Below are 101,808 nucleotides of genomic sequence, written 5' to 3'. Positions count from 1 at the left end.
CTCCTGGTAGCACTCTACTGTCTTTATTTTTTGTCTTTACTACTTCTATTTATAAACACCATTGGCAAGGCTTCACTCAGACGTTTTATGATGTGCATGTGTCCAGCCATTAAACTTACATAAGTGCAGGTGTTAGACTAGTTGTGAATGGCTGTTGTCTTCACAAATACTTACACACAGTAACAAAGTTAAGTTTCAGCTATACGTGCTAAGCAGGCTCATTGAACTAGCAGATAGCTTCAGTACTGCTAACAGACCACACATGTGGCATGATGCCCAAGAAAGAAGTCCTCTAAGGAACAGCAGGAAAAAAGGAAAAGCCATTCTGGAATGTGGAGAAGTAAGTACACATTTCACTCCCACTTGCAAGTTTAGTGTGACTTTTAGATGGGATTTTCAGGATATTTCATTTCCTCATGTTTTTGGATATAGATGGATCAGTAGCTTATATTACTTGTTTCTACTGATGGAAATACTATTATAAATAATGTAATAAATATTTCTAGAAGTCTCTTCCCCTCTTTAGCCATGGCGCTACAGAAACCCTCATTATTTATCAAACCACAGATGAAAACCAAGAAACTACATTACACTTCAGTTAGCATTTAGTGGCTAGTATTGCCAAGTGGCCATGAAAGATTTGGTCCTTATTACTCTAGACCTGTACGAACACACACCAAACACAGCAAACACTACAGACTCTGCTGTTTAATAAGGCTAGCAGACATGTTTTTAAATGAAAACAACCTTGAGCTCATCTCCAAAAAGCATACATCTGTAGTCACCTTGTTAAAACCTCACTTCAGTACTGTCACAGTGGTGACATCAGGAATTCTAAAGCCATCCCAAGTACAGGTAACATGCCTTGTTGGCTAGAAGGGGCCATACTTCAGGTACAGCAGCAGTCTAGAAAATGCAAGAGATACTGAATTCATCTGTCAGGGTTGGATTACAGCAAGTACAACATTTACAGGCCTAAATCCTCTGCTCCTGAAATCTTGTGATAGTCTTCTTGAATTAAAAACTAATTCAAAAGAATGTCCTAGTTCTCATGGTTAAGAAAATCCAGACATATAATCAAACAAATTATGCTGCTTCAGTTCAGTGTATCTTTAAAAGTACTTCATTCAGATTTATAAGATGTGAAACCAGCAGTTTTGATGTGTCTCTGCTAACACTAAGATGACAGAGGAACAAGTGCATATGGAGCGCTTCTGGAACGACAGCAGAAGGGGTCAGGAACAGGTGAGCAAGCAGTCAGGCCTTCCTTCTACCAAACAGAGTCTTGCTCATTCAGGTAGCACAAGTGACAGCAATGGGATGAAGGAGAACCTGCCCTTCCAAACATGAGGTTATGTCCTGATGCTGCAGTCCTGACTACCTTCCAGAAAGCAATGTTCAAGACAAAAACAATGCAATGATGTTCCTTTTCTGCTAGTACTGTCAGTGAGCCCCAAGCAGGCAAGGGCATTCATCTGAAGGCATGCCTGATCTCCTCTAACAATCCAGGCTATCCACTCCACTATTTCTGGATATTTGCCCTCATGCTAGAGAGGTAAGACAGAAGGAAGAGAAAGTTCAACCTTTTAGACATCCTTAACATTTATATAGACAGACCAGGCAAAGGTCTCAGCATGGCCATCTTGCTCCCCCAGTACTGAAGCTTCCTCCCATCCTTCCTGAAGGAATTTATTCTTTTTCTGTAAGTGAGGTCTTGGGAAATTTGATCACCTGAGCCTTGCCAGCTGTTCAGAACTCACATGCAGATCATGAAGTGCCTAGCATTCCTATGGAAACCTGTTCTGCTAATGAGACAAATTTGTCCTGAGGAGCAAAGCTAGTAATCTTCAGAGCCACCAGTGATGTATTTGAATATCATTAAGTCCTAAGAGGTGCAGCTCCCCTCTTCACCAGGTGTCTTCTAGTACTGCTCTTTTTCAAACCTGAGAAATGACACTTGCATTACACTAATACAATGGCATAATCTTAAAGTTACAACACAGTAGGGGTTAACACCATAACAACACTCATATTCCCTACCTTCTAAATAACTGGGAAAAGGGTATATGACTGGGACATCTATTACATACCAATTCAGGGTTGAGATTTCAGGCCCCTTTGATCATACACATACAACTCACTTCAGGCTGTTCAAAAAGCACTATGGCCAGGACACAGAAAAGAGCTTTAAATAATCTTCTCAATGCACCTTATAACCTCCTGTCTGAGAGTACCTGAGAAACTGTATCAGCACTTCAGAAAAACTTTCTTTTCAGAAAGAAATACAAGAATGTGCTGTAAGAAAAAGATTGTCTTTAAGAAACAGCAGAATTACTCCCTATAGTTGCTATATGTTTTAAATATTTGTTGTGGAAAATAATTATCAATGTTAAGGCTCTCGAGATGTACCTTCAAGCTAGTAATGACAGTTATTAAATTTAGTACATTAAAACAGAAATTCAACTCAAAATGCTTTTTGCCTAAATCAGTAGTAAACACACCCCCTCCCCAGATATAATGATCTGTGGTAATAACACCTCTTCACAAAAAATGCATTATTATTCACAAAATATACTGACAAACATTGCAGAGTACAAAGCTATAAAGCTCAACTGTTTGACTAAGTGTCAACTGCTACAAAAGAATACATCTGAACTGAGATTTTTGACCAAAGTGCTAGTTCAAAAAAGGACATCTTCCTAATTAATGTAGTTGCTAACATCCTAGTTAAGATTTCCCATGTTTCCTGGTAGTGTATTTACCCCTACAAAACCTACATAGCCCATTTCAAGCTCCCAAAAGGATATGCAATAAAGTGTCAGCTCATTAATATTCATCAGATATGTAAGTCTCCCTATTCAATTCATTCCTCCTCCTTCTTACACCAAGCACATCATTCCCACATCACAGCAAAAAGACTTGTGTATACCAAACCCACATCTCAAAGCACAAGAGTGCTTGCTGACTGCAGCCATACTTCCTGCACTTAAATGTTTTGTAAATAAAAATGCATACAATCTTAAAACACAATTTACAAGTACCTCAAAGCAAGTATTTACCAAACTGTTATAATTTGTGTTTTTTAAAACATCTCAGGTCTAAAGCCTCAGTTTTTCCTTATACAACTCAAATTCGCTAGTTTTAAACTGCAGTTTTTATAACCAACGACCTCATTCATATTTGGCAGAAGGCACATGATACACATCAACCCCAGTATCGCTACTTACAGGGACAGTACCAGGGATTTCTGCCTACTCTATTACACTGGAGCAACACACACATACATGCCTTACCTTTCAGCCACATAGAGATTTGAACAATAACTGAATCTATTAATATCTTTCAGTATTGGCAAGGTAGGATTTGGACTACTGTTTGGATTATTCAGCAATGCCCCCAAGCAAAGTTACTGTTGCAGTTTCTACAGCACAATTTAAGACAAAATCAGAGAAAACTAGAGGAAACTACATCTCAGCTGGCACGCTCTATTACTATTACCTGTTGTGGCCAATGTATCCTTTAGACTTGGCAGTTTACATAAAGCAAAGCTAAAGCTTGCTTTAACCCCAAGTTGTACATATTTGAATTGCAGAGGTAATCCTATGGTTCGGCATTCCTCATTGAGTTTTTGATATTGTATGTAACACAAAGTGAAGTTCTGACCTCATTTGATTAGTTATGCCTCAATACGCAGTAGAACCAGGCTAGCTGTATAGCATGTCACACTTCAGCAAGTTAGATATTTCAAATAGTATTTTTTCTGACATTAAAGCAAGGCCTTGGCCACTACTTGAGAACAGATTTTTGCCTCATTTAATGTTAAAATGTAAAAAAAGTTAAACATGTTTTTTTCCTTACTCTTTCTCTATATTCATTATGGCAGTTTTAAGTACATAAATGAACATACATACACTTGTATATTAGAAATGCCAGTCCTCATTTGCTGCTTTTTCTGAAGCTGCTAGAATATCTTTGGAGTGTCTGAAACAGGATTCGAGACATTGGTAACTGAGCTTCAGCTTTCAAGGAGTAAATACAAGTCATAATGAAGTCAGTGGTAGTTTTCATTGCACTCACTGGGGCCAAGATATCATCTCAAATGTCCCAAAGTAAATCAGATGATTACTCTTCAGTCTGGGGATTAGAGCTACCAAGCTGCAGTAATTCATTCACACTCCTCCAATCACTTTTGCCCAGATTCTAAAGAAAAATATACCAATGTAAAAGGGGCTAGGAGAAGAGAAGTCTCCACAAGTACATCCCAAGCTTCCTCTAAACTACTATTTCCAGCACTTTAAACATATTTTCAGTATCTTTGCCATTCCTTCAATGTCAGATCAGAAGAATTCCCTTTCTTTTTTTAACTGAGGTCTTCTGGTCAACTTTGTCACAATACCCTTTAAAATTTTTACTAAGGTCTCTTCAGCAGAAGTAGTGTGCCAGCTCATTTTGCTGTGATAACCATGGATTACATGCTGCCTTGGAGGTAGTACTGTACTGTGACACCAGAAGAAAACAATTCAAGATCATCCCCACAACTGCAGGAAACAACACATACTTAGCAACTTTCAAGTCCAGGTAAAGTACACAATAAAAATCTGGAGCAAGCCCATTGTTTGAGTGTTCCTGTTCTAAAATACAACATTTCAGAGAACAAAGAAATGTGGATTTATTTAGGTTGCTGTTGTAGCTTTAGGCACAGAAAAGCCCTGAAAAACAGAAGAGTATGTATGCAACGTAAGAGTTGCAGTGAGCTATTTAAGAGCTATTTACACAGAACGATCCTGCTAGTCTACAGCTATAGAACTCAATCTTTCTCAGACTATTAAGTAGAAAACTACACTTTTTTTCAAGTGGTAACCCGACTTAGTTTTGAGCCCAGTTAAGCTTTCATCAGTCCTACCAACTATCTCAAAAGCTAGAGTATGTACTTTGATAGCATCAGGGCAATATTACTAGAGCAGACTGCACATACTAGAGATTCTCTCTACTACTGACTTCTGTTAAGACAGCTAATTCAGTTGAAAGTGCAAAGAAAAAGCATATCCCCCACCAACACGGCTATGCTGTCAAGTTTCACAGATGTAAACAACTACTTTGAAAAAAAGAATCCTCAAGAGTAAACACCACACCTTGTGCACTGTAAAGCTTAAGCAAATTGTATATAGAAAAACCACGTTATTTCCTATTTAAGGTTGGTTTTTTATTGTTTACCTTAACCTCCACAGAAAAAGGTGGGACACAAGCATTTTCAGCTCTTCCCACAATGACCTCTTCCAGTGGGTCCCATTCATTGTATGAGCAAACAAGACAGTCTTTAGGCACAGGGCTAGCAGCCTTGTTGTCATCAGCAGCACAGGAGTTCTGGGAGGCTGTAGCTGCCCGGGTGCTCTGGAAAGATCGCTGCACCCATCCTGTAAAGACTCTTCCAAGCTTAAAATAAAAATAAGAATAAAAATTACGTTTCCCCGACAAAAGGGGCAAAAAGCAACGGTTCAGTCCGCGAGCGCCTTACACTGTCATCCCAAAGCAACGCACGTTATTTGGAGCATTGACAGAAACACACTCTTCCAGCCAGTCTAATTTATTCACAGCCTACTAGATGCTTAAAGGACAATTTGCCTTTTAAAATACGCGCGGTTTAGAAGGGTAATGGCATAGGAGCACAGCACCGGCAGCGGCGACCCCAGTCGCTGAACTCTGTGCTGCTGAACTGGGAGGACGCGCGGGTGAGCCTCGGCCAAACGAGCCTGCAGCCGCCCCGCGCCCGCTCGCCACGGCCCGGAGCGCCGCCGCGCCCGCCGGGGCGGAGGGCCCGCGCAGGACCGCCGCCCGAGGGAGCATCGGCAGCCCCAGCCCCCCGAGCCCGGCGGCGGATCAGCGCGGCACCAACCCGCGAGCCGATGTAATGCGCCGCTTCGGCTCCCCGGCTGCCCCCGCGCAAGCACCGCACTCGCAGCATTTCTGCTGGCAGGGCAGGGCAGCTCCGCGCCGCTCCCGCTCCCGCTCCTCCTCCCGCTCCCGCTCCCGCCGGCAGCGCGACTAGCGCCCGCTGCCCGCCCCGCAGCCTTTATAGCGGCCCGCCACGCCCCCCGCACCGCCCATCGGCTGAGGGGGCGCGGAGCCCATGCTGGGGGCGGCAGCCGCCCCCCCGCCCCTCCACAGCCGCAGCCGGGCGGCGGCGGGGCCCCGGCGGGAAGGGCCCGCACGGCGGCGCGCACCACCCTCGCCCCCCCGCTCACGGTTCAGGGATCGGCCGGCGCTGCCCGCCAGCCGGGATGAAAGAGCAGCTGGAGCGATGGAGCCCCAGACCCAGGCCCTGGGCGGCGCAGCCTAGCTGCGTGAGGCAATCTCCTGCAAAGCTGACTGACGGCTTCTTTCGACATACCTGGACCTCGTTTCCACAAACGGCTCTTTAGCAGCAATCTGACTTTGAAGGGTTCCAGCCAGGTTTCAAATTCTTCTCTAAAAAGTGTACTGAAGTGCATCATTCAGTTATCTTTAGTCAGCAAATACGCATCTTCTTCATTAAACCTGTAGTAGACAAATTCGATTTTACCCCAATTTCCAACAGTTCATATGCTAAGAATTCAGATTTTCAGACAACAACCAAAAGATTTTGAGATTCACCTAAAAATATTTTAATTCTTTAATTACTGAAGCGGTGTTTCAAGAATATCCCAAACGCTTAATTTCAGATTCCGGCTTTTCAAAATGCGTATTGTAGTATGATGAAAAGTCATCTTAAAATGAAAACCTAAACCAGTTAGCTCCTAGTAGACCTATACTTATTTTCCCCTGCAAAACCTCTCCATGAAAAAATCAACAGAAGTATCTTCAAGAATACTTCTATCTCAACAGAACTGCAGTCTACGAGAAACCTGTTTGCTACCAGCTCTACTCCTATTTAGTATATCCCCACTAGCCTGATACATTATTCTGCATTTTCTCAGCTTTGCATACAAGTTCACTTCTAAATCATTTGATTTTGCCTTACAAAAGTAAAAAACAGACATAGTGAAAAAATAGTTTTGCCTGAGTTATTCTGTTTAAAGTTGTAAAAATCTGCCTCTCTCTTTCAAACTTATTACTTTTGGTTCTGCCTTTATCACCCACACGGTACCTAGCATTTCTTCAGCCTTGGTCAATACTCCGTCAGCCATTATCCAGAGCTAGGACAGTGGGACATGGCTGTGAACAGACATGATATTTAACACTACTTCTATATGTAAGATCGTGGGTAGTGCTAGTGAACTCAGCAGACATATCTATAGCAGGAAAAAGGTAAACATCACTGGTAGTAACATATATTAAAACATAAGCTATGGTCTTAGAATACAGCAAATCAGCTACAGTTTTAACATGCCTTAGACATATAAGTAAGCAAGTTTTATTCTACTGGGTAATTAATCATTCAGCAGTTTGCCTTTTTGGCACAGGTAAACACTCCACGTTCCCAGGAGAAATAGGACAGTGCAAGTGCTCTCTTCATGAATTTACATACTTCTCAGAGAAAAGTTAATTATTTCAGTTGGTATGATATCAAGCATGCTTTACCCTGTTTCTTATGACTGCAGAACTTTTTCATAACTCACTGGTCTTAGTTAGGACTCATTTGTAACATAATTGCCTTAAACACTCTTCTTGTATCAAAAAGGATACAAGGATTTTTTTTAGTTTCAAAAAGGAATTTTCTTGATGCTACTTAATTCCTAGTTACCATTTTTTGTCATCTATTTAATAAAAAAAACAACCCTAAGTTTATGCTAGTTCTGCCCAAATGCTTGTTATTTGATTCAGTTGATTTTGCCAAGATCACTCTACTCACATTGACCTTCTAAAAAAATTAATGATTGGCTTGTGGCTAAATCCAAAGGTCTCACTTCTTTTTCTGTCCTTTTCGACTTATCAGCTAGTTTTGGACCTTTGGATCATTCTTTATCAACTCAGTTTACATAGTTTTTCTGACTCTGCACAATACTTCTTTTCCTACTTACTACATATGCTTGATGCTTTATAGGGTCCCTAAAATTGTCCTCGCCATCATTGCAATGGGCTTTGTGCTGAATGCTCTACCGTTTTTTTTATTTTTCTGCTGGACTGCATTTCTTCTGCTCACATTTTTTTCAGTGAAAACATTCTTTCCCATATCTCCAAGGTCTGTTTTTTTCCTTTCTTAGGGGTAGTTCCTCCTGAAAATAAGCCAATCTTCATTTAAGTACAATCAAAGCAGAAATTCTTTCCTTTTCCTAACTGCACATTTATGATCTGATCTTGAAACCTTTACTCATGGTAAATAGCATTTTCCTTCCAGCCTTCACTGAGTACCAGTCATTTGACCCCCAGATTGCCCTCACATGGGCCTTGATACCTGCAATGCTACCAATGCACTAACCATCTAAAATGCACTCTAGTGGTATCCCTACACCTCTTTCATCACTTGACCATCTTCTGGGTGACTTGAAAAAAATCTTATTTGCCTCCTTAAAGCAGTCACTTACTTATATTTCTCTGCTTACATCTTTTTTATTCCTTAACACCCAATACAGACTTCACACAGTTCGCATTTATGGTGTATGGAAGTGTCATTCCTCACAGTTCCCTCTTTGGCATCAAAATGAGAGTCCTCTTGCTTTTTGTATACTAGGTAGCTCTTTATATCTTCTTCTTCCTCTGCTACAAGAAGGGCTTGATCTACCAATGTACGTTTTAACAGTGACATAAATCATGGAGCACGACACCAGTAATGATTACTCAAATGTATATAAAGCCAAGTTTGTTCATTCAAATACAAGAAAGTTACTTAAACATGTGGTTCGCTAAGCAGGTGCTGAGCTCTTTGGATCAAAAATCTTATTGTAAAGACCACATCATTGATTTTATTACATACAACTGCTAGAATTATTATAACACCTTGAAAGCTCAGCTGACTGCCCAAAAGCTTGCCAATTACATTCAAAATTATGTGCTGATCTAGTAAAGATATTTTCTTCCACTGCAAACCTCACCTCAGTATGGAATTTTAGCTTGAAACAGGAACAGGAGATTCACATCACTATTGCTGAGATCTGATTATTATTGCTGAGATAAAGATTAACTATAAAGTTGTTCTTTTTTTTTTTTTTAATGAGGCTCTATGCATTTTTCATAATATTCTATCCGTCAATTTTAAGTGACATAAGGTACCTTGCAGGCTTATATAAAACCATCTCATTCTGATAAATGTGTAATCCATTTAAACCAATGTGGTTCCAGTTAACCAAGAACAACATTTTGGCCCAACAGTATTAGAGAATAAGATTTTAAGTAGCAAAATTCTAGTTTAAAAGCGCAGATTAGAAAAAGCAACAGGACACATGCAGTAGAGAGAAGTTATCCTTGGCAACAAGACCTGTGTTAGTGAAGATTAAAGTATAAATTCAGGTATGTTTTAGGACAGTATCTGGTCTCAGCCTCACATATCTTTTTCTCTAACACATACCTATTAGAGAAACATTAGTCTCAAGGGATTATACTACTGTTTAAATGTCGATTTACATCTGTCTAGGAATTGAGGTCCTGCCTTTCAGAGCATACATTGTTCTTGAGATTTGTAACGTGGTATAGCAACATGCCTGAATCACTTGAGGGACACAATGTTTAAGGTTAAGGAATGGCCTACCCTTTCTTACCAGTGTTTCTGCTATGTTACTGATTAAAACGATTTGGTATAAGATATCTGGTGTGAGCTGGTCTTAACATTTACATATATTCAACAGTTTTTACTTATCCTTACTTTTACTTTACTTACAGAAACTTACTCTGTTCACCAATACAAAGCAGAGAGACTTCAGTTCCTTCCAGTTCCTTGTCAAGGATACTGCTTGCTTAATTCCAACAGACTACACCCACAAGAAGAGAATTTGGCACAGCACATCTTATCTGCTAGCTATCAGGAACAACATAGAAAAATCCAGTATGCTTCTTAGAAAGCCAGTTTCAAACTTCCTGAATTTCAGAAGTCTGGACTGTTCCAGTTGGAAGAATAAATGCACCTCAAAATATTAAAATTACCTTTTTTTTTTTTCTCTCCTTTGAGCTCATAATTTTGTAGTCAACTCTGAACTCTAAAACCAGTCAAAATATTTTGTTACACATATTTAAACCAAATTCTTTAATTTAAAATATTTCACTTTAACTTGTGACCTATAATAAAAGCTGAAAATCAATGTACTATTTTCAAAGTCCTTTGAAAGATACTTCAATTTTAATTAAATAATATAAATCTTGCTTTATCATTCTTCACACTCAAAAGAAAGATATAATTAGATTTAATCCCTTATCCAACCAAACAAGCTACGTATATAAGATGGCAGGAAATTCTTTCTCCCTAATCCCAGCTTCACCGAACTTGATTTAATCTTTAAACTTGCTGACAAACTCTACATGGCTTCTGCCTATTTTATCTTTCATAGTTATTGAAGGACAAGTCCTGTAGTTTTCCCCAAATGCCAATTCTGGGTACTTCTTGGAAGATTTTCTGTTCTTCCTTGTCAGGACATCGTTGTGTGGCATGCTGAAGTGCCAAATTCTCTGTCAGGCTGAATGCAATCTGCTACAATGGAGTTTTGACTACACGCTCCTCTGAGTACAAGAACTAAGTAAAACTAATTTCCTCTCTTTTTGTGCAATTCATATGGTAAATGATAATTCATAATCATAAACTGGATGGTATTTACCATAATCAGAGATCAGAATTTATACGAAATCTCCATTATGTGGAGACACCGTATCTAATAGCTCTGCAATGTTTCTGCTAGTTGGGGCACTTAAGCGGTCTTTTTATTCCAATCCAGCTAGCTATTATCACAAAACTTGTAGGAACTTAATACCATTGAGACCTATGACCCTTTCTCAAATTTGTCTGAAAGCAGCCAACAGGTTCAAGTTACAGGGAGGGCAAGGAGAGAACAGATAGAGACATACACACACATACACAACCCACGGCCATATAACCTTACATTCTTAAGAAGCAAGACTAAAACCTTCCTTGTATTTGAGAAATCAAAAGATGAAAAAATTTCTCATGTTTGAAAGCAGATGACTTATGTAGATGTTTTCTGTATGAAACTTACGTAGCAGTAAATAAAAATTTTGTACCATTGTTAGCATACTGGTATGATTAAATTCTTAGTGTATTATTTTATTTATGCAAACATTGCTCTTCATATCTTTCTGTTAAAATATCATTAAAAATTCATCGCAAAATGCAATCAAATCACACATACAACCAAAATGCATTTCAACAGATGTAATTCAAAAGAACATATCAATATTAATATGTATTGCACCGAATTTCAAGCATGTCTGATAATTCAGGAAATAATTGAACTCCTTTTTTGGGAACCAGGTAGCTGGAATACTAGAAGGAGGTAAAGAAACAGTTACGTATCCCCACCCAAAACAAGGCTCAGTAACTGAGCAAAGGAAACAGTACACGTAGTAGAGGTGCATATATATATGTGAAGGGCAGGACACTGGCCAGCGAGGCTATAGAAGTTGCAATTGAAATAGCAAACACAATGATAGAGCTCTGGTGAGATAATTGTTAGACAAAACTTCCGGCTTAAAAGTAGTCCAAAAAAAAATGTTTGGAACTTCGAGCAAATAAAATAGTCCTTGATGACTAAATCCACCCGATCTCAGGAAGATTGGACTTTCCACTGTCCTTCTGGCTACTCACAAAGTATGTTACATCATAGAAATGACTGATGTAATAATTTCTTTTCCTAACAGAGCTTGCAGAAATCCACATTCTGACTAGCTACACTGTATGTTCACATAAACATGAATACCAATATACATATAAATATCTGTTTTAATTTTAGGTGTCACATTTCTATTATAGAAAGGTGACAGAGCTGAATAAAGTTCTATGAAGGCAAAGGATTTGGTGATCATAATCCATGACATTTTATACTCTGTCATTTCCAGAGGCAGTGCAGTGCTGACTAATGAAAAATGCAGGAGATTCATGCAGCAAAAGGCACATCACTTGGTGGGATAGTTTTCATTCAGACCAGTATTTCCATGTATACAGTAACATGATCTGCCAACATTTTCTAGGGTCAGTACTGTGACGATACTTTCTCTCAGGGCTGCCAAGTGAACTTCATGGCTCTAGGACATTTGAAATCTCTTGAATTTCAAATATATGGTCTTGCAACATAGCCTGTTGTACATTAGCATTTAAAATTTGAAAACTGCTTCACATCTTTCCTGAAGAATATTTATAGAAATTATTAATATAACTTTGCTGTGCCCCTGAAATAACAACTGCATCCAGTTTTCTTCTCACTCTCTCTGGAGTCAAAATTGCAGTCATACCACATTATACATCCAAACAACAGTTTCAAAAATTCTCGTTCCTTTAACCACTGTGTGAGTAGAAACTGCAAGTAAGCTACTGGCCTCCTAATGTGAAGGGGGTTTGAATGATTTTTGTGGCAATACTTAGCATTTATTCCACTTGTTTTCTTTCTTGGAAGAGACAGGAAGCCTTGGCTCTCCAATAACCTTTTAATCCATCCCAAGCTTCCAGAAGAGGACAGCCCAATGCACCAAAGTTATTAGACCTCTCTTTACTTTAGAGAATGCTACAAAAAACAGCTTTCCTCTGCTTCTGCTTTCTACACTGAACCACAGAATGCCTTGAAGAGACTCCCTGACAAGAAGAATAAGCCACAGAACCTCAGTCACTCTGTGCAGTTTCTTGAGCTTTTGAATATTCCGTTTGACAGACAAGCAATTACTCAGTTACTATTTTCTAGCATATGCATGCAGTTTATTCGTGTGAAAGAGGTTGGAGTACCCTTAGACTAAACTAGATGGCAGATGTTGTCTGTTCAGTTTGCTACTGCTCAGTAAATAAGGCTGTAAGAATAAAGCCTCTTTTTCCCCCTCCCTTTTTCTAAGAAAACACTGTTCTTTCTTTGACAAGCACATTCCATCACTTGATGCTCTTGTTGGCAGCATCTATGAATGTTGCTCATACTGTAATGCCTCTGAAAAGTCTGCTGAGCATAAGCTTGCCTTGGTGGTAGGATAGTAATAAATTATACAATTAGGGTTTGATTTGAGTGTCTCCTTCAGAGGATTTCATAAATTCATTGTGAGTTTTATGCTGAATCTGATTCAAGCCTAACATCAGTGGTTAAAAAACAACACTGGATTTGGACACATGGCTGTCATTTACTCTTTCATCACAAGTGAAAAAAATATGGCAAAGTCAAAATTTGGTGGAAAGTAGTAATTTTAAATTCTCCTGAGGTCAAGGGTCAGTTAAGCTTTCTGCTTAATCCTTACCCTTTCATATTGTCTTAGCCACTTCAGTTCTTGACAGATAACAAGCCCTCAGCAGAGAGGAGAGAGCAAGTAGCTTGCTTGCAATGACTGGGATACCTGTACTAACCTAACTATCTGAACTCTGAACGAACTTCTGCTGGGATAGCTTTGGAATGAGTTTCGCTGTATATCTGTAATGAACTAACAGAATTGAAAATCTGTTTATGGGATGGTAACATTTTCTCAACTCCATGAAAGAGAAGTGAGCAAGGCTCCCTTTGGAGTTTCTGTGTTAGGAGATGAGGTCACTCCTGAGCTTTGACAGCTCCCTTCCCTGATCTTGAAGAGCACGTCTGTTCTGACGAATCCCAACCATGTCATTCAAGGAAGATGAGGATGGGGTCAGTGCCAAAAATCTAGTTACCATCCAACACCAGGAATCTCTCACATGTTGCTGTAGAATATTACAATTTTGTTCCTAGAATTTCATACCCATTGCTTCTAACACCTCTGCAACAGAAAGATGAGTCTCACTATGATTCTAACAGCTTCACCCAGAGTTTCTTTAGCCAGTCATAAATGAGCAGAGAGCTACGCCTAAGCTCACTACTCAATACAAAGTAGTTTAAGATTTTTTTCAGTAGCCGAGAAACAACCACAGAATTGTAAGGAGATTTGGTGGGCAATTTTCTAGCAAAACAAGTTCTTGGTTGCAAAATGCCAATTTCTTGAAATTGAAAGGTTTCATTAAGAGGTTTTAGATCAAATAAATTTAGACAGAACAGAGGAAAGGTTCCCTTTCCTTCTTCCACTTTCTGCTCCAGTTTTCCATGCAGGCTGCTGGGAAGACAGACACTCACAGTCCGCTGTGAGTGCTACATGTATGCTACAAGCCTTCTGGCTTTGCAGCAAAATGGTTAGATCTCCAACTAGAGCTACTAGATGCTTTTGAAGACCAGGTCCCCTCTCAAGATACCATATATGCTTCTAACCAGTGGGCTAAACTACTAAGTCATGATATGCAGGATGGAGTAGCTAAGATCCATAGTTATTAATTGCACACATAGTAATACTATTGTCATTCCATGCTACCCTAATAACACATCTGTCGTCTTCTGTGGAGTGTAGCAGATTTCCTGTATGTCTACACTATTAGATATCTATATGTGCGGCATACAAATCTGGACTATCTATATGGTTTTGTCTAACAAGTCATGGCATGTTTATTCATAGCCAGGTTGCGCCCTTTTTATCTTTTAAAAGCGATGTCATTAACATAAAGGAACATAAGAGAGCTTGTGACAGTGCAGCAAAGTAAAGGCACCCTGGAACATCTAGATTTCTTGCTTTTTGGAGGGACCTGGGTAATCCATTAGACAAAACTTTCTTGGAAATTCCAGGGTCACAGGAGCAGTTCACTCACTTTGAAGGAGACTTTTTTGGAGGTTGGTGATTGCAAAGTATTTCAGTGAAGAGAGGTGTCAAATCAGCTGCAGATTGGACAGCAAGTCAGCTCACCTAGCTGACCAACTAGAAATCCTGATGCATTACAATTTTGTAAGCATCATCCCTCAGAAGTTGGGAAAGATCTCAAAAAATACCAATAAACTGCTGATAGCACAGTTTAAGTGGTACCAGAGCATGTGTTTCACTAACCTTCATCTCCTGAACCACTGTCGGACAGGGAGGACAAAAATGGAATGGCCTGAACTCTGCCATGAGTAGGTTCACTGATTTGCATCTCCATAAACTATGGACTTGGTTCTTACATTTACAAAAATTATTTTGCCTGGCTACTAGACACCTTGCAACCCTTGCCGAGTGGGAAGGGAACAGAAGGAGAATTTGAGGTGTAGCATGTAGGGAATGGAGATCAAGCTGTTGCTCACTATCTCCTCATTCCTTCCTCTGCATTATTCCTAATACTGGTACTAATATGACTCCTTGATGAGCCAGTTCTACTCAGTGAGTCAGCAGAGAACTTACCCAGCAAAATACAGTTTTCTGCTGGCTTAGTGAGCTAAATTCATCACTGAAGTGTCAGAAAAGCACCAGAGCTGGAGCAAGGGAGGCAGTGGAGCTAGGAGGCCACATAAGGAGGAGAGGGAAACAGAATTGGCAGCACAAATGAATTAGATCAGGTCATCTTGTCTCATCTGATTGCAACCTTACAGAAACACCATGGTAATACTGCAAATAAACCTTTAGTAGCCACTGTAGTAGCTGTGAGTTTGAAAACAGGACAGAAAGGCATTTGAAACTGGAAATTGAAGATGGAAGACTTCAATTTAGCTATCCTGAAAAATACCCAATTGGGGCTTTCAGTGGGAAGGGTCAGGTGAAACACGTAAGAAAAGAAAAAACCCAGCTGACCTATTACACAGGTTCACCGAAGCCACAGGTGATCCACTCTGAATCCCATCTCTACCATTCATGAGTAATTAGGTAGGTGTTGTTCTGTGGTATGATTATTGTCACTTGAGCTAGCTAGAATGGAGCATGCTGCCTTGTAACATTACAGTGATATCTCCCATCAAACCATAAAAAAATAGAAAATGGAAGAGAAAAGAGAAGAGGCTGTCTGCACAGAAGATGCTGCAGCCTGGAGCATCCTATGGTTAGCCAGCCTAAGGATTGCTGGGCTTTGCCATGCTCTCTGTCCACGTACCTTCCCCTTAACTAACAGTACAGTGGGCTTGAATCCCAATTTAATACAAACTTCCAGTTGCTTGTTATCCTCTGGTGACATCTCGTGGGTCAAAGCAAGATATCCTTGTTGGCTGGCAAACCCTGCAAAGCCTCGAGTGTCTGAACCTGCTGAGTGGGAGTCTCTTTCTGAAGCCAAAGGAGCTCTATAGCATCCAACAAGGTTTAGCTTTTTATTTTTTCCTTCCTTTCTTGTTCTGTGGATAGTGCAAATGAGCACTGTAGCAACAAGCACCCTACAAAGAACTGAAAATAGACGTAAGCAGGAGAAAAGCAAATGAGAGAGTGAAGCACAGAAACTGAGAAAAGAGGAGAGTAGTGAACAAATTTAATGAAGTATATTTTCTATTAATAAAACAGATTCTAGTGTCTAAAGCTGAGTATAAGCAAGTGTTGAGTAATTAGGATTTCATAGCTGAAGTCAAGGGGAACCTATTCACTGTTTGCCACAGTGGCAGGAATAAGGAAATAATCAGCACCTCATAATCACAGCTCACTGTACCCTGTAAATATTAAGCAACTAACCCTCCCAGTATGCCTGTGCATCATTCACAGGAGCTGGAACTAAAAACTCAGCTCAGATTCAAGTTGTGACAGTAAGAAACGGAAAAGTTAGTAATACTTTGCTAAAAATTGATTGATTTTGGATGGTTAATTTCGGAGCCTCCATTTCAAAATACTTAGGCATTCATTATACAAGTTAAATTTATGTAAGTTTATGATATAAGTTAATTACATACATTTAAATTGTAGCCTCATAATGTAGGAAAAAATCACTTCTACATAACAAGAAATAAAGTCCCTTGCGACCTCTGCAGGCACCTTGAAATTCAATCCATCCCACATTGGAGGATATGGATGCAGAGAAAAGAAAGTGTTCCATGAATGTCATCTATCATCGAGCTATAGTAGAAAGGTATCTGTTTTTCAAGTGCTTCCACAAAGCACTAGGAGACTGAAAGCTGGAAATGAGGAGACTGCAGAAATGGAGCATACATGGGAAGTTATAAACTCATTAAATGAGCACCCACTGAAACCATGGTGAATAGCTGCGAGCAGCATCTTTTCACCACACAGCCTATGACTGTGCAGGCTCTGAAGGGGTGCTCGGGCAGTGCCAAACATTGGCAAGAGGCCTTCTGCAGAGCCAGGTCCCATGGGCAACATCCAGCACAGGACAGCACTGCTAACTGCCCACGATCGGGCAAGCCCTTGGCAGTTTTCAGCACAGGCTCAAGCATGCACGCCTCTTTGTAACAACAAACAAGTGTCAACTTGTCATAGGAAGCTCCATTAGCTCTCTCCAAAAAAAGTGCACTTAGAGTAGCTAACTGGAAAAAAAAAAAAAAAAGGAAGATAAGATATTAAATAGGGTTTACTGAACTATAAAACTTAGCAAGCAACTAAGTCAATAAGAAAGCACTCCTTGTCCCTAGACTAACAATATTTAGATTGATATTTGGTTCAGCAAAAATACTGAAGCTCACATACTGCCATTTATAGCAGTGACAGCTGTTTGAACAAAAATATCGACATACATTATGGCAGTCCATAACATTAGTCAAGCACAAAAAAAACCTGCCTAGATTAGTAACTCCCTCACAAAAATAACTTAAAAAAACCAGAAAAGCTCCAACCACTTCAAAGTCACACCACGTGACACATTTAATGATATATTAATCTCAAACAACATATGAATTAGCAGTTAATTACATATTAAAAGTGCTATAGAAATGAGAAATACGTGAGCAAACAAAACTGTATCCAGCAGTGGACTAACACACCTTCACCGCTTGGGATTACTGAAGAAAAACAGATTGTCCCAGTGTGCAGCACAGACTTAATTCCTAAGAGGGCTTAGCTTTGTATGGTGTTAGAGAACAAAACAAAACTTAGTGCTAAATCAAAAGAACCAAAAGGAACACTACAGACATAGGTAGCTAGGGCTTAGTAAACATTAGAGAAAATAACAGGAACCAAAGAAGTGTAGTTTGTTTCAGATTTGGAGGCTATCCAAATGCCTAGTAATGCTGACATAATTACTGTTTAAACTGTTGAATTCTAGTTGCCATTGCTAGGTTAAGCATCAGTAAATATTGCCTCTGAAATTTAACTGTCTCAGCAAGCTAGCTAGCTCATGACTGAAATCTTTGTAGAGCTGAAAACCTTTACGAGGAGCCTGTAATTGGAGGTCAGTGGAAAAGGGTTATCTCAAGGAATAGCTTAGAAGAACAATGTATTGTGAAAAAGCTTGCCAGCAAACAAAGGTTTTGTTGTGTGAAAATTTACAAGTTTTTAAAAAAAATTAGCCCTGAATAATAAGGCGGCCAAAGGTCCTTCAAAATGTCACTGGGACACATTCATGATCAATTAACCTGAGGCTTCTAGCTCTCCAGGCTGCTGATTATGATTCCCTACTAAAGTTACAGCACTAATGCCACTGCCCACGTGAGAAAGTCAGAGATGTAACCGAAGAAGAAAATGTTATATAGGAAAACTCTTCTTCAGAAAGCCCATTGCAGGACCACAGCACAGTATTGCTACACGCTCTTCTGAGCAAGAGGCTGGAATTAGTTATGGTAGTTCAGCAATGCTTTGGAAAGACTGGCTGTGAACGTAGCCAACAGGGTGTACTAATTTCTCGTACTCCTCCCAGGCAGTTACTATCAGATAAAGAAGCTTTCAAAAATATTTTGTAGCTTTTAAGCTGTGAAGGAACTCTTAAAAAAAATACCTGAGGCACCAGTTTGAAACACTAGCTGTTAGAGAAGAACTGTAAAACCCCTCTAATTTATCCAAATGCTAAAGCCTAATGATTGTCAAAATTTACCCTAGGTATAAACCAGTTAATTTTCACCTGCACTATCTCCCTGAACCAGCTCCTCACTCGGTCCCATGCATTCTAACGCAGGCCCATGGGGAGCAGTATGTGAGCAGAAAAGGCAACGCTGGCTGTAGGCCACTTGCAATCCACTGGGTCCAGTTTCAACTGCAGAAGCTGCCTGGGAGGTCAGACCACAGCTAAACTAACTGGATGGCTCTGCTCCCTCCCACCCTGCTTGAACATCCAGCACTTGTGTTGCATCAGAGCTAGCTGCAGCTCACCTGGCAGCAAAGTGAATTTATCTAGCTGGGGAAACAAAGCCTGTGGTGAAGAAAAAAGTTTCCTGGCAGATCAATGACCTCAATCAACTCACCTTGTGGTGAGAAGTATCAGATTTGACATAAAAGGGGAGCAGAAAACTGTGAACAAGAGGGCAGGAAACTGTCCCCTTGGTGGTACTTAGCAAAAGATAAAATTAAAAATAATTACAAAAAAAAAAAAAAAAAAAAGCAGTCTTTATTCACAGTAATTGCTGCTTAAACTTCACCAAGAAAAGCACTGAGTTCTGGTCACTGGGTCCAGTCAGAAGGGTGAAATTCCTGGAGTTTGCTTCAAGGTTGTCCAAGTAACTAATGTGTCTCTTAGCCTTGGACAAGAGCAAGACGGAGAGACTGAGACTGCGAATTCCTTTTGTGCATCTAGAATACTAATAAACGTGGGGGTTTTTAATTAAAAAAAAAAAATTAAGTCACACCCCAAATTTTCAGTTGGCTCAGCTACTATTTACCTGTTAGAGTGTTTACCACCTAGTGAGGAATAGGACCAGGGCTGGTACAAGAGGAGGGTAGGAACACGTTCCCCAGGGCGGCTCACCACTTAATCTGCCGGGAAGCCTCATCCTAAATTTCTCCCAGTGTGAGCTTTGACTAGGCTTGGCTGCCTTTGCCGCTGGTGACTGCGGCTTCAAAAGGGGACGTGCAGATGGCCCGTGTCCCACGTGGAACGCATTCAGCCTCCGCGGGAGGCACGGCTCCTTTTTGCAACGAAAGATGCCGGCCTTCCACCCTGAATCTGCGCGGCTCCTCTGCTGCACCGCCGGGCCCAGCCGCTGACCCGGCGTGCACGCAGGGAGCCCGCAAGCGCCCGCGACCCTGCGACTCCACCTGGGCGCGCACCACCTCCTGCGCCTCGATCCCCGGCAGCGGCCATCACGCGGGCCCTCTAGTTACGGCGGGGAGGGACAGCCATCCGGCTAGACAGCTCTTCTGGGGGCGCTGGAGCCTGGGAGGAAGGATCGACTGCGGGCGTCGGTCAGCACCTGACGCGGCCGCGCCGCCAGCGGGGCTCGCCGCCCTGGGGCTGTGAGGAGGCGGGCGCGGCCGTCGGTCCTCTCCTCCCCGCCCCGCCCTGGGCGCGAGGCGCGGCCGTCGGTCGTTCCGCCCCCCCCCGCCTCGGCTCGAGGCGCCGCGGTCGGGGCGGGAAGGGGCGCCGGCGGCGGCATGCTGCCCGCCCTGTGCGCGGCGCTGGCGGGGCTGCTGCTCCTGCTCCTGCCGCTGCTGCGCCGCGCCTGGCCCTACTTCTTCCAGGACGTACGCTTCGCCCTCACGATGGCGCGGGTAGCGAGGCGGGCGCGGAGAGCCGGCGCCCGCCGGCCCGCCAGCACGCTCCTGGACGTCTTCGCGCGGCGGGCGCGGCGGACGCCGCACAAGCCGCTGCTGCTCTTCGGCGACGAGGTCTCCACCTACGAGCAGGTGGACCGGCGGAGCAGCCAGGCGGCGCGGGCGCTGCGCGACGCCGCGGGGCTGCGGGCGGGCGGCTGCCTGGCCCTCTTCATGGGCAACCGGCCCGCCTACGTCTGGCTCTGGCTGGGCTGCGCCAAGCTGGGCTGCGCCGTGGCGTGCCTCAACTCCAGCATCAGGGCCGCGTCCTTGCTGCGCTGCTTCCAGAGCAGCGCGGCCAGCGTGCTGCTGGCGGCCCCAGGTGAGGAATGCCCCGGCCCCGGCCCCGGCACCGGCCGGGGGGGAGCGGAGCCGAGCCGAGCCGAGCCGCGGGGGGCTTGTCGGTTGCCCGCCGAGGTGGCGGGCAGAGAGAGCAGAGCTCTCCTCCCAGCCAGCTTTTACTCTTTGCACTGTCCAGCACCTGTGCAGTGCTGGAGAGCATAGGTGGAATGGAGGAAGACAAACGAGGCTGTGCTAGTGTTTTGAGGCTTCCTTACCTGTTCACTAAAAGTAGCCTTGATTAGATTTTCATGAATAGCTTGGTGGTTAAAGGGCACCCACGGTAATCCCAGGATGCTTTTTGGACCACAGTTGCGGCAGAAGTACAGAACTGTTTGATGGGAAATAGCAGAGTCTGCCAGACTTGAAAAGGTACTGCTTTTATTAAAGTTATTGCTTTTGTGCAACTGAGACAAACTTTTGATGTGGATCTTAGCTTTATCTAGTCAATGTGTGTGGAGATATAATTTCCAGTAACAGATTTAGTTTTCAGTATTAAATTGCCTCAGAGGTTTATCTATTGAATAGTATTTAATTTATTCTTTGCTTTGAAATAAAGTAGAAGAGGTAAAAAATAAATGACATGTTATGGAAACTTCTATATTATGATGTTTCAGTGTTGAGGATTCGTTTTAAACCTTGTGGATTACCTATTCAAGTAAAAGTGCCTGTGAGTTGGAAGGCTTTTAGTCTGGATCCCTAAAGAAACACGTATATACAATTGCACCAGACATCTGGTCACCTTCACTTCATCCCAATGTCCAGCTCCTTAAGGGAATAAAAGCCACAGGGACGACTATGTTCTTTCCAACTTGGTTGAAACTGGCAGTGGGTAGAGGAGAGAGACCTGCATAACTACTTCAATAAGAGAAAGGCAGACAGGACTTGATCATGCAGGGAGTTAGCCTACTCATTCCACATAAATGAAATCATGCACTCTTGTTGGTTGGAGAGACCAGAGGGAATATGAGGAGAACTGGGATTAATCAAGACACATGTAGGAAGGAGATGTGCATAGGGAGAGACAGAACACAGCTATCTAGGAGTCCAGGCTTCAGTAGTACCACTACGTAGTCAGTAAGTCACTCTTCATTCTGCTTTTCAGTTTCTTCCATTTGTGTTGGGACTTGAGAAAGATAAGGTTCACGTTTATGCATAAAACATAGCGGTGAGGTAAGCAGCACCTAACTTTGTGTGGGCACTTGCCAGGTGAAGTATTTCCCCACGGTGGAGAGGGAAGGTAACAATGTGAAGCTGGTGATGCCACATGTACACTCCCTCAGAGTCCCGCAGGGTCTGCAGGCAAGGGGAAATGTGCTTGGATTGCTCTTCTGCAATTCTGTTCCTGCTGCAGAAAATCAGATCAAATCAAATCACTCCCAGTTCTGTGGGGAGACACTGTTCCTCTTCAGTCCTTTCTGCTGGATCCTGAAGTGACTTGAACATTAATTTCTCTGACAGCAGCTAAACGTGAAAGCTGCTAAGCCAAAGTTGATACACCGATAATATAGTTCACAGAGTAATACAGAATTTTCTTATAATACTTTTATCTCTCCTCTTTAAGAACTGAAGCAATCTGTTGAAGAAATACTGCCATTCTTGAAGAAAGAAAATGTTAAAGTTTATTATTTAAGCAAGACATCTGCTACAGAAGGAGTTGAGAGCTTTCTTGATAAAGTAGATGCTGCTTCTGATGAGCCTACTCCATTGTCTTGGAGATCAGATATAACCTTTAAAACTCCTGCCATGTACATTTATACTTCTGGTACTACAGGTAATGTAAATTCACAAAAATGGGCCACATGTTCCTCCCAACGTTGTGATTTTTTAGTAAGGAAAGAGAATCTGTTATTTCGCATTAATTCCTACCCTCATACATTCCCCCTCAAGAAACTGAAAATTTGATATCTGTATCTAAAACCAAAAAGCATGTAGAATATAGGCTGACTCTAAGCACTAAATCAGGGGGGAGGGACTGAAGTAAAAGCCAATTAAACATACAGGTTTTATGCCGGTAAGGTCACTAGACATCTGCTCTCTCTTACCCCTGGGGACACTGTTGGCCTAGGTATGTGTCTTGGCACCTACCTTATACTCAGTATCTTTGGATCATGAACTCTAAATGCTGTCCATTAAGTTTTTGGGTGTCAGAGTACCAAAAATAATGAGGGCAGCACAAAATACATAAGTCATGACCACTGTGCAAAACTGCAGCTGGTATAGGAGCTGCAACCTGCTCTACATAAAGGCATCTAGCCTCAAGAGCACTTAGCCACAGCAGAAACTGGGTGACAAGGATGAAGATGAAGACAATGCTTGAAGGCACTCAAACCTATAGCTTCATTAGGAAGAGCAGGGTATGCCTCCATACTAGCTCAGCCTTTGAGCCTCTTAGGGCAGGAACTCCCCTGGAAGGAAGGAAGTACAAATTTCAATCCTGTTTGGGCTACAGAAGGCAAATAATTCAGGTGTCCTTCATCCTTGTTAAGGGCTCCAACATCTCTGTTCTTACAGAATAGGCAAGCACTACAATCATTTTGTCTTCTAGCACCTGTTTCAGCAAGTAATCAGTTCCACTGTATCTGATGGGAAACCAAGACGAGATATTGTAGTATGAATTCCAGTTTCATCTAGGATGATTCGGAGCTGCAAGGAGATACCTAATTCCAGGAGAGATGCAAGTTCTGAGATTAACCTCTGTTTTAGCATTTCCATTCCCTCTGCTCAGCATGCTAGATTCTCCAAATCCCAATTCCTCATTCTCTAGGTACTTGCTATTCCTAGGTACCATAGTATTGGGAATTTTGGCACTTAACGGGGTTAATCACCTAAAAGTTACATGTGGGAAGATATATCCTCCCTAAGGCTAAATGCCAGTGTGTTGCATAGACATGAGCTGCATACCTCCCTGAACTCTGGAACTATCACTTGCGTCAGTGAATGAGAGAAAATCTTTTCTTAAGTCCTTGTGAAACCAACTGGTCTTACTATGTTTATTGTTCAAGTGAAGTTACACACCTTTTTGCTTGACTTTAAACAGGTCTTCCCAAAGCTGCAGTGATTAACCATGAACGCATAATGCTAGCTTGTGGTTTGTTTGATGCTGGCAATGTTACCTCGGAAGATACTGTGTATACTGCTCTACCACTCTATCATAGCTCTGCCCTCCTCATTGGAGTCCATGGATGTATCATGAAAGGTACCATGCACTTGAGTAGTCTGAACGAATGTGTTACTGTGCAGAATTCATGCACAGATATGATCACAGATACAGTAAGCCTTTCCCTAGCTACCAAACTTTGAGATGAAATACTTGGTTATGTATGTCTCTGTTACCAGAAATTCCAAAAGTCAAGAGACATTCTCGTTTCTCTGTCATTTTCATATGACCCGCACAGATCTTCATCTTGTACAAATTTTATTTTATCACCTGGACAGACAGGGTATATCCTATCTTACATGACAGCTCTTTGCACAGTTTTAGGGTAAATTAGTACAGTTTCATCCACAATAATAGCCTTTAACTTCTGATGAATAGAAACAGAGGTTAAACCAATTACTCAGCATGGATTGTATTTCAATATGTTTTAGGAACAGTACTTCCAAAAGCTATATAGCCCTAATTCTACAAGTTTTCCACAGCGTTGTGCTAGGAAATTCTATATGGTCTCATGATATAATAAGAATTGTTCCTTCTGTTTTATTTATTTTACTTCATTCTACACAGGTGCAACTATTGTTTTGCGTGCCAGATTTTCAGCAAGCCAGTTCTGGGATGATTGCAGACAATATAACGTAACAGTGATACAGTATATTGGGGAAGTGCTTCGGTATCTATGCAGTGTGCCACAGGTAACATTAACTGCCTGCCTTTTTTGGGTAATTAAGTTACTGGGAATATTTGTTACATTATGCTTAAAAATCTAACCATGAGGGAAGGGGGAAAAAAAGTCCAACAAAAACCTTCCCTAATGAGGTCTGTAATCTCATTGCATGCTAACATTAACTTTTTTCAAGGGAAAAAAAAAAAGGAGCTTTTGGCTTGAATTAATCATTCTTTTGAATAGTGGAACAATGGCAATCCATTAATTGACGTTCTGTTAAAATGGATAGAGTAAACACTTACCTTGTATGAGCACTCCAGCTGCAAACCAAAAATGAGCAGTTCTCTAGGAACCAGTGGACCTGTGCTTTGGGCAGTGTGAGTTTTGGGGTTTTTGTAGCTAAGGTGTCCTAACCCAAAACAGTCAGGTGATCTCCAGGTGAAAGTGTTAATACGATTATTTAAAGAGTGCCCCCTCTGAAGATGTACTTAACATACTGTCTTCACAGGGTACCTATTCATAGGCACTTTTCCTGCTGAGATCCCTGCAATCATATTAGTTAATCCTTAATTTCAAAAATGTGTTTGCATAAAATTACTTTCACAGAGGTAGGCCTAGTGAACTGCAGTTAGAATTTAGTAAGAACAAAGGTGGTAGGTATCAATCAGTCTTCCTAGCACCATTTGATAATCATAAACCAGAATAGAGAATCGGGTCCACAGTTTCTTTTTAATTTATGTATGTACAAAATATCAAATATACAGAGGTTTCATTCTGACGTCAGTTACAGAGATATAAAATAACTTCACTGGAATTCAGTAGGATTCCTCAGGAATTAGGTATCTAAGCAAGATTCTGCTATGCTTTGTATTATTTCTTCATGAGTTGTTAGCCCAAAATGAGCAGTTAATAAAATAAAGTATTATAATAATCAGAAGACTTAGCCTCTAGATTGGGCCACTAGTTTTAATCTAAAAGTGTGGCTGGAGAAGATTTAAACTGAGTTAAAGAAACTGGACACTTATAACTTATCACCACCCTTAACTATATGTTTTGTGTCAGTCCTGCAGTTCATGGAAAATCCCAATTAGCGAAGTATTCATAATTAGCCAATACTCAACTGGTATAAATAAAATGGTGGAAAAAGTAAAAAAACTAGATTATCTGCTTTCATACAGAATGTTTTTTAGAAAAATAAACTTAAAGAATGAGCTAATATACTCATTTTTTATAGAGTTGTGTTTCTTGATAGCACACATGCACACACAAATGTAATAGTCATAGGGCATACTCTGTAAATTCTCAAATTCAACCAGTATCTCAAAGCAGTGTACAGTTGCCAGGCAAGTATAAATCAGTTCCCAAATGGGGTGAGTTTGCTAATGTTAGCCACACAGAGACATTTAGCTTAACCATTAAAGTAACCTATTAATCAAAAAGAACACGAATGGCTGAACTTGAAGCCCACGGAATGATACAGTTGAGTAGTATGTGAGGCTGTCTTACTGATTACTCATCATTGGTGGCTGCTTATCTACAAAGGTCAGATTTTAAGATAGACACAGGTAGCTTAGCTTCAATTATTTAATATAACAATTTTTGTTTAGTCAGTACATAGAATTCAATACCAGTGGAGAAAACACCTTTACATAAGCAAGGTTTATAAGCTTAATATCTGATCCTGTGTAGCCACATGCATGCTACGTTGAGTGCACAAGTCTCCCAGAAAGATGGGATTAACATTTTAAGAATGCAAGAACTTGACAGAATGGATATTACTACTTAAACCGTCACGGTGCCAAGAGGGCTTGGCCTGTTATTGCAGATGTAACAGAGAGACAGTCTTTTCCATGAGGAACTCACAGTATAAGCAAGATCCACATTGATGCAGGGTGTCATCTGTCTTAACTAATGCCATTTCATTGTTGAACTTCCTTATTGTGCTAGTGACTTTTATCTACGCTATCACTTTTTTTCCTTTACGTATCCACAGAAGAAAAAAACTCAGTATGTGTCATAGTTTTCTTTCTAATTGTATTTCCAGCTAACTTACGTAGTCATTTCAGAACAAATGAACAGTCTAAGTATTATAGAAATCACCTTAAGGGTGAATCGTTAAGTCTTTCTTTCCTCCTTTTATTAACTGTGACTAATTAATAGCTAAATAACAAATTTTCTTTATCTGACTAAGCAAATGGGGAAGAAAGATTGAAAATACAGACTTAAGAACAAAAAAAGATGAGGGACAATGTGGATCCTAGCAGCATCCTGTCCCCAGTGAATAATTTAAAAATAAAATATTTAAGCTCAGATGTATAAATGCCCAATCAACTGGAGTCTCCCTCATGAGAGACTAAGGTATTGTGTACGGTGTTGTAGAGCATCATCTACAACAAACAAAGATTTTATAAAAAGTGAACAGCAAGTCATTTAGACACTATGCAGAATTTCAGCAGATTTCATTGTTCTACTTTAAGCTTGGTTCTGTGCTAACATGTTAATGGCAGATCTCTCAATATCAGAGAGAGGACTATATATTAATGTATTTCTTCTTTAGATTAAATTTAAACACCCATTTCTAGACTATTCTGTGGAAAAGCAATAATAATCCAGAAGTGATACAACTGAAGTCCAAAATGAAATTAAAGTTTTACAGTATTTAAATATTGTAGCTGTTTTATTGTGGCATTTTTTTGTCTTTTCTGGGAATATGACACTGCAGGACCAATCCATGTTTGTCTTAATGGCCAGATTTCTCTCTTGAATTGCTCCTTGAAAGAGCATTTTGCAATTCCAGTGTTCCGTGCTCATCTTCTACCATCTGCTGCATTGCCCTCTGCACTGTATTTCCTGAAAGACATAGAGCCAACACAGTTATTCTGCACAAATACACATTCCAGTCTGTTGCTGATAGAATAGTCTTATTCTTTCAACAAAGTATTCCAAGTTAAGAAGCCAGTATATATTTAAAAAGGCTCTTCGTGCCTTAAAATACTATTAAATCATGTAATAAAAGAAACAGGTGGAGAAAAAGGCAGGAAATGGGACAAAAGAGCCTTTCCATATTTTGCTAAAATTCTCTCAGGCTATTGTTACTCATTAGCATGTTAGATATGTTTATGAATTACAAGTGGCTGACCCAGTTCAGTACTTCCTATTGTTGAGGATAAATATAAACATCTAAGAGAAGGCATAAATGGACTGCCATCCTCACTATGCATTTATCACTTTACTGTGTAAACAGAAAGATCTAATAGCACTACTAAAAGTGATTTGAAGTGTGGTAATAGAATTTTTAGTAGGCTCAATCTTGCATGTACACTGGCAAAAGGGATTTCCTTTCCACCCAAACACCATTTGAAATCCTGCAAACGTTTTGCTGAATTCGGAGTAAATTACACTCTTCTGCAGATAGTCACCACAAGGCTTATAAACAAAATAGTTTAACATGGTGCCTGAGTTTCATTCTGACCTTCTGCATAGAATTATTCATTCCTGTCTTCATCCAAATCAAGTTAACTACTAACTACAGTTAGATATATAGCTTAACTTGCTCAGTAATTTCCTTTCCTTTTCCACATCAAAATCTTGAGCTTAACTGTAATGATGTTTGCACACATTTTGCTTCAGAATATGCTCAATACTTTTAGACTAAAGTTTCCTTCAGAGTTTTCCAGAAGTTTTCACTCAGCAGAAATGTGAATTCATGACTGTTTCTTGTTTCTAGAGAAACAATGATCGGGATCACAAAGTCAGACTTGCCATAGGAAATGGACTAAGGGCTGATGTTTGGAGGGAATTTATCCGAAGATTTGGAAATATTAATATTTTGGAGTTTTATGCATCAACTGAAGGAAACATTTCTTTTGTTAATTACACTGGAAAAATTGGTGCAGTGGGAAGAGTAAACTGCCTGCAGAAGGTAAGAATAACAACAAAACCTGGCATGTTGTCCTTGGTGGTTTGGTGTATTGCCCAGGGCATATACCAGACCACTTGTATGACAAGTTGGGAAGAACCCAAGGCTCAGTCATAAATTTGTTTAGGGAGAAGATTCTCCCCCAGTACAGTTTATAGCTGCCCATGCTAGATATCACAGATATCTCTCACTAACTCAGGCAAAAGAACATTTAGACTCAACTCATGGAGTTGAAGTGTGATGAATTTGGCTCCTGTTAAAGAGACAGCTGACTATGTAGTATAATTCTGAAAATATTTTTCAAAGATTGAATATTCATGTGTGTATACATTTTGCAAATTTTCACTAGAAAATCTTACACTATGAACTGATTAAATACGACGTAGAGAAAGATGAACCAGTCCGAGGTGAAAATGGATACTGCGTAAGAGTTCCCAAAGGTAAAAACTTAACTGCTTTAAAAAATTTCAGAAAGATATTTACTTTTTAAAATTACATCTCTGCATCACTTCTACCTGGAAAGATGCTAAGAATTGCCATTGAATAAGCCAGGTTTTTAAATACAAGTTAGAAAATATGTAACAGATCACATACTATTATAATACAGCTTAACAGAAGGGTAAAGTACAGAGGGGAATGCAGCATCTGTATACATAGATTTTAATAACTTGTCTAGTTTTAATAATGGACACGCTAACATTTTTGAGTACAGATCTTGACTTTTAGCAGGAACTATTTAATTCTTCTCAGACTGTGTACTTAACATGCCACTAAAGAAACATTTGCAAAATAGAAAGCAGTTCTATTTTCCAGCAGTGGCTGAAACTTTTTGCCATTGCCAATAGAGAAAGCACACATGAAAATACTTCTTTTTAATAATATATCTTAATATCAGTTTTCATAGGAGGGGTTTATACATTGGCACAGGTAAACCTGTGTTTAAACATTTGTGGTACTTTTTGATTTTGTTGCATTCTGTTACATATGTAGTCATTACTGTGAGGCCAGAAATGCTCACCTTCTCTGTGCATAAGGGAACAGGTGGACAGGTTGCCAACTGTGTTAAATTCTCATTGCTGAGGAATATACTAGTTACGTTAAGAGTGTCTGCCCCATAGGCATACTCTCCTATGCCAACTCTCCCTATGCAGTCTCTTGAGTTGAGATGAGGAGGGATGTGCACACATATATTCCATATTTATATAAATGCACCCAATGTTTAAGTTGCTGATCTGCAGAGACATGGAAAATATCTGTAATGTAAGAGAGAAACCCATGAAAAAATGTAAAATCCCAGGCTTGATGGGGACAGACTGTAATTTATTTTGTATAGAGATAAAATTCACTCCAGTGTGTAACAACCATGCAAAGCTCTATATAACATGGTGTTGAGTTTCGATTTACATAAACATACAGGTGTTCCTGCTCCCTTCATAACTTACTCCAGCTCTAGCATGTGAAAGGACTGAAGAACATACTAAGCAGCCTTTTGGTCTATTTTCCATTCAAAGCAAGCAAGCTGAACCCCAGTATTTGGTTCCTAAATCCAACTGAATCTTTTCGTTGAGGGGTAAGGCTGCCCCACACCAACTGAGTTACATGGAAGTAGCCCATACCAATGGTCACCTTCTAGAGACATGCCTGATGCCATGTGTAAGTTTCCTTTGTAGACACAACTCCTATTGAGTCAGATGTTTTAAACTGAGGTCTATGAAGCTGTCTAGAGAAAGTGGGCAACTATTTTCCACTTACCAGACAAGATTTCAGAGATTCCTTTCTGCTGCATTAATACAAGCAGGTGATAAATTGTATTATCTGCTGGCATTTTTGAGGGCTAGTGAATTGAGAGGACAAGGTGAAACTCAATCTGTACCTCCACAACTGATTTTAAAAGATGATGATTATGACAAAATTCTCAAATAATTCTATAACATCTGCAAACTTCACTGATGTAATGAAAATTAGTTATTTTTTGGCAATTTACACTGTGCTTTTTAAACAAATGTTTTTCCTCTTCATAGGTAAACCTGGACTACTGATCTGCAAAATCACCCAATATGCACCATTTAGTGGCTATGCAGGAGCAAAACAGCAAACAGAGAAGAAGCAACTAAGAGATGTCTTCCAAAAAGGGGATTTATATTTTAATAGCGGTGACCTTTTAGTGATTGACCACGATAACTTCATTTATTTCCATGATCGAACTGGAGACACATTCCGGTTAGTTTATTTATTTAAATGCTTGTCACAAGAGAAAATTTTGACTCATTCTCAGGTTTGAATCCATGTTCAGTATTTCCTACTGGCTGACAAAGAGGAATTTCTCTGACTTCAGTCAGAAAAAGAGAGGACTCCAAGTCACCTCCACTATTGTATTTTATCAATTGTGTTCACAGTTACATACACAGGCTACAACAGGTTCAGTTTAGGGTGATGAATGGATGCTATTTTGAACAGTCAGAAGCCAGTCACATTCATAGAACAAAACCACTGTGGTTTCACATTCACTATACTTTTAAAACTCAGAAAGAATAGAGCTAGGATGGAATCTAAGGTAAGTAATATTTTGGGGTTTTGTTTGTTTAGAGCCATTTTAAGCATGATTAAACTAAATGTGTTAAATTCTTCTGAGATTTGAATAATCTGGAATGCATTGCTGAATTTTGCAGCATGTTTTTCTCTGCTTTTGATAACAAGCTCCTTGTTCTAGTGCAGAAGTGCTTTCTGATCTCAAGCTCAGTGCTCAGCCCATTGTAAAGTGAGACATTAAAACACTGGAGATCACTATACGCAATAGACATAGAAATCATGACTATTGATTGCTTATTTTCCAGGTGGAAAGGGGAAAACGTTTCTACAACGGAAGTTGCAGATGTTTTAGGACTGATTGATGGCGTTCAAGAAGTTATTGTGTATGGAGTATCTGTTCCAGGTATGAGTGAAATACCTCAAATATTTCAACAAAAGAATTTTTTAATACATTAACAAAATACCAATATACTGAACTGCAGAGTATAGGTAGGCCTACTTCAGCTTATTTTTCATAAGCTACATTTGATACATTCCATCATTTAAATGTATGCAATATTAATTAGCTAAAAAATCATAGCCTAGTGTGACAAGACTACTAACAGGAGAAAGGAAGAACATTTGAGATTCAGTATCTTGGATATAAACATTGTATCTTTTACAGGAATATAGTTCTGCAATTACTGTAGAGTGGGACAAACAAAATAGACTTGAGTTTCTAGAATGTCACTTAAGAAATTGATTCCTCCCTTTCTCACCTTTCTAACAATCTGAAGGAATGCAAGAAGTTCTGACATGTTTACTGCCTTTTTTCTACTCCTCAAAAATCTGTGAAATCTTTGAACTTTTATAAATTCTTTTAAGTGCTTATGGCAGATTTTTTTCTTTGCTTTTTTTTTTTTTTTAATTTCAGAAGCACTGCTGCTATAGGCAGATTCCCAGAAATATTGGAAGACAAAAGAGGGAACAGATAGCTTTAGTCTACTTTCTTGTTTCCTGTATTTTGGAGGTACCTTCCTGTCCATGTTTCTCACTTACCCAAGATCTGCAGGACTCCCGTCTAGCTCCTCACTGCATTTAGGTTGTGATGGACAGTTAAAATGGAACCCGCTCTTACAGTGTAATGTAGGGATCTGAAATCAAACAAGGTTAGATTTGATTGAAATCCCGAGTATTGCATTGCACAAGTGGTTTGGACTAGGTGGCATAATACATTGCATGCCCTTAGAGTAGTCTAAGGAGGAGGAGGAATTTTGGAACCCTTATTAACTAACTTAATAGATATTAACAGGTATAACAGATTAATTATTAATTCATTAACAATATTAAGTTAATAATTTAATCTATTATATTATACTATAATTAAATAAGTTAATAAGGTATCACACTTTTCCAGAAAGACTTCCAGACTATGTATATCATAACATGGGTCACATCAATGACAATTTAGTATTTTGGAATTGAAAGGTGTGTTAAAGATGCCACTCCTCCTACATCCACCATTTCCTTCCACCATTTATTCAACATGTGAGAGATTCTGTTAATGTTATGATCCACTCACTATTTCCTCTACTAAAAGTGGAAGACATGAGAATAGAAATGCCCAGTGTTTCTAAGGCTAGGATAACAAGGCTATTTATAAACCAAGATGATCTATTAGAATAGTGAATTTAATTCAAATAAATAAACTTTTTATTAATCATGTATGTCTTTGCTACATCTATTGATCTAAAATTAAAGCCTCTCTCTTTAGATCAGTCTTGTTTTCAGCTGCTTTGTGGTAGGGATAAGCACAGAGCTGCCCCAGGAGACCTTTCAAAAGAAAGGTAACAACGTCAATGGTCTAGAGTTCTTTATGTATTTCTCAGATTACACTCTAGATGAGGAAGATATGCTCTTATTCTCAATGCTCTTGTAAAACCGCATTGAAGAGTTGTTAATACCCAATTATGGAACAACTTTATGGAAAAAAATACATTGATCAAACCTGTTCTCACCTCACATTTGTGTAAGAACTGAATGGATTGCGGGGGGGGTCTGTTTTACATGACAGAAATATTTGTACCTTAGTAATGTAGCTGGAGGTGATAGTATGCATCACCTGAGAACTCATTAATTCAACACTATAGATTTTTTAATAAACAAATTGGAATGCCAGGAGTCATCAATACATGGTGTTAAAGGCAAACAGAAACAAGACTCAAAAGAAACTGAAGAACAGTTCATCTTTAATTAGTTTATGCTCATGCTCTACTTTTAAGCACTAGGTGCTACTTTCCGTTTTCACTTCCTCCTGCACACAATTCTGTGAAAGCATTCATATGGTTCTAACGTAAAACTTTGTATAAGAATTACCTATTTCTTCTTGCATTACCTGTAATCCCCCAAAAAAAGTTTGTGTTTAAATGGTGTCCCATCCCTCAGCCACCAAAAGGGGAGGGAAGAAGCCCTCCTGGTATGTAGTTTAAAAAGTAAAAAGTCTTAAGTACTTGGATTTTTGCAGTGCTTAATTAATTGTACATATAGTAATAAGCAATGGTAAACTGGATCTTATTCCTTTCTGTCCTCTTCCTGCATGGATGAGCTTGTCAGCACAACAAGCACAAGCATATTTACCATGATTTATTGTAAAGTAAATGAAACCACAAAGTTAAACACTGCTGCAGGCAGACTTCTGCTTCAGAGTACTGAGACCTGATTTTCCAAAGTCTTTCCAACAACTTTTGAAAGAAGGATGATTTTCAAAATGTCTGCTATCTATAATTCTGATGCTAGACTTTCAAAGGAGTTTGGCATCTAGCATGCTGAAGCCTTAAGAAAATCCGATCACTTAGATGTTTAAAGGAAAATATGTTAGATGTTTTCCAAAGTGGCTTAGAAGGAAGGGTTCACTTATAGGAGAAAGGAAAAAAGGAAAAAAAAAAAAAGAAAAAAAAATGTTAGCCTGAAGTTCAAATTTGAATATGAACTACAGTTATTTGCTGTCATTATTCCTTCAGGTTATGAAGGCAGAACAGGAATGGCATGTATTCGACTAAAGGAAAACTGTGAATTTAATGGAGAAAGTACTTACAGACATGTCAACAATCACCTTCCAAACTATGCAAGACCTCGTTTTATAAGGATTAAGGTAAACCAGTGTTCCTAAGTAGCTTTTGTGTGTCTGTCTGCATTGTGTTTTCTCTTTTCTATGAGGACTATGGACTTCCTAGTTAAGCTAGCTTCTTTTGTCTCTCACTTGCTCTTGTCTTTTACCAATATGAAAGTAGAACTGGGCCCAGATGTTTCAGTTCAGCCTGAAAAAAACAAGTTGCATGAGCAGTTACAGGATACCTGGCACATTTTAACATACAAAATCAGGAAGATCTCTTGGTGGAAAATACATTTCCTGTTGGATTCCTTCAGCACAGTAACACAGCTGTGTTCCCAGTTTAGTGTAGCTCCCTCTACAGACTGTTCTGTGCAAAATAAAGATGCCCACACAAACAAAAGCTTGCAAGACAGCTGTCTTTCTTTTTCAAGAGGGGCTTTAGATTTTTATTTTACTAGTGAATAGCGAAATTCTAAACTGAAGTTTAACTTGAATTAGGAAAATGTTGCAAGAATGTCACTCTCATTGTACTTCTCAAGTTATTTATTTAAAATAAACATTGCTCCTTTGAGAAAGGTCGAGTATTCACTGAGATGATTCAAGAGGACTAACGAAGAGATACTAGCATGCCTAATTATTTAATCAACCTTTAAACTTTTGGGTTACACAAACAAAACAGTTGAACAGTTAAGGTAGTGGTTTGTCTTGCCATTCCATGTAAAGTACAATGAGTCTTGCTTTTCTTTGCTGTTCTTTTCTGAGAAAAATTCTGCTGTTTTTTGATCCAGGAACGTTATTAAATAATTTTCTGGGTAAAACCCTTGATTCTGATGAAAAGCTGGAAACTAGTGTTTTCCTGCCTCATTTAAATAGAATAGTAAGGTAAGCCTTTCAATAATGTTTCTGTGGCCACAGCACTTCTTACATTCGGAGTAATTACTGGCCCACATATTCCACAGTCCAGTTATTATCTGATGAATGCATATAGTTTAGACCTCTATTAGTAAGGCTTCAATTTCTGTGCTGTATGGATTTTCTTTAAACACGATTCCCTTTAAATTTAGGAATTCTAATCTAATTCCCACAATTATATGCTGACATTGATAAGTAGAGATGTAATTTTGTTTTGTAGAGTGCCATTGAACTTACAGCAACTTTTAAGTACCGTAAAGTACAACTAGTGGAGGAGGGTTTCAATCCAGCAGTCATCAAAGATCGCCTGTACTTCCTGGATGACAACGAAAACCTGTATGCACAAATGACCCAGGACATTTATAATTCAGTAAAAAAACATTACTTCAAATTGTGAGCATGTCAAAAAACCTGTGTTTTATAATATTCAGTTTTTAAAGCATCTATTATTCTAACCTTGCCAGGAAATCCTATTTATTAATACTAGCAAATATCAATATCTGAAATAAAGTGTGAATGTGAGATTGTTTTATTAAAGCACAACTTCTCCAACTCTACTTCTATCTTAGCCTGGCTTCTCCTCTCCTTCATACTTTGAATCTTACCTACCTTCCTGCTGTGTATGGATGTATTGTTAATGCTGTGAATGTTAATACTGTGCACCTAAGCACGTGAAAGTAGGTACAATGTAAGAAATCTTTATGCAAATACATTTATATTCATATTAAAGGATGATCGACTGCATTAGTAAAAATTACATCCCCAAGTCAAAACACAAAACTCATTAAAAAAGACCATTAATGAAACTTACAGTTGTCTGAAATTAACTAATCCAAAAAAGTCTGTATTAGATGCTTACATTAACTTTTTTCCATTGCCACAGAGATGCCCTCTTATTTTTCATGCACCAAATAATACATACACAGAATGAGAACAATTTATAAGAACTAAGACATACTTTCCTTTGGGTGCAAATAGAGTAATAGCAGGCCAGATACTTCATAATAAAGTGTGGCTTAGATTTCCCTAGGGTTTAAAAAAAGGCAAATAATATTACAGAATGGAATACAATAAATCTATTCTCACTAGAAAGAATTAGCAGGCCAAATTTTACTGCCCCTTGTAATACATGCCTCAAAATACCCTACTGTGAGTTTAGCAGATGTTGTATAAAAGTATGGAAATTGTTCCGATTAACTAGACTCACTGTTTATGTAACTTGAGAATAGTTGTTCCGGGTCAGACTGAAGATCCATCTGGCCAAGTACGCTGCCTTCAAGATGGGGTAATTGTACGTGTCTGGAAACAACTACAAAGGCGGCAGCGAGCATCTAGCAGTGCTTTCTCAGAATAATCTCCTAGCACTCATCATGCTTCCTGATTCAACAGTAGTATCTCTGAATTTAAAGCTGCCCGCAATAGATTTTGCTCCCCCCAGTTTTTTTAATTATTCTTGAAAAATACGTAAATCACTGGCCTCTTGTAACAATAAGTTTGTTTGCTGCATAAAGACCCTTTCTGCTGTAATGCCCCTTAGTTCTTCTGTAATGAGAAAGGGTGAAGTATCATTCCTACTCTCTTTCCTCATGCACTTGTGATTTACAGACCTTAGGTAATGCTGAGAAAGGCCACAGGTGCTTAGCAAGGGCAACTGCTCTTGCAGCGTGGTTGCATAAAGCCTCCTGTGCACTGTAAGTGATTAGCACAGATGGAATGGCAGGGCTGTTGTGTTTTTAAACTCAGGGAGTTTTAAAATTGCCCTAATACAGCAAAATCTCTTGGAGAGGTTACACCCTTCATTTTGCAGTTCAGAATTGACGGTGGCATTGTCTGCGCACACAGATCCTTGCAGCAGTCTAGAGAGTATAAGTCAAGGTATTGAAAAAAAAAAATCAATGGTGCAAATAGAGCGCTAAATTGCTTACCCCCTACTGAGGCCAGCATATTTTGTCAAAATGGTTCTAGCCTAGCAGCTAGAAACTGTCCATTACGAGGACTGATAAGGAAGAAATTAGCGTTTTCTTTACCACAGTCTACATACAAGAGTTTCATGTTATATGCCTACAAGATTTATTTGACATTTTAATCTATAAATACATGAGGTTTCCACCAGTAAAAGCACAGGAATTTTCTCAGAGGTCACTACCACTGCTTACATATTGAACAAAGTAACATGTAGTATTGCATATGAATAAGCAAACTTTGGTTCTCTTTCTATATGGAGAGGTCTTAAGGACCAATCTCTTTTACTTGTTAAACAATGGCTTGCAGAGGACAACAAGGCAGCTGAAGGCCACACTGAATGCTACACTCCGGAAAGCTTGGGACACTGTAGAACTTAATTAGTTTTTTGAAGGCACTTTTTTTGAACATCATCACCTCTTCAGGCAGCCTGGAAAGAATTCTGGCATTTGCGTAAGACTCCTTCTTGTCAGTGGCTGCTGCTTTGGGATTACATTGCTCGAGACTACCAGTCATTGGCACACTGTTGCAGCTAAGGGAACGCGCTGTCTTTTTCTTGCCTTGAACAGATAAATAACTGAATAAAAAGGAGGTTAACTTATGTTTGGTAACATCTTGGACATCTTCTGGAAAACAGTTGTCTAGAGGATCCTCTTGACCTTTCACTTGTTGACTAATCACGCACGCACTGGGACTTGCTACTAACTTAGGCTGTACAACTATTTTTCTGGAAGGTGTTTTGCAATTTCCTCCGTCTAGATAAAGCTGAGAAGCATTACTAATGGCATCAGAACTAGGCTTAGCTATCATATCAGGGATTCTTGCCCCACCACCAGAATTGATGCAGTGCAACCCATAATTCTGGCTAATGATTTGGGCTGCAGTGTGTTGAATGATGTTCCAGTCTTGCAGAATATCTTCCCTGGTTGTGAACTGAGATGTTACAGTAAAGCGAATGATGAACTTGTCATGAATGGTTGCTGGAATAAGGAAGAGCCTGCCAGAACTGCTTAGTTCTTCCAGGAGTTTTTCTGTCAGCCAGTTGGGACCCTGTTTTAAATACAAATAAGAAAAAGAAACCAAAAAACAACTATAGTTAAAATTTCCAGTGACATCCAGACATCTCAGTAAGAATTCCAGCATTACAAAGTCTTACATGAAAGTTTATTCACAGTTCTTAATGTCTGGGGAGAGATCAGCTGTAGTCAGTTCATTCCAAAGAGACATGTAAAAGGCCCAAGTCTTTACCTTCAGACGAAATACAACCAGTCCGAGATGTCTCTTGGCAGGAATTTCAAAGAGTGGATCACTTTTAACCAAGGATTCAAAGAATTTGGCTGTTTCAGTACCCTATAATTAAGGAAAAAAAGTAGTCATGTATTGGTTTGTCACAAACCCACTGTAAGGCACTAAATTAAGTAGTTAAGAATTCCCTTCCTTACTAAAATACATTATTCCAATGCATGAATGGTAGCAAACAGAAGAATGACAACAAAGCTAAGAAGTTGAAAGTCTGTCTATTTGCGCAAACCCTTGACAATGAACAAGAGTAACTGGACTACGCATAGAAATTTTCTAGAAGAGGGTTTGAAAACAGAATGTGCCTTCTCAGATTAGAGTCCTGTGGCAACTGTTGATCCACAATATGATCCCTTGTATTTACACTCCATCAGAGACTTAAGCCTATAAATTTTCATAGCAATGGGTTCAGCCATCCATCACAGCCAGCCTCCCAAACAGCTGCCACTTTGCTTCAAAGAAAGCTTCTACAGATTAGTACTCAGCAATGTGCAGAAGGCATTGACTTATTGAGTTGCTTTCCATTGCCTATTGCTTCCAAGAAGGGTACAGGAAATGTTTTGTCTACACAGTCATTCTCTACAGGTAAGAGTAAAATCAGCATGCATTTAGTATTCACATGCAAGTTTTGTATGTCAGAGGATTTCTGTTACTTATCTTTGCATCACTGAATTTATTCAACTCAGCTACCAATAAATGAGCATAATACATTTATGCTTGCATTATTAATTCACATACGTGTCGGACATGAGCTTGAAGCTTTTTCACCCCAAATGAACGAATCACAAACCACAGCTTCAAAGAACGAAATCGACGACTCAGTGGAATTTGCCAGTGCTGTGAAAATACAACAGTGTATCAATGAGTGCAAAAAGAACAGAAAGGAGTGTCCCCTTACACTGCTACCTCTGTTGCTTCATACTTAGGTCAGAAATCTCTGTTGACACAAATAATTTCGTATTACTGAAAATCTGCTAAGCCTAGGAAATAGCCATTGAAGAAATGCTGTGTCTACATATTTTTCAGTTATTTGCAAAAATAAGATTTTAGCTACTCCCCTTAATCTATGGTCTAGATATGTTTAGAATTTTTAGTTAATTACCAGCTAATAACAAAACCTTTTCGCATTTAAAGATCATTATCAATTTAAGATGTGTCCATTTACACTTTAGGACTGAGTGCTCACTTCAGTTCCTGTAATCTGCATATTTAAGTGCCATCTGGAACGTTTTCCCAAATCAACTATAAACAGTGAGAGTTGATACAGGGGTAGACCCTTCCAGAAGAAGTAACACCTAATGCGTGGAAGAATGACAAAACATGTAAAGGAATACTAGGGAGCTACACAATTACATGTAGGGTCCTATTTAACCACAAGAGGGACTCATTGATATATTTTTTTCTGTCCATCTCTACACTCTCTAGTGAAAAGCACTATTGATTTAAAGAAAACAATTATCTTTTCAGCACTAGGGTGAGATCATAGCAGAAACAATTAGCAGCGACTATTCTTTTGTTTTACTATACTGAAATCTGCTGTAAGATTGATCTAAAGTGAAATGCCTCTTAGCTCTCCTATGAATACCTTAATCTGAAGAAAAATGTAATTCATTCTACTGCTGTTTCAGAGTGTGGTGTTTCCATTGCTTACTCTTTTCTCTATTTTACTACATATCAGAGATACAAGAAAACCAGCCAAAATGCCATCAGTAGGAATTAGTTCAGCAACACAATGCACAGAAATGACCCTTCTAACTAAAAAGGCAAGGCTGGATCCCCATCTGTGTAAAAATCTTAAGTACTTCAATCTCTATACCTGAAAGCAATTCTATAATTAATTTTCATAACCAGGCCTCAGTTCAAAGTTTTATTATTTAATCTGCATTAAGATCTCACTATAACTGGTTTTATGCTTTTATGTAATAAGACCAGCTATAAGATATGCACACTCCATAGTGTGAGGAATTTTGCCATCTGAACATTTTATAGGTAATTTAAAATATCAACTCAGATAACTTACCATGAAATCAACAGCAGCTCCTGAGTTGGGATGTCTGAGGTAGACAGGGTTAACACTGAAGGTTTGATGTAATTTGTATTTATCCTTAACCCTATCAATTGTAGAATGAATGTATTTAGCAAAAAATTGTGCAGAGAAAGACTTGGCAATTTGCATGTTATCCTTTTGGTGCTGTTTGTGTTTTGCCTTTACTCACCAAAATCCAGTGCAGTCAAAATGAACCATCATCCATTTAGAAGGGTTGAAAGTAAAGGAATCTGCATATTCAATTCCATCCAAGAACAATCGAAATTCAGGACATACAAATGCTGTTCCTGCATATGCAGCATCAATGTGAAGCCAGAGTCCCTCAGCATTACCTGTTGGAATTGAAATTGTTGTTATGTAAGGGACATAAGGAATCAAAGTACATGCTTAATCTCTCCTCTCTGAAAACTAGGTGCATGTTATTGCAGGAGGTGGACAGGCTGACAACAAAATAGCAAGAGAGACAAACAACTGACAATCTAGTTTTATTCTAAAGCTGTGGATCCAGAACCCCAAAATATAGAATAATGCTGAAATCAGATGGACCCTATAACAAAATTCACTCTTCCTTATTTCATATGAGTGAGGCTTTTTAAGGTTTGATTTCTCTCACCTGCCTTTTTACTAAGTGAAATTCCCCAGTACAACTCAGTTGCACGAAGCCAGAATAAAGCCATGGTAGCAAGCAAAAAGGACCCAGAGATAGAAGCCACACTCTGACCCTTAACAGAATGTGCCTCAGGTCTTCGGTAGCTACTTGTCAGAATTTATGCCGGAATAGAATCTGCAACCATATCAAATTTACCTATTGAACTGGTGGCTACAAAGGATGTTCTACCAAACACTACCTTCAAAACTCCTTTGCTCGGTGAAATATTTATGTATCCATCCTACAACAGTACTGCACACTGTACTGTACAGTCTGTATTCCCTGAATAACCACATTAAAGATCTATCAGTTGGCAAATTTCATCCATCTTGAATAGAATGTATTTTAGCATTCTAATCTAAATCTTACAAAAATCACTGCAAAGTCTTGTGCTCACTCCACCAATCTTTGAGATACATCTGAAAAACTCCACTGATTAGTGTTTCTACTCTCCTTGGTTTTGGCACGAAGAATTCTCATAATATCTTTTCTGTGCTATCATAGTTCAAAATGAGGAAAAAAAGACACTTACAAATTGGACCCAGTTCTGAGAGATTGTCAAAAGCACAGACACCAGTTGTACCCAAAGTTGCACAAACCTAGAAGAAAACAAACCTGTTACGATGGCATTTGTTTAATAAATGGATGCAGCACTTAAAAAATTGAGAGGCTATCATAGACAGTCGAAATATTAAATATTTTTTGTTCGATAAAATAGAAATTCTTGTATAGATTTTAACCTTCAGCTAATGTATTTCAACACAATAAGAAATGGTTCAGATGTAATTTTTTGTTGACTTTAAGAATACAACACTATGTCAATACCCCCAATCAGAAAGTTGGAACATACAAAGACTGGCACTAGGCCTTTCTTTCTGTCTTCTGCAATGGCTTTCTTCAAAGTTCCACCTCTGAGGGAAAAGTTCTCATCCACAGGCAGAAATTTCACCTTCACAAGAGAAATCAAGCCAGCCTTTTCTACAGAAGAATGTGCCTTTAAAAAAAGAGAAGCGGTAAGAAAGCAAGCTTTGAGGCTGAACAGCTGTGATAAATTACGGTCTTACAAAAGACAGTGGTTGCAACAAAAGCAGAGGTAAGATCCTTATAATCCATACTAATACAAGTCTGAAAGTTTCTTCTTTGTAACTAAAAGAAGTAATACGCTGTTAATTCCAAGGAACGCATATGCTCCACTTATTTGGGTACTGGTCTCTAAAATGTAATAATCAGCATCCTCACCCTGTGTTTGGAGGGCCATTTATCAAAATTCAGATCTTAAAGGAGCCTCTAGAAATGGATCAACCTTAGTTTATTCCTTCCTCCCTGCCATAAGAAGATAAAAATCCCTGAAGTGTGCCTACATCTGGGTAGACCAAAACCCCTCACAAGAAAAAGCCCTTTTAGTTATACTGAAAGAGAACGAGCACGAGTGTGTTTCCTTTGCAGTTTTCAGAGAGGAAGACGATCACTCAGTTCAGGAGTCCAAGGACAGAACAGGTTTGCAGGCAGAGCCACAGTACTGTGTAGATGTTTCGTGCAAGAACAAGCACAGAGGCCTAGAGTGGAGAGCACAACCAGGAGCAGCACTGAGGGAACTCCCTGAGCGTGCCTGCCTGAGTGGAAGGAGGCTGTGAAGAAACAAGAGCTGAAGCAGCATGTGATCAGCACCTACTTACTGGAGTAAGGCTTTGTGGAAAATGGGAAGGAAGTGCAGAAATGAGTCATGTGAAACAGCCTCTTGAGGACTGCTGGGACCGTACAAAACCTCATCTCACACTGATTTTGTTTCCCCATTTGCAGAAAGCAACATTAGAGGGATTCGTTCATGCTTGTGAGGCATTCATGTTTGTGTTTTTCTCTTGGTAGAGAAATGCAAGTTCACGTTGTATGGTCTGGGTGAGACAGCAGAATTGAATTTCTTTTCTTTGTAACCATAAAAACCTACTTGATCAGACGCATAAGCAATGAGGCGAGAATTGAGTGAGGACTCATCAGTGTCTGGCTCAGAAAGCTTCATCTCCAGAATTTTGTTTTTCCTTGCTGCTAGCAGTGCAACCAAGGTTGATTCACTCACAGTGCTCTGCAAAGACATTGCTCATTTAGTGCAACATATTGCTACTTTATTGCTATTTTGCCAGGGATTTACTGAAGTCATTGAAGTGCTCAGCGGCCCACCCCCTCTTTTATTTTCCACTACCGCTTTTCTGGGATGCAATGGAAAGTCAGCAGCTGATGAGCAGCTCTGGGCCAGCAACACAAAATAAAACCTTTTAACTGCTGTATATTTTTAATGTGCAGGACCAAGTTGGGGGGAGTAAATAAATCACATTTTCCTTTTGTTCTTCTACAGCTAGAGTGTAGTATCCCCTGTAAAAATTACAAACCTGAGCAAAGCTCCTTATAACAACACAGAGCCTCAGCACTGATTCCAGGGGATACTTGCTTAGGCCTTATGAAAGGAGATGAAGGTTCAGGCCTTGATCTTGCAACTCTCAGAGACACAAAGCAGACATGAGAAAAAGGAAAATTAATTTCTTGTGTGGCTAAGGACTGTTGGCAGAAGGACAGTGACAACTCTATATAACAATCACTTTAGTGAATAATTCGGTGATGTGAAACAGACTGGAGAAACCAAATCTGACTCTCATTTATTCTTAGTAAAGCCACAAGAGTACCTGCTCCTCGTCCATAACACCATTAGGACTAAAAGCAATAGCAATTCCTATTCTATAGTCTCCTATATTTAACACTAAAATTTGGGAAAGTAATGTCAAATTGGGATTCATCTCTATTCAGACCCATAGAGCAAATTTTGTTGTTTTTGCTTCCAGGAAAACTATCACCCAGAGGGAAATTCACTTGAGTGAAAACAAAATGTTGATGAGGCCACCTCTGATCTCCCCTACCTGTAATACTCCTCCACCCACACTGTCAGGATGGTGGTGCAGGAATTTATTTGGAAGGCCCAGCATTTTCGCCAACCAATCCATCACATTCATTTCCAGTTCTGTACAGGCTGGACTGGAGGCCTAGAAAAATAAAAAAAAAAAAGAGAATCAGGCTGTAATTCACCCTGCAAACACAGTAGGAGTATAACCCTTAGAGTAAACCACATATCACATTTTAATTAATAGCTATTAACACTTTTTAATTGCCTTGGGAGAAATCTCACCTAGATGCAACGAAGGCAGATGACAAGCTTTGTAGCATTGCATATATAAGCAGCTAACTCTAATACTTTGGCCTACACCTAGCAGAACACAATGCTATTGTAATAAAAATTATGTTGTTTGGCGAGTTCTGTAATACAGACCTCTATGTTAAGGTTGCAGTTGAGGGTCAGCTCCAGGTACCTTGCTCATTACCAGTTGCTCTCTTGGAACACCAAATAGAAACTCACACCAACCTCCTTAAAATGCTCTCTCCAGGTTACCTGCATCACCTCAGTGTTGAGCTTCTAAACTATCAATAATTTTAGAGTCATTAAAAAAAAAAAATCACAACAAGCCATTGGAGACAAAATGCTGGAACTGCAATTCACCACACAAGTACATGCTCTTGGTCCCTAAAGGGAAAGGGCGCTGATCTGTCTTCCAATTGAGAGTTAAGGGAGGCTTTTTGAAAACTGGCAAAAGAAAGATGAAAGCTGTCCTGCAGTGTCCAATTTTCCACTTAGGAAAAAATCAGTTTACATTGCAAACTTAACAGAAATCTATCAAAACTAGATTGAGGGCATGGAAATGGATGTTTCTGTGTATACAACGAGCTGATCTGATACAGCTACATGGAGACCATAACCATCAATTTCTTATAGGTTTATGAGTTTCTACTGCTTTCTTACACAGAGACATACATCTAAAAATTTGGGCAACTTCACCACTGGGGAAAACATTGACTTCAGAATGCTACTGAGGTATGTGGAGTCATAACCAAGTAGCGCTGTGTAGCTGCTGCAGGAGGATACAAAATACGCAGATATTCCAGTACAGGCCACCAAACAATTATTTTCAGAAGATGAAAAATAGGAAGCGTGTTCCCTCAAAGGAGCAGGAGAACTGGAATGGAGCCCAACCTAGCCTGCAGCCATGGATGGTGGCTGCTCTATTGCCTCCCATGCTTGCGTAACAGTCTTGGCACTGAGACTAGATGACAGGGAACAATACTCACAGTGGGATATGCAAAGAATTAGAAAACAGACATTTCTAGTGGTATATTTTCTTCATTCACCTCTTACTACTAGGTAATGGTTGCTCTTACATATTCTATTTTTTTTTCCAATGACATTTTTCATTTATGCAAACGACATACAATTGGTGAAAGTAAGTAATTATACTGACTCACAGAACAAGAAAGAATTACTATGACCTGCTCCTGCATAATACACACAGGAGATGAATAACTAAAATAACAATAACAACAACAAAAAATTACCCATGTGAATCCCAAGCAGTTAATTGCATCAGCCAACATATCTCCAAGAAGTGAAGGCCAGGAAGTAAGAGCTGGAAAGTAGGCATGCATGTGTGGACTTTGCCAATGGACTACCTAGAACAAAATTATCTAGAAGTTAAGTCTGAAAACGTCACAAAATTCTGCACGAGATGTAGTGATTACCATCTGTTTAAAGTGATGGAAAAGGATCACAGCAACATAATAACGTGCAATTACAGATCTGCTAGCAGAAAGCTACAGAGATAATATCAACAGGAGTGCAGCACTAGCAAATGATAACACTGTGTCGTTATTAGATAAATTCCAAATTATAGCAAAAGCATTTATCTGAATTAAACAGGCAGACAAATATTCTGAACAGGAAAGAATGGTCTCTTGAACATTGCACAACAGTCTCAGAAACATTTGTTGAAATATTTATCTTTAAGGGGAATCCTTGCAACAAAGTTGCTCTTGCTAATTCTGTCAAACAGCTTGCCTTTAGCTACACCCAGCAATTTAGAATTATATAGCCCCCCCTCTATATATCTGAAGGAGCTTGTATGGGGACACTAACATATTTAATGTGATTACGTCTCCTACATCAGACCAAGTTTCTGCAAACATCTATAAAGAAAATTTTAAAATAGACTTTGAAACAGCTTCTTACATAAAACTTTTAATAAGGTAATATGAACTCCCCTAGCAGAATCTGCAGCATTTACGTACAAGAGAATGGAGACCTTTACATTCAAACAGCAGGAGACAGATCTTATATGTACATGACCTTCGGCAAGAGATGTTTCACTGTTCTGTGCCTGAGTTTCCACATCTCTGGAACTGAGATGATGCAGTTCAGCAAGTAGAGGCCTTGTGAAGCTAAATTCACCAGTGTCAGAAAACCAGTATTTCCCTCTAAGCAAACATGAGTTACTCTTAGCATATAAAATAATTGAAAAATACATTCAGTCTATTCCCTAAAATCGTAGTTAGGAACACAGCAGTAATCTCCAGAATCCTTCTGTGGACTTAATGTCTACAAGACTTACTCTACATTTTGGGTGCTTTACTTATTTAGGTAAATGTTCTGCAGAACCTGTGCATTCCCAGGATTTGGTCTTCACGCCAGGTAGTAATTGCTTTTTCCTGTCACGATTATACTTTATTTCTTACCCCGGGCATAATAATCTTCTCTGTATCTCCAAAGATGTTGTCCCAGCTGTCTGGGTCCATTGGGGCAGAATCCGGCAACTGGGCTCTCATGTAACCTGGCTGTACATCAGGAGTCACCCGTCTCTCTCTCACATTACTCAGGTACTGGCAAATGTAATCCACCATCTCCTTTCCTGGAAGAGGCAAACCAGTGCTTTGAGTTTTGATTGCAGGAAAACTCACTAGTAGTGCTAGCACTTCATGCAATCTGTCATTAGCATTGGACAGGGCTTGGAATACTGCTCCCAGGATAGCTACAGGAACTAACCTTCCTCCTACACCCTACTTGTCCCATCTAATAATGTAGAGACACAACTTCTAGAACAGGCTTCATGGGGACAGAACAGATTCACAGAGTTATTTCAGTGTCATCATTAATAGTTCAGATGTACCTTTAAAATACAATCATGGTACAAGTACAGTTTGTTTGATTACTGAGAAGATACACAGGTTTTCTTACCTATAAATTAACTGAAACGGCATTTCACAGAAATTAAATTTTCATAATGCCCCATGCTTCCCTGTCATTATAGCATACGCCCTTTTGCATCCTCTGAAAACAGCTGAACAGCTCCACACCTTTTCTCCGCTTTTTAGGCAACCTCCTCCAGCCCTGGCACAAAAGTTTGCTCCCCATATTCAGAACTGCGTCAGTATCACTGAAGATTCATGTTGTCAGCCAGGGAAGAGCCACTGTGCATCACCCCTCAGCACAAGTTTATTCAGAATCAGTTTTGCACCTTTCCCACAGTATTTTAAATGTAAGACCAAAAAGCTTAAGTCATCCACTGATTCTAAATCCATTAATGTAAACTCAACCCTGGGACACATTTTTGTCTCAGCCTCAGCAGATCTAAGTCTCAAGGACACATGTGCAAATAAAGAATATATAGCCCATTCTAATTTTGGGTACCACTCCCAGCCTCGCAACAGTTAATCTCTGTGAGCAAATGCTACCTATTTCCCAGAGCAGAGGATCACTCACCTCTCCGTCTGTACTCCTCAGGCTCCATACTGATTCCTTCTAAAAGCACCTCTTCAAACCTGGGCCTTTCACGACCTTTCAGGAGCTGTGGGCAGTTTGGTCTGGTGCCCTGCTAGCTGCTTCACCCTTTATAGCTCCCTTTATCTCTCAGACTCACGCATTCTGGAAAAGGTTTAATGTAGGCAGGTTATTGGCGAGTGTTTAACTCCTCCCAACTGAGGGCTTTTAGTCTGTCCTATGTTCTCATCTATGCTCTTTTGATGTGTAAGATAGTATATCTCTAAGAGGAGCTGCCTCTGCACTAACCCTTTCCCATTTTCAAACAATCTTTCAGAATTCTCACAGTAAGCCATGTCATGAATATAAGACACATTAACATCAGACCTGTGGGAGAGAAAAAGCTCAAAAGCTTCCAAAACCAAATAAAAGCAGCCATGTTACTCTAGCACACTGAACTACTGCACTAGCGGTAGTCATTAAAACAAGGCACCAGCACATAACAAATTTGACACTGCAGGTGGAGACTTTTTTTTTTTTTTTTTTTTTTTTTAAGAATTGTAGGACTGTGTTTTCTGAAGAGAGTATACCTGCATCCTCACAAGTCTTCACTCCTAATGCTGTCAGTCCCTTGCTGCTAAAAGGAAAGGCATTACAGTTATTGCCGGTTCCAGAAGTGCAATACAAAGCAGCAGTGGACCTCTTCATGGATCTCCTGCCCTTCCAGATCAGACCAGGTTACACTGCAGGGTGATGTTCCTCCACTGATATCACCCTAGACTGCTGAGCTGGGAAAACACATCTTACCCCTGCCCCTCCACCTGCGCTTGCTTTTCTCACATATGATATGCATAAGCACTGGGATTTAGCCTTGCATCTCCAGAATTCCTCTAAGTCCTCCACCTGGATTGTTCTCAGTTTGGAAGAGCAGCCATGTAGATTACCCCTTGTTCCAGGTTTAGGACCTGAAAACACATCCTGACCTATCTTTGGCAGCATGGCCTTTGACACTGTACTCAATGTTGAGCACTTATCTTCACCAGAAGGAACTCCCTTGCTCTACACCCATACCAGGCAGCCCTGGGAAAACAGAGGCAGGCCTTATGGACTAAGCACCAGAAAGAGAAATTATTACATAATACAATATATTCTTGCCCTGTTTTTGCTATACCTCAGGCTCCCGCTTAGGGCTGGCCCTGTTGGAGACAGGATGCTAGGCAGACCCTTCGTCCGATACATGACAGCAGTTTCTCTGTTCTCATCATAAAGAGAACTGGCTGTCAGAATAGCTTTGGTTTTCTGCCTCATGTACTATAATGCAGCCTAAATGCTTTCATTATTCTAGAAAGTCGTTAGGTCTTTTTCCACAGCATACTTTCTGCAGAACAATGTGAAAACCTTTCCTAGTTTCTGCTGTGATTAGATATTTGAGAAAGAACTGTTTCACAGATATGACAAAGATGCTCTGATAGACACACATCAGATTAATATACTGAAGTTTAAAAAAATTGATAAAAAAGGCATTGAAAGAAGAAATCCAAGAAGTGCAGAAAAAACCCATACTATATGCATATTCATCTGCTTTATCTCACATTTCTCTGGAAACATTAAGAAAAAAATAACAAGCTGCCCACATACTTAATATCAATTTATGAACCTCTCTTGGCTTTACTGTAGATGCTACCATAAAGGGGAACAAAGAAGGTGAGAAGGGACTGGCATCAAACACAGGACCAACTCAAAAAGAGCTGAGTTCTCAAAAACTGTCATTCTAGCTACAAGTAACTAATACATTAATATATGGACATCTGTTCAAAGAAAGCTGGTAGCTAATTACATTTATGATTTCAATTTGGAACAGCAAATAAGGAGCAATACTTTTAACAATGTTTTCAGAGCTAAACTACACAATGAATATTCCATGTGACATACACCCTACGCCTTTGCTCAAAGGTGATAGTTTCATCAGGTTGGTTTCTCGTTCTGTGCAGAAGAGAACAAACAGCAGGTCCTGTTCGGAACTAAAATAAAATAGGTGATAATGAGTTACAGGTAGGGTAAATATGCTGATGATAAATAAATTTTTGTTATAGCCACCCTGCCCTTGGAAGGATTTTGTTACAGACAATGAGGAATAGAATATTTGCTCACAGGAAGCAGAATGAATAGAAAAGGTTCTTTTCATTGTTTGCTACAAAGCTCTGTGCCGTCAAAACCGTGGGAAATTCTCCATTTGGACGTGAACACTACCACTATCACCACTCAGACTAACGCTGAAATTCTTATCGTTATTAAGAGTTCACAGAGATTAAACTGTAGTTAAGTTTGTGGGATGTGAGGACACAAACATTATTTTGATCACAGAATAATTCAATTGGAGCAATGCCTAACCAGCACATTTAACTTGACTAACTGGTTCCTGCATTTGCTAGAGACATACTGGATAGTTTCTGGCAAAAAACTAAAATACAGCAATTCACAGTTACTCACTGTACAAGGCTTGCTTCAAGTCCTAGTACCAGCTGAGCATGATTATATCCCTGAAAATAATCCTAAGAACTACCACCATAGATTTTCCATTTTTTATTATCTTTTGATTATTTTGGGGTCAAATTTGCCAATAGGCATCAAAGTTGCTAAATTTATACCAATACTAGGATATTTAGGACTTTCCTAACTGCCAATTCTATTAACTCAAGTCCAAGTTTGAAGAAGGAAGATTTTACTTCATACTGTATAATGCAATTCATTCCCCACTCCTCCCTCCTACCTTTGAAGGCCATTCTAAGCCTAAAACTGTTTTTTCATATTTTTCTGAGTGCCTAACACAGCAGAGCTTTGACCCTCTAATGCCCATACAAAACAACTGAAATGGAATTGATTCTACACTCTATATATGTGGAAAAGATATTTAATTGTAAAATAGAAAAAGTAGGCCAGAGTACAGTTTTAAGGGTAATTCGTCTGTGTACAGTATAGGTAAACTAGACTTTTTGCTTAAGTTTATATAAACAATTCCATAAAAGCAGTGAAACATGGAACAACAAAGCAAAGCACAGTTTTATCTTACAAAAAAGGAATCTGCACAGTAGTTGCAAATTTAATGTAACACAGCACTGAACAATCTTAAGGCAGCTCAGTCTAAGCACAGGACTAGAAGCCAGGAACTCCTGAGATCTGTTCCCAGGTCCACCACAGATTCACGTGGTCTTGGGCCAGTCATTTAGCACTCCCTGTGTTGCACTTATACCAGTTATAAAATTGAGACAATAACACTCACTTACCTGCCTCAGGCAGTACAGTAAGGGTTTTTTTTTAAAGATTCTACAATGCTCTGAAGATGTAACGTGCTATATAAATCCTAAGCGTAATAGATCACTGCACAGACACACACAAACACAGTATCACAGTGAAGAACAATGATGCTAGGTAAGAGCAGCATCACTACAACATAAAAAAATTACTTGTCCAATTGCATAATTAAAATGCAAAAGTCCGTTTAGAAAAAATGTATCACTGAAATAATTTCAAGGCTACTGGGGAAAATAGATCAATAGGAATATTCTAAAAGAACTAGTATTTGTGTTCCAGTGGAGACATTCTTTTCTATTCATTACTGAACTTTAAAATGTTTGTACAGGAAAATTGTAAGACACACAAAGTGAAGTTTCAATGCCTCCACTACCAAATTTTAAATTGCCTCTAATGTGTAAATTAAGATTTTTTTGTTTTGTTTTGTTCTTTTTAATTACAAATTACATTCTTCCAAGAAATATACCATCCACAATAAAACTGGCTGCTAGCTTACTTCAAATGACCTATAGGCTAAACGTTTTCCTCATAATTTTTCTCATCTTTGCTGAAAAATACCTATGCAAGATGTATGTGTAGAAATTATAAAAACATGCAGCATATGTACAAACTGAAAAGTTTAAAAAATATTAGCTTCATATACATGTAAATCTACTTGGATATATCTGAAATTAAATATAAAAATTTCACCACCTAAAATAAAAAAAAACCAAAAATGGTTTTCAGAGAATCTGAGACAACTACTTAAAGCTGTACAAAGATTTCCACCTGGAAATGTCTTATGCAGAGAAGTTTAAGTTGTTACTATGTAGAAATAACTGTTAATTCATTTTGTCACATAATTCATTTTCAAGTTGTCAGCTTAAATCAACAACATCACCCTTAAAACTGTTCTGTTTTTCAGAAGTTAGTTTCATACTAAAATCAAAAATTTCACAAAAACATTGGCTTCTCGTGTTTCTGGATCCCTTCAAAAAGATTTATCAACTCATTTTGAGACTGTAAAAAAAACAACTATTTACAGTATTTCATTTTAAATACTTTTCACAATTTCTAAATTCAGAGTTTTTATGTTACAAGAAATTCATCAGAGCTCACGGCTTAAGTCCAGTTATCAACTTGTAGCATCTTCTCTATCATGTAATCCTGTGTCTGTACCTATATAGCGTACAGTTCAAGATTGTACTGCAGGTTTTTGCAAGTAACAGGCTTTGCAGTATGTTCATTTTTTATTAAACAGCTTCTTTATTAGTCTGGAGGCGGTTCATTGCCTCTAACTTCTGCCGATAGGCCTCTGCTTCTTGTTCTTTCTTTAGAAGCTGCTGACGATATTTTTGTGCTTCTCTGTTTGCCTCATCCAGCTGTTTCTGAAGAGTTTCTCTTTCCTGTTAGAAACAGAACCAGCAGTATTTTGTCAAATATGTATCAAATACAAGTTAAAATGGCAAATACTTTTCCTTTACATGCAGCTCAAGTGTAAGGGTATCATGTAGAAACTGTACAGTTCTTACTCGGGCAAACCTATATGAATGCTGCTGTGTAAATTAGACATCAACTATCACACCAGACAACTCCCCACAATAAGGCTTGAAGTGTAAATATAGTAAACCCAAGTTTCTTTAGCTGCAAAGATACAAAGCAAGTCTTCATGGAAAAAGAGTGAAATAAAAAAGTAGAAGCATGGTGATTGAATACTAGCATACTACATTAACTTTTCTCCAATTATTCAATTCCTTTTGTTACTTTTCAAAAATTGGAATCCAACCTAACAGGACAGTCCCTTTCGGTTGTATTTCTAATCAGACAGTATAACAAAGAACTGTTATCTAACAGCAGTTTGCACTGGAAAGTGACAGCTGCCCACTAAGCAAAATATAAACATAACTGGTTTCTAAATGAAGTGATCTGAAGTAATTGATACAGATGCAATCCAGAGGTATAATTACATCCCCAAGGACACCACATTTTTATGAATTAACAGGCATTTAGCTAGATAAGCTTTTTCAATTCAAAAGGAGTAACTTAAGGCTCCATCCTCCATACAAGTTTGTTGGGGATGGCTATAAAATGGTTTCCAAGCAAAATAATACAGGAAATGCCACTTCCTATGAAGCTGCCTTAGGAACTAAGGAGAATGTATTTCTATCTCCAGTGATGTAGGTACTGTCATTTTGTTTGATGCTGCACTGAGCCCAATTGAAAAAGCAATTTACTTGGAAAATAGTTTTGTTTTGATCTTCAACCAAATACCATTTCATTAAAGTACATCATACTTTTATGAGTAAGGTAGTATTTGATTTCAAATCATTCTTTCCACTGTAGTTGTTAAGTAGCCACAGGAAGGAGGTTGTCAGAGAAGCGAGCTATATCCCAGAAAAACAAAACTCTTATCAAAACCTGAGGCCCAGTGAAAATAAGGTGCCTTTTCACCTTATTCCCATCCCAGCAGTTCAGTATCACATTCCCATTTAATACCTCAAACAGTTGTTAGAAGTTTCACCTCCCACGCCCCCATAACAGCATCCCTATTCTTCACCTCTTTGATGCACTCACATATTTTCATGGTCAGAGCCTGAAAATACAAAATACTCTGCCTCCCTTCTACTTGTTACTGTTCTTAGTACTTGTCACAGTCACATTTAACAGTCACATGCTGTGCTGAATGTGCTGGAATATAATGACATAGGTGATCAGATCATTGCTAACAGCAGCATCTGTATAGCAAAAACAACAGGTGAAGGAGAGATGTTATTAACAGGTTATAAAGACTAGCTGTAATACAGAACAGAACAAACTCCATTAAGTGCAATTTGATTTTACATAGGGCTTTAAGAGCTGAAGGAAGCTAGCTAGGGTTTGCTTCATTTGGAGCATATGCTAAAAAAATGAGAGCTCATCTGATCTTGCTTGCTTCTTTGAAAAGGAAGTTCAGCTTCCACCTCTGAAAATTTGGATTCCGCTTTTTAAGCAACTTTATGAATGGCCAACCTAAGTAGCAACTAGACTGACAAATGCCAAATGAATGGCAGAGCCTACATCTCAAATGATGTGAAATACACCAATGATGTTCCAGCACCAGTCCAACCAAAACATACTGCTATTTCTGTAAGTCGCCTATGTAGTACAAGGGGAGCCAACAGCTTATGTAAAACAGCCTGGTGGATTAGAAAGTTTGTGAAAAGAGCTACAAGACAATTCTCAGGGAAGCATTCAAAACAGTTGATCCTGCTACATGTGGAAAGCAACCTCTCCCTCTTGAGGGCACTCAGCTCTGGGATATACTGAGCTGGGCATTATCTCTCTCATGAATTTGTCACATAAAACCCCTCAGAAATCTAACATTGGTAAGAAGCAAAGCTGCTCTATCTACTGGGCTGCATAAGAATAAGAATCACCAGTAGCTCACTGGCCAGTGGTTCTGTGGTGCATTACAAAAAGCAAGGCACTATCACTACTATGGAGCGTATGCAGATTGCAAACATTTGGGGATGGAGAGGTTCTCAGACCACATCTTATGAGTATTTCCCACAGAAGATCCATGTACTCATAAGGAGTATAGCACATCAAGGAAGGGATAGAAAAAAAGGAGAAAACCAAGTCTCAGTGGCAGAGACAAGGAGATAAAACCAGTATCTACCAGACAGACTAGCAACTCAAAGCATGTAAATTAGTCCAGCAACTAATAGGTGTAGTTTTTAGACAGTCATAGCCCTAATGTAAACAGAATGAGTTAAGGAACTGAGGCCAAGTATACTGTCTAACTAGGCAGTGGAAAGAATCCAATGCTTCTGGGGGAACAATGCAGATCTACAGTGGACTGAACAGTGAAAATTCACTCCTTAACTTTTATATCTAGAATAGGGAGGACTATATCTAGTCTATTAATTTAATCAAATCCAGAAAGTGTTATTAGGGCACTGTTTAGAACACAACTGAAAGTGTTCTAATTATCTGATGTCCTTTTCTATCAGTATAAAAACCTACCCAGGTAAAAATCAAACTAGATGATCCTGAGTGCTCTTAAGAAATCTTCCATTTTTTCAGGGAATTTTCTTCATTACATGTAGCTTTTCTTATCAGTCTATATATTGATAATAGGCACACCCATAACTAAAACAACCAAACCAAGCATTCTTTCTAACGACAGAAAAAACAGGGATATGAATTCACTAATATAATTAATCTACAACTATGGTTTTTTTTTTTAGTCTAATGAAATGATTGTCCTGGTTCTAATGTGTGTCACCTTTCAGACATGCAACATGGGAAAAACACTCAAATTCAAGAATGAAAATAAAAATCACTGTATGTTAATGAATTATGCATGAAAATGAGAAACAGAGTATCTGTGTGACAGGGTTTTTTTTGCTGCCATCCTATGTTTAAAATATCAAACTGTTTAGGAAAACTGCCATCACCTTCAAAATGAGCTGAAACGTTTGAACTTAACAGACCCAAAAGATAAAATTGAAACACACCACTACAGCTTTACTCATTCACAATACTTTCACAGGAAAGTTTGTCACCTCACACAGATGGGAGCATGTTCAACCTAAAGACTTTCAAACTACAGTTAACTGTTCATACATTATGAATTTAAAACAGCTGAAGAAAGCACTCTTAGCCTTGAATCAACTCTTTATAATGAAATAAAGGAATGAATCACCAGTGAGGCAAAGAAACCAAACAATAAAGGTTTTCTACATTAAAAAAATATTTTAATGAGGGGAGGCATTCCACTCCCTCCAAATTCAAGTATGTACCACCTTCTGTGATCACAAAGTTTGAAGTGAACTGACTTTATGTGCACTTCTTTAATGCCCCTGTTACCAAAGTGAGGTAGCACCATACCCCTGTGAACCACAATAAGGCTCCTTAAGTCAACTGGCCTCCACACAGAGGCAGAGGTCTGCATGTGCATTTCCAGTTGTACAGACAGGGACAAAGTCAGTCATCAAAACCTGCACGTAAAAGTAACAGATAAAAGTAACTCATTTAAACCAACTTCTTTTGATATTTGAGAAATGTGTTTGAAATATATAATTGAAACTGGTAATCCCCTTAAAAGAATTATTTGTACTGTTATACCAACTATCTGTAATTAGGGACATGTCCATTTATTCCTTAACCAATCTAGATTTTTTTTCCTTCACCTAACAGAATTATTAAAATACTTAAGGAAACATAATTTCCTTTATGAATAATTCAGGCAGATGTTTAAAAGTGTGAACAAAATAAATGCTTTTATTTTAACAGTCATACATTTTAAAAAAAGCAGCAAGAAAATTTCAACTGTCATGATAATCTGTAATGACCACAAAGCTGCAAAGGCCAAAAGTATTTGATGTAACAACTTAGGGACGGGGAAAGCAAGTGATGAAAGGTGGTAATTACTTGTTACTAGACATGGATAACATATAGCACATACTGTACAATAAAAAGTATTCAATTAGGCACAATGTGATAATATGAACAGAAGTTGGAGAATACAACCTTTGATAAATGAAATATCGTGGAGTTGACAAAATGAGAACTTACAGCCTAGTCAAGGCAGACAGCAATTTTCATAAACTTTTGACCCAAACTGGTCAGCACAGTTAGAAGGAACAGAAGAAGGAATGAGATGGTTGACCTATTGTGGCTATATAATATAAAAACAGCTACAATTTTAAATTGAACAGCTACATCTATTTGTCATATATAAAAAGAAAAACTCTCTCAATGTTGTTAGGTCTTCTGCACTATAATTTAAAAAAAACCAGGATGGTGCAAAGATGTGTAATAGTAAACGGCTCTAGAATTAAAAAAAAAAAAAAAAAAAAAAAAGGAGGGGGCAGGGCAGGCAGGAGGGACAGATAAAAATTGACAAACACAGAATCTTACTGTTTCACATTTCCATTAACAGTTATCTAGATATCATGAATGGAAAGGAAACATTGCTAAAAATATGATCTCACAATCAGGACAAGCACATGGTCATAACAGAAAGATGAGGGTACAGTACTCTCATTCACTGCTGGCGGAAAGAGTCAAGTTACTCAATAATATATTGGTACCTGGTTTTAAAAGCTAGCTAGTGATCTTAAACAAAAAACAAAAATATTAACTTATCATATACTTAAACAAGTGTCACTTTTACGTGCATAACCAGAGGATGAAGCAAACAGCCCTCTTATATTTTTTTACAACAACTTTGTAAAAGATTAATTCCAGTAACAGGGGAAACTGAACAAGTTACTGTTTCACACACTTCATTCTGTGGCAACACAGAAATTAAACTCTACAACAACACAAAAAACAACAACCAGATACTCAGTGCTGAACACTCATTAACACATATCACGTAATATACTCCTTACTTCTATTTCTGCAGACTCCACACGATTTTCAACAATCTCAATGCACTGTCTCTTCACTGGCGGTTCTTCACTTATCACAGTTTCTTCAGCAATGTCTGTTGCTGGAACTGTTAATACTGAAAACATATTTGTACACATAAATACTTCAAACAATAATTAATGATATGATTTTATATAGTACAAGTAATTTTATTAACAGCAATAAAATGCCGAGACTTTCCCTTACGAAAACACAACTATATAATAAAATTCATTATAAAGTCAGCATGGGGAAAATTTACTAAAAACTTTAGCTGCTTGTATGCTACTAAAGAATTTTAAAATTCTTTGTTACTGACGTCTACAATAGTTAGTTGTCACTCTGCGGTATCACTGCTGTTTTTCACAGAGTAAACAGACACAGAAGTGAACTGCAGCAGAGTTATCAGTGTGTCAGTTCTGTAACTTATGTAGCAGACCATCTTTATAATGTTTCTTAAGCAAATACTAAATACAAAACTGGCTTTTGATTAATTAGAACACCTTTGGTAATCTGAAAATCCAGTAGTTATTAACCTTGAAGGAAAAAAATTAGGGATCTAAAGAAATTCATACTCTAATTTACTCATGCAACCATCTGGCAAATAAATGTCCTAAGTGTTACTTCAATTACTACCTACACACATTCATGCTTTCTGATATGTAGCTGTACTTCTTCAGACAGACTGCAAATCAAATAATTTGTCTGCAGTGTGCAACTCTTCAAGCTCCACACTGGGAGTCCTCATGAAGAAACCAGAAAAGGACTCATTTTTGTCTAAATAGTAGTGGCAGAACATCTTTAAAAGAAACCACCCAAAACACATGCATGTCACAAAATCGCATTTATTACACTAGCAGCTTCCACAAACAAAGTGCATATGGCCCAACAGAACAATTGTGTCACCCTGACTTCACTGGTTCTGCCACTGCTCCTCTAAAGCCTCAAGCATGTAAGGACTTGGCTTTTGTTCTGTTAAGAACACACTCCATGGGACTTGCACAGCTTGCTTCATGCATCAGATTTCTAAATCCAAGCCTCACCTCCCCACAGTATTTCCACCAAGGCAACAGCATAAGCATCAGAAGAAGGCTTTTGTTTTACTCCATCTTCTAGTTTTCATAACAAGTTTGCAAGAATCAAACTTATTGAAGGCAAAGCAAGTAGTTATCACTTTCCCCTTAAATGTCTCATTTCTCTTCCATGCAGTTTAGTAATTCTTCCATTCTTTCTCCTAATGCAGAGACTCAGCTGACATGTGGTAACTCACTGAGCTGCAGTAGCTCATGTGTCTAAGCCTTTTGCAGTATAATAATTCAAAGACGTATCTAAAGATGTATCTAAATTACAAAAAATTGTCCAAGCTATTTGCACCTAACAATTTATTATTATTACTGTAACTAAAATAGTTCCTCAAGCTCAAACCATACAAATTTCCACTCACCTTGCTGCCCATCTGGCATGGTCACAATGATTGGTTGCCCTATTCCACTGGTTGGAATTGAATGCAGATTACCAAGTTGAATGCCATCTGTAACTATAGTAATAACTTGCTGACCTCCAGAACTGACAACTTGCTGAATAGCACCATCCACAGATTCTGCAGTCACAACTTCTTCTGTGGCCACAACTATCAACAGATTAGTAAAGGAATTAAGTCAATTTATAAATTAAGCTTTATGATTTCAAATGCATTTTGGTACAGCTGAGAAAAAATGTCTTCCCTGTCTTTTAAAATTTGATACCCTCCACCCCCCAATTAATGCATTACTACATATTATATTGTTCATAGAAATCTTTCACCAGGCCAACATAAAACACTAACATTTTGAAATACACATGCAACTCTGTCCTGGTTTACCTTGCTCAATATAATAGTTTTTTTTAAATTTAGCACGTTTCCTAATAGATACACCCCACTCAAAACTGACGCTTTGGCTTCAGTGTTAACATAGCAGCAAGAACAAGAGTTGTTTTTAAGAACACGAATACCTTTTGCATTGTACACAAGCTGGACTAAGTTCTCCTCAACCAGTGTCTTGCCAGGTGTACCTCAGGACCCAGCCCTGATTTCTCTGCTTACCATAATGGTCTTCAAGACAGTAACAGACTGAAGGACCTCTAGAAAATCCTAAAGTTTTGTCTGTACTACATTGGTGCGTCAAATACAACCACAACTCTATTTATTATACAAAGTATGAAAGAGGACTAAATGAAAAGTTTTGCAGAGTTGACATTTTTACACCTTTGAAGGAGAAAGATAAAGCTTAAAAAGTAATATAAACATTGTATGTACATAATTCTATAGGTAAAAGTAAAAAAAAATCCCAGCTGAACTAAATATTTCAAATTCATGATTCGATAATGAGTATACAGCAGTGACCTCTCACAATTCTATATTACATCTATAAATCAAGGTAAGATAAGGGAAAGACTGCATTCAGAACTACAACACATACCACAGCTTGCACTATACACTGTAACTGGGGTCTTGCACTACCACCTTTATTTTTTAAAACAAGATACTGAGACAAAGAACAAGATCCCTAGTAGCACAATCAAAGAATTTCAAGCACACTAACTCTGTATTTTATTTTCAATTTGTCATGGTAAAAGCAAAGCCTTTGATTTAAATAACAGGCATTAGAGTGCTTTCTGTCTACAGAGATGAAATTAAAACCGTATAGACTGTGTTGTGATGCTTGAGATGACAGAAGGTAGATAAAACCCTGAAGCTTTCATCTTTTAAGTTAATTACAATATAACACACACACACAAATCACTCTGTAGTTCAAATAATGATGCAGTCATTGTCTTCTGAATGAAGACAATCTTTATGTTCAGAGATTACTGTCCTACAGCACTGTTTAAATATTCAGAGTGTTTATTCAGTAAACCAAAATAGTAAGTCCTACATGAATAAGTGTTGTTGTATTGAACTTGATTTGGCTTCCAAGTACAGGCTCAGCAGTAAGAAAGACCACCGTCATAAAAATTCCAAGTTGCAAGTGCCAATACTAGCTGCTGTGGCAAACAGCTCTGATCATTCAGTTTCAAACTCAACACTAGGCTTTCAGTTCTAGAAGGAAACATTACTAGGACTTCTTCAGACCTTGAAAGAAAAATGTAGATTTTGTCTAAAAAGAAGTTATTCTATATGAAAGAAAAATATCCCCATAAACACAGCCCTTATTCCCTCCTTGCTCTCCTTCCATATCTATATCCATCTAATCATTAGTTACCACACTACTTGTTATGCTGAAGGGAAGCTGAAGTTATTCAAAACAGCAGCACTATTATTTTCAAGAATCTCTGCATTAATGTGCATTATTTTCTTCTGCAGTGTCTGCGGGGGTAGAACACCTGCATATGCAGTAAGCATATGCCTAATTCCAACATAAGCACACCAAATACTGCATTCCAAATACACATCTTAAATCAGATTTTCTCTAATCCAACTCTGAGTTCCACACATACATTATGCACCACATTTGTACGTAACGTCCATGTCCTTATACACACTTCATTTGAGTAACAATTAAAAAAAGCACGATTCTATTCAGCTCCAGTGAGAAGCACCTTCCTTTCTTTGGTTTTACAAAATTGATGTTTTTTTAACTGTAAGGCATGAGGAACTAGGGAGAAGGGATCAGGCAAAGTTAACTTTGAAAGAGGAGAAAAACCTAGACACAAACAACATAAAAGGCAGAACCTAAGTGCTTTATCCAAGCTTATACAGTCTTAAATACAGGAGGCTAAATACAAGGTAAGAACCAAAACCAGAATTCTCAATCCTACAATTTTTGAGAGTATTTATAAATAGATGTTTTACAAGATAAGCACAAAGAGAAGGGTTTTTTTTTGTTGTTTCCTTTTTTTATCCTTGAACACACTTACTACTGATGTACAGGTAACAAAAAGCTGCTTTTTGTACTCTTTACACTTTACAAACTATTAAAGGAGTGAGAACCCAGGAAATAATTTGCAGACAGTAAGATGCTGCAAGATTGCCCACACATCTGCATAAAAATCAAAGCAGAAGAACTGAAATAAACAGGAGGGTTAGGTGTGATGCACACTGCATTATTGAAGGCAGGAAGCTACTGCATCAAGACTTCAAGCTTATTCCTTCCTGCCTGTCATCTCCTGCCTCCTCTCTGATAATATATATCTTCAGTGGTTTACTGACATGTAACATAGGTTACACTGCACCTCTGCAAGGGTAGGGCCATGAAAGATGAGAAGACTCTGTTAGTTACCAAAGTTTACTGCTGAGTCCTGAATATACATTTAATAGTCCGTAATCCCATCCAATCCCTCCTCAAGTTCCTCTCTCCTACAATTAGATCTGAGTATCATTGAAATATATTAATTGATTGAAAAAATGAGCAGCTGCTTCTGTAACGAAAGGCACTGCATTCTGGTTTTGAATCATCCACTTCACTTGCAATATTTATATGTCATAATATAGTATAGCTGTACTTAGGTACTGCTTTGATAAGTAGTAGTAGAGCTGTATTAAGAAGAAATCCTGCAGGACTTCAAAACACTTAGAGATGAAAACTCAGGTATATGTTGGGATGCAGCTGTCATGCTGGCAAATCTTAGAGTACCGATCTCTTCCACATTTTCAGTGAAAACTGTGTCCTTAAGAATGATGTCTTCTGCAGAGCTGAATTCTGTGAGAATTTTTAAGTACAAAAGACTTTGGCCACGCAAAGTATCTCAGTTCTGTAAAATTTATCATACTGACCATCACCAACAAAAAACCAAAATTAATGCATTTCTTTAGAAACGTGTTCAGAAAAATTCAGGTTACCATAAGCATCATAAATCCTTGACCAACAGAGGGTTGCTGCTCTCCATAGTGATCTCCAGTCACTGGCTTTAAAGTTAGGCTCATCTTCCTACATATGGTATCAGTGCTCAAAATCCCAAGCTAGCCTGGAAATAAGGCTATAGTGCTACATATCAGTATAACAAATACTATTAATACTAAATAAACAAAAAAGCAATCTGGCCTATCATAAAACTCCAGTATTTACAGACATACCATACTGCCTGAGAAAACTGGGGAGTGATGCATGCAAAACAGCACTGGGCAAGTAAAGTATGCATGAAATACTTCACAGCTTTCTTCAAAAAGCCAGGTCTCCACCAAAACACCTTTTGGGACTCTCAGAATAACAGACATTTTTATTCAAGTACACCATATAGCCTACTTCAGAGACAAAACCTAGGGATTTCTGTGTCCCAAAGCTAGGTAACAAAGAATTAACATAGCACTTGACCTCCTAAGTGCTAGTTTTACCTGATTTTTATGCAACGGCAAGATATTAACGTACACCATAATTGGAAAATATGGTCTGGAACAGAAGTTTAGTGGCATCCTCTTATAAAGTACCTTTAAATAATTCAGAAGCTTTTGATCGTGTTTTAACTTTATTGTAGATGGTATTACAACTTGCTTAAATTATAAGAGGAAGTCTTTTCGTTGCTTATACCTCTCTTTCTCAACCCTGTTAGTGGCAATGACTAGTCTTTATAATCCACTTTGATGCTGTAAGACTCGTGACTGCCATTTCTTTCTTCACTTTGCATATTGTAATGAACAAAAGTGAAAAAGTGCACAAAGCAAGCAACACATTATTCACAAAGAATGGAGAAAAATATCCAGGGCAACTTGCAGAGTACGAAACCTTAACCAAAGGTTTTTTTACAGACAAAGCAGTAACTGGCAAAGATCCACAGGGCAGGGGTGAAGGGTTTTTGTGTTAAGAAAAAGGAATGCAAAACTTGCGAACTAGGGGCAATGGAATTTCTTGTGTCTTTCTGGCTTCTTGTCATGGCCTTATGGAATAAGAGAGTGTGCATATGGCTGCAGCAAGGGATGCAGGCTGCTTTTTCCTAGGAGAACAATAATGTATTGCTAGGCTTACGTTTACGTGAAGTGCCATGGCAGCATATCATTCTGAAGTGGGACATACTAATCACTACATATTATTATAAATGCAAGTAGAATGCCTCAATGTTGAAAATAAGACCCATAGACATTCCAATGGGAAAACTGCACATTAAGATCACCAATATTCTTGTGCCTTTTGGGTGAAAGATTAAGAAAACTGCTGACAAAGTATATGCAAACAACACTGGGGCCATTTCCCAATATTTAGCAGAAAGAAGGATTTAAGAAAACAGTCTCCCACCACATGCAACTAAACTGTATGTAGACAAAGATGTAAATTCAATCTTCTGAATTATGCTTGCTTTCAGCAAGATGAATGCTACTCACATTAGGCCCAGAGATATCAGCTGTGGTCAGAAATCTTATTAAGAAATAATTGTATACGTGAATCTGGCAACCTTCCAGGTAAAAAGCAAAGGAAAAATTTTGTTCATGCTGAAAAAAGGAATGAAGATTGTCATCTCATTTCTGTATGAACTGTACCTCCAGAAGTGCCAGGTATGTACTTTTAGTTTATTAAACGAGGTTAAATGACTTAGCTTTCTAACCTGGTGTTTCTGAAGAATTAGACAGTGGAGCTGATGCTTCTGCTAAAGCTGCCAATGTGGCTAATACTGATGTTGATGAATTTCCAAACTGTACAGCAGACACTCCTGTTTCATCTAGTAGGATGAAAAAAAAAAAGTTATCTGACATTTAAAAGCAGTGAAGTCCCGTTTTTATTATTATTGCACTGAAGCTTCTAAGACACACTCTGTTCTCAGCAACATTCTGCTGAACCAAAGTGCTATTCTAAAGGCAAGTTTGTTAAGCAAATACAACTTCTGATAATTTATCTCTGTGAAGACTCTTGTTTTAAGTACCTAGATATTTACCACACATAAAAAACACTGAAGAGGAACATGGTAACTAGTCTATTCTTACCACTGTTTTTCCTCAAGCCTTTTCACTAAATGGTGAAAATTAGTTAAAGTATAAAATCCCAGTAGCTATCCTATAGACATCTAAATACCTGTTCCATTTGATGTATTTGCAGAAGATACCAGACCTGTTAGGTTCACCACCCCTCCAGGTCCAATGATGAACTGTGGTGTTGCTGCATGTATCGTCACAGTGTCCGGACTCTCTGGATTCGTATTGATTTGGTTCTGCATTGCAATCTAGGCGACAAAGGTAATATTATAATTCCAATTGTAGCTATAAAGGAATTATTTACCAAGAACTAGGATTACTGCACATTCCACTCAAACAGGAAAGATCTCCCTCATTATACTCATGCAATATACACACATCATGTCACATCTTGTGCTCTGTGTAAGTACATGAGAAACATGTTTTTTGGGTGAAATCTAAAGACAAAAAGTCTGTTGAAGTGAAAGACAATAATGACACACCACTACTTCTCCTTACCATTTATTGTAAACAAAAAGGGCCATATAAAGACAAGGCTCTTTTGTAGATATGCAAGCTCATGTATCTAAAATAGAGGCCTGAAGAACCAAGACTGCTGTGGCAACTACATGCCATGAAAATTGGCTCTGACAGCTTAGTAATTGCCATGAATTGTAGATGGCAGTCTTCTTTTTGTCCTTCTTTGAACTATTATTGACTTTTATTTACTGTATCCTTTCTGCAATGAAGAGGAGGCTAAAGGAACAGACCAGAAGTTCACCAAGTTCAAGATGTAGAGGAATAACAGATTTACACAGTGGCATAATGGTATTTTTAATTTGCTTTCTATCCTTTTCTCAATAATGCTCAACACTTAATTTGTCTTCAAGAACACTATTGAACAGTGAGCACACATTTTCATGGAAGCATCTATTATAATCCCAATCCCAATCACTTCTCCAACAATTCAACCCTAGTGTTTCTAATTCAAGAAAAATTGCCATCTATTCTCTCCTTTCCTGATCTCCAATTGTTAGGAAATTAACATCCATATATGAAGCTAACTGAACACTAGGGTATAGTCAAAACATACTGGCAGAGCAGGGAGTTAAGTTTTACACCTTGCTTGTGAAGACTCCACCTAGTTCTGTGTACTCCAACACTCAAATTTAAGAAAATAACGGATACTTATCCTTGACTTTGTAGGTGGTGAAAATGTTCTTCGGCCAACTAATGTTTACTAACATAAATCTCATTTCCATGTCATGAACTAGACTGGAGTTTAGCATTACCAGTCAATATATGGTCTCACAGCTGCTGTATTAAAAGCTTAGGTTATTACATGTGTAAACAAGTACTTTGCTGTAAGTTCCCTTAACATCATGAATCAGAAATTACCTGTAATATTTCTGCAAGGTCTTCATTTCCATTGTCTACTGCAATATCTAATGCCGTTTTGCAAAATTTACTCTGAGCATGAACATCTGCTCCATACTTTATTAAGAGTTCTACAACTTCTTGGTGGTTATGTTCAGTAGCCCAGTGAAGCGCAGTCATTTTGAGCATGTCCTTCGCATTGACATCAGCACCATGCTACAAACAAAATCATTGCATAACTATGTCATGAGAATTATCTGAATTAAATAATGCTGGTCACAGAACAAAGCCCAAAATTGTCTTTCTCCATCAGTAATGTCCTGTTATCTTACATTTACAGATTTATTAAAAGTACTTCAATCTAACTACCAAATAAATTATTTATTTACCTCAAAGGATTAAAGACTCCCTAAAACATAACATGTCTTGGTTCTAACAGCTGTTACTCACACAATGTCAAATTAGGAAGTAGTCTTATTTTGAAACGGCAATAAATAATTCACCTGAAATCATGATGATTTTAATGCTAAAATAAATTACAGTTTAATAGGAAAAAAAAGACCAATGCACACAGCACAAATATTCATATCATTTCAACGTTGGTTTCATGACTAAAAGGAAATTGCAAATATTTGATCATAAACCATTGTAATATCTCTGCCTCAGACCTTGTTTCAGCAATCTTTACCTTAAGTAAGACTTCTACTATGCTGGCATGGCCTTCTGATGCTGCCATATGTAATGGAGTTCTGTCCACTTTGGTTCTAGCATCCCGACTTACACCTGCTCGCAGCAACACTTCTGTTGTTGAGTAGTGTCCATACTGTGCTGCTAGATGAAGTGGAGATGTTCCCAACTGTAATGTAACAGAAAAAGTGGAGTTTTAACAGATGTCAGTGTGAAGTATTTCTTATTATTATGGAGCTACCAAACTCAGGTGTCAGGCCTCCACTTCAAAATCATTTTCTCTTGCAGTCTCAAGGAAAGAAGATGTCAGGGCTTTTACAGAGTATGAAGAGAAAAAAAAAAAAAGGTTTGGGGTGTTTTTTTCAATACTCATAACACACTAAAACCAGCTCACTGGAAGCAACTTTTTGAGGTCTGTGCTACGTTTTTTCTGTCTTTCTGAGGTGTGATGTTTCAAGGGGCCTAACGCCATTTTTAGTGTTGGTCAACATGCCGTACCAACACTGGAAGGGACCTCTGGAAGTCACTTAAGTCCAGTCTCCTGCTCAAAAGAGACAACTTGAAAGTTAGGTCACTAAGTAGATTAAGGCTTTTAAGGGCTTGTAAATACCCTAGCATTTTAGGTACCTGACCTCCCTATACAACCTATTCAAAAATAGGCACCTCCAAAAGACAACTCGGAGCCCCTACATCAGGGAACTCTCAGCTGCACATATTAGATAGTTCGGACTGCTTTCTTAATTCAGGCCTTTTGCTATATTAAATGCATAAACACAGTAACTAGGAGGATGATTGCTGCTTTCTCCCATTAACCACTTCAAAGTTCATCTTAAAAGCCACCAGAACGAGCTCATTCAGTCTGTTACTAAAATCAGTAGGAAGTTATACAAAGAAACAGACAATTTTGATTTTGAATTGGACATTAGATGATGTGACTGCAGAAATCCAAGAAACTTGCAAGGCTTGCAATATAAATGCTTAATTGTAATAATCCTATTTTCTTCTTCAGGTGAGAAAAGGAAGAAGATTTACCGAACACTGCAAAAGTTTTCATTACCCAATCTGTGGTAAAAGGTGCTCCATTGGCCATCAAAATGCGAACTTCGTCATCTTGACCTGCTCGTGCAGCTTCTAAAAGTTTCTTTCCCAAATCTACTAGTGACATCTAGTGAAGGACATAAAGGAATATAAAGAAAAAATAATAATATTAATACTATTTTAAGTACACAGATGCCACTGTCATTTTATTATTTCTGAACTACTCTGAAAAGTTGAAAAGCTGGAGTTGGTATTTTAGCCATGAGAATAAGCTTTACTGATTGCAATAAGCAGCTTGATTTTAGAACTACTTTTGTCAGCCAAACAGAATGGACACCAGGGTGAAGATTTCAGTATTACAGTACTGTAACCATAGCAGCTGTAAAGTTATATCAAACTAAATTTAAAGTGAACTGGATGTACATTTCTTAGAGCAGAAAGTGGTTTAGAAGCTCTCACCTGATACCGCAACCTTCTGTAGCTTTGTCCAGCTTTCAAATGGTACTACATCATGGCTGCTATGTCACACACCCAAAGGCACTACATTCACTTATCCAAAATGCCTACACGTATTTAAGAGGTACCACTATGTAAACACATTTAGATAGATATGAAACACAACACCGTTCTGACATCTTGTCTGTCCATCAGTATTACTTCATTTTGTTCACCCTAAAATATAATTTGTCTTCCTAGCTACAAAACAATGCAATAACCATATATTACTGTACTACATGCATCAGATATATGAACTAAAGTGTCTGCCTGAAAACAAACACTACTATCTGCTTCAACTGTCTACAGTTACTAACAATATGTTAAATGCAAAATTTTGATTGAGATGTGACCAAGATACTAGCTGAAAAACTTTCACATCATCTTTAGATTATGTCCCTTTTACAGCACTTAAAGTTCCATATAATACAGAGCATGCAAAACTATATGTAGACAAATTACACCTATCTATGTTTCTGTTGCATCAAAGATTTCCTAGTATAACATATTTTTAAACCCACTCTATTTCATACGTGCTATTAAATTTGTTCAGTAAAAAGAAAATTTAGAACTAAACCATAACTCACACTACTACCCAAAATATATCATCAGCGTTTTAGTCCTATACCTATGTTTTCCACTACCAGGATGGTAAGAATGGAATTACTTTCACCAATTTAGTTTCCAGTCACAAGCAAAGTTAAGCCTGTATTACTAGTAACAGCAGTTGCAATGCCATGCACACAATTTCCTACACAAAGTTAGAGTATATCAGTTCAGAAAGAAATCCCATTAAACATACACTTCTATCACAAAACAAACATATTTAGAAAGTTCTCTGCACCTGGCTCAACTGGCAAAATTTTTGTGGTATGTTGCTCAATAAGCTGAAAGCTATTGACTTGGGAAGAAATTAGAAAGGAAGACAGAAATACTGCAAATGCAGAACTCCAACATGTATCAGTAGAGCCATGAACTGGAGCAGATTACCTCTTTGTCTACAGAACTGACTGCAGGCAGCAATATCCCCTTCACCAAAATAATACTCCATTTATGTCCATCCTTCTAATACACATGGACATGTTGATTTGTCTCCAGCCAGAAAAGGGAAGAGGAGCAGGAAGGTGGCAGGACAGGACAAATACTGACAATGGGAAAAGGAAGGAAAAAAGGAGCACAGAGTCAGATGCAGAGGAAGGGACAACAGCCGACTCTCTTCCATAAAAAGAGAACGAGCAAAAGAGAAACGGGAATATAAGAAAATCTACTATCCCTGTTAAAGGGAGATACTAGGAGTAATGATATAAAACAGTAATAGGACAGAGAGGGCATTTGGCAAGTGCAGCACTGAAATGAAGGAATATAGCACTCCCTCTATATTGCACCTGTTTGGGGTTTTTTGGCGGCATGGCGGGGGGTGTGCAATTTAAGAAGGAAAAGAGCACATGCAGACACACACACTTTTTTCTGGTGGTCTAATAACACCACATCATGGTCCTCAGAATCAAAAGGAAAGCTGGAACTTAATGCAAAATACTGAAGTTAGTAACTAATTCAGAAAGACAAAAATTCATTTTCCTTGTATTTATTTTTGTTTTAAACACCGGTAGAGAAAAGGAACTAATAAAGTCTCCATTTGGAATTACAAAATATTTGAGGCTGGAGGGGACCTCTCAAGGTCACCTAGTTCAATATCCCAGTCAGAGCTGGCCGAACAGACTCAGGCTGCACAGGGCTTGGTCCTGTTGAGTTTTGAATGTCTCTGTGGATGAACATCCCACCACTTCGTCAACCTCATTCCGGTGTCCAACCACCCTCACAGTAAGAGCTGCCTTCTGTGTATACCTGTCTTTCTCCACTAACCAAAAAGACAGCCTTGATAACAAACTTATACTTTATGTGTTAAACAAAAATAGGTGAATTAAATTACAGTCCGTACATTTAAAAACTACACCTATTCAGAAGCCACTGACCACGTTTATACTGGTGAAATAAACTGCAAAGTTGTTACCAACACCCTATGCAGCAAAATCAAGCAGCAAAAAGAAAAAAAAAATCAGTTATGGTGGCCTGCAAAATACAAGGCTCACTCCCAGGAGATTTAGGGACAAACTTCAGCCTGAGATCAACACCTTTTCAGAGTCTCTCTGAACCACTACTGTTGAACACACTGTCAGAGTGACAGTACATCAGTTCTCATCTCAATGCAAAACTGAACAGCTTTGTACTACACTCAATAAGGAATGTTCTAATCAAGGAAAAAGAGGGACATGGAAGATCACACGTGACGTAACCTTCATTACCACATATTACTTGCATTAACCAACACTCTCTTGGTTGATATAAAGTGTTTGTATTTTAAAGAAGCACAAAGCATCACAGAAGTTTACATATGTTTCATGATGTAGAATTTTAACTTCAGTTAAAACAACATGAATTTATTTTAGAAGTGAAGTAAAAGTTTCAGTTCTCATAGGGTACTTGAAAGCATGCTTGGGCCATCTAGTGGAAGAAAGTTAAAAACCTAGCAAAATTATACTGTTGAACTCAAAGATTAAAAACACGTTGTATGTCACTAATACACTAACAACAGTAACTGAAGAGGCCTTTCCAACAAAACTCATGCACATTTAGTCACTTTCAACCAATGAATACTAGCATTCACAAAGTTTCTCAAGAGTAGCTGATTTCTACTTGGCAGATCATTCCAAGGACCAGTAATGCAAGGTCAGGAAACCCTTGAGTAATAACATGCCCCACACTTCCCCCCATACTCTCCCACTGCTAGTACTGAGACATACCGAGAAGGGTCTGCAGTGTCAGAATTTCCCTTTCTTCCCTTTCTGGAAAAATTCTTCAGCTGCTCTCTTGAGATCATTTAGTAACACTACAATAAGCAGTGATACTATCAAAAGCAAAGTTCTATACACAGTACAATAAAATATATTTAAAACTGAAATGAGATTTCCATTTCAAAGCAGCACTCTTAGTTAAGTACTGCTGCTGCTTCATGTAGTGTCACAAACCAACTCTACTGAACTGTGTTAGAGAATACTCTTCAGTAACAGTGTCATTTCTACCAAGCTTGGCTAGCACGACAGCTGGGTAATGCTTTATATGAGGATTCTTTCAGACGATAAAAACATCACTGGCTCTGAAATAAAGTTCTGAGACTGTTATAATTATTCTTATGGCAATCTATGTTTTTGGACTTCTAACAGCTCCTACACAACTGTGGGAACAGAGGGTTTTGTCTACAATTGAGTAAAGATGGAAGAGCTTCCGCTGGGTTTGGACTTCTTTGTATTAACCACCTCCTGAACTTCCACATTTCATTATTGCAATGCATTCTGTACAGTATCATTAGCCAGATGCCACAATTAACTGGTAATTAAAACTTACATCAAATTATTATTGCAAATTCTATTATATACAGAAGTATATTTTACTTCTGTTCAATAGGAAATCATGCTGCTTTTTTGTATCCATCTTAGATTTAAGTTTTTATACGTTCTATAAAACTCTGAACATCATGCTGTTACCAGAGGGGTATATAACAGCACTTGACCAGAGTTTAGGTGGAACTGTGTGTGAAAAGGGCTCTGTGGGGAGGGAGAGGAGCTGAAAAAACACACAGCTTGGGAAGCCTGGGGTACCACACCACAGCCTACGGACAACAGAGCAGCCGAGTCTGCAGTCCAAAGGAAGAAGACTAGGTTTCGCTTAAAATATTGCAGCACCTTTCAGACTGCTGTCCTGCCCCAAGGATCCCGGACCCAACCTTATTCCCCTTCTACCACTGCAGTGGTGAACATCAGCTAGCCAAAATCAACAGGCACAAAACAGTTGTTGCAGAACATGTGCTAACATTGAGAAGTCACAGCCACCAGTGTATTTCTAACCAAGGTATGCTCCTAAAAGAGACATACTTACACTAGAAGAGCATGGACTGCAGCAGTGCAATTTACCAGAAGGGAAACTGAATCAATATACACTGTATCTGTGATAAGGATTTCCAACCACTCCTAAAAACCCCAGGACGAAGTTCCATAAAATGCTAATTAAATAGGTTTCTCTACTGAAGTGACATGCGGCAGAATTGTGCTTGGAAGATAGCTTGAGACCCATCATCTCTCACACCCATTACATCTGGAAAAAGAATGCCCTTTTCAGAATGTCTTTTTCTTTCCACTATTTCAAAAAAATCAACCTGCTTTGCCAGACCTGGTCTTCAGAAACGCTATCATCCTACCAATTTCAACATTGCACAGTATCGCTAGAAATTTAGAATCGTAATTCCTAACTAATTTTATATGCCTATCCATATCAAGGTCAAGAATATTTTGAAGTACAAATAGTTAGCAAAAACTATTTAAATCTTTAATCAAGCACTCAGCTCTGATCATTAATAGAACTGAAATAATAGGATCAACTTGCTTTGTTTTTTTAATCTTTTTTATATCCTGATATAACAGCACAATACTTGAACTCAGAACAACTCTTCAAAAAGTTTTTTATTTCAATTAGTTTTGTAACTTTTTAAAGGAACCAGAAGGTCTGCATTAAACCTAGGTGTATTTCCATGTGCTAGCATCTCTTGAAAACTTTGGTATGATTTTACCATATATATCATGCAATAGTGATTACAGTGACTTACATGGGATAAACTCAAAAAGTTCCTGTATTGTTTCCTGAGGGAATCATAGCCTTCCAAACGTGTTTTGACAATGATTTCACATGTCATACTTCAATTCTCAATATAAATAATCATAGGCTTAGAATATCCACACTTCTATTACGATAATGAAAATTACACTAATATACTGATAGCAGTCAGCTTTAATTCCAGTGCTTTCAGCTTTCCTCTATGACTGTGTTGTGTTCATAACTAAATTCTCTCTAGTTTGTTTAAACAGCAACATGACCTTCATGTTGGACTAAGTATGCATCAGATGAAAAATATCTGATCTGAGAAAAGAGATCAGAAAAGCAAACATATTGTTGAATAGCTTAGTTTTTAAGATAGTCAAGCCTGTATTTATGCAGGTCTGTTCACCAATTAGGTGCATACATTAATTTAAATTAGCACCAATCATCCATGTAACTCCATTAAATAATGCAGATGGTAGGAAAGTCTTATCCTGAAAAAGGAGAGCGCAGATTTGGCCATTATCTGCAACAAAATGCAACATTTAAAAAATATTATTATGCAACAAGGGGGAACCATTGGCACCAACCAAGACTTGGGTTGGCACTGCCAATAAGCTACAAACCTTTCACAGGTAAGTTTGGCACTAGATTCCAAAAAGGTCACATTACCGCAGCTATGATTGACATGAAGAATCCAAGGGCTTGTGACGTAGCCTTTGAACTGTACTGCAGCCTTAAGAGTATGTCTCAGGTTAATTGAAACTTGAAAATATCCTCAAACAAAAGTCACCAGCCCCTCTAATTAAAGCATCTGTTTTATTATGAGGGATCTTCCTTGACAGTTTCTGTCTGGCACATAGGCCTCAAAAAACCTAGAAAACAAACTGCTTTCAGCAAAGAAAGCAGGTCACGAACAAGACTCTATGCCTAGTGTATGCTGATCTGCCGTGTACACTCTTATTTACACAGCAGATTTATGTACCCTTACGGGTATTTCTGTGTGCATACACACTCCAACCCAACTGCTTACTCTTACTAACACTTCAGAAATCGTGAATAATTTTAAAAAATCATTAAAGTACTCCAAGGTGGGCATTCACAATTTTTAGCACATTTAACTCTAATATGCAGCATTTGCCGTTCAATAAAAGCTACCTTAGTAAGCAGGTTAAAGGACAAACATACAACTGCTTTAAGTTAAAAACTCTAAGCACAGACGACTTCCTTCAGGGGATTTCACCGACGTGCTATCAGACAGCGTCTCACCGACAGAAACTACCTCGACTACCAGGAGAGAAAAGAAAAACCACAGTCCGAACTAACACATCGTATCCCGCGTTTATGCTACGCTCCCGTCATACGCTTTATTAAGAGTGCAGAGCAAGGGTTACAGATTCCGGGTGAGGGACACCGCAGAGGAGGGAAGCGCTCCCCTCCCACCGAAGCTGCCTCTCCTCAGGGCACCTTTGGCGCCAAGCGCCGGCACGCAGCTCAGCCGCCCCCGGGGCGCCGGGCCGGGGCAGGAACCGGCCAGCCCGCCCCACGCGAGGCCCGAGGCCGTCCCCACGCGGCCCAGACCAGGCTGCCCGGCGGGGAAAGACGCGGGACGAGCTGGGCCCCGCTCTGCCCCTCAGCGCCTGGGCCCCTCGCCAGGCGCGTCGCGCTCGCCCGGGCCTGCGCGGCAGCCGCGGCCGCGGGAGAGGGGCCGCCGCGGGCGGGCGCGGGCGCTTGGGCCCCGAGGCGACCCGCGTCGTCCCGTCCCGTCGTCGTCCGTCCCCCCCCCCCCCGCCCCGCCGGCTGCGCGGCGGCCCCCGACCCCGGCGCAGCCCCTGCCCCACAGGCCGCGCCCGGCGCCCCGCGGGCCGCCCAGGCCGCCACCGCGGCCCAGGCCGCCGCCGGCGCTGCCCGCGCCCCCCGCACGGCGGGGTCCCCGGAAGGCCGGCCAGCGCGCCCGCTCTCCCCAACAGGAAATCCTGGCTGGGCTGGGCGCTGCGGAGGGAGCCGCGGCGCCGGGTTCCGGGGGAAGTGGAATTATTTTTTACCAGCGAAGAGATCAACTTCCACATCCGGTAACAGGGCCCTATACAAAGGCGCAGACTGACCTGGAAAAGCTTGGCCGGCCCGGGGGGGGGTGAGGGAGAGACGGGGCGCGGGGATGGGGCCTTACCGTGCTGCCGGCCCGGCCGCCGCCGCCGCGACAACAACCAGGGGCGCCGGAGGCCGCCGCTCATCGGCGCCCAAAAGCCCCACACAAAAGTCCCCGCTGCGCCTGGCGGAGGGACACGGCGAGCGGAGCGTAGGGGAGGGGCGCCGCGCTGCCGCGCTGCCCCGCCGCCGGCGCGCGCCCGGGCGCGAGGCGGCGCGGGCCGCCCGCGGGCAGCGCTTCGAGGGGCGCCCGGCACTTACCATGGGGCGCAGGTATTATCTTATTACACAAATATCCCCGACAAAAGGGGCTCGGCGGAGGGATACGGCCTCGGTGCCGCCTGCCGCGCATGCGCGGCGGCGCGGGGAAAGGCGGGGAAGCGGGCGCTAGAGGGGCCCGCCATGTTCCATCCCGCTTCCCGCCCGGCGGGGGGGGCAGGGCGCTCCCTGGCCGCCCGCCCGCCCGCAGCCCTTGGCCGGCCCCGGCGGGTGGAGGCGAGCCGTCGGCGTGCCGGGGGGGGGGGGGAGCCTCCCTAGAAGCGGCTTAAGAGAGCGGGTAGCCACCCCGCACGCCGGCCGCCTCGGGGCTCCTCTTTGCCACAGGGCGGCGGGGGTTGCGCTTCCCGCCTCGTGGCTGCCGGGGCTCCGATTGTGCTCCCAGGCGAGGGGGCCCCGCCTGGGCGAGGTCTCTGCTGCCTTGCCTCGCCTACCTTGGGTAGGGCTTTCGCTCCCCTTTGGGATCCTAGAGGTAGGGTTTGATACGGATGACAACTCCGAAACGATCCTAAGCCGTTGCTGCTCTGTCAGAGAGCTCTGGCCTTCAGTCCCAAACTGGCATTGGACCTGACATCCCAGCCCCTGAAATGCTGCTCCCCGTTCTGTTTCAGCAGTGCAAAAAGGTCATGCTCACGTTCTCCCCAAAGCTATTCCAAGTCACAAATCTGGTACCAGTGTAAAGCGCAGAGCCCATAATCTACATCCTTCAGAAAAAAGTACCTATCACACAAAATGCCACTCTCTTGTTTTGGAGATGGTAAGACCTACTAGATAATCAGAGGAATACTTGTAACAACGTTGTTTACAGATCCATTATTTTTTGCCCCTGACTTGCCTAACACGGCTTTGGACAAAACAGAAAACCATATTCCAAAGAGCAAACGTCATCTCACGAGTATCACAGAACTGAATCCTTGAGTCACTCCTGAAATGGATCCATTCAGTCCAGCAGACAAAACTGCATCTCCCATGTGCGGCAGCAGAACAGCCCCTCCTGGCCAAGCGTTATGGCAGGGCTTACGCCACCCTGGCTGACAGGACTCTCTCCAGTTCTGGCAGTATTTTTTTATGTGAGTTAGGCTACAGGGAGGAATTCTCCGTGCACTTTTTGAAAAGCCAGTTAATCCTTCTTTATATGTTGTCCCCTGGCTCGGGGATCTGTCGACTTATTTTTCTAGGAGTGATCAGCCAGAAGGCGGCACTAGAGAACAAGTCCAGACACCTCCTCGGGGCTGTCACTTGTCACCAGGGTATAGAAATCTTAAACCCAGCCTTCATCACATCTCTTTTCCATTGCTGGTAAGTGTCTGTGTCTCTCAACACGCATTTAGCTTGCCTTATTATGGGTTTTCATTTACACAGTAGCAGTAGGTACAGAAAACGTTACAATGTCCTCACAGGCATGCGCCAACAAGCAGGAATACCTCGTGGTGTTTGTTAGCTGCAGTGCTATGGAGAAGCAAAACATTCTGTATTACTGAAAATCTTTTATAGAGGTGAAGAATACAGTCTGCATTTAGTCCATTAGCACTGTATATGAGTTTTCATTATTATCACAACTACCATCTTTAAAATAATCACGTCCATTGTTGGGTTTTTTGACAGAATTCACCTGAAGTACATTTCAGAGAGAGAGACATTCGATGTCTGATGTAGGCAAGTCAAAACACATTTCACATCTGTAGAGTACATGGGTTTTTTTCCTTTATTTTACCCAGCTTTCTAAGATAGTAACTTACAGGTTTTGTTAACTAAATAATCTAATACATTCTATTAAAAAGCACACTGATTTCTACCGTTAAAATTCCTTTTTTTATTTATTCAATAGTGCTACACAGTAACATACATGCTGATAGGAAAATGTGTTTTAACCTAAGGCAACACCACAGCATGTTATAACGTAATCAACAGACTAGCGTGTTGTAACAAGTTCCTGACTATGGTAAAGCTAATTGTACAGGCAGGTCCTCCCCAACACCTTTCTACGTATGGTTGGGGTTTGCCCATACAAGTAAGACCAAAAGATTTTGTGACACAATTTCTTCATATAAGAGAAACAATAAAAGGGACACTCTGAGTCCAGTGTGGAGAGCAGCGAGTGTGATACTCAACACTGATTTGCACACTTAGATCCCAAGCCTTGACATAAGTGGACTTACTCCTTTCACCTTGGCATAACTTTATGGCATGACCCATCTTGGCTAAAACAAATGGAACAGTTTTGAAAAAGGCACTTACAAGGGCATTGTGTTATTAATATTATTCAGTTCAGCTTAATGTTGTTAAGAGTGTATCAACTTACTTCGGTATTAAACTCTCTGATTGCACAATATAGAAGACATAGAGCTGTACTCATTTCTCCCAGAACCTTTTACATGTCTGATCACTTACATGCACTGCAAATTAGAGATGGAGGATATTGTTTGAGCCTTTCATGTACGCAATACCAACCAACGTTACTGTACCACTAAGTTCTGTGATACAATGAAGCCTTCAGGGCAATGAATCAGTAGTGTTTTGGAAGGCTACATGAAGACGGGCATCTTTCTCATCTTGCCTTCATGACCTCCCTGTTTCCCAAAGTGGCCGAGGGAGACTGCTGCAGTTCCCAAGACATTTCCATTGGCAAAATGGAGCAGTAGGGTAAAGTATCTTAGTTGAATCCCCCACCTTGACACAGTTAGGAGACAGACTGGGACTGTGGCAGGACAGAGCATCTTTCTGTTTGTGCAAGATAGCAACAGCATGACCTGCCTCACCGCCTGACTGTAAACAGGCTCAGCACCACCCTCTCCCCTCCCTTCTCCTAGTGTTTTAAATCCCAGCATGACTATACCGGCATGTCAGCACGTACCTGCCATCCCTGAGGTACGATGCTTGTAGTAACACCACGAGCTGCACAGAAAACGCAGCCATCAACAAAAAACCGAGATCTGAACTTACAATGTCCCCAGTCAATGCAGTTTTCCCTAGGAAAAAAAAAGGCTATTTTCATAACGGGAGGCGTCTCGCCTTCCCACACCACATCTCACAGTGCAGCAGAAGGGCCGGTTTCACACCCCGTACAAACGCAGGATGTCCCACAAAATGGGGCAGACCTCAGAGCCCGCTTTTAGTGGCTTGGCCTCGATAACAAAGCGCCCAGAAACGAAACGAGGAGCCAGCCCAGGCGGGGCGCCAGGCCCACAGGGGGCGGGCAGGGCGGCCTCGGCCCTGCGGAGCGCCCGGCTGGCAGCCACGGCGGTAGGGGGCTGTGGGTAACCCCACGCTCCCTGTGTGCACGCTCCAGGGCCGACCCTGAGGAGCCAGCGCGGGTGGCGTTGATCGGAGGTGACCCGCCTCGCCCTTCTCCTCCTCACATCACCCCCAGAGCCACCCCCGGCTCCGAGGGAGCTCCACGGCGGCCCGGCCCGGCCGCGCCCCACCGGGCCCGCAGGACAGCGGCCGGCCGCCAGCCTCCCGTCGCGTCCCCCCGCGGCCTGAGCCCGGCCCCGCGGCCCCGATAGGGCCGCGGAGAGTCCCCGCCCCCGCGGGGGAGCGGAGGCCCGGGAGGGAGGGAGGGAGAGAAGGAGGGAGGAACACCGCCGAGTTCCGCCTCAGCAGCCATGGCCGCGTAGCGTCTCCTCGGCGGCCGCGCTCGGACATGGGCCTGCCCCGGGCCGGCAGGCTGAGGCAGCGAGTCCCCGCGGCGGTGAGTACGGAGGCGGCGCCCGGGCCGCCGGGGGAGCGAGGCCTGCAGGGCAGGACTCGCCTCACGCCCTCCTCCGGCCCCGGCGGGAGGGGGCGGGGCGCCCTTGGAGGGGAGCCCCGGGCCCGGCCCCGCCGCGGGGGCGGGGGCGAGGGGGGGGGGTGCGGCCCTCAAGGGGCTGCGGGGGGAGCCGGGTTCGGCCGTGCGGGGGGCGGCGTGGGGGAATCGGGCCTGGGCCGGCCGGGAGCCGGCAGCCCTCCGGCCTGGTGCCGGCGGTGTGACCTTGGGCAGCCCGCAGTCCCCCGCAGCCGCAGCCCGGCCGGCGTGACGCGTGAGCGGGGCCGGGGAAAGCCGCCCCGGAGCCCGAGGGCGGCCGGAGGAAGATGTCACGGAAGCAGCGCTTCCCAGAGTGCGCTTCTCCGGCCGGAGCGGCGAGCTGCGGCGTCACGGAGACTACCACAGGCACCGGCCGTGCCCGCGGCGGCGGGGTCCCGGGCCCGCAGCCGGGCGCCGCAGGGTTTTTAACCAGCCGGTTATAAACTTGGAGGCTTTTTCAGCCTCTCTGCCACCTCCCCGCCTTCTTATCGCCTATACTGTTTGCGTATGCTGTGCAGAGTTTCATTTGTCTAAATAAGAAGTGAAGCTGTTTGTACTCTTATTTAGACTGAATAACTTCCAAATTTCCTGTATAAAATTCAGCTTATTTGTTTTTAAGCAAGTTAACTTTGTAGTGTCTTCCCACCCCATCAGTATCAGTTAAACCGTTGGATAAGCAAACTGTCAGAAAGGATTTTCTCACTGTGCAAAAAGAGTGGTTCCCAAGCTTGGCAGCGCAGGTAGTTTCAACATGGTACATGGCCAAAAACAGACCCATGACGTGTTGCTGCCATGATGACTGGTGGTACCCAGCAAAATGATGAAAGTTTGGGTACTCTGTGTGAGTATAACCACGTTGCTATAAGAAGCCCCAATGGTTATAATCAGCCTATGCACATTAAGTTAATAATACTTTATTACGTACCCGAATTGGTGATACACAGTACTTAACATGTCAGTTTATTTCAGACTGTGTTAGTGTATGCCTCTTGCAATATAACTGCTTCTGTGCATTGTTCTCGCTATGGTCATTCCACTTAAAGCTTACTCATATCCTTAGTAAAACAGGCATGATAATTAAGATGTTGAAAAACCTGTTACCAACAGGTATGTTACCCTGTCAGTGTAAAACTATCCATTCTAAGTATTTTAAATGCCCGTAAACATCCAAGTATTACTTCCCTTATACTTTTGGGGTATTGGCCTGGTTTTCAGCACTCTTACATATGAAAAAGGACCCTAAGATAATACTTCAGCTGGGGCTGGAAAAGATCCACAGTTTTGAATTTGGTCTTAGTTTTTAAGAAAAAAGTTGACAAACCCGAAATAGGTTGTTTCCTCTTCTTCACAGGGTTGACCAATAGTAGATTTAGCTATTATGGCTTTTTCAGTCCCTTGTATTCATGGTTTTAGGATCCAGTTCTCTTTTCTTGCTGGGAAGGAACATACCTCTCTTCCTTAGAGGTGTGTGAAAGATCCACATACGTAATTGGAAGGGTTCATTGATGCCTCAGTGTTGCCATTGTATTGATACAGTGATTATAAGTGCAGAGGAAAATGGAATGCTTGGCAAAAGTGAATGTAATCTAGTCAATAGAGCCTGGAGAAGCAAAAGTTTATCCTGCTAAAATGGATGTGATTCTGATAAGAAAGTACAGTTCATTGCACCTCCTCTAGTGGAAACAAATACAAACCTTGTACAGAACTTGCAGTAGCTGGTCTATCTCCATGCATTTCACTGCTGTATGTTAACTACTGAGTATCTTTATTTGTGCAACTTATTTTGCTGGATCTCTCTATGGGGACCAGGCCAGTTAGGAGTCCAATATCTGCAAAAACTGGTGTTCAAAATCAGCTGGTTATATTTATATATGAAGGAGCTGATTTGGATTCGGAATTCATAGTCTTCCCAAAGCCTGCTAAAAGAAAAAAAAACAAAACCAAAACAAACCACACCTCATTCATTTGAGTATAAGGGAAAAAATAAAAATCAAGGTTCAAGCACATCTTAAAATTTAGTAGAAGCTTAAGGAGTTTTAAGGGTCCTTATGAGATAAGACTGAGCAGTCAGCTGGCAACTAGCAATCACTCTGTAGGCCACTACTGACTAAAATCCAGTTAGGGGATTTTTGATGCATAAAACTGAAAATGCTAGTCATAGTTCCATAGTTAAGGTTCTGTACGGAAGAATAAATTAGAAACCGTAACTGAAATCTTGTATCAATTTATGACATATGCTGTATGTAATTCCATTAAGTAGGCTGTTGAGAATTTGATTTTTTTTTTTTTTTTTTAATTTAGAAAATGTTACTCCTAATCCATTCTTACTCATTTTGCTGCAGCATATTGTATGGATTATGGTGCTGTGGGAGGTCAAAGAGTAATACCTCATTCATCAGATACTGTGGTTACTAGCTTATGTTTTGAAAAAAGGTATAGAACTTTTTTCAGATCAGGAAATAAATGTAAGTTCAGCATCAAATTTGTCTGGCAATTTAAAGACCTGCAGTTATAACTTAGTAACCATATCAGGAGAACATGGAAAGCCAATTTTTGTTCTGGGCCAAAACTCAGATTTGGCTTTTATCCACTAGTTCTACATTTGTATAGATGAGGTTCCAGAAGAGCTGCCTGTATCAAGGTGTGTCAGCACCACTTGAGAATTTACTAGCATCCTTTGCCTTCCATTAAAAGGTTCATCTTCCACATAATCTTGGTTTTTTTTCCCTCGTACACACATAGACACAGTAATGTTATATTCATATCTTTTTTGGACTACATATTTAGTTACAATATTCTGTCAGAACACAACCAAATGCTGCCACTTAAGATTAAGAAAATACTGGTTACATAACAGAGCAAACATTGAAGATATATTTGGAAAGGACTTAAAGCTTCAAAGAAAAAGTCTATTTACAGTTCCAAGTGGAATAAGAAAAAAGCCAGGTAGAGACATGCTCTGAAGGTAGGATTAGACAAGCAATGCTAAAATCTTAATAAGAGTGAAGCCTTTCTTTGTAATTCTATGAGTTAGAAAGTGTGTCTTTGTTTTAGGCAAAGAGGCTTTTAGATTGTAAAGGTCCTTTACTTTGGGTCAGGGGTATGTCTGTGTTTTGTTTCTACTGAATGCAGTTCTTCTAATGAATTTTCTGCCTTGTTTTCAGCACCTAAATATCTACCTGAAACATAAGACACCTTATATAGGGAAGGTGTTTTAAGATGAGTGGGGTATGGGATATATTTTTAATTTTATACATTAATATTAGTATTTGAAGACTTTATTATTTACTTTCTAGAATTATCTGTAAATCAGTCTCCTAAGGAAGGATTTTTGACAAGTTTATCAACTTTGAAAAGTTGCTATGTAATTGGAAATTAGCAAGTTCAGCATCTGTGTTCAAGCAGTAAGTTATCTAGCTAGCTAGTGTTTAGTCTGACCTTGGCATGCCAGACCTTAAACCAAAGACTCATCACTAGACATGTATCTTACCTTATTTTTGCATTTATTTCCAACATGGACTTATCAAGTGTTTGGGTTAACTTAATATCTTTATTCAATAACCAGTTCCTAGATCAAGAACAGTCAACCTACCGATATTATATGCAGTGATACTTTAAAGAATGTAACAGCTATGTGCCATGGGAAGGGATCACATTCCCCATTCTTGGCTGCACATGCTGACTGCTCTCCTTGCACAAGCTGTGTAGCCTTTCTGCCTCTTCAGCAAGCTGAATTGGCTCAGTAAGAGGTTGGACAAGTACCAGACCAGCATGAGAAAGAGGGAGGGAAATCAGGACCACCTCATTTCGCGGCAGTCACCTACAGATCAATTCAGTTGGCTGAAACTTCACTCTGAGGTCACTGGCTGATGGTTATTTGGTCACACTTGTCATGCTGATCATCACCTTGAGGGTGGAGGGGAAACACCCTACCTTCATCTTGTCAAAGGCAGTGTGGGTTTTCACTACTAGGAAATTATTTTCTGGGATCACTTGAGCATCTTCTAATTAGTTTGCCTTCATTTCTTTGGTATTGTTAGCACCTTAATGTCTCACTGCTTTAGAGGGAGCTCAGTGCCTCCCCTGCTACCCCCAAGGGCTAAAATAGCTTACCGTGTATTAGACTCAAAGACTTGTAGTTAGACTACCTGTATGAGCTTAATGGTCTGCTCTACACAGTATGTCAGATGAGATGATGTAATAAACCCTTCTGGCCAAACTCTGCTTAACTATTTCATGGCTACCTGGAGAGCACTTCCAAATGAAAGCAGAAAGACAACAGTACCTAGGAGTTTAAGACCTACAGCACGTCCAAGAAGTTTCAAGTCAACTTTAACAGTTACAACCTTCCTTTTCTCAGCTTGTCTCTTACCAAGACATTAGAAGTCGCCTTTCCAAGGGTGTAGTGTGCATTTGCAGAGGTTTGTGCAAAGCTAATGATAAAATAATTATCCATTACAAATTTCAGAGTATAGAGAAGTCAGCTAATTTTTTATAATATACTTACTGGCATTACAGTTGAATAAATTTGCTGGATATGATGATTTTGAACACTCTTAAGTCAGCATTTCTTCTCTTATTATTTTCTTATTCTTCTGTTAGCAACATATTGCTAATATTCTTGATAAATTACCTAGAGTGATTTCAAATAATTCTGTCACTTTGGGAGGATTAATTTATACAGTTAACTGTTCAGCCACTCTGCATCTAGTGCTAGCTCACATAAGGTGAGATAAATTAGGTAATAAATCCATATAGCTAACTATAACTGTATTAAAAGTCATTGGAATATAATTGGGCTCTCCTTACTTATTTTCCCTCCCCCACAGAAAAATATTGATAGAGACTTCTAAGAAGCTGTACCAACCTAGAAGGAACATAAGTAACAACATTAACATGCCTGCTGTGGCGTCTGTACCTAAGGAGCTATATCTCTGTACTTCATTGAAAGATCTCAACAAGAAGACAGAAATAAAACCTGAAAAGACGAGTACAAAGAGGTATATATATATTTTAATTGATTTTGGATTAATATTAGAAGTATTACTGTTACTCTCTGAGCAGGTTCCAGAACTACTTATGTTGTGGATCTAAATTTCCTCAATTATTTCTGTTAGATATAAAAATCTTTGATAGTCTTATGTGTGGATCTCTCAACTATCACATAGGATATACTTACTGCCTACAGAAGGTAACTTCACATACTGCCAAAACATGACTTGGACAGAGCACGATGCCCATGAAAATTCGCGTACTTTGAGAAAAGGCTACATAAATGCAAGTTCTTACAAATTATAAAAAGCTTAGCAAATGTGTGAATAGAAAATATTTTGCCTCTAGCATTTTTAGACAATCAATGATTTCATTTTGTCTTACTATGAATTAGTTTTTCCTCAAAAAAATGTTATTTTTAGAAGGGAAAAGTACTTTTTTCCATATTTCAGTATGCTATTTAATTATGGAAGATTTTAAGTAAGGCTAGTAAACAAGCAAGCCAAGAGAAACATTATTTGGAGGAGCATGATTGTAATTCATATTTAATGAAAGCCTTACATTAAGATGGTAAAATCAAACAGTTACTATATGGGCAGAGGCTGTGAACACTTAAAATGACATCTTGTAATGAAAAGGTGTTTGAGGACAAGTCAACAATCACATGCTTTACTCCTCTTCTTTGATTCCAGTTATGTGCAGAGTGCCCTTAAGATTTTCAAGGCAGCGGAGGAAAGCAGATTGGACCGAGATGAAGAAAAAGCTTATATCCTATATATGAAATATGTGACTGTTTATAACTTCATTAAAAAGAGACCTGATTTTAAGCAGCAACAGGTATAAAAGCTTTGACTGACCTCTTCTGCATTGGTAGAACTATTAGAAGTACAGAGAATTACACTAATGCACATTCAAAGGGTTACACTGGTATTAAGTAAACTGTCTCACTTATGATGATATTTTTTCCTTCCTATTTTTGACAAGTCTATTGTTAATTGCTTTTACAGTTTATATACACATAAGGTATATAAATTTTCAGATCTTTATTTTTTTAGAGAAGTGTGTTCCTGTCATCTTTCCCATTCAAACTTTTTTTGGTGCAGTTGCCTTGCCTAGCCTTTATTTATTAGTGCTATAGAACAATTTTACTTAAAAACTCATGTTTGAGGGGAAAATATTTTGATTCAAAACAGTTCATTTTGTTGGTGTTAATATAATTATAGTATCAATTCTCTGTACATTAGCAGCTCTTGATATGCACAGAAGTAGGCATTATTAAGCTGTAATATTAATATGTGGGGTGATGCTTGTAATTTTAGGATTATTTTCATTCAATTCTTGGACCTACAAATTTAAAAAAAGCTATTGAAGAAGCTGAAAGACTGTCAGACAGCCTTAAGCTCAGGTACGTGAATACAGTTAATAGATAATATACTGTTCATTATACCTGAAGCCTGTACATGTGCAATTGCAGGTTTTCATGCTATTTAATAGTAAGGGATTGCACTTGAGTAGATCTTAGATACGTGAGACTGTGGGGGGGTTAAATTGTTTATCCACAAAAGTCTGTTATTAGAGATAATTTTTGTTATCACGCAATTCAATAACTTGCCACTGTATACATTGTCTCTTAATTCTTGGTAACTATGATTTGTTGATATTGTCTTCTATTTTTATTTAATGACTAATAAAAAGAAACCACAAGATATAAACTATATATGTACTATAGATGTTCAAGAGCCATTTCCTCCTTACCCTTTTCAGCATAAAGTTCTGAAACCAAATATGCTAATGAATTTTCCTAATATTTACATATGTTAAAGTGCTCCTAGTGTAGATTTAGTTTACACTAACAAAACACATTTTTTGATTCTTTAGCTAGCTGCTACACCTTTTCTCTACCTCTGCCACGTGCAGACATGTATATGGAAGTGCACAGTTTTGCCAGTATGTAACTGAGCTGATGCTAACGGGCTTTTGGGTAGCTCATTTACAACTGTCAAGTTACCTGTCTTTGTGCCATAAACCATGATATTGTGTCGTTAAGAAGTTGTAAGGTAGAATCTGTCTTTAAGTGATGTTTAGTGCAGTATGTCTTGCTTCCAGCCTTATCTGCTTCTCACATCCTTAGCAACTATCTTTCTCACCCCCTTTAACACTTTCCCTTCAGCTAGGGACATTCTCTGTCCCCCCCAGTATTACTGTGAAAGCATATTCTATGCCCTTCAAAGTGCTTAATCCATAAAATTAGTTTAGGTGAACAAGGAAATAAGAGTATAGTTACATGTATATGAAAAGAGGCTTTCCAAAGGTGTCTCATAATACTATGCATGAAACATCCTTTAGGTTTTCCTTGTTTTTAGTTAGGAGTCTTACAATTCAACAGAGCTACAAATTTACTGTAAGAGTAAACACTGATAGAATTGTAGAAAACCAAAATTATTTAAAGACTTACTTAGTAACTTGTGCCTTTTTATGAAAGGAACAGAGTTTGGAAAGTTGACACAACTTTAGGGTACTCTGGGCAAATACATTTAAAGGAAATTCAAATGAAACATGACTCCTGTGTAACTACAGAAGTGGTTTCGGGGAAATTATTTGTATAATTTCTTCTCCAGGCAGTAGGCCAGCAAATAGTTTGAATGTTAATTGTTAACTAAAAGTGGAGCTGCTGAAACATCAGTTGTATAGGAGCAGGAATACCTACATGAATGATCTATGTGCTTCAAAGGCATAAATGAGAAATTGATGGGTAAATATTCCATACTGACTGAATTAAACTAAAATCTGAAATATGCTTTAGTGCCATTAACTCCAAATGAGAGCAAAATGCTGTTCTAACTTACGATGCCTTTGCCAAATCAAGAAGCCTGTTTAAAAAAAAATAAAATTACAGACTTGCAGCTCCTTCCTATTAGTGGCCAATTAGTAGAGTAGACTTGGAGGTAGAATTTGATTTAGTGATCTAGTTTATTAACACAGTACTTTTGTTATGAAATACAGCTGTATTGTTGTCATTTTAATCCTGATTAGGCAACATATGATGAAAATGAGCAATTACTAATACAGTTCAGTTCATGTTTCACTGCTTGGTTCAGTCATCAAAATTGTTAGTTCAAAACATTATTTTTTGTTTTATGGATCACTAGTAACCCTTGAGCTTCTTAGTTATATTAAATATAATAGAATACTATTTAACAGTGATGTGACTATACAAACCTGCAGTTGGTGATCCAAAAGCTGTAGTTTGGAGGTCACTGGTTTACAATATCATGATTGTCCTTACAATGGCAGAAGGCTGGGAGGTTAATTTTAAAGTCTAAGGCTTTATGAAAAGGACAGCTGGATGTAAGGCCTAGGTCCACCAAAGCTGTCTAGTATGCATGATTCTTGCATTGACTTCACTGTAGTCCCAGTGTTTGAAACAAACAGCCCGGACACAGGTGAGGACATAACAGTATTACGGAGTCAGCTTACATTCTGAAGGTGACTGCTACCATATAAGTAGTTCTGATCCGACTTCTCAGAAAAAGAAAATTTAGATAACTGAGCTAACTTACTCCTAACTGTTATTGTTAGCTCTGTTGTAAAACCAAATAAAATACCTGGGCTGATTGTTATAATATATTGAAGTTTACCTGTAACTCACCAATACTTACTCTTTCCTCTACAAAATGAAAAACCTATTACATTTAGCAACACCATAGCTAAGCATGACCCCAGGTTTAAAGAAAAAAATTAGTTAGCCTTAAGAGCAGTGGCTATGAAATAGGACCCAAAACAAGATTTAAGAATAAGAAAACCAACTCAAGAGTGGGGTTAAAATGAGGTTCACTGGAAATATAAAAATTGACAATACTTTAACTTTTTTTAAACTTTAAATACTTTTTTTTTTCCCTCCTGAAGACTTGATGATTCTGATGTTAATTATCCAAGGCTAGCCAATAACACAATATTAAAAAAGAGGCTTTTTTTTTTTTTTCCCCAATAGATATGAGGAAGCTGAAGTTCGGAAAAAACTTGAAGAGAGGGACAGACAAGAGCTACAGAAAAAGCAAGAACCAAAAGATGATGGAAAGAGTTCAGCCAAAAACTCTTCAGAAAGTGCTGTGGATTCCAAAGGAAAAAGCCAAAGGGTAACTGAAGATGTTTACAAACTCTAATTCAGTCTAAATGCATAGTTTTAATCTAGCATTTGATCTCTACTAGTAGCTATTTCCAGTTCAGAACCATGTTGTTTTTTTTTTTTAAAATTAGCTTATACTCCCCATAACCCTTCTTTGACATTTCTTTGGAAGATGTTGAGTCCTACCAACCTTCAAGTCTTGCATAAGATAGACTAGGTTTTTTTTTGTAAAGTCAAATTCTATTTTATAATAGAACTAGCTAGTGTAAGAAACCCAAGGTAATGGTAATAAGCTGATGTTATGGGTAACATATCTCTTCTTTAGGAGAGAGCTGACTTTTCAAGCACTAGTGTGGAAAGAAACTAATTTCTCCAAAATACTTCACAAATTTTATCTCACAGATGATGCTGTCCTACACTGTATTGCCTTTTTAACTGGTTTTTGTCCAGGGAGGGCAGCAACCTTGGTATGCTTTTAGTACATTTGTCAACACATCTTTAGAAGGAGCTTTCTTTTTCTAGGTTTCTTCGTGTGGCTTACAGCCTGGCCAGTTTCCCTCAAGCTATATGAGAGTCAGTGTCTGTTGGCCACCTCGGTTCTGAGTATTAGATATTAAACTAACTTTTTTTTTCTCTCCTTACAACACAGATTAATGGTGAGAGAAAGCATTCACTGGAGAAAAAGGATCAGTCTGACAGTCTAAGTGGTAAGAAATGCAGTGTTCACACAGATGTGGAAAAGGTCTTCATATGACTATGCACCTATCACCTAAGCAGTTGCAATTCTTTTAAGGAGTTACTTCACAGTCAGAGTATTTTGATGAAATTCTAGTATCCTGCATTTCAGTAACAGTGACTTAGTAATTAATTAGGCTCTGTACTGCAGCCTTCATCACTTCTTTTGAACTTAGAAAGCTGTACTTAGTTTTTCAACAGTTTAATAACTGAAGCTGAACTAGCCCTAAAGTGATCAATTTAGAAAGAAAAATGTCTCTTCAAATGATAAGAAAAAATATAGGCAAGGCTGAAATGTGTCAGCTTTCTCAGTTAAATAAGAAATTTTGCCTTTCCCCTCCCAACTTCCTGGTTTTTGTTCCTGTAATATGTGAAAGTGTTCTCTAAAGTTCTTAACTGAAGAGGAACTTCCGCAGCATGTAGTTTACAAATGCTTGCCTATATAGCTTGATTTAAATGAGACCGCAAAAAGTTAAACTAGTTTATCACTGAAGTGTTCAGTGTTGCCTAATTCAGCACATCAGGTGCTAATCACTACAGTAGTGGGAGCAAAAGGTCCAGTATATTTATTCTATACTGTCTCACCTCCATGACTTTGTGGGATTTTTCTGTTCCATCTGTTCTTAGTCTTGATTGCACCAGTCAGATGTGGTCGTAGCTATCTCCATTTATAATATAGCTTTTTACATCTAATAGCTTCTCTATTTCAAGGAACAGTCACAGCTGAGAAACTGTTTGCAATGATGTCGGACAAAAATATTGAATTGATTATAATGGATGCTCGAAGATTGAAGGATTATCAAGAATCCTGTATTCCAAGATCTATCAGTGTCCCGGAAGAAGCTATCAGTCCTGGGTATGAAATAATGTTAAATGATAGTGAAATATTTAGTTTCATAAATTGACTGGAAAAAAGTTACATGCTTTCAAAGCTTGTACACTTAGTTTTGGAGTCCCTGATATATACCAGTGGGTAAGATGTATCTGGACAGCTCTGTTCTTACATGTACTGACTTTAAGCCAGAGCATATTTATTTTATCCAAGCACATAAACATATATGGATTATATATTGTTGGACAAAATGTTACTTGTACATTTGTCTTTAAATGCATGTTAATACATTTCAGAGTTACTGCTAATTGGATTGAAGCTAGACTCCCAGAGGATTCTAGAGATCCATGGAAGAGGAGAGGACACTTTGATTATGTTATACTGCTAGACTGGTTTAGTTCTGCCACAGACTTAAAGCTAGGAACAACTCTTCAGAGCCTGAAAGATGCGCTTTTTAAGGTTGGCAAGTTTCATGTTTTGTATTAATTCATCTCAATAAACAAGAAGGTCTTAAAGCACCTATAATTACAAAGTATTTGGAAGACTTAATGACACTTTAGGTGAACATCTTGGTTTAGTTTTCAAAGACTGCTTATTTTGATAGCAGAAGTGTAGTCTGAAGTTTCACATTCCCATGCTTGTGCTCTAGTAGAGGACAATATAATTTATTAAATAGGTAAACAGCAGAATGATTCAACTCCCCTCCTCAACAACTCTCTCATGAACTTAAGAGTTCTTGGCTGACAGAGTTATTTGGGAGAGTACTTAGTACTGTTTGCCAGAAACATTGTCACCCTCTTTCCTGTATTAGCAACTATAATTCCTTATTCATGGGAACTGGCTGGCCACCTGCATAGGCAGGCCAAAGAAGGCTAGCTTCTTTGCAGTCCTGTCAGCAAGGCACTTCCTAGAATGGAGGCATTTTGGTGAAGGAGACCCCAGAAATATTTTGAGCATTGTTAACTTTTCTGCATTATTGAATATAACTTTTAGAGAAACATGAATTTAAATTTGGGCTTCATCAGTGCAGGGAGCTTACAGACTCAATATTAAGCAGATGCTCAACATTTTCACGTCAGAACTCCGGCTATAGCTGTGTTGTCCTTACTCTTTATATAGGTGGCTCTTGTGAAAGACTGCACATCTTTGTTACCTAGACATTCAAGACTGGGGTTCAGAGGTAGTTCAGGCAGTTCTCCCTGTTTATTGCTTTAGGAATAGTCTCTGAGCCTCTGTGCCTTGTTCATGTTCTAATACTGAGGACCTCAGGAGGAGGGCAGTCTGGAGCCTGAACTCTCAAGGGTTTTTCAGAAAGTTAACATCATGCTTTCTAAAGCCGATATCGCTAATCACTCAGCAAACTTACCAGATAAGAAACTGAAGCAAATATTTTAATAAAAATATTTTTCTGCATGGAGGATCATTACCTCAAGTAGTAGTAAGTGGTTCTTTCTGTATTAGAAATATTCAGACCCTGTTGTAGGTAGAGCCAGGAACCTAACTGTGTTGGGCATTCTCCAAACACAAGGAGGATCCCTGTTCCCCAAAGGGTTTTTGCAGGCCACTTAATTCTTATTTAAAAATCTCAAAAATAACCTGTCTCAATGTAATGACTAGACACAGAAATTTCAACAAGAGTTGAAGAGTTTCTTTTCTATTTTTAAATCGTTTCATTTCAAACTTTTTTCCTTATAGTGGGAAAGCAAAACTATACTGCAGAATGAACCTTTAATTCTAGAAGGAGGTTATGAAAACTGGCTCCTTTGTTTTCCCCAGTACACAACAAATGCTAAAGTAACTCCACCCCAGCATAGCAGGAGTGAAGCAGTGACTGTTTCTTGTAAGTATAAAGGATGCTCCCCCCAAGTATTTATAATTACTGGATGCATCTTTAATCATTCAAATATGCTTGGGATAGCCTTGTTCTGGCTAAATCTAAATTTTGGGATGGAACATGGGGGTTATTTTGCTTTTGTGGTTTTTGTTTTAAGTGCTCTCATGCTTCTCTCCCCCCTCCTAAAGTGGATTTTACATATCCATCTCTGGAAGAGCCAGCTCCTGTTCCACCTGTTGTTGCTATAAAGCCATCTCGAACAGAATTGATTGAAAATGAAGAAACAGGAGATAATTTGGAAGAGAGACTAAAATCGCTTAACAGACCAAATGTACAGGATGCTGCTGTTCCAAAATCTGACAGTTCATTTGTAGTTAATCCAGTATCAATTACAAGAAGTATCCCTGAGGTAAGCTGTGTTTCTTTTTCTCAGAGTTAGCATATGGTTAATTTATTAGTGACCCACCACATGCAGAAGCCTAAATCCACAAGGAAATACACTCAGTATTTAAGCCTTGTACACAAGTATATTGGTACAGAGACTATTAGTGATCTGGAAGCCATGATAACTAATCTGCAGAACTTTATGAAACTGACTATACTTAACATAATTGCAGAGCTTTTAATGAATATTTTTATGTGAGCACCTAAGAAATTGAAGGTTATCATTTGATCATTAATTCAGAAAGTCTATAAGCAAACTTCTCTACTCAAAACATATATGATGAAATACAGGGAGGGTAGTTAGGCTATGGCTTACCTTGGCTATTCCAAAGGCCTGTTTTCCAGCAACTCTATCTTCCTTCAAATAGTAAAACATTTAGGTGGTGTGTCATTCTTGGCCCAGTAGTGAAAGTACAGGGATTTGTTTCTTCCTTCTATGGGGATAAAAATTTCTAAAGACACCTTTGTAGAGTCCTTGCACAAAAATAACGTTTTCCTTAAAAGACAAGGCTAAAGTCAAATTCTTCACTTTCACCCTTCTAGATACTGCCTTTGATACAAATTTCAGCCTGTTCTTCCCTGAATCAGACAAGCTTTTATTTCTTCAGAACTTCTACTTCAGCATCAAAACCAACTTGCTCTCCTAGGTCTAAGCATAAGTCATTCTTAAATACCTCTTCCCATCAAGCAGATCTGCCTTAATCACATGCTCTGGCACACGACTGGGAGAGGCAAGCCCAAATTGGGCTGCCTGATTGCTCTGAGATGTTCACCTTTGAAAGCTTGAAAATAAAGAGTTGTAGTAATCAGTGCTTAATGCTGTCCTTATGGTTCTCTAGGGCTTGTTGATTCTTATCTCACATCTGGAAATTAAGTGAATACCTAATTTCACTAACAAGCAATTTGAACTACCAGATTTAATGAAATTGAAAGTTTGCTATCTCTCTAGCAGAAGTCAGCTTTATATCATCTTTATTCTCTTATAAATCTCACTTAGAAAAAGTTTAGCTAACAGAGTGGTAATAGCTGTAGTGAATTGTTGTTGTACACTTTGTGTTACAGGTTGATCGTACTAAAAAGCCTTTGCTAAAAATCCCTGATGATAACAGACCAAAATCTCAAAGTACAGTCAGCGATGGCCAGCCTGTTGAGAATGGACGGATAGTTCCAGACCGGTCCACAAAGCCATTATGTGATGCAAAGAGCATTCTGACAGAAGAAGAAAAAAGTCGTGTACATGCAGAAACTGCTGCTCTGTTAGAGAAAAACAGACGGGAAAAAGAGCTCCGGGAGAGGCAACAAGAAGAACAGAGACTCAAGCGAGAAAAACAAGAACAAGAACAAAAAGCAAAAGAAGAACAGAAAGAAAAGGAACACAAAGAAAAGCTACAGCAATCCAAAGAGGACAGAGAACAGGAGAGGGATGAACAAATAAAAAGAGAACAAGAGGAAAAGGAGCAAGAAAGAGCACGCAAAGAAGCAATGGAAGCAAAAAAGCAAAACAAAAATGAACTAGAAAGCATTGGTGCAAAAAGGATTGAGATTGACAAAATATCTGCGGAAGAAAGAGAAAAGGGAACTCGAACACCAGAAACACAGAGACGGGCACTGGGCGATGCATCTCAGACCTTTGTGACTGCTTCAGGCAAGGTTAGTGAAAAAGAGAAAATCATCACCAAATGTGGAGTAGTTATTCAGCATGATTTGTGAGTGCATATTCTAGTATCATACTAATCTAGAAGTTTTAAATATATAATTGGATTTTTATTTAGGCCATTTTTACATAAATGTAGAGGAGAAAGTTAAAACCAAGACACAAATAGACTTAATTTTTTTTTTTGCAAGACAGCCTTGATTCTTGCTTGTAGGTGGGCAGCATGGAATCCCCATAGGATAATAAAACTTACCACTGACATGGAGCTAGAAGGAATGGTTCATAGTCTGCAATCCTCTGTTTCAAAAATAGAGGCATGGTGGCATTTTCTCTCTTGCACCAGCCCAGTACTATATATTATACTGTTGTAACACATGCTAGGAACAGAATTGTATTATCGTAACAAACTCTTTAGTGCCCCCAGCTGAATAAATGCTGATATAACAGGATTTTGTTGACTAGCATAGGAAGCAAAGCAATACCCTAAGCTAGTATTTTTGCTGAGAACAGTCTGGTTCCAACTCTTTCGGAGGGATCACAGTTCCTTCTTTCCTCATATTCTTGAAAAAAATTGCAAAATTTCTGAGAGTGTAAAAATCATCTAATCATGAAACTTGAACCATTGGTGAAGCCGAGTTAATAACGGAACAGATGTCTTTAAAACCATTTCTCAAGAACATGTGTTAGGATATTTTTCTCTCTCTTTGCAATTGCAGTTGTTATTTGACCAGACTTTGGTGCTTGTGTAATGCAAATGCACAACGAAGCCAAAATAAATCTTCCTGGGCAACCTTAGCACAGTCATTCTTGAGCTTTTGACTGACAATGCAACTTCACATAATCCCAAAATGACTGCCTAGGATAAATTCATAATGTTGGCTTCACAGTTTGCCTTTTTCATGGCGAGGCTTTGTCACAGTGAGAAGTAAAAGGGGAAAGAGTCTTTCATTTAAAAACAAACTTCAAACCCTACAGCTTTTAGGGAGGAAAGTAGTATAGGTGGAACTTCTGCACTTCATTTCTGAGCCTTTGAAAGTATGTAACAGACTGTCTTATTTGACACAACATTCAGCCTCAAAGGCTATTCCAGCGAATTGCCTATAGTATAGATGAGGAAGAATAAAAACGATAGGTAGATACCTGTTCTAACCACTTCTTTGTGGCATGTGCATTTAACAACCAAAAAAGAGAATATAACTGCTTTTTCCCTATTTTGCTTTATCAGCATTCTTTACTGACATTCCAGATGAAAATTGAAAGCCTTCTCTCAAAATCTTTTACAGCAAACTGGGGTTAAAGGACAACCAGACAGTGGAGCTCAAAAGCCAGGACCCCTTAGAGAGGATTCTGAACAAGATACTGAAAGACTTAAAGTAAATACAATGTGTTGTATGTAGCCAAAACCAATCAAGCGCAGATGCTTTATGATTATTATGTTATGTTAAATTCCACCTCATTTTAATTTTTAAAGTCATCATCTTAAGAAAAGACTATGTCATGTTTACAGCTGTTTGTTTGCTTTTTTTCATTTGTCATATTCATCTGAAAAAAATATTTGAAGCTTTCACTAGAAGTCTTCATATGTTTCTGATGGCATTAACAAGCATTCCACACTTGTTCGTCATCTCATACATACTCCTTTGTGTACCACTTTGAAAGGGAGAAAAGATCATCCCTATGTGTTTAACAGAAGCACATACTCCTAATAAAGTAGCTTCTTTAGGGAAGAAATTGAGTATTCAGGCTTTTGTGAGACTGAATTGTCCTTTTTTTCTGGAGCATGTCAAGAAACAGCTTTTGTTTAGACTGAGTGATAGAAAATAGTAGTACTATATTACCATTATAATAAATTGTATTTCCAGCTATGATCAAGGATTTCATATTGAACTGTTTTGCACTGAATCATGTAACTATATAGGGAAGTCACAGGCAGCTTGCTGCTCTGCATAAGTAACTGTATGTACCTTACATTTCTATTTATTTATTAGTCTCAGCGGGAGCCGTTAATGAGAGCGCGAAGTGAAGAAATGGGAAGGATAATACCAGGACTGCCTGCAGGTTGGGCAAAGGTAACTTTCTATTCTGTTGTTACAATCAAGTGGCCTTGTTTAGTTTCATATTGCATTTCAATTGTGTCTTATTTCTAAGTTAGATTTTGTTTGTTTGTTTGTTTTTATTTTTTCCCCTTCAACTTCCACATGGTTATTTTCTGAATTTTAATGTTATTTGTAATGAAACTAGGAGAGCTCATCTGCTGTTTCTGGTATTAAGCAGTTGCTGTTTAATATGCATTTTGGTGAAAGTGGTGCCTTCCAGTAAATTTAATCCATTAAGTATTGAGGCCAGTGATGACTGTTAACATCTCAATGTTTGAAAAACTCATGCACTGTTCTTACAGTAGTTTAAAAATAGGTAAGTAAGTTAATGATGGATTTTTACTTGGTTTTGAAACAATTTGTTTTTTTCCCCCAAGTTTCTGGATCCAATCACTGGAACCTTTCGTTACTATCACTCGCCAACAAATACTGTTCATATGTATCCACCAGAAATGGCTCCTTCATCCACTCCTCCATCAACCCCTCCAACTCATAAACCCAAGCCACAGGTGACCGTTGAACGAGAAAGAGAACACTCCAAACTGAAGCGCTCCTACTCTTCCCCAGATATAACCCAAGCCATTCAGGAGGAAGAGAAGAAAAGAATTCCTGTAACTCCTGCAGTCAATCGTGACAATAAGTATGTTCAATAAGTTATACCACAACTCATGCAATATAATAGTATATAGGACTTTCTTTGTGTTTAACCAACTGAAATTCATTAGTATTTTCTAAGTAGGTTTGAAAGGATGCAAGAATGATAGACTTAAATTTCATTGCTAAAAGTTCAATGTATAGGGCAGTTGTCTTTTGAGAATTAATGTAATTATTATGTATTAACATGAACTTCAGAGGTCACAGTGTAACTGGACAATAGTTGCTTTTTAAGTTGTGGTATTTGTGTTAACATATTAAATGCCAGTCTTCTGACAGCTTGTGAAATGCAGAGTTTTCAGTTTTTAAACTGGGTTAAATCAACAGCTAATTCTTCATCTGTGAATTTAAAAAAAAAAAAACCAAACAAACAACAAAAAAAAAAAACCCAAAAACCCAAACCCAAAACCAACTAGTATTGTCACCAAACACCAACCATTATTTAAGTTATTCATCTTGTGCCAGGATATTTCATTCCCTGTGAGGGAGGGTGGTTCTGTTGGCTTATATGCACAGCCTTGTCAAGTTTGAGACTCCTAAAAAATAACTTCTTCCTTACAGACCAGTCTGTTACACTAAAGCAGAAATTTCAAGACTCTCTGCATCGCAAATTCGGAATCTTAATCCTGTGTTTGGGGGATCGGGACCAGCTCTTACAGGACTTCGTAATCTAGGGAACACTTGCTATATGAATTCCATATTACAGTGTCTGTGCAATGCACCTCACCTGGCTGATTATTTTAACAGAAACTTGTATCATGATGATATTAACAGGTAACAATCTCTTATTCTCATCCTCTAATTTATAATTGAAGGCAAAAAATCTGCCTTTACAATTGTTAATTAAAAAAACCACTTAGTGGGGTTAAGGGCGGGTGGTTTGTTTAAGTAGGAGACATGCTAACTTGTAAGAATCTTGACATTTTCAAAATTCGTGTTTGTGATGAAATAGGTTTTACTGGACAGTCTTAATTAAATTGTGCTTACCAAATTCATAAATATAAGTGTACTAGAGTCTCCTAAAACCAAACAGAATATTTAAACAGCAGTTTACAAAACAAGCTGGAAACAGCGTACCTTCCATTAGGCCAGTCTTGAACATGGAGCCAAATTACAGTGCCAAAGTAGACAAAAATTTTAACTCGGTCTAACAGCCAGGTTTTTTTGGTCTAAAGAAATTACTTTGAAATTGGGAGAACGTCTTGAATTAATAATATTTAAAAAAAAAAAAAAACTTATTTGAAGGGCTCACTATATAATTTTTTTTGGTCTGTTTAATTGTATAGGTCGAATTTCCTGGGGCATAAAGGTGAAGTGGCTGAAGAGTTTGGTGTAATAATGAAAGCTTTATGGACAGGACAGTATAAATATATCAGTCCAAAAGACTTTAAAATTACAATTGGGAAGATTAATGACCAATTTGCAGGATATAGTCAACAGGACTCCCAAGAATTGCTTCTCTTCCTAATGGATGGCTTGCATGAAGACCTAAATAAAGTAAGCAATACACTTGTAACAAATGATACATCTGTCAGATGATCAAGAGAAATAAATTTTTAAAAGACCCTCTTATATCATAAGAAGATTGTTACTGGAACCTTGTATAGAAGGAAATGCAAGTATTCAGAATTAAAGTAGAAATTTAGTTTGAAACAGTATAACGTACTGAAGGGAGTAATGGAGGAAGCCTAACTAGATAAGAAATGGATGGCTACTGACATGTTCAAATATTCTTGCAAATATTCAATAGTATACTTGCCTATAGATGAAACCTCATATTTTTGTATATGTTAATATATAGCTATGGTATTTAAACTTCTGTTATGCAGGCTGACAACAGGAAAAGATACAAGGAAGAAAACAACGATCATCTTGATGACTTCAGAGCAGCAGAACTAGCCTGGCACAAACACAAACAGCTCAATGAATCCATTATTGTGGCACTCTTTCAAGGCCAGTTCAAATCTACAGTGCAGTGTCTTACATGTCACAAGAAGTCGCGAACCTTTGAGGCTTTCATGTATTTGTCGTTACCGCTTGCATCCACTAGTAAATGTACTCTGCAGGTACGGTGGGACTAGAGAGAAACAGTTTGTGAAGTAAAAGCATTTATCTGTGACTTCATTACAATGTTGCTCATGCTCAGCCTTTTGTTGAAGGGGTTGGTCAATATTCCAGCTTAATTTACGCTAACCTGAAACATGAACAGATCTGAGTCTTCACTATTTTTTAATTCTTTTTTTTTTTTTTTTTAAACTTTAAAAGGTTATTCCTTAAAAGTTTTAAAATACAAGCAGGATGGAAATACTGAAGCCACAGCAGCAGAAAAGACATGTATAGTATTTGCTTTTGTAGGTAATAGCATAAATATTTTGTGTTTTTAAACAAAGTATTGTAGGTGTATTTTTAAGGACTTGCAGCTAATTAATATATGTAGTAAAATTTACTTCCACACATGGATTTAATTCACTTTTCCTCATTTTTGTGAAACATAGCATGCAGGTACTTAATGCAGGTTAACAACCAAATAGGAAACAAACATTTCTGCTACACACTTGTAAACACCAGCCCTTCACAATCTCTGTTTGTATTTTGTTTTAGGAATGCCTTAGATTGTTTTCCAAAGAGGAGAAGCTCACTGATAACAATAGGTTTTACTGTAGCCATTGCAAAACTCGAAGGGATTCTTTGAAAAAAATAGAAATTTGGAAATTACCACCTGTTCTTCTTGTGCACTTGAAACGGTAAGAGAAACGGTGATTGGTGAAAATTAACTAGGATGAAGTGACCAGGCTGTCATGGAGATTGATTGTTCTAGTGCAATAGCTAACCATTTTTAATTAGAGAAAGGTTCCAGATGTATTTCCAGTTGTAATGTTGCAAAAAATTTTATTTTCATCTGATGCCTCTTTTATTAGGCTGTAGTTCACAAAGCACTGTTACAAGTAATATCTTTTTATTTGTGCTAAGAAACACATGTGCAAGCGTTAGCAAAACTGGGGGCCAAATGCTTTAGTTGATCTCATGTCCTGGTTGAAAAACAGGGAAAACAAACACACTTAATATTCTTAGATAGCCTGTGAACAACCTGTAACTTTTAATGATGCTTTTGAATTCTCTAGATTTTCCTATGATGGAAGATGGAAGCAAAAGCTTCAAACTTCTGTAGATTTCCCATTGGAAACGCTTGACCTTTCACAGTACGTTATTGGTCCAAAGAATAACTTGAAGAGATACAATCTGTTTTCCGTGTCAGTAAGTAACCATGTCACATTTCCAAGTTCAGCTGATCTTTATGCCAAGACTTGGCTTAGCCTGTGTGATTTATCTAGGTTTCCAGGCTGCCTACTTGGTTGCAGACTAAGTTGTTGTATTCTAAAAAGAATTATTAGTATTTAGTAGAAATCTCACGTTCTAGTTTATTTTGCTAACCAGGGAAGAAATGGCAGCTTTTGAGGCCATTAATTCTTTTCTTCTTATGTTTACAGAATCATTATGGCGGGTTGGATGGAGGGCACTATACAGCCTACTGCAAAAATGCTTCAAAACAACGCTGGTTTAAGTTTGATGACCATGAAGTTTCTGAGATCTCAGCATCATCTGTGAAATCCTCTGCTGCATATATTCTCTTTTACACTTCTTATGAACAGCGAGCAGTGGATATGGCCACATAAAGTAGTGTGGGTTAAGAAAACTGGTTTTCTTTTTATAAGAGCAAAGTAGGTATGGGAATGCATATAAATATGCAAAACTATGACAAACATAGTCACTTACAGATACGGGGATGGTTCCAGCAGCTTTTCTGCAAGCAAGCTCTTTCTGGTCAGTACTAGTGCTTAAAAATCAGAAGACTGATTAGTAATGCTTGTGGTAATACTGCCATCTGTGAAACCATTTAAAAAGCATACTTGCATTACCATTTATTTAAAAAACAACTATATTTTTAGTCTGCTCCAAAATTAAATTCTAGCTTAGTCATCTGAAATCTATTACCAAGTAGTTTAAAATGTCTTAAAATCCCAAGGCATATCTTGATTTTTATTTTTTTCTTTCACTGTTATGGCCTTTTCACATTTCTAACCTTAAGCTTGATTCTACTGTGAATACTCTAGAATGATGTAAACAGTTAGGAATGTAAGTGTACATATTGATTGCATACTTGCACATCAGAACTATGTATATAATAAAATGTTGTCCTTTTTGTGAGAATCTCTAAAACTCAGAGGACTGTGTTTATTTGCCAGCTCTAATTGCAACACTACTTAATAAAAAAGCAGAGCTGTATTTTTTTTCTGCTAGCTTTTGTCAATATTTGTGCACTTCAGAGTTAGTCTAAACAAACAAGATTTTCCTTTTTAATTTTTTAATATAAATTTTCATGTACACATGCATTAAAAACCTTAATGAAGAAATGATTTAAAAATATATCCTGTTAAATGTATGTTTGGGTTTGGCGTTTTTATTCTCAACTAGTTGTACAATGGTCAGGATTCTACGAATGAAAGTCTGAATTATACACAGTTAAACGTTCTTCAGATTAAAAAAAATACTACTTTGTGTAGAACTGATCAGTTTAAAAACTATTTTAGTTGCATCTTGTGCATTTCCCTGCTCTGGATTTGGGTTAGTTTTCCCTCTCTGATCAGGTTGGCATTCAAAAATCTTAAATTCTACATTCTAAGCTTTTATCTGTCTATGTGCCTGTGTCTTGCTGATGGAATTAAGACCAGGATTGATTGTTTTCCAAAAGCTTAGAAGCTGCAAACAAATCTGCAGTGCTAGAGGGACAAAAGTGACAGTACTAGAATAATGTCTTTTTATTTCTTACATTAATGGTCACTTCATGCCCTGCTCTCTTCCGAAACACATACCCTCAGTGGTCTGGTTGTATGCTTTCACCTTAATATTCTCCTATCAGTTTCTGCAAGGCAGCTTAAAACAATGCAATATATTTAACCAACAGAGAAAGAGGAATTTTCAGGTAAGTGGATCTATATGCTCAGCTTTGTTTTGGGTTTGTGTGGTGGGGTTTTGGTAGCGGGGGAGGGGGTGGCTCCTGTGAGAAGCTGCTAGAAGCTCCCACGGCTCCAGGTTGGACCTGCTGCTGGCCAAGGCCAACCCAGTCAGTGACAGTGGTAGTGCCTCTGGGATAACAGATTTAAGAGGGGAAACATGTAGTGGAGAGAGGAGCGGGATGTGAGAGAAACACCTGTGCAGACACCCAGGTCAGTGAAGGAGGGGGAGAAGGTGCTCCAGGCACCGGAGCAGAGGATGCCCCTGCAGCCCATGGTAGGACAGCAGGCTGTCCCCCTGTAGCCCATGGAGGTGAGTGGGGGAGCAGATGCCCACCTGCAGCCTGTGGAGGAGCCCACGCCGGAGCAGGTGGATGCCCCCGAAGATGGCCGTGACTCTGTGGGAAAGCCCGTGCTGGAGCAGTCTGTGCCTGAAGGACTGCAGCCTGTGGAAGGGACCCACGCGGGAGCAAGGGAAGAGTGTGAGGATTCCTCCCCCTGAGGAGGAAGGACTGGCAAAGACAATGTGTGACGAACTGTGACTGCAAGGTGTTTTAAGATTTGGTTTTACTTCTCATCCTGCTCTGATTTGATTGGTAACAAATTGATTTGGGGTTTTTTCCCCCAGGTCAAGTCTGGTTTTTGCCTGTGACCATAATCGGCGAGTGATCCCTCCCTGTCCTTGTCTCGACCCACGAGCCTTTTGTTATATTTTCTCCTCCCC

The 101,808-nt window shown here is 39.3% G+C and overlaps 5 protein-coding genes across 18 annotated transcripts in view; 2 read left to right on the top strand and 3 right to left on the bottom strand.

The window, feature by feature from the left end:
- GATM (glycine amidinotransferase) overlaps positions 1-6,022 on the bottom strand; it is a 15,609-nt gene extending 9,587 nt beyond the window's left edge. For both annotated transcript variants that reach the window (XM_030016142.1, XM_041123930.1), the window contains exons 1-2: positions 5,894-6,022; positions 5,215-5,433 (exon numbers count right to left, since the gene is read on the bottom strand). In XM_030016142.1, coding sequence (XP_029872002.1) covers positions 5,215-5,433; positions 5,894-5,962 — 288 coding nt within the window. In that variant the 5' untranslated portion in view covers positions 5,963-6,022. The remainder of the gene's footprint in view (positions 1-5,214; positions 5,434-5,893) is intronic.
- A 14,316-nt stretch (positions 6,023-20,338) lies between these two features.
- Positions 20,339-35,962, top strand: SLC27A2 (solute carrier family 27 member 2). 2 transcript variants are annotated; one of them, XM_030016403.2, is made up of 10 exons: positions 20,339-20,833; positions 22,415-22,624; positions 23,891-24,049; positions 24,578-24,702; positions 28,402-28,596; positions 28,943-29,033; positions 30,615-30,813; positions 31,428-31,525; positions 34,122-34,252; positions 35,346-35,962. In XM_030016403.2, exons 1-10 carry the CDS (start codon positions 20,353-20,355, stop codon positions 35,520-35,522), a joined length of 1,866 nt encoding a protein of 621 aa, XP_029872263.1. In that variant the 5' UTR covers positions 20,339-20,352; the 3' UTR covers positions 35,523-35,962. The 2 variants fall into 2 exon arrangements, with proteins under 2 accessions (XP_029872263.1, XP_029872264.1); XM_030016404.1 differs by having other exon boundaries at positions 35,325-35,399.
- HDC (histidine decarboxylase) lies at positions 27,473-50,495 on the bottom strand. Of its 3 annotated transcripts, XR_005932547.1 has the most exons (14): positions 47,711-50,495; positions 46,687-46,859; positions 45,514-45,627; positions 43,989-44,111; positions 43,028-43,162; positions 41,933-42,076; positions 41,615-41,681; positions 40,603-40,765; positions 40,407-40,497; positions 39,125-39,223; positions 38,336-38,437; positions 32,161-32,255; positions 29,612-29,846; positions 27,473-27,524 (listed from the first exon to the last, which is right to left on the bottom strand). XR_005932547.1 is itself a non-coding variant. In XM_041123954.1 (13 exons), exons 1-13 carry the CDS (start codon positions 47,736-47,738, stop codon positions 29,813-29,815), a joined length of 1,368 nt encoding a protein of 455 aa, XP_040979888.1. In that variant the 5' UTR covers positions 47,739-50,495; the 3' UTR covers positions 29,055-29,812. The 3 variants fall into 3 exon arrangements, 2 of the variants coding, with proteins under 2 accessions (XP_040979888.1, XP_040979887.1); XM_041123954.1 differs by lacking the exon at positions 27,473-27,524 and having other exon boundaries at positions 29,055-29,846; XM_041123953.1 differs by lacking the exons at positions 27,473-27,524; positions 29,612-29,846; positions 32,161-32,255 and adding an exon at positions 36,380-38,137 and having other exon boundaries at positions 47,711-47,872; positions 48,298-50,495.
- A 107-nt stretch (positions 50,496-50,602) lies between these two features.
- Positions 50,603-75,009, bottom strand: GABPB1 (GA binding protein transcription factor subunit beta 1). 7 transcript variants are annotated; one of them, XM_030016405.2, is made up of 9 exons: positions 74,907-75,009; positions 67,375-67,482; positions 66,319-66,486; positions 65,652-65,846; positions 64,375-64,522; positions 63,911-64,024; positions 58,842-59,027; positions 57,379-57,494; positions 50,603-52,404 (listed from the first exon to the last, which is right to left on the bottom strand). In XM_030016405.2, the coding sequence occupies exons 1-9, from the start codon at positions 74,907-74,909 to the stop codon at positions 52,252-52,254; spliced, it is 1,191 nt and encodes a 396-aa protein (XP_029872265.1). In that variant the 5' UTR covers positions 74,910-75,009; the 3' UTR covers positions 50,603-52,251. The 7 variants fall into 7 exon arrangements, with proteins under 7 accessions (XP_029872265.1, XP_029872270.1, XP_029872267.1 ...); XM_030016410.2 differs by having other exon boundaries at positions 64,411-64,522; positions 74,907-75,008; XM_030016407.2 differs by lacking the exon at positions 74,907-75,009 and adding an exon at positions 74,668-74,795.
- Positions 75,010-78,459: 3,450 nt separating this feature from the next.
- USP8 (ubiquitin specific peptidase 8) lies at positions 78,460-100,513 on the top strand. 4 transcript variants are annotated; one of them, XM_030016399.2, is made up of 20 exons: positions 78,460-78,612; positions 83,535-83,705; positions 84,390-84,534; positions 85,017-85,102; positions 87,689-87,833; positions 88,473-88,530; positions 89,270-89,414; positions 89,687-89,849; positions 91,086-91,230; positions 91,413-91,633; positions 92,731-93,318; positions 94,606-94,695; positions 95,311-95,391; positions 95,796-96,058; positions 96,634-96,846; positions 97,359-97,569; positions 97,902-98,138; positions 98,674-98,816; positions 99,195-99,327; positions 99,561-100,513. In XM_030016399.2, the coding sequence occupies exons 2-20, from the start codon at positions 83,602-83,604 to the stop codon at positions 99,744-99,746; spliced, it is 3,357 nt and encodes a 1,118-aa protein (XP_029872259.1). In that variant the 5' UTR covers positions 78,460-78,612; positions 83,535-83,601; the 3' UTR covers positions 99,747-100,513. The 4 variants fall into 4 exon arrangements, with proteins under 4 accessions (XP_029872259.1, XP_029872257.1, XP_029872258.1 ...); XM_030016397.2 differs by having other exon boundaries at positions 89,255-89,414; XM_030016398.2 differs by having other exon boundaries at positions 78,460-78,616; positions 89,255-89,414.
- Positions 100,514-101,808: the final 1,295 nt, after the last annotated feature.

Source organism: Aquila chrysaetos, chromosome 5 (genome assembly GCF_900496995.4).
Source record: "Aquila chrysaetos chrysaetos chromosome 5, bAquChr1.4, whole genome shotgun sequence".
In the NCBI taxonomy this organism is placed as follows: domain Eukaryota; kingdom Metazoa; phylum Chordata; class Aves; order Accipitriformes; family Accipitridae; genus Aquila; species Aquila chrysaetos.
Note: the sequence above shows the minus strand (reverse complement) of the source record. Positions and strands in the feature narration are given on the sequence as shown.

Coding starts and splice junctions, on each gene's coding strand:
- USP8 (XM_030016397.2), top strand. CDS start 83,602: ATGCCTGCTGTGGCGTCTGTACCTAAGGAGCTATATCTCTGTACTTCA. Junction 85,103..87,688: donor TCAGACAGCCTTAAGCTCAG/GTACGTGAATAC, acceptor TTTCCCCAATAG/ATATGAGGAAGCTGAAGTTC. Junction 91,634..92,730: donor TTACAAGAAGTATCCCTGAG/GTAAGCTGTGTT, acceptor TTTGTGTTACAG/GTTGATCGTACTAAAAAGCC.
- HDC (XM_041123953.1), bottom strand. CDS start 47,738: ATGGAGCCTGAGGAGTACAGACGGAGAG. Junction 43,163..43,988: donor TGGGTGGAGGAGTATTACAG/GTAGGGGAGATC, acceptor ATGTCTTTGCAG/AGCACTGTGAGTGAATCAAC. Junction 41,682..41,932: donor AAGGCCTAGTGCCAGTCTTT/GTATGTTCCAAC, acceptor GTTTTCTTCTAG/GTTTGTGCAACTTTGGGTAC.
- SLC27A2 (XM_030016403.2), top strand. CDS start 20,353: ATGCTGCCCGCCCTGTGCGCGGCGCTGGCGGGGCTGCTGCTCCTGCTC. Junction 20,834..22,414: donor CGTGCTGCTGGCGGCCCCAG/GTGAGGAATGCC, acceptor CTCCTCTTTAAG/AACTGAAGCAATCTGTTGAA. Junction 34,253..35,345: donor CTCGTTTTATAAGGATTAAG/GTAAACCAGTGT, acceptor TTTGTTTTGTAG/AGTGCCATTGAACTTACAGC.
- GABPB1 (XM_030016405.2), bottom strand. Junction 66,487..67,374: donor CACCTTTTACCACAGATTGG/GTAATGAAAACT, acceptor GTTACATTACAG/TTGGGAACATCTCCACTTCA. Junction 64,523..65,651: donor ACCTTGCAGAAATATTACAG/GTAATTTCTGAT, acceptor TTTGTCGCCTAG/ATTGCAATGCAGAACCAAAT.